Source organism: Aulostomus chinensis, chromosome 4, assembly GCF_037954235.1.
Source record: "Aulostomus chinensis isolate RoL2024-O1b breed Wild chromosome 4, RoL_Achi_v1.0, whole genome shotgun sequence".
NCBI classification, from domain to species: Eukaryota; Metazoa; Chordata; class Actinopteri; order Syngnathiformes; family Aulostomidae; genus Aulostomus; species Aulostomus chinensis.
Window position 1 is genome coordinate 29,102,113 of NC_141323.1, and position 129,451 is coordinate 29,231,563.

Consider the following 129,451-nt stretch of genomic DNA (forward strand, 5'->3'; position numbering starts at 1 on the left):
CTTGTTTCATGATATGAACTTCATCGTAAACAGCTCAGTGATGGCTTCATATTTAATAGAAGTAACCAATGTTTAATATCATTTATTGTGAAGCCATGAGTGAAAGTGGAGTGTTGAAATTGTCTGACAGGAATCTTTATGAGATCCTTGTTTCTGTGGGGAACATATAGTAGGAGGTATGTAAACAGTCTGCACTGTCTGTCAACTGTTGAGAAAGTAGTGCTTTATTACTCCTGGTGCTCTGCAACAAACCTCATCTGTCAGAGGTGAGACACCAGCACCCAATATTACACATTTCTTTGGGAAAGCACAAGATTGAACGTTCAATGCTTAAAATAGAACAATGTCTGAAACTGTCATTCACCTTAAATGTGGGCATCATTATAACCATATACAGGACACAGAGCATGGAAGAAAAGATGAGGACAAGTCTCTGCTACAGTCAGTGGGAATTCATCAGGAATAAATTTGTTTTCAGATAAAACAAGGACAACAGCTGTTATGATGATGGTCACATGATTTAAAAGATTAAAAACAACTCTCTGTATCAATGTGAGATAGAGTTACAGAAATGAATAGAACATTACTCACTGACTGAAAATTGAAAAAGCACCAGACTTTGGTCCAGAGCTTGGTTCTAACGTGACTTGACAGAACTTTTTTCTACTTTTTTTTCTTCTTGCAATCAACACTGCCCAGAGTTCATCTGCAAGAAATAACACTCACACATTTGATGAAGTTTGGTCAGACGGTGCAGACACACTTGACACCCAGAGAGGTGAGCAGGTTTTGGACCAAGTTGAAACTTGTAAAGTATTTGAGACAGAAAATGAAAGAAAGCTGTGGCTGTGTTCTGGTTCTGCGTGTGAACACTTCGGCCCCTAAAGGTAGCGTCTGCTCCTGCTGACTCAGGGCAACATTGAAGAATGTGGATGCCCCTGATAGAGGAGCAGGTCATGATGATGCCAGATGAACTTGCGGAGCAGAACAGTTGCCAGTCCCACTTGTCTGGCTTGTTGGCACTGGATTGGTGGAGAGAGCAGCCCTGGTTCTTCAATGAGCAACCATGACCTCATGCACACTGAGCTGATAAGCTGATGGTATCTGATGGTATCTGGTGGTATCTGATGGTATCTGGTGGTATCTGATGGTATCTGATGGTATCTGGTGGTATCTGATGGTATCTGGTGGTATCTGATGGTATCTGATGGTATCTGATGGTATCTGATGGTATCTGGTGGTATCTGATGCTGACTACTTCATTGACATGTGGTCAAAATGTCTTGTGTTTCCTGAAATTAACTGAGTGCTGCTCAGTAAAGTAGACATGACTTGAGATTCTATTCCTGCTTGGTCCATTTCAACATTCTTATCCTTCCTAGCATTGGAGATAAAGTATCAGTCAGGGCTGTACTTGATTAGTACTGCATATAGTACACATCAGTCACTGCCATTACACAGTGGAATGGAAGTTGAAATACTGTTTACCAGCAAGCTGAAAACTGTTGTGGTATTTGACAATTCTATTGTTTCTGAATGAAAATCACGTGAAGGAGAATCATTGAGACATCCTAAAAATGGCTGAGGTCTGCTGAGCTGCAGCAGGTCTGAGCTGCTTTTGATGCTCAATTAGGGGTTCAGTCTCTTACTCAAGGACACTTTGACATGGTCACCGGGGGAAATGAGGATCAAACCAGCCACCCTTTGGTTGCCAGACGGCCATGCTACTCCTGAGTCATGTGACCTGGATAAGATGGTGAACAACAGCTGATCGCCATGCTCGCAAACCCCCTTTTGTTTGGTTTGGTTGTTGTTTAGTGACTGTGGATGAACACACAGGAGAAGTTGTGCATAAATTTGTGTTCCCTGTTCACTTGAATATATGCAGGAGTATGAGGTGGAAATAATACTTGTGGGAGAATGAGAGTTAAGTCTCATCACTATGACCTGTGCTGACACTTCAACATGTCAGCCCACATAACAAAGATGGCAGTCATCTGGGAAAGCAAGTACACCACACATACACATGGTAAAGAGACGCCACACACAGGCAGCCAAGGTCCAAGATAAGTGTAATTGGGGAATGTCCCATTCCTTTCTGGTCCTTGAAGATAGTGTGAAGGCCATCACATCACACAAACACACACACACACACACACACACAGCCTGAATACAGTATAAAAAGGTATGTCATATTCTGTATCAGTGGGAGGACATCTTTAACTGCACTGCTCGGAGGGATCGTCGCTAAGAATAAAGAGATCCCCCATCTGGCACCTGAGACTCAGTCCTCTGATTCCTCTCATCCACCATTTTCCACCACGACATGCTGTTTATTTTTGTTATTTTTGCAGAACTGTTTCCACTCCCTTACAGGTAAAGAAAATGGATGGCTGGATGGAAGTCCCCCAACTGTGGCTGTTCTGAAACTCTTCTCCTTAATCACTCCTGAGTTGACACTCTGAGATGGGAAACTCTGAGTATCTGGTTCCAGAACAGCTGATCTGAGTTGCTTCAATCAACTGTGAGTACGTTCACCTTGAGTTGCACACGTGCACAACCACGACAAAACGCCATCATCAATGGAGCCCCGATACCACGAGTCACCATGACAACCACGAACAAAATAATAAGTTATTTCATGACAGTGGAGTTGGAGCACCACTGCAGCAGCGAAGGAGAGAGAATCGGCATGAGAGAAAGGAGCTACCTGAGTCAAGGCAGAAGTTTGAATGTACTTTTCCTTTGATTTAACATTTAGCTGTAAGAGGTTGTAGCTTACACTTGTAGATATTAATAGGAATAAAATCTGATTTTCATTCTGGTGCCATCCAACAGGGGAGGAGTGGACTGGGGAGAAGTTAAAATGAAACATAAAAACACCTTTCAAAAGGTAAGCTGTATTTTGCTGGGCAATGATTGTACCTCACTTTGATTTTATTTTTTTAAAGATACTTAAGCGATGAAGTAAATATTAATTCAGTGGCTACTTCAAGTACTGATTTAAACCCCTAAAAAATGTTGTTTTAACATCACTTGATACCCACTTAGTAGATTGTACATCATACAATGTTGACACATTTTTATTGACGTCATATAAAAAGTGACGATGTGTAAACGAAAAAAACAAAATCAACTAACATAACAAAAGATTAGCATTTGAGGCCTGTGTGAATGAGATTACACTGTAAAGCGCTTTGAGTGCAGATAAGGTCGAAAAATAAAATTGAGTCCATTTACCATGAAGTTGATCTGGTTGGGCACTGGTATTTTTTCTTACTGCAGCTCAGGAGTGATTCAGGAGAAGAGTTTCAGAACAGCCAAGGTTGGAGACTGGAATTTTAAAATTCACCTGGAACCAGACAACCTCGGGAGGTAAAACCTCAAATCATAGTCATAGACCTCTGGTTGGAGGCTGGACGATGATGTTTGGACTTGAAGGAAAACTCCTTGTCCAAATTCCATTGTGTTCAAAGTCAAAGTCCCACAATAAGAAGTAGCTGAATCTGACAGGTGAAGGTTTGGAACTCCAAGATGGTTGATGTTTTCTTGACTTGATGCTCTGACTGTCAGGGTAGATGACAGCTTCTTTCTGCTGCTGCATCTGAGTGGCTATGATTGGAGGTTTTACCTCCCAAGGTTGTCTGGTTCCAGGGGAAATTTAAAAATTCCAGTCCCCAACCTTGGCTGTTCTGAAACTCTTCTCCTGAATCACTCCTGAGTTTTTGTTAAGAGCTGAAAATGAGCTGCATCAAGAAAAAATACCTGTGGTTCTCCTCCAGGAGGGTCCAGGTTCTGCCATTGTGGCTCCTTGTGCCACTGCCAGAGAGCCTCAGCTGCACACTGCAACATTTCAACAGGAGATTTACATTCCTTCAAATGTCCTGACATCTTATTCCAATGGTTCTGTTCCATATTTATATTTTAAAATCAATCACACAATGAAAGCTGCCACAGCTGGTTTAAGTGAGAGAACACGCTAAGAGATTTGAAACCAGTAAAATATGCTTTTCTGTGTGCAAACTAGTGAGGGGCATGGAAGGATATTTTACCACCAATACAGAACCCAAACTTTAGTCATGTGATGAGATGGCGACTCTGATTATGAAGTTTATGGACAAAATGTGAATTAAAGAAAATACATTAAAAAAACAACAATTCTTCAGTAGACTTTGATCTAACATTTGAAGTTAGATTTTGGTGGCTGCTCTCACAGCAAATTTAGGATTCGGGAATAACCTCTCTGTGAGTTAAAATCAACTCAATCTGAGTGTACATGTGAGACCAGCGAATAAACTCTTGGGCTGTGTTAAAGTAACTCTTTTCTGAGAGTTGATCTTTTAACTCCTATCAGGAGTTAAAACTGAACATGTACAGGAGTTAAAAAATGACTCCCATTCAGAGTACAATTAACTCTTATATTTAGTTACATTTATGTTAACTCTTTTTTAGTGTTAACAGTCAACTATTAATATGTGTTGTATTTTACACTCATGGAGTTAATATTTCAAGACACTAAAATGTTTTTTTAAGGTAAAATAAATATGATATACACCAAATAAATTACTTTAATGCCTCTCTTTATTTAAAACATTGAGACATTAGGTCAGCAACACTTCGCTGCATGAATACATACTTGTGAACCAAGTTATATTTTGGTAAAATCATTTATCTAACAATGAGCTTTGTTCAACAACATCGTTCTTCAAGTAGAAAATAAGGTAAAACCTCAAATCAAAAGACACTTATAATGGCAGCTTAACAGTTACAAAACGGTGTTATAAAATGTAAGTCAAATAAAAAACAAAATGTTGTACAAAAACATATTTCAATTTTTCAACAAATAATCTCAACTAGATTTCTACAAATTCTTTGGAGAAAATCCATCCAGTGCAAACTTTGTCAAAAACCTTGACATATTGAACACATTTAACAAATGTGACTTCCTTGTAATGCAGGATTGCAGACATAATGTAAACAGTTCAACTCATCATTAAGCTCAACACGTGTACATACAAGTCAAGATCAATTCCACTCAGTTTCCTTTATCAAACATTTTGACACTTCAAATAATACAACTCTCTGACACAACATAAAAACATGAATCACACCCACAGGACATTTGGGCATCAAAAGCTTTGAAGTGTCTTCAGGCCCTTCTTTCCAGAACCAGAATCTTATTTGGGTTGATTTCATTTACTTGGAAAGCAAGAAAATGGTCATGGAAACAAGTTTCATGTTCCATCAGAACAAAAAACACTTCACCTTTATCCAAGATAATAGTGGTTATTTTGCTGAACAAAGGCGTGTTTTCATCAGTGCCTATGCAAACAAAAAGGCCAACATGATATTCAACTCCATCACACTTTACCCAGTTTGTCAGGTTGACAATGGACTGTGGGTCAGTGTGAAGGTATGCAGATACATCTTGATGTTTCAAGTAAACACATTTTGATTGGACCAGACTTGACTGCTTTTAAGGCCAAGCATTCCCAATGATAGGCTACAGCAAACTGATGTTTTCTTGCAAGGGAGACAGTCAAATTCTTGAAGTTCTTATCACAGTCCTTGAAAAATGTATGTTTAGCTTTGAATCTCATTGTCCAGATATGAGTAAGTGGTCCTATTTTTCGGAAGCACCGAGGATAGCGGACCATGAAGTGGTGTTTTGGGATCAAGGTTTTTGATGAGTAAAGTTCTTTGAAGAGTTGGTGATGTTCGATAATAAGATGCTTTAGATACACAGTCATCCCTTCAGTGATCGAGTATGAAAACACAACGTCAATAATGTTCAGCAACAAAAGCATCAAATGCCAGTGCAAATCATCTTCTGGTACCAGGTCACCAAATATTAAGGGTATGTTTGTGATCAAACAGAGTTTGGGATGTGTTTAACCCGAGTCCATGTCCCACACAGTCAAGCTTAACATTGGTTGGCTTGTTTTTCTTTTCCAAATAGCCATACTTGAAAGCATAGATCCTCTTCAACAGGCTTTCTTTAGTGATGAAATGTTTCATCAGGTATTCAAAAAGTAACCTGGCCTCATATTGACCAACCCCCTCCAAAATGTCATGCATGATGTCAACAGCATAATTTTCTGAAATACTGCAAAGTGTTCAGAATGCTGTTCCGCTTAATGCCAAATAAGGAGGTTATTGTTGGATCATTTTCCAAAGCAGTAAAATGTTGGTCATTCAAAACTGCAGATCTTAAAGTCAAACACGGGTCATCTTCTGAGAAAACTGACTTTTGACAAACCCACAGAAATGATTTGCACTAAATGACTCCATGAATCCAAGAATGCTGTGCATACCCACGTTATCACCAGTCATTTGTGCAAGAGTGCCACGAACACAGACTTCAGAAAATGGAACAGCAACTCCAGCTGTTTCTAATATTTTCAGGTCTCTTACTAAGGGTTTCAATATTTCATCAATACCATATTTCTTAGCATCTTGTGCATGGAACAATGATACCAGATGAATGTTCATCAAGGCTGAATTCACCCTGGGTGGAAGATTCCTTAAAATGAAGTAAAGACAGCCAACTTTATGGATACCTTTTTTTGAACCTGGCGGATTTGCGCACTCCAATTCATCAAAGTACAACTGGAGAGCAAACTTTTCACTTGAAAACAGGGGATGATTTGTGAAGTAGCTTCCATCACACAAGTCCTCATATTTGTCACAGCTAGTAGATTTTTGCATCAATTCACAAATACTTTCATTTGTGAAAATGAACTGCAGTGTTTTAACTATTGAATGCAGATCAATTTGTCAATGATTGGAACTTGCTCCTAGTTTCCAGTTTTGGTGTTTCGTCTGGTATCAAATCTTACACCTAGGCGCTTTTCAACTGCTTGCATGATATCCCATTTTTCTGTGAAATATTTTTCCAACTTGCTATTTGAATTTAAATGGCTGAAAGGATTGTCTGTGTGTTTAAACAACTCTTCAATGGCCGATCTGGCGGGATTGGTGGCTGGTATGAAGTTCAGCACTTGTTCCTGTATATTAGTTTGCAAGTCTCCAACAAGTCTCCAAGTTCTCAATGGTAGAAAGTACGACAGTATTTGGTACACCACTTCCTAAAAGTTCGGCAATAATTGATGCACACATGTCCTTGCTGCTTAGTGGCACTGAAGAGCCTTCTTCAATATTTTGGTGTTGTGATGAAGCAGAGGGGGTTTCATCATTGAAGCACTTCAAATTATCGTGCTCTTCAGTGTCATGGCTGACAGGGGTCTGACCTGTCAGACATGGACTGTCAAATGGTGCATGTATCTTAATGAGGTGCCTTCTAAATCCAGAATAACTTGAGAACTGCAAGCAGCATCCTATTTGACCACATTTTCATCTTAAATTTTTCCCTGGATACATTCCATGAATTAGTTTGAGGTGCCTGAGCAAGAGCAGAGCTGGACCAAAGGATGAGGCACAGAGGAAACATCTCAGCATTTTAGCGACTGCTTGTTCAAGAACTTTGCTCTTAACTCTTTGACTCTTAGAGTTTCTTCTGTTGTGTCAATGTCAATGTTGTACAGAGTAGTCTGCAAAAATGTGAACAGGCTGGAGAGAGCATCATCATATTTCAGACTGAAAACAAAATGAGACTTGAACGGCTCATCAAATGCACCCAAAGATGTACTTGACTGACATGGAAGAAGCTTTCCATCCAAGACTATGTAGAAGCTGAGAACCTGTGCTCGTGAGGTTCCTCTGGCCAAAAGATATGGCTGGGGGTTTCGCTCTGTGGTAAGGTGGCCCTCCAAGCTCTGGCACGCCTGAAACACAATGAGAAGCACTGTCACATAAGCAGTTAACTAGAAAAAAATGTTACAAAATACTGGAAAAGATCACGTGGCTTTTACAAACCTTCTGAAATAGAACTAAATGATCTGCAGCCTCTGCAACACTGATCTTTTTTGGCCGCTTACGTCCAGCTGGTTGAGGTGTAAGCAGATGCAGCAAGACAAGAAGGGAGGCCATGTCACTGTCCCACTCTGCAGACAAAAATCAACATATATTTTACCTAAGAATATCTTTCTCTACATTTTAAAAGAAAAACAGGCGGCAGTAATAATCAGATATACTCCCATTTGCTTAAAAATGTATGCTAACTTATGATATCGCAAACAAACCCTTAACAACATACGACCTGGCTCATCATCAGCAGTGTCAGACTCTTCATTTAGGGCAGAGTTGAGGTGTTTTTTCAGAAGAGGTGTCTGTCTCAGGCTCCTGGCCTCTCGGATGATCTTGTCTTTAAAGCAGGTGGTCCACTTTTCCAGGAACCTGGATGGAATCTCTCATCCAAACATCAGCAAGAAATCCTGCAAAATCTAATGTAAAGCGGAGGGAACTACCATTACAATCATATCAATTGAATAAAATTTATTTTAAGAAATATTATTCAAATCGTATTTGTTTCCTACCAGTCCTTTAGTGTCCAAGAAACGAGGGAACATTTGGAGAATGTCTGCTGACTGCTGTGGATCATGGATCATCTGTTGGCGATAGAGGAATGTTTCTCTCATCTTCTGGAAGACTAAGTCACAGTCAGTTGTGTGGTGAAGATGAGACATTGCTCCCGTGCAGCCATCTCCTGATTGCTGGTCATCAATGGGACCAACTGTCCTTGACGATGTGGGACCTCCTTTACGCATCACTTTGTTGTGGGAAGTTGATGCAGTTTTCGACTGACGTTGAACTGTCTTCACCCTCCACTCAAGAAAACCTGTGTTGCTCTGGATGTCATAGAAATGTTCCTGGAAATAATATCTGTGGTTAGAGTTCTGACATTTTAAAGTTTCAAAGGAAAGCAAATGGTAAAATTCTGAAAAAGATCAGGATTTCACACTGTATTTACAATGCAAACTCACATATCCCTTTTTTGAGTATGGATCCTTCAAAGATGGGAAGAGTGACACAATCCCAAGAGCATGAAACTCCTTGGTTGTTTTGGCTACTGCTCTCCTAAAATACATAAATATTGTTTGTGAAAAGATTCTTTCCTTCACTGAAAAAAAGAACATTTAGGTACCAGCATCAAGCTTCTTCCCCTTCCTTTTCACGCATGTGAGCCACAATGATGTTCACCATTAATGGGCGAGTTGAATCTTTCAAACTCCCCGTGTCTTCATACTCCTTAATCACGGTCATCCCTGCTGGCTTTGAGCTCGGAATCTGCTCCACCACCTAATTGGAATAGCTTTTTAAAAAGATCATAAGAATTAGTGACCAAAAGTACTGATCATTTCTTCAGGAAACATCAATCTGTCACAAAAAAATATCATTTAGGATGAGGCTTTCAAGATCTGTAGCCCCTGAGTTTAATCTGCATCCTAAGTTACGCTAACCAACTAGCAAACTGTCAAGTATGTAAATCACTACACTTACACTTCTTGCACGGGTGCTGTCCATATCAGGGTGAGCAATTTGATATCCAGCATCACTTGTGTCGCTTCTTGGGCTGCTTAAGCTTGTGATGGACAGTGTATCTGTTAGACTGGAGGAGGAGGATCCTTCACCTGGCTGCAGAAGTGCCAAATCTGAGGATAAAAACCCATCAGTGTATAAGGCATAAACCTGATCACAAAAATCAACATTACTACTTGCTATCAACAGAGAATAGTTACTTAGTATTTCATTCTGTACGTGATAACATTCCCTACCACATGGTTTGAGTGTTATATACTCGGCCAGGTCTGCACTGTCAGTGTTGTCCTTGAAAAGGTCTGGTGGTTGGAGGTCTGAAAAGCAGACATTTGGTTGTGCTTTTTTTAAATATCCAATTATTTTGATTAAAAAAATTAAACACTGACACATTTCTTTCAAAGGGAACATTTTTCTCAAGAATATCATCACTTCATAATGATAAAACAGAAACTGACACCACTTTACCATCATCAGTGCAGATGACGAAGCAGACATCTTTAACTGTCGCAAGCTCCAGAGAGACGTCCTCATCCACCTCTATTCCCTGGTCATCTGTGGTTTTCAGCATTGTCTCTTCTGGTATGAGAAATTTCTGATGAACTGAAGCATGACAAGCAACACTCCATTAACACATTGTCATTAAAGCCCCATGAATTACTCAATTCAAAATGAACCTAACTTACCCAAACTTTCATCAGTTTAACACATTTCCTTGTCCCTTTGTATTTCACCTTTATCAACATCTTGAGCACTTAAGGGAAAAAGGAGTTTTAATATAGACATTAATAGCAAAGAAAGGATTGTAACTGTAACAGTCTGTCTGTGTTGGGGCTGTTACGGTATATAATGCATTATTTTAATCATTTGCCATTTAAAAACATTTGCCAGTAGAAAAAAAGACACTGGCAGACTGAAGAACAGCAACATTTTGTGTAAAAAATCTGCTTTTGCTCAGCATAGCCAATTTCCAGAGCTAGTAATCCAATGTCTGCACACAACAGCACTCTAAACCATGAACTCTTATCACTGGTGTTCTCCATTAGCTTAGTCTGCATTTAATCACATTATTTAGCACGACTAGCCGACCGTGTTTTCACCATTTGATTCACAATTACAGTACGTCACGGTCGCGTTGCTTGTCAAAGCTTTTCGTGGTAAATGTGAAGCGTTAATGTTACCTGTCAGGTTCCTCTCGTGAAGGCCCCGGTGTCCTGTCACGCAGCCTTCGAGCCGCGGCGTGTCCAGTCCGATGTTGTGACAGAAGTTCGTCTAAAAACGACACGCGCAGGAAATAAAAAATAAACAACCGAACGTGAAGCTAGCAAAACTACTTTTTAACGACACCAGACGTAATGACAAGAGCCAGTGTTCATTTAATACGTGAAATATGAGCACGACTGGAAGAAGCTCGCTTACGCAGTTGCCTCACTGATGACGTTCTGCAAGAGTTGGAAAATTGAAGTTCTTCCTTCCAAGTCACTTAGTCCTGGCCAGTATTCAGTTTGATATTACATAAATCGAAACATATCAACATTAAGAACGGTTTAAGAGGTACAATTGCTCACGTACCTGTCTCTGTATAAGTAGCAGCGAGAGAAACGTTGAATGAACTCTGGGGTGGAGGTGATTCACTGCCCTGAACACCCAGTGAATGTACGACTTTTCCAACACTGCTTAAGAGTATCAGTTAACACGAGCTGGAGTCTCAATGTGGGAATAAACTCCAAAATTTTTACTCCTTCACTGCTTTGTGTCAAACTCCAGATTTTTTCACTCAGAAATTTGCTGTGCATGCAGCCCCCTTGAAACATTACTATTTATGTCTTTAATGCACCAAAACCTTTATTTTTCTGGGGTTTTGAGTGGTTCTGGGTCATGAATCAAAATTTAAATTGGACAAAAATGTCATGCAGGGTCACTGGGGCCACACGTTTCATGTTCTCAACAGATTAAAACTATAGAGTGTGTGACATGTGGTGTGTTTGTCAGGAGCTTTCAAGACCAAAGTTGTTGACACACAAAAGAAAGAAATATGTCAAAGTTTGTTCATTCTTATGAGATAAACTGAAAATTGGTTGCAGAGTGACGACAAAAATGGAGAAATCCTCCTCTTCATTACTCAGTCAAAACCACGGACACACACACACACACACACAAATAGTTTGTGTTTATGAGAAGATAAAAAAAATTGACTGTGCTTCAATGAAGATAAATTGTTGAATATCAATCCTCTACAAATGTGCATGGGAGTGTAGTTGTGGCCGAGTGGTTAAGGCGATGGACTAGAGATCCATTGGGGTCTCCCTGTGCAGGTTCGAGTCCTGCCAACAACGTAAACTGCTGTTCCAGAGGAGAAAACATCTGCTCCTACTTTAGGTCCATGTGTCAAAGGTTTTCTTTCAAGGGCTGTAGCAGCTGATGATGAGGGAGAGAGAGAGGATTGGTAGCATGTTGTCTTGTCTCAACCATTCTGGTGTTGACCAAAATCTTTGTTGATACTCCAGTGGTGGTGAAGGTGATGGAAATGTTCCTAGTGGGAAAGTTCCATGTTCAACCAGTTTCATCTGGAGCTGAGGTGGAGCTTAGGGTTAAGTAGGAATTGGTTTGGTTTAGTCCCTGGGAATGTCAGTTGGTGTGTGTGTGTGTGTGTGTGTGTGTGTGTGTGTGTGTGTGTGTGTGTGTGTGTGTGTGTGTGTTACATGCAGACTTTCCCTTGTGACAGCTGATTTGGTTTGGAATCCATCTTAGTCAGGACATTTTAAGAAATTCTATCATGTAGTTGGAGTTATTTTGATTTACAACACTGGGAAAAAAATCATCTCCCCTCCAAAAACCCTCCTCTTCAACTTTGTACCCAAGTTGTCTCCTCATCAGGCACCACAGGATCCAGTAGGTTCAGTTAAAACAAGTCATTAGAGATTTAAAAAACATTTTGTCCATTTGACATCAGGACTGCTCCCAGATCATCTCAATGACCTCATCCCTGCACCAGAGTACCGCCCAAATTCATCAAGGACAGCAAACATGAGCAGGTCTAGATTCACCTCCATCTTTGGAGGTTGTTGAATTTCCTCCTGAGGACCGTCAGGCTGTTTCCTTACTTTGCTGTGACAAAACAGCAGACAGCAACAAGGACTGCTGCAGTGCACTTGGTAAAATCACCATCTGTAGACTGGACCAATATGCTGATGTGATCCTTTGATTAGTTAGGATCAGTCAGAGATCAAAGACTGAAGCAGGAGATCAATGCACAGAATTCAGAGATCAAAGACAGCATTCAGAGATCAAAGACTCCTGGAGCGTTGCCTTCTCTTGTCTTTGGTCCTGGATGTTACTGAATGTTTTACACATTTCTTTTTAAGAAAAAACTTGCATTACATTTCAAGGAGTTTTTCCTGCCAATACAGGACAACACCCACTCACAAACCAGTGCTGGACAAGTTCCTTCAAAGCTGTAATGCCTTATTTCTTTTTTTTTTGTCTCTATTTTTTTTTTTACCTGTCCTGTTCAGTAGCTGAGGCAAGCAGCATCAGTGTTCCTGGTGCCTTGTTGTACTGAAGCAGTTTTATTCTGCATAGGAGGAATCTGATAAACTGCTCCTATTGCCATTTATGTTTAATTTTATTAGGAATGGTGTTGGTTCATTGATGAAGCTACCGGACTGAGGCTCAGGAGTGGACAGGAAGAGAGAACAGGGACAGGACAGTGAAGACAAGGGGGAGGGGGGAGACAAAAACAACAACAGCAATAGCAGAAAACAACAACAGAAACACAAAAAAACAAACAAAAACCAAATAAACAAAGAAAAAGTAACAACAACAAAAGAAAAAGAAAGAAAAAAAACAATGGTTGCAGAATTTCCGGTGCAGGCTTACCATCTGGTTTAATATAATTTTAAGATAGATGTCTGAGTGTGTGATTATGGGTCAGTTGTGCGCTCCATGCGTGTATGTGTGTATACGCGTGTGTACCTGTATGTGTGTGTGCTACGGTTTTTCTTGGATGCTGTGCGTAGCTGGCTGTAGCTGATGTGGGGGGCCAGGACATCGCACCCCCCCCCCCCCCCCCAGGAAACAACCACAGGCCCAACCCATGCCAGGATCCATAGGAAAGCATAGGAGCAGCAACCCCCACCCAGAAGCAACCCACAGAGAGACGGGGCAGAGATGACCCTAGTCCCGCCGGGCACCCCCCCCCCCCCAGCATGAGCAGAGCCCAGGGGCACAGGGCCCCTCCAGCCCGAGACCCGACCAGAGCCCCCCAAGGGGTCCGCCAGTGGCGAGGCCGACACCCACCCACACCCCACACCCAGGCGGGGCAGCCACAGCCCACCACAACGACCAGGCCCACCGCCCCCGACCAGAGCTATCCCCCCCAACCCTCGATCCCCATCCCCTCTACTCATCCCCTGTTCTCCCCCTCCCCCCAGAGCAGGAGGGCTTCAGGCTATAGGGCACCACCAGCCAGCCAGCCGGGACCCCCCACTCCCCGGAGAGGCCCAGCCCACCCGCCAGGGTGAGTCGAAGGCACGCACGCCCAGGACCGCCACCCCCGGAAAAAACAATCATACTCTCATCTTCTTCCATACAGGGGCTGAGTACTCCATAGATGCTGATATGGTCCAGGGCACCTCAGACTTAGTGAAACCGCCAGCGAGCGATCCACCGCACAACAGCAGGGCCTGTGACCGCCGGGAAGAGGACCACCCCCCCCCCCCCAAAGAGCCCCGGCCAGGCCCCCAGGCCTGCAATGGTGCAGTTAGCAAAGGAGGCAGCACTGGACCCACTCCCTGCCCCAGCTGCCCCCCCATCCCAACATGGTGCAGGGTGCGTGTTGTGCATGGGAATGTAGATGTGATGATGTGGATGACTAGAATGTAGTTAAAATTGGTGGAGGCACCCAGGGCATGGGGGCCCTGCCGGTTGCAGACGGCAGAGTTTCCCAGTACATCCTCATGCACTCCCCCAAGCCCTAAATGTCTACGATGTGATTAAAATTGGGGGGTCCAGCCCCTCAAGGCCTAGTGATACATAAGATGTGATGTGATGGGACAGAGAGGCAATGAGAGGGGCTGAGGAATGGGCCAGACCTGCAGGGGGCCAACTTCCAGACTGGCCCCGCTGACCAACCCGTCACCACTGCAACCAGCCGACAGGGAGTCTAGCCTCCCTGGTTCAAGGGTCAGATTGGAGCACCAAGGGGCACTGTCTGGAGATCCGGGCAGAAGGCCCACCACGGTGCAGTGCGAGGGCAGGGAGGGCCCAGGCCCCCAGTGCACAGCAGAACCCCCAGCCAGCAGCCCTTGGTCAGGGCCCCCAGTTCGATCAGCATCAAGGAGGTCAGCCCCCATCCCTCAGACGTCCCCCAGCATCCTCCCTTTGTCCGGAGTGGCGGCAGTCCAGGACACCGCGCCAGGGCCCAGCCCCCATGAGGATGGGCCGAGGTTAGCAAACCCCTCCCAAATGTGGGTGCGACCCCCCTGGGGGAGCGGCAGGGCCCCAGGCCAGCAAGTCCCAGGCGACAAGCAATCCACCTCTACCTCACTCTCCAGCGCCTTACCTTCCTCCCTCCCTCCCGACCCCCCTCCCCCTCCCCCCGACCCCCCTCCCTCTCCAACCCCACCTAACCTTCCTTCCCCACCCTCCTCCCATCGTCTGGAGGTAAATATGCCCCAGCCCCCACCGCAGGACCCCACCGGGGGACCGGCGTGAATTGTCGGCACCAGAGCCCAGGGCCCCCCCCCTGCAGGGTCCCAATGTCACTGGTGACAATTCTTTTACCAGCCATGACCTTGGACAAGAACTTCTCAGGAGGAAACTTATCATGGTGGCACAGTGAAGAAAACTAGACCTGAGCTGCCTGCTGAAATCTTAAGCGTGCCTTTAGGTGAAGGACAGAGCTCCACCTCTTTGACAGACACCACCACTGTTGGCTCATGTTGTCAAAAAATGAAGTGTGTCACACACATCTAAACACACACACATACACATGCATGTTCTTACACACAGAGACTTTTCCTCTTTTTTTGTTTTTTACTGGTTTTAGAACCAGTAGTTGGTTTCTGTTGGTTTGATTTGCTTGACTGGTTGTTGTTTGTTCGACCTTGCAAATCCATATTTTGGGTTCTGGCTTGTTCTGCTTTTCATTTTGTGTTTGTATTAAAGTTCTGTTGCTGAAAAAAAGACTTTTTTGCCTTTTTCTTGAAGTAAATATATGTGGGTCGAAATTGACCCATAACACCATGGATGTTACAATAGTTAATAATATTGAAATGAATAATAAATCAAACCAATCCATGTCAGAGATGTGTTCTAACACCCCTCAGTAATGGTCAGGAAACACAACAACATTTGTATATTTCTATTATTTTCTTGAGGTTCATTTGATCATTTTTTAACTGAAATCGAGGGTTTACTGACTAAAAAAAGGTCCAGAGGCCCACATCAAAATATTCCAATCAATATTTCCATGGATAAGGAAGCCTAACAAGGAAACCAAGAGATGGGAAACAACTTGGATGATAGAAAATTGTTTTTAATTTATTTGACAGCTGATTGAAGACGTGGGTCAAAACTGACCTGTTAACATCAGAGATGGAAACAGAAAGCGAACACAAGAGGAAGGTTCAAGCTATGAAAAAGGAGTTTGATAAAAATCTTGAACTGACAGTAGAAATATCCTTTTGTGTGTTTACCTTTGTTGACAGAAGTCACTTTAGCTTGGCAGTGAAAAGAATCTCTGCTAGCTTGACAAATAAGTGGCACAAACTGGGTTCAAGCTGGACTTTGGACACTGGCATCTGCAACAACTCCCATCAACTCCTAATCTAGCATCTCTGCTGTGGTCAAACTATTTTACAGAACATTTGACAGACCTGTGGAGCAGTGAGGACAGACATGAGTTGATCCACATGATCCACTGAAGCATCATTTTACCCTGCCACTGAGGTCACCAACATGAGCTGGAGTTGGGAATCTTGAACTGAACCTGGTATCACAGCGACACCTACTGTTGCAAAATGGAACAGCAACATTGAACCCAAGTACAGGATTAAAGGGAGACTGATGGTAGCTGTTTGGGTTTTTGAAAAACAAGGAGGGCGTTGGTTCAAGCTGGATTCTCAGAGACTATTTCCCCAACCTCTACATTGGCATCTACACTGTCATCCAGTCATGTGACTGAAGTCATCCAGTCATGTGACTGAAGTCATCCATTCATGTCAGTGATGTCACTTGGCAGGACTGTCATTGCCTTCACATTCTAGAAAAGAATCCAGACTCCACATTTACTCCTATCTATTATTGTGTACCACCCTCCTTTATATTGAGAAGTTGAAGTGAGCAACTTTGATAAAAGTAACTGAAATTCTCCAAGGTTTCCTCCTTGTCTGCTGTAAACATGAACACATGCATGGATCCTGCTACCTCTCACATGTTAAGCTGACACTTGACAGTGACAGCAGGAGAACAAAAAATCCCAGTGTGTCATCAACATTTCCTGGAAACTAAATGACAGAAGCTGTTGAATTTCTGTATCAGAAAAAGGAGAAAGGAGCCCCAATGAAAGAGTGATGATTCTTTATTTTGATTTTGTTCTTCACTCCTACACAAGAGAGTGAAAGTGTCGGCTGGCAGGGAGCAACTGCCTGCTTCAGAATGGGACGAGCCTCAGGACTTTCCAGTGAGAGCTGCAAAGCTTTCACTTTATCAATGGAATCACTGGGAAAAGAAACTCATCCTGTCAGATGAAGGCCAAATAGTTTTGCTTCACTGTGTTGAGGGAGGGTTTGTTCAGATGATTCCAGAAGAATAAATCAAAACATCATTTAACATGAAGAAGAAGTGAATGCAGAGTTTCATTGATGGTTTCAAGAAATCAGCCTCTGGGTTCATGGTGCTCCAATCTTCAGACAACTGAAAACCACCTGAGTTGAGTTGTATTCCATCATGGAAAATTAAAAGGAAAAAGGTAGTGTGGCCGAGCGGTCTAAGGCGCTGGATTAAGGCTCCAGTCTCTGAGGAGGCGTGGGTTCAAATCCCACCACTGCCATTATAGGGTCACTGAAGAGGTGTGGCAGGTCTCACATGGCCTCTCCTCTGTCTTCCACCGATGGCTTCAAACCCAGGACCAGAAGAAGAATTGTCTTCTGAGTCCACAGACCTGACCATTGCTGCTCTGACTACCATGTTACCTCCTGGTTATCAGTGTGAAGTCAATGGTGATGTAATCAGTTGTTCCTTGTGTTTTATTACAGAGGCTTCATTGTTGATTAAATAATTTTAATTCTTTTCTTGAAGATTCACGCTTTTTCGCTCAAAATGTATAAAACTTCTTGCATGTTGGTGCCCCATCACACACAACAGGTGCACTTGTACTCTTTTCACCTCTGACCCACAAACATTCATAATCTTCCAGTGAACGTCCAATTATCTTCTGAAATCAGTGATGAATCTTTACCTGCTGAGACTCATTATCTCTGACTGTGACTAGCATGTGCTAGCAGAATACAGCAGTCCTTCTTCATTATCTGTCTTTGTCTCTGACCAGCTCTCCTGCTCTCTTTCCTCCTACCAGTCAAAGCAGACATCTTCGCCTACTGATCTTGGATCTGCTGCCTGTTCCTGCCTGGTAATAGAAGGAACCAGCACCTGGTTCTACAGGCTGAATTAACTCCAGGACGTTGGCCAGCCATGTCAGTTGAAACCTTATTTTTCCAAATAGAGAAAAAATAAGTCTGATTGTTCATGAAAGATGTCATCATGGCTTTGAAACTGTGGTTGGGGACAAGCCAACAAGAGCACATTCATGGAAGAATAGCAATAAAAACAGGAAGTGTTAGTTAGCAAGTACTCACCAGTCTTTCACTATCATACTTGATTCTAGTGGAACAAAATGGCTGCTGCTGACTGTGGTGCCTGGTGGTGGATCACTCTTCACCATCCTCACAGGCCTTGATGGAACCAAAAAGGCGAGTTCCTGGAGAAGATCTTCCAGGGCGTCCAGGTTAAAGCGGTGCCCCAGCTGGCACCAGGTGCTGACCCAGGTCCTGCATGTGAGATACTGTCAGTTCTGTTCTGCCCTGCTCACAACCACAGGCTGGTGTTGAGGCCTGCAGCAACCAGGGCCCCAGTCACCAAGTGTATAAAGGCTGGTCATTGTGGCAGTGGGAGGAGTCAAAATGAAGACAGACCAATGTGAGCAGGACGTTACTGCAAAAGTAAGAAGAACTTGACCATGTTTCCTACAGTACCCAGGAGGCTTGGTAGTTGTTGAAGGAAGCTCCAAAAGCAAAGAGCAGACAGCAGGATATAAAAAGAAAAGATCCAGACACTAAAACTACAAGTAGAAACAAGATGAAATACTAAAAGCTTTGGAAAGATACTACAAGGTTGTATATACATTATTATATACACTACTATTCTCATTGACTCCTAAAGAGGGACAGGAAGAATTAGAATGTGGATCATGCAACCTAAACTAAAACTTCAGTCAGATCAAATTCAGGTTAAAGCAAGAGTCTCCAGATCAAAGTCAGAATTCCTGATGATGTCATCAGGGCTTTGACAGTACCTAGAATTCTGTCTTTGATCTCAGGAGGACATGAAAGAAACACAATTGAGGAAAGTAGAACAGAGCACATTCAGCTTCATTAGAAACACTTGAACTGTTGAACAGTAGAATTTGTTTGAAACAGTTTACAACACTTAGTGACAGGATTGAAGAGGGAAGACTTTTCTACTTTAAATTTAATTCTAACTTCCAAGTCAAGTCAAGTCAATTTTATTCATAAATGCCAAATCACAACAGAAGTTATCTCATGACACTTTGCAAGTTTATCTCATGAGATCGGTACCCTGGAAGGTATCACCTTGATGCTCGATGTTCCTGCCTGTTTAAAGGTTTTGTCACCACTGTTGCAGGATGTGCTTGCTGATGGAGAATTGTTGGGTGTAGATTCATTGAAGGAGTTTGGTACTGGACCTGCTCTACCTGTAAAGAGTCATGAGATAACTTTTGTTGTGATTTGGCGCAAAATAAATAAAATTAACTTGACCAGTGTTATTTGTGGTCCTTTGTTAATTGCATGCCACATGAAATTATTATTGGTCAGTTTTCTAGTGACAGTCTCACAGTGGCAAGACAAGAACACTTCTACAATTCTACAATTTCATTTAGCAGACGCTTTTGTCCAAAGCGACATACAACACAAGCAAGAATTTAGACTTAATTAAGGAAAAGTCCATAGGAAGCACAAAAGTGCTTCAGTTGTGATTTGGTCACAGGTACTGCCATCTAGTGGCAGAAGAAGTGTCGAAAAGTGTAGAAAATGGATTGATGGGTGGAGTTTGCTGTGCTGAGAGGGATTTTCCTGTTTCTCTTGAGCACTTCTTCAATCTGAAAATACTGTAACGACCCTGCGTTAGTGTTCATGTTGTAACTGTTGTAAAGTTCTATATTCTGTGTTAATCAATTGAGTTGGTAAGGGGCGGGGGGCGTAAGCGTGTGAGAGAGACGAGTGCGTGTGTGCTGCGTGTGCGCTTGGGTGGGAGAGCAGAGAGAGAGAGGAGAGAGCGCTTGCTGAAAGATCGTGAATTGACATTGTTTTTGTTCTTTTTGGCGTGGTTGCGGCCGACAGTAACCATTACTGTTACCAAAAATAAATGGTCAACTGGTGAAAGCCTCCTTCATCATTTCGACACGCCCTGACGGACGCTACAATACTTTCCAATTGAACAGTTAGAAAAATTTAACTTTTTGCAAAATGGGAGATGCTGGTTCTTCACATTTGACCTGCAGCGACAGCAGGGCCGGTTCTAGGAATGCACATAAGAGGGGGCAGTCAGAAATGTGAAGGGGGCATGTTCTTTTTTCTTTCTTTTTTTTTTACACATTTTTAACACTGTTAGTGTTTTCTTCACGGCAGTTGTTAGCTGTGTGTCCAGATCTCAACCTGGAGAAGTGGATTGCACTCTGTCAGGCCTCTACACTAAGACCTGTCCAGCTTGGGTGTCCCACCTGAAGACTAAAGCTTCTGCTGGTATAGCTCTTAGGGTCACTGAGGCACGCAAACCCCCTGACCACAATAAGGTGGCAATCCCTCAGGGGGGGAACTGAAAAATAAATGAAATAAATAAATGAAAAGTAAAATAAAATATCCTTCATCCAGATTTTAACAACCAAGCAACAACATAACATTAATCTTAACTGGATGGCCAAATTCTCAAATACATTTCAAGCTAAAGGAAAGACTTGTCACTATCATCAATATTTACAAAACTGAAAGGAAGTCTTATGAAAAAAAATCACCAAACATCAAGTTCTCAAACTAATTTTTTTTTTATTGGCAACTTAATAACTAAAATCTCCTCCTTTCTCACTATTTTTTCTCCCCACTCCACTCTACAACACCAGTCTCCTGTTTCCTTGTGCAAAAACTCTCACAAATTCATCCATATCCAAGTTACTGGTTATGGACTTCTCATGGGCTAAGATGACCAAATTTATCTTTCGCTTGTGTAACATGGTGCGACGATAAGGGGTTAGGACCCGTGACAATGTGGAGAAGGAATGCCCACACGATGCTGAAGACACACCAATTACCAGGGCTGTTACATACAATTTATGCAACTCAGGAAAAGCTTCCTTGTACTCCTGTAGGTGTTTACAGACAGTGGATAGGTCTGTTTCATTTGGACATTTCTTGAGCAACATCTGTTTTGCCACAAGAATTTCATTTTTTAGATTATCTGCCACAGTGCCAGCCAGCGCAGACAGAGGATGCAACACGGTTGAATCTAGAAATGTGCTGGATTTGGGTGCAAGACTAGATATGGCTCTCATCAGCTCAACGTTCTTCTGAGAAAATCTATTCTCCATTTCTGAAATGGCCCTGTCAAGGATGTTGAGCAGAGATCTTTTCAGAGACTGAGAGAGGGAAATGGTTGGATCGTCCGAGTCTGTATGGCCCACAGTTGAGAGCACAACACTTTGACCAAGACATTTGCTCATTGTCCTCCTTCTCTTTGGAGGCGGTGCATCATCCCCAGCAGCTGACTGAGATGACTCTCCCCAATCCTCATCTTCACGGAGGCTTTTTAAGGACTCCAGTGCTGCACCAACAACCTCAGAAGCACTGCACATATCCACAGACTGAGACTGTAGAATTGCATTTGCTCGTTTCAAGACACCAAGCACCCGCACTAGAAACTTTCCAGTCTCAAAGAAGTGATGCCTCTTAATTTGACACAGCAGGCCCGATGCCTCGGTCCACAGGTCAACAGCAGCACTATCATCCTCTGTCAACTCAGATAGGATACTGACAATATGGTCTTGATTGTCAACAATGCACCTTGTCACCTCATAGTGGCTTGTCCATCGGATTTCAAGCAGCCTTTTGCTGAAAAAACTTGTACAATGAACTAGAGAGGTCAAAAAATCTCTTTGCACATGGTTCACTCTGGATGGCATGCACAACCACTAAGTGCAGTTGATGGTTGTAGCAGTGGATGTCTGGGATATACCTAGCAAGCTTGTTTTGCAGCAGAGCTTGTACACCACCTCTTATCCCACTCATCACAGAAGCTCCATCATAACACTGGCTAAGTGTGTTGTCAGCACTGTAGCCAGCATCAGAAAGGTGTGTCAGTATTTCAGACGTGATGTACTCTGCATCAAGTTGATGCAAGTCAAGCAACCCAATAAGATGCTCCTCTGGCATGGAATTGCTGACAAATCTAATCATCACAGACAAATTTTCCACATTGCAAAGTTGCAATGTGCAACTGCATGCAATTGCAAAAATTTGAGGCAAAACCCTGCAGAATCAGCATTTTCATATTTTTTCCTGACCTCTGCAAGCACCATGTCTGCCAGTGTTTGGATCATTTCATTTTGGATATCCTTAGATGTGTATTTTGCATTCTTTGGGATACCCTTAGCAATGCTTGCTAGCTTCTCATCCTTCTCTCATGTATACTCCATGAGTTTCAGAAAAAGCCCTGAAGCAACATCATCACCACCTGCATCATGTCTCAAAGTTTCTGCAGTCCCACGGAGCCCCAACTCATTCACACAGAGAAACTTAATAGCACTGCCCACACTCTTGACATAATAATGATTTTTTTTCAAGTTGGGTTTTACCAACCAACAGAGAGTCAACAGTACCCCCTGTAGCCTCTCTGCTTTTGTGCTGAGTCCAGGTGGTGGAAGAGTGCACATGGTTGTGGCTGGACACATGCCTCTGTAGCCCCATGTCTCGTTCGAGTGCTGCTTTCCAATTGTTAAAACCAGTAAGGGTAAAAACAACATCCCTCTCATTAGCAGAGCTACCATATTTCCGACAGGGGAAACAGAAGCATGCGTCCCGCACAACAGAGTACTCCAGCCATGGTCGTGAGCGGTACCAGGCAGGATTGAATGACCTGAATGTCGCACCAAATGCACGCTTTGGGTAGCTACCCAGTATTGGCTGGGATGGTGCATTGACATTTAAGTCACTAGGTAGCTGAGCAAGGGGCTTTAAGGCAGCACATGTTGAGGGAGGAGGAACAGGAGAAGCAGTGCTTGCTGATGGTACAGGTGTATTTATGCTAGCTACTGCCTCTGATGCACTAGTACTAGCAGCAGCATCACTGCTACTGCTTTTAGTACATGCAAGAGGAGCAACACTTGTTTTAAATGCTCTGAAAAAAGGATGCATCTCGCAGCATTAACTCTCTCTTTGTGAGCAGCTGAAAGGTGGAGTGCAAAGTGAAGTTTTGAGAAAAACATCTTCTTTATTTATTTATTGAATTCTTTTTTTAAAATTATTTCCCTGAGCAGTTTGAAACAAAACTGTGCAGAGGGGCGGGGCTTCACGTAGGGGTCCGGCAGACACCGCTCATTTGTCCTCAGTCTGTTAGATGCAGTGTACAGATGTGCTTGTGACTTGAGAAATGCTCCCAGTGGGTAAAAAAACAGCAGACTATTCCCCATTTGACTGCACAAATGTATATATGAATGTTATATTAACTATTATTTGAGTTGTTGTCAATCATTAGTTATATCACGGGTCGCTACGACGAGTTTGGTGGAGTTTTTACTGCTTCTTCCAACTCCTACCCCGCTGACTTGACACTCTCTGGCTGCGTCTTGCCTCATTTGCATACTCACAGTGATTGGATGTTTACAGAGGGGCGCGGAGTCCTGACAGCAGGCTGTGTGAGGACACACACTGCACCGACATGAGAGAAGAGAGGGGGCTGATTGACGTGTGTTTCTATCAGCGGATTTTTCACTTCTAAAAGTTTGATTTGAGGGGGCAGGACATCTGTTTGAGGGGCGTTGCCCCCTCTTGCCCCTGCGTAGAGCCGGCCCCGAGCGAAAGTCTCACAATGGCAAGACAAGAACACTTCTACTTTTAATGTTGACAGTTTGTTCAACACTAAACTTCATCCAGTACCATGTTGTCAAACACTGGAACATCCACAGCACCTGAACAGGGACTTGAACCCTGGACCCTCAGATTAAAAGTCTGATGCTCTACCGTCTGAGCTACTCAGGTTCTTTCTACAGCATTTAGACAGGAAAAGAAACACCTGTGAAGGTCAAACTGATGCTTTCTTGACTTGTTAAATCCTCCATGTTTAAATCCACCATGCTTTTGATTGGCTCTGATTCTCTGTGGCAAAATCCAACAAGAGGCTCCAAAAATGTCTTGAATGTCATAAGAATGCACAGGACAAGATGGTAGTTTCCTTCATGTCTGCAGTTCCTCCACTGGAAAGTAAAGTCAATGCTGTTCCTCTGCTGAAACCTGGGATCGGACCAGGGACCTTCAGAGCTTCAGTCTAACGCTCTCCCAACTGAGCTGGACAATATAAATACTATTATTGCTGCTGTTGCTGTTGTTGGTTGTGTGTCTGTCTTCAATCCCCCTGTCCCTCTGTCTTTCTCTCTGCTTGTCTTTCACCCTCATCTTGTTCCCCATCTTTTTGTCATTCTCTCCCTCCTGCATTTGAAGCTGTCCTTTATTAGTCACAACTGTCTTGAGCTCAGGAGCCAAACTCACCAAAAACATATGCAAGTGGCTTTGGACAAAAGCGTCTGCTCAATGAAATTGTAGGATTGTAGAATTCTATAAATGTAGAATATAATTGTAGAAATGCTCTCTATCCATCCCCAACGTCTGTGCCAGGGTCTCTGGCCAGTGGTCAATGGCTCCTATCACCTGCCCAGGATGGATCAAGCTTGCTTGTCTTTGTAATTCTGCACTTATTAGAGACCTGGAAACAAAGGAATGCTGAAAAAGAGAAAATAGGACCTCACACAAATGGGCTTGTGACACAATTTTAAAGAATTGTGTAAATGTGAATCTTTTACAAATGTGTGTGTGAATGTGGTTGTTGTGGCCGAGTGGTGAAGGCGATGGACTAGAAATCCATTGGGGTCTCCCTGCTCAGGTTGGAGTCCTGCCAACAACGTTAAAGTGTTGATGTTCTGGAGGAGACAACATCTGATCTTTGTTAGATCCACGAGTCAAAGGTTTTCTTTAAAGTGCTGCAGCAGCTGAGGATGAGGGAGAGACAGAATTACAAACCATCTTAGTGAGGACATTTTGAAAAATGATGACATTTTGCCACAGTTATTATTGACTTGGAACACTGCAAAAATATCCCTTCTCCAAAAACCCTCCTCTTCTACTTTGTACCCAAGTTGTCTCCTCACCAGGCACCACAGTGTCCAGGATGTTCAGTCAAAAAGTCATTAGTGATTTTAAAAATGTCCATCAAACACAAAATAAGGCTTCAAATAGGTAAAATCACCATCTGTAGACTGGACCAATGTGCTGATGTGATCCTTTGATTAGTTTAGGATCAGTCAGAGATCAAAGACTGAAGCAGGAGATCAATGCTCAGAACCCAGAGATCAAAGACAGAATTCAGACATCAAACACATACCTGATGGAGGCTACACCCCCCCCCCCCAGACAGTTTCCATTTAAGTTGTAAGTTTTATTTTTAAAGTCTAGTTTTTAAAGTTGAGTTTTAAAATCTCATGACACTTCACAAGTAGAGCAGGTCCAGCGCCTCACTCCTTCAATCAGATTCTTCTCCGCTTCGAGGACCCTGACCCCCCCCCCCCCCCCCCCCCCAGCACCAGAGTCACACTACCACCTGACGACACGCCCCTCAGTGTGACCGCAGCAGACGTGAGGAAGACCTTTCAGGGAATCAACCCTCGCAAAGCTGCACGCCCAGACAACATCCCAGGGTGAGTACTGAAGGACTGTGCACAACAGCTGTCTGAGGTGCTGGCAGACATCTTCAACACCTCACTGGCGCTGTCACCTGTCCCCACCTGCCTAAAGACTGCCACTATTGTCCCTGTCCCCAAGTGCTCCACAGTGACAGGCCCAAATGACTACTGACCCATTGCACTCACCCCAGTAGTCATGAAGTATTTGAGAGGCTGGTCAAGGCCCACATAGACGCCTCCATCGACATCTCTGTGGACCCCCCACCAGTACGCCTACAGGCAAAACTGCTCCACTGATGACGTCATTTCATCAGTGGTCCACGCAGCCCTCATCCATCTGGAGAGCAGGAACTCCTATGTCCACCTTCTCTTCGTGGACTTCTCCTCTGCCTTCAGATTTCAGGTTCTACCTCTGTAAAATTGAAAGTAAAGTAAATGAAGCACCTGTGAAGGTAAAACTGATGATGTCATGACTTGTTCAGTCCTCCAACATTAAAGTCCAACAAGCTTTTGATTGGCTCTGATTCTCTGTGGCAAAATCCAACAAGAGGAAAAGAAAATCTTGAGGTTGTCTCACTTTTTTTTTGAAAAGAAACTCTGCATAGGACAGTGATAGGATGCTTGTTTCCTTGGATGAAAAAGTCTGGTACTCTCATCTTCTTAAACATTTACTTGTTCAATCAGGACAAGAGAATCTGAGCTTGGATGTCATTTTGTAGTAAAAGGTGAATTAAACTTGTAAACATCAGCTGGTGTTCACTCTGATGATGTATCGATGGTCTGTATTCTGCCTTCTGTAGCACGATGCTGCTGGGAAGAAGCCTGATTATGTCAGAGTTGTGTTCAGTGGCTCCTGCTGGGTCCATTTCTGACAAATAGGCTCTAAAGAGTTCAGCTGTTTAAAAAGTCAGGGTCACACTCAGCAGACGAGGTGGCCGAGTGGTTAAGGCGATGGACTGCTAATCCATTGTGCTCTGCACGCATGGGTTCGAATCCCATCCTCGTCGCAAGTGACTCTAGTTTCTACTCCTACATTATGGAATTACTGTGAGGCTTTTAACTGACACAGATACCAGTTGAGTCAACTTCCCTTTCACAACCTGACCAAAACAACTCTTACACCCAGAGCTCACATGTGTCAATCACCTCTGTAGAAGGTCCCGCCCCCACAGAGCCATAAATCCTCCCATCAGAGAAGAAAACTGAAGACACCTCTTGGATGTGAGCTGAAGCATCTTCAAGAAACCTGAAACAGTCCACTTGGTACGTCTACAATTTCTTTAAGCTTTTGTCCAAAGCCACGTGCATGTATCACATGTATATAATATATATGTGATACTCTTTCATCTACTCATGAACCAAAAATGCAGTCAAATACCAGTAAATTTGTGCAGAAAAAAATGTCATTTGTGCTCCTTCTTTTATTTATTTGTTTATTTAGTATTTTTTAATGTATTTTATTTCAATTCACATTTTGTCCATTAACTTCATAATCACTCTTCACAGTCCCCATCTCATCACATGACTAAAGTTTGGGTTCTGTATTGGTGGTAAAATATCCTTCCACGCCCCTCACTAGTTTGCACACAGAAAAGCATATTTTACTGGTTTCAAATCTCTTAGCGTGTTCTCTCTCTTAAACCAGCTGTGGCAGCTTTCATTGTGTGATTGATTTTAAAATATAAATATGGAACAGAACCATTGGAATAAGATGTCAGGACATTTGAAGGAATATAAATCTCCTGTTGAAATGTTGCAGTGTGCAGCTGAGGCTCTCTGGCAGTGGCACAAGGAGCCACAATGGCAGAACCTGGACCCTCCTGGAGGAGAACCACAGGTGAGGGCCTTCTTGGCTCCAGATTGATGGAAATCAAGTGTCTGAGGCTGTGAGCAGCCATGAAGTTGATCTGGTTGGGCACTGGTATTTTTTCTTTCTGCAGCTCAGGAGTGATTCAGGAGAAGAGTTTCAGAACAGCCAAGGTTGGGGACTGGAATTTTCAAATTTCCCCTGGAACCAGACAACCTTGGGAGGTAAAACCTCCAATCATAGCCACTCAGATGCAGCAGCAGAAAGAAGCTGTCATCTACCCTGACAGTCAGAGCATCAAGTCAAGAAAACATCAACCATCTTGTAGTTCCAAACCTTCACCTGTCAGATTCAGCTACTTCTTATTGTGGGACTTTCAAGGAGTTTTCCTTCAAGTCCAAACATCATCGTCCAGCCTCCAACCAGAGGTCCATCAGTTATCATGGGAGCAACATGTGGAGTCTGGATTCTTTTCTAGAAAGTGACGGCAATGACAGTCCTGCCAAGTGACATCACTGACATGAATGGATGACTTCAGTCACATGACTGGATGACTTCAGTCACATGACTGGATGACTTGAATATTTTGTTGTGGGCCTCTGGACCTTTTTTAAATCAGTAGTTGACCACAGGTAGCTAAGCTAACTGTTAACTAATTAACTTTTAGTCCAGACAAAGAATGTGGGTTGACAGTTATTCATACACAGTCTTTGGTTTCAGATGCAGCCTCAACTGAGACTCCTGGTTCAGAGGATGGGTTTGTTTGCTGTCAGGTTGCCACCTTTCAGAAATGAAAATCAGGGACGCCCACCACGGCTCCTGGGGGCCATGACCACCAGGGGCCTGACTCCCATGAGGTGGGTGCCCACAGCAGTGGTGTGTTTTATTTTGTAGGTGTTTTTAGTCAAGGGGTGATCAAGAAAGCAATTCCTCCTACTTAAAGCTTGAAATGCTTTATCACCAATAAACACATTCTTTATTGTTCAACACTGAACTGCACAATTAAGTTTTAAAATACAAACTCAATAAATGGAGAACTTTATGTGACTTAAGTTCATAACACATCAGCAGGTTTCCCTCCCTTCTTTTTCCAAGTCTCCTTCTTGTTCCTCCTTGCAGCTCTGGGGAACTCTTGGTCTCTCAAAGCCCTGTTGGAAAACTCTGAACAGGACTGCTCAAAGTTGAGAGTGATCACTCCTTTGAGCTCCATGGAGCTCCTGTTCCTGCAGTCACTCCATTTCTGCTTTTCATTTTGTGTTTGTATTAAAGTTCTATTGCTGAAAAAAGAGAACTTTTTGCCTTTTTGTTGAAGTAAATATATGAGGGTCGAAACTGACCCATAACACCATGGATGTTACAATAGTTAATAATATTAAAATGAAGAATAAATCAAACCAATCCATGTCAGAGATGTGTTCTAACACCCCTCAGTAATGGTCAGGAAACACAACAACCTTTTGTTTATTTCTATGATTTTCTTGAGGTTCATTTGATCATTTTTTAACTGAAATCGAGGGTTTACTGACTAAAAAAAGGTCCAGAGGCCTACAACAAAATATTCCCATCAATATTTCCATGGATAAGGAAGCCTAACAAGGTAACCAGGAGATGGGAAACAACTTGGATGATAGAAAATTGTTTTTAGTTTATTTTACAGCTGATTGAAGATGTGGGTCAAAACAGACCTGTTAACATCAGAGATGGGAACAGAAAGCTAACACAAGAGGAAGGTTCAAGCTATGAAAAAGGATTTTGATAAAAATCTTGAACTGACAGTAGAAATATCCTTTTGTATGTTTACCTTTGTTGACAGAAGTCACTTTAGCTTGGCAGTGAAAAGAATCTCTGCTAGCTTGACAAATAAGTGGCACAAACTAGGTTCAAGCTGGACTTTGGACACTGGTATCTGCAACAACTCCCATCAACTCCTAATCTAGCATCTCTGCTGTGGCTCAAACTATTTTACAGAACATTTGACAGACCTGTGGAGCAGTGAGGACAGACATGAGTTGATCCACATGATCCACTGAAGCATCATTTTCCCCTGCCACTGAGGTCACCAACATGAGCTGGAGTTGGGACTCTTGAACTGAACCTGGTATCACAGCGACACCTACTGCTGCAAAATGGAACAGCAACATTGAACCCAAGTACAGGATTGGAGGGAGACTGATGGTCGCTGTTTGGGTTTTTGAAGAACAAGGAGGGCGTTGGTTCAAGCTGGATTCTCAGAGACTATTTCCCCAACCTCTACATTGGAATCTACACTGTCATCCAGTCATGTGACTGAAGTCATCCAGTCATGTGACTGAAGTCATCCATTCATGTCAGTGATGTCACTTGGCAGGACTGTCATTGCCATCACATTCTAGAAAAGAATCCAGACTCCACATTTCCTCCTATCTATTATTGTGTCCCATCCTCCTGGTCCTTACTCTGAATTCTCAGAGTTTATATCCAGTTCAGTTCTCAAAACAGATTCAGTCATGAGTGTAGATTAATTTCTTTTTCTCCACTGATTATATGTCAAGGTTTGTGTGTGGGGGTGGAGCCTAGCCCAGCAGCCTTTGGACAAGAGGCGGGGTTCACCCTGGACGTGTCACCAATTCATCACAGGGCCAACACATAGAGACAGACAACCATTCACACTCACAGCCACACCTACAGTCAATTTAGAGTATCAATGAGCCTCGTCTCCTCTTGATGTCTTTGGACTGTGGGAGGAAGCTGGAGTACCAGAGAGAACCCACACAGACACAGGGAGAACATGCAGACTCACACAGCTGGGGCTCGAATCTGGAACCTTCTTGCTGTGAGGCCACAGTGCTGACCACTGCACCATTGTGTCCCCTGAAAATGCCACCAGATCGTTTGGATTTTCTATAAAATCAAGTACACATGAACATGAAGAGGTTTTCACAGGGCTGGTGGTGCAATGGATAGCATGACTGACTACTGTCAGAAGATTCTAGGTTCAACTCCTGGCTCGCTCACTTAAAATTTTATACTCAGAAGCTTTCACACCTGAAGTGTGAACCACTGCTAAAAGTCACTGAAATCCTCCAAGGTTTCCTCCTTGTCTGCTGTAAACATGAACACATGCATGGATCCTGCTACCTCTCACATGTTAAGCTGGCACTTGACAGTGACAGCAGGAGAACAAGAAATCCCAGTGTGTCATCAACATTTCCTGGAAACTAAATGACAGAAGCCAGTGGCGGCTGGTGAAAAAAATTCTTGGTGGGGCTGGTGTGCCAAAAACATTTCCGTGCCTCGTCTAGTATAATCATTCAAAAAGAGCAGCCGGACAATTATTAAATGTTTTAAAATAGTATTCACTTTCCTTCTTAAAATCGACAGTTTCAAAGACAAAAAAAACCCCAACAATTTACAACTACAGTAAATTTTATGCGATCAAATATTATACAATGATGTTAACTTTACAGAAGGTGATTTGAGCTTAATCTATACAATACAAATCAACAATGTGTGTGTGTCTCTCTCTCTGTCTCTCTCTTTGTTCATCTGTGTCTGTCTCTGTCTCCTTCTCTGTGTCTCCGTCTTTGTGTCCTTTTCTCTGTGTGTCTCTATCTCTGTTTGTTTGTCTCTTAGTGTGTGTGTCTCTCTCTGTCTCTCTCTCTTTGTGTCCGTCTCTCTTTCTCTCTTCGTCTACCTGTCTCTGTCCCTATGTCTCTCTGTCTATTTGTTTCAGTCTTTCTGGGTGTGTGTTTGAATTCAGCAGTTATTTGTACAGGAACTTTGCTCGTCTCTCTTTCTGGGAGGCAAATTTCTCAATGACCCTGGTGTTGAAACCAGGAATGTTTCGTGTCAGTTTTTTCTCAGTGGAGAGCATAGCCAGAGCGTTGAGCCGATCTTGTGCCATGGTATTTGTAAGAAAAGTTTTTATCCTCTTCAAAGTGGAGAAGCACCTCTCAGATTCTGACGTTGTCATTGGTGTGGTGATGAGGATGTTGAGCAGACTTACAGTTTCAGTGAACGTGTCTTGAAGGTTATTTTCCATCAAAACCTGATAGAGAGCCAGTGCACCACTGCAACTCTGAAACTCTTTGTTCCCGTAGATCAGAGACAGCTCTGTTTGAAGTCTGGCCTTGTCCAATGAGGGATAGGCTTCCACTGTGGTTTTCAGTGCTGAATCTGGGAACTTTCGGCTGTGCTGTGGGAACAGGTCTCCTTGCAGGAGTGTGGCGCTGACAAGATGCTTGGTGAAACTAAATCTCTCCTTGGCATGGCTCACAATGGTGTCACATACCTATGCAATGATATAATTATACAAAATAGGAATTATTGCATCTTCACTTGTCTTCATACATTGACCTGATGAGCTAGCCTATATTATGTAATAAACATACTGTAATGATTCATATCATCATAAAACAATATACATTTAAGTCTGGACCACTGTATCATATGGCCAACATCTTATTTTGATTTTATTTAATAATGTGATTCAAATCACACTAAGAAGCAAGTTCTTACCTCCAGTGCCAAATGGTGCAGTGTGTCTTCTCCCAAGGTTCTGCGTCTCTTTGCGGGTGGCTCCTGAGCAGGTCCCCTGAACTCCTCATCCTCAGCCAGAGTAGGCACATCCTCCCTGACCCAACACATAAGCTTCATGAGTAAGTTCTAAAAACTGGTTAGGGATACATTAACAAAACCAAAGGTGGATGTCATTACTGTCAGTTATATTATACAGATAAATCAATGCTTTAAATAAGATGATATATAAGCATTTAAGTCTACATATACAGAGAAATTTAGGTTAGACTACAAATTAATTAATTTAGCATACCTGATAGCCTGCATGTGGTCAATGAATGTCTGGGTGACTCCTGCCATGTAGACAGCATCAATGTTTCTCTTCTGCAGCTGGTTGTAAAGGATGTCCACATGTGGCATGATTTTGTGGAACAGGGCCAGTAAAAAACAAAAAGTTTCATCTTCCAGCATTCTCACATAGCCACCAGCTTCTCTCTTTGTCTGGCTATCAAACCCTTCACTGTTCCGGATAGCCTGAAAGCAATTCACCAGATCCTTCTTGTGCTCATAAACTGTGTTAACACGACTGTTGAAGTTCCAACGTGTTGATGATGCACTTGGAAGTCGGTGCGCAACCATCTCATCAAGCACTGCAGTTCTCTTGCTTGACTTAGAGAAAAGAGAAGCAAATCCCCCCATGTCAGAAAAAAAGTGACTGATCTGAGGGATGTGGGAGGTTGCTTGCTGCAGTATCAGGTTTAACTGATGGGCATAGCAGTGAACATAGTGAGCGTTTGGATAGATGTCTTGTACCTTTCGCTGCACTCCTCCTTTGGCACCCCTCATCACAGCTGCCCCATCACAGGCCTGGGCAATCAGCTTCTTTTCTTGTCCCTCAGAAAGGATGCTGTGCAGCCTCTCCAATAAGGCACTGGCTATTGCATCCGCACAGGTGTTGGGCAGTTTCAGAAATTCAAAGAACCGCTCTTGAATATTGTGGCGGTCGTCAATGTATCTCAGAACTAAGACTAACTGACACTGTGTTGAAACGTCAGTAGTTTCATCAGCCTGGATCGCTAAAAAGTCTGCCGATTTAACTTCATCCAGGATCTGTTCTCTCAAAACTGCCAGCATACAGTCCAGGAGCTTGTTCTGTACTGTCTTCGAGGTGCCTTTAAAAACGGTTGCATTTTCAAGGTGCTCCCTCAAGTCCCGATCAATGGATGCCATCAAGTCAACTGGACCTCTGAATATTCCAGCGTTGTCAGAGGTATCACTTTCGTCATGTCCCCGCAGAGCCAGTTCAAAAGCACCACAGAATTTAACAGTTAATTATCTTAGATAAGATGTTACGGTTCTTATCTACCTCATCATTGTGCTTCCTTACAGCGATGCGGTGACTGTCATCGAGCTGCGTTGCTATGCTAATCTTCCATAGAACCGCTAGCTTCACGCAGTTTTCCATGTGAATTTTCGCTCTTTCGTGTTTCTTAATCCGCTCGGAGAGGTGCTTTAGGTCAGTGATTCCTGTCTGTGTCCATGCTGAATCACACCGGTCACTCCTGAAAGGGATGCAGGGGAAGCAAAAAAGTGCGTTGGCTGCTCCACAACCCGTCAGCCACGGCTTGCGCTGAAACCAGCTCCGGCAAAAAGTCCTGTTGTAGGATTTAGCCTTTTCCTTGGACTGCAGCTGGATGTTGATTTCAGGCTTGTCCGGTCCCAGCTCCTTAACGCGGATTTTTTTCCGCCATGGTCCTCCTCGCAAAAGGGAAATTTAAAAGGGATCTCACCGAAATCGGTGGAAACTGCTGCTCTTGAACTTCGATCGTTGTTGTCACCATTTTCTCTCTCACTCACTTCTCGCGGTATTTTTTTTCGTAGGGCATCGGAAATCTGGGAATCTCACTACGCAAAAAGAATATCGCGGGCTCCTCAGCTAGCTTTAGCAATCCAAACCTTCACGCATTTTATGTTGGCGTAGGGGCGACTTTTCCAGCGCCCCTACGCCGTTAAATTTGGCGATGTTGATTGGCCAATTATTCATTATTTTTCCCTAGCAACCATACAGTCTATCAGAGTAAATTCACTATTAATTGAATGAGTCAGTTGGCGTAAATGTTGTTTAAATGACCCATATTGCATGTAGGCACACACAATTAAGTAAGGCTGACATTGACGCTAAAAATTGTAAACATATGCACATATATATGTATAAATACATGTAGAGATTTTCCTCTCCACATCTGGTGGGGCGGCGCCCCAGCGCCCCCTATGAGCCAGCCGCTACTGGTGGATAATAAAAAACTTTCTCATTCAAGTTGAAACCTGCAAGAGGCAGCAGACAAGGTCAAATTAATTTGACACATCAAACTAAACAACAATAGGGGGCATACTGCCCTCTACTGACTAAAGCTGATAATGCTACCATGAACTATCAGGAAAGAAAAGCACAAATTAAACAAAATAATACAGGACATTCACCCCCCCCCCCAAAAAGAAAAAATATATTAAAATAAATGTTCACAAATAGTGAAGTTTCATCAAACCTTGTGTCTGTATGTTGTGATAGTATTTTATACACAAAATGAGAGTAAACTCACCTCCATGTTTGATGCAGTACAGAAAAAGAACATAGTTCCCTTTATTCTCCTGCCATTAAAGTTCATAAACTAGCAAGAATGTCAGGTAGCATTAGCATTAACTTCAGCTAAAGTCTACCAGCTTCAGGTACCTTTAACAATCGCCTTACTCGCTACTTAAGGCTTTATCGTCCATGGTTGTCTTCCGCTTATTCCTTACTATTAAGGGTCGCGGGGGGGCTGGAGACTATCCCAGCATCAACGGGCGAGAGGCGGGGTTCACCCTGGACAGTTCGACAGTCCATCGCAGGGCCAACATACAGCAATTGCTTGCAGTGTACAAGTCCCAAGACTTTCATAAAATTCATCACTGGATTCAGGACGACCCCTGCTGCTCGGCCCCGGTGGGCGGGAGGAGGCTCAGGCCCAAACAACGCTGACTGCAGCTTTAATTTAATCCTAGGTTTATGTAATACTCTGATAAATCAGTGGTATTTATTTAATGATTTTCATAGGAATAAGTTAAGAACAAAATGCCAGTTCATGGTTAAGCTAAAATTTACATAAATTAGTATTTGTTATGAAGAAGATATTAAAATGTATAAAATTTGTTTAAAATTAGTAACTTAAAAAAAAAATCATTTCATGGGGTGTGAATGTCTTTCAGAAATGTTAAAGTAATTCTATTACGCTAGGTTACGTGCGTGAGTTCATGACCTTTAGTGTTTACACTTCCGGGAGAAACGCGCGCGAGGAAGGAGCATCGTGTGAATGGCGTAAGGTTATCGGAGTTTGGAGACTGTGTCGTCGGAGAGGAGTTTTTATTGGTAACGGACTGTGAACTGTAATTGACCGACGTGATCGGAGTGCGTGAGTCGGATTCTCCGCCACCGATTGTGTTTTGAGCACCAGGCAAGTCCAGTTACAGAAGCTAGCGGGAGCTAGGCTAACGCTGTCCACGCTGAAGGGAGACGCCGCTGCAAGGACGGGACAGGAGCTTCGGATAGTCGCCTCGGGAGAGAGTCGTTAACGGAGGACGCGTCACTGCTGCCGACGGAGTCGGAGGACGGGTCGTGGTTGCCGACGGAGCCGGAGGATGTGCCGCTGCTGCCGAGTCACGGAGGTCTGTTGCTGCGGGCTGCTGCGAGCGGGACGGTTGCTGCCACAACGAGCGAGGGATTCATCGGCTGCGGTCCGGTATTGTTGACTTCACCGACACACGGGGGGATCTGGTAAAGGTTTCCATCATGAGCTCCAACTAAAGCGGGCCAACGAAAGTAAACAAGAGTGCACTCGAAATAAAATTAGACAGTTGAAAGAGAGACAAACAATATACCCCGGGGTTCTTCTTTATTATTTTCTATAGTCTTGTTTATTCAAGGTTTGAATGTGTTTTTCTGCAAGCCTTTAATACATTTTCTAAACTGAAATCTTGTGTTGTTTCATTGAATTTGTGTGTTGTTACTGAAGCTTTACAGCAGAGTTTAAAGGTCAAGTGTTCTCCCCATAGCTTCCAGTTGAATATTTTAGAGTGAGAATCATACATTGCCTTAGATTGATATGAATTATTCCAGATGGGACTTTTACCATACAAGATATTTGAAATGAGTTAAAGTGTTCCCTGTAAGCCTAAGGTGGGTTTTAATATTGGAGCCGGTGGTAAAAGGGTTACATTTGGAAATCTAAACCCCTGCTACCATGAGCACACATGGAAATAAAGACTCAACTGACCGCTCGGTCTACTTCAGCTAGCACACTGAACAATACTGTTGTTTACTTGCTAGCTGATAAGTGAGAAGCTGATGTTTGCAATAACATTGAAATAAACTAAAAATAGAGTCAGTAGCTCAAATCCTATCACCACCAAAGGAGCCACGTCTTTAACACTTCAATCTCATAGCGACTCCTCAGGATTTCTTCTTCTCTCCATTGCATTTTGTAGGAGGCTCCTGCCGGTCCACACTGCCTTCCCCCTAACAGATTCAGCTACTGAGACTAAAGTTCGTTAGTGAGCTCAATGCATTAAAGTGACTTAATATTTGTTGAAAACTAAATAGGCATGAAGCTGTAACCTCACATGAACACTCGAAGTCTAGATTTCAGCTTCATGTGAAGAAATCAGCATAAAATCCTTGTGTTGGTGTTTAAACCTGGACTACCAGAACCAGGCTAAGAGGTTTTTGTCTGTTAGCTGTGAAGCAAACTGAAACATGAAGGCTTTGAGGGTTTGTTCTCAACACAAAGAAAGATTCAATGCTCAAACTGGCAACTCTGTAAAAAAAAAAAAATTTTTTTTTTACAAATTTCAGTTTATTTCTTCATGAAGATCTTAATGAGGCAATCAGCACCAGAGCACTAAAGTTAAAATTAGTAACACCGTCACTAACGATGGATTTATTTGACCCAATGTAGTTTTCCTGATCAAATATAGTTTTCATCAAAATATAGTATTTTTTTTATAATTAATTATTTCCCAATATGCAACGTCACATAAATGAAAAAATGGAGGACCCTATAAAATGACCTGACGTCAGTGTTCAAGGGTGAAGTCATTTTTGGAATGAAGAAGAGTTCATCCAGCTTTTTTTGCCTCGTGTCTCTGAACCAGCTCATTTGTTGTGTCCACGCAGAGAGAGAGAGAGGATAAATGTGATAGTGGAGAAGTCCTTTTGTTCTTCAACTTGTCCAACTTGATGGTGAGTCTCCTTTTATCAAGGATTACTGAATGCTTGTGTTATTTATGGCATTGTTAACACTTTATAAACCCTTCATTCAGAGCTGTAAAGAACCTTTAACCTCATATCCCAGACATCAAAGTGGGCCACTAACTGGTGAGATGAAGCTATGCTATGCTGCTACATTCTGAAGAGGTAAAGTAGCAGGTTCTGAGAGTGATGGCTAACCTGGATGTGTTCATCTCCTACTTTAATATCAGCGTCCCAACTTGGAGCTCTGACCACCTCCAGCTTTTTGTTCCTGTTTGTTTTGCTAAGCTATGTTTTGCTAAGCTATGCCCCTGACTCTGACACACATGGGCTCTATATCCATTTCACTCACTTTAAAACCTCAGAAAAAAAGTGATGTGCAAAAGCCTCACGGTCTTTTCACACGCCAAATAGCTGTCCAGTCAATACAAAGAAAAGAATGTTGATGTCATCTAGAGAAAAGTACTGCATCTGCCATCTGTCTACTTCAAATTACACACTGCATGACATTCCATTCCAAAGCTGCGGAGGGTGCTTCAAGAAAAGGTGTGTGAGGGAAGCTCGCTCATGCTGGTCCCCAAAGACTCAAAGCTGCCCTTTCCTCACAAAGAAACAAAAAAGCTTACAGCTACTGGTATTCCCAGGCAGTCTCCCATCCAAGTACTAACCAGGCCCGACCCTGCTTAGCTTCTGAGATCAGATGAGATCGGGCGTGTTCAGAGTGGTATGGCCGTAAGCCCTTGACTCTGACACACATGGGCTCTATATCCATTTCACTCACTTTACAACCTCAGAAAAAAAGTGATGCGGAACAGCCTCAGGGTCTTTTCAAGCACCAAATGGGTGTCCTGTCTATAAAAGAAAAGAATGTTGATGTCATCTAGAGAAAAGTACTGCATCTGCCATCTGTCTACTTCAAATTACACACTGCATGAAATTCCATTCCAAAGCTGCGGAGGGCGCTTCAAAAAAAGGTGTGTGAGGGAAGCTCGCTCATGCTGGTCCCCAAAGACTCAAAGCTGCCCTTTCCTCACAATGAAACAAAAAAGCTTACAGCACCTGGTATTCCCAAGCGGTCTCCCATCCAAGTACTAACCAGGCCCGACCCTGCTTAGCTTCCGAGATCAGACGAGATCGGGCGTGTGTTTTTTTTTTTTTGTCTTTTATTATCAAAAATACAGCATACATTTTTACCAACTGTACATTCTTATTTACATGACAAAATTTAACAATTATATAAAAAATAAATTCCTTCAGGAAAGAAATCTTACCAAAAAAAAACCCCACCCTTGATACACCTCGAACTTGATGAAAACACCATCAGAGGTTTTTTGTTTTTTTTTTTTAATTAAGTTAAATTTAGACAAATAAACCAACACTATGGGCCTACAGCCACTGGAGCAATGCAGGTCATTCCAAAAAAATAAATAAAAATTAAAGAGAGAAAAAAAACTCATGGGACTAAAAAGAACAAATTCCTGTCGTGAAGTGTCACACACACAAATTTTTTTTTTTTTTTTTATGAAATTTTATCAAAATGAAATGTTAAACACACCCAAACATAAACCACCCAATTTGCTCACCCCTTTATTAAATTTTAAAAATACTTTGCTTGATAAAAAAAGAGACTACTTAGCTGGGAATTTGAAGAGAAAACATACCATTGTCAATCTTGTTTATTTCAATTTTGCCATTTGCTATGTTGAAAAATGTGTTTTTCCTGCCGAAAGTGTTTTCAAAAATATCCTTGTCCATGTCATGTAAGATTTGTAGGTTCGTCAAGAGTGTTGTGTAAAAAAACCCAAATATGTTTATTTTCTTCTTTTCATAGAGAGCGTAGTTTCTAGTTGTCCATATTGCTTTTTTTGCAAAAGTGAGTATGGTATTTATGAGAGTCCTGTTCTGATCCTTTTGTTTCAGTGTTGTACCAAAGAGAAGAGTCCATGTCCATAGTGTTTCATCTGTCAAACTGAAATTGCAGTGCTCTTGCAGTAGCATCCTTATGAAATTCCTGAATTTATCCGATTCCTTGCAGTTGATGAATAGATGCTCCTGGTCTTCCGGTTCTTTATTGCAGATTTGGCATGTCCTACTGTAGTTTTCCTTATTAATCTGGTGTAATTTGATTCCTGTGAAAATTCTCCTGTGTCTGATATTGAATTCTAGCTTGAAAGTATTGCTGTCCATGTAAGGTATGTTAAGGTTTCGCCAGATTTTTCCTATCGGTATTCCCTTGAATAATTGTGCCCAGTGTTTTTCTGCTTTTGGAGTGCGTTTAATTGAGTTAATCCCTATGGTGTACCAGTCCTTTGTTTTCACCTGTGACAGCTCTTTCCCTGTGTACTGTGTGACAAGCTCAAGCGGTGGGAGTTCGGGGTCTGCTCTCGATTTGTCCGTGATGATTAAGTTTCTCCACAGTGAGGTTATGTTTCTGTTGATTTTGTTACCTAGTCCATTTAGGTAATCCTTTCTGCACGGTGTCCCTGTTTTTTTGAGTTGCGTTGTGACTTTCCTGAGACTGAACAGACCCCTTTCCCCCACCACTTGACCGACCCTTGTTATATTATGTTGCTGAAGTGCCCTGCATTTAAGTGTCCTACCATTGTGTGTGAAAAAGGTGCTTTCGAGAAAAGGTAACTGCAGCACATGACTTTTCTGACTGCACTTAGGCCTGAGGTGGGGCAGGAATTTGCCCCATGCCTCTAGCACCTCCTGGTAGAACATCGGTAGCGAGCCATGGCTTTTCCCAGGAAGGAGGTGATAAAGAGGGAGTTTCTCCCCCTCCCCGTACTCAGCCAGGTAGCCCGCCATTGTGTCCTCCCAGGGGTACTGCCTGTTCCAATCGAGAAAATTTCTAACTAATTTGGCCCTGAGTGCATCTTTTTTTGCACTGATGTCAATTAGTCCTAATCCCCCCTCCCTTTTATTAGCAATTATCACCCGATGAGCGATCGAATTTCCCTTTCCCCTCCAAAGGAAGGAGGAGATCGCTTCATTGAGCGAATTTAGTGCCCACTGCGGTAGCTCACAGGCCCCCAAAACATGATTAATTTTTGACAGTATTAAGGCATTGATGACAATTACCTTTCCTCTCAGGCTTAAACCCCTACTTCTCCATAAATTAAGTGTATTTTCTACCTTTTTTACAAGTTCTCTCCACCCTAAGTCCCTGGCTTCCCCTTCATTTTTACCAATGTATACACCCAGTATTTTCCTGTATTCTTTAGTGCTAAAACCCCAATTATTTTTTAAACTATTTTTACCGAATTCCATCATTTCTGACTTATTTCTGTTAACCTTAGCTCCTGATGCTTTTTCATATCTTTCTAGATGTTTTATAATATAATTTAAATTTTCTTCATTTTTAAACATTATATTGATATCATCCGCAAATTGTGCTATTTTAACGACTTTGTCTCTATATGTTTTTATACCTATAATATTCTTATCATTCATTATACTTAAAGCTAGTGGCTCAGCAACAATACTGTATAAAAGAGCTGAAAGCGGGCATCCTTGCCTTACCGATCTTTTTAATTTGATCTTTTCTGTTAGTTGTCCATTTATCTTTATTTGACTGTATGCGTTATCGTATAATAATTTAATCCATCTAATAAAGCCTTCACCGTATCCAAATCTTTTTAAAGTTTTATATAAGAAAAGATGTTCTACTCTGTCGAATGCTTTCTCCAAATCAATTCCGAGCAGATACCCCCCCTGTGCTGCCATTGTCCTGACGGTATCCTTTATTGTAAGGATCGTATCTATGATGTCTCTATCTGGTATGCCGTATGCCTGTGTATTACCAATAATGGTTCCTATTGTAAGTTTAAGCCTGTTTGCCAGTGTTTTGGTCAGTATCTTGTAATCTGTATTGAGTAAACTTATTGGTCTATAGTTTGTTATATCCTGTTTTGAACCTTTATTTTTGTAGATAAGTGAAATTATTCCTGCAGTGAATGTATTGGATGTTCTCTGTTCCCGTTCCATTGAGTGGTACAATGACAGCAACAGGGGAGCTATCTGCTCTTTGAAACAAATATAAAATTCTGCTGTTAAACCATCTACCCCTGGACTTTTGTTTTTATTTAAGCTATCTATTGCCGTCTTTATCTCATTAATAGTAATTTGTGCATCAGACCATTCCTTATCCTCCACTGAAATACTAGTTTGGATATTTGATAACAACTTGTCTACCTCTTCGCTATTGCTATATCCATTATCAAATAATTCTTTATAAAACTCTGTAGTTACTCTTAGTATATTTTCTTGATCGTCATATTCTTTTCCAGTTATATCGTTGATTTTTTCTATTATAGTTTTGTTTTGTTTTTGCTTTTCGAGCCCCAAAAAATATGCGGTGCATTTTTCTCCTTCTACTAAATTTTTAACTCTGCTTCTTATCATTGCACCTCTGCATTTTATTTTTTCTATGTTTCCTAGTTTTGCTTTATATAATTCATAGTTTTCTGTGTTTCTGTTAGGTTCTTTATCAAATAATGCTATTTCATGATTGATTAATTTTCTTAGTCGATTTTCTTCCAGCTCCTCTCTCCACTTTTTCTCTTTACTATAATTTATACTACTTCTTTTAATTCTTTGCTTTAGAATTTCCCACTTTTCTATAAAATTATTTTCTATTTTCATTTCAATTTTTGCATAATCAAGCAGTTTTGTGATTTTTTTAACGTAAGTTGAATCTGCCAGGAGGCTGGAGTTGAGGCACCAGGTACCTCCCCCCCTGAAACCTCCTGCAGCACCCAAGTAACACTCAATTGTTGCGTGATCACTCCATGCGTTATAATTATATTGTATTTTATTGATCTGTTTTGTTGCTTCAGGGGCCGCTAGACATAAATCTATTCTGGCTTGTTTCATTTTTCCCTGCACAACCTGTCTTCTGGAGTACTCTTTCTTGAATGGGTTGTGAATTCTCCATACATCTGTCAAATTGTGAATATTCATTAAATTATATAGCTCAGTTCTGCTTGTGTCATTCTTGTATACATTGTTAATTGATATAACATCCTTAGTTAATGCGATATTGAAATCTCCTATTATTATGGTTCTATGATCTATCCATCTGCTTATACTATTTAGAAACATTTTCCTTTCCTTTTCACAGTTACTGGCATATATGTTAACAATTCTGTATGTTCTATTGTTTATGCAAACATCTATAATAAGTATTCTACCTTTCTTGTCATGATATATTAACTTGCTATTGGTACTTATAGTCTTTTTTACTAAAATAGCTACGCCACAAGATTTACTTGTGCCGTTGCTAAAAAAGACATCTCCTTCCCACATTTTGCTTGCTGCCGCCACGCTATCCCCTTCCCACCTTGTCTCCTGTAAGCAGAGAATGTCACACTTGCTTTTAAGTAAAATGGCGGTCATCCTGCCATAAGTGCGGAGTCCATTGACATTAAGGGAGTGCAGCAGAAACATGGTCAGACCAAAAAAACCTTTAAACAGCCAATTTTCCCTCAAGATTTTTTACCTCTCCCTCCTTCTTTCTTCTGTTTTTTCTTCATCGCAGCATCTTTTATTGAGGTGTGCTTTTTCCGAATATTTTTGATTGTGGCAAAGTCCATTTCCGAGTCACTGTTTGATCTACTCTGAGGAGGGAAGGTGGAGGGCACATTTAAGGTAGGTACCCTGGTGGATGTGGCTGCCGCCGGCTGCAATTCTCTTGGGGTATCTCCCACCTCCATTGATTCCAGGAGTTGAGAAGGCTCCGGCTCCTTTTCGGACCCGTTTCCTCCTCCATCCTTTCCTCTCTGCTGTGGGCCTGAGTCAGTGCTCATGTCATTCAGACTTGAACCAAGCCTTGTGCCTGGGCTCTGCACCACTTTAGGAGGGCTCTGGGTTCTCTGAGGGGCGTAACCCTCACCAGCAGCCTGCTTGGCGGCGCCACTACCCACCTCGTCATCTTCCTCCTCATCCTCCGTTCCTCCCTCACTTAAACCTTCCATCTCACTGTACAGCTCCTCAGATCCAGATTCCACCACAATATCCTCATCACTATAATTACAATTACATTCATCAATTTTGTTCCAACACACCTCACATTTCTGTATCTTATTAGGTTTCCTGTTGCACTCCCTTGCATAATGCCCCTGGACACCACACTTATGGCAGGAGAACTCAGGACAGTCCCTTAGGATGTGCCCCGGCTGGAGGCACATCCTACACACCCTAGCCTGCCTATCATGTATGACCCTGAAATATTCCGGTCCCATTGCTGTGTCAAACCGTGCTGAATAAGGCAGAGATTGGACTTTATCTGTAAACTTTACTTTGAGAAACCGCGTCCCATCAGCAATTTGCGTACCCGGCCACATCCTCCTCCTTATAGTTGATGCAGCTGAGACTCCCCACCCTTCTAGCTTTTGTAAAATTTCCTCATCTCTGATGTAAGCTGGTAAGCTTAAAAAAGAAACCATGAGTTCATCATTACACAGATCTTTGACATGCACTGTGTTGTCCCCAATTTTGAAACCATCTAGGATTCTCTCTTTCCCTTTGATGTGTGACATGGTAATTTCATATTTCTGCGGCCCTGTCGCCCTACAGGCTATTAAACCTCCACACAGTGCTCTTATGCATCTCATTAATTCGAGAACTGGGACTTCATCCTGCCCAGTTACCTCGACACTGACCGTCAGTTCTCTGTCATACTTGTGGTCGCCACCCGCAGATTTCGCCGCTCCATGTCGCTGCTGCAGCTGCCTTTCCCCACCAGACGCCGCATCTCTTTCCGCCGCCAATTCTCTCTCACTCTCCGTCGCCTCTCCAGTAGCTTCTCGCTGCCCAGGTCTTCTCGGAACCACGTCTTCAGCTCTGTTCTTCAGGCCACCAGCTCTCGTTGCCTGTGGACCGGCTCCAGCGCTCATCTCCTCTGAATCAGCCGCTGCTCGCCGTCTTTCCCCCGCTGTCGCTGCGGAAGCCGCTCTCGCATTTCCCTCCGGCAGTTTTCCTTCCGACTTCTTCATGTTTCGTTTCTGATTGTTTCTTTTAACAAGCAACCATTTTTCATTTTCTTCACCTGTTTGTGCGTTTATGTCAAGTCCGTTTTCCATGCTCGTAATCTGAAATCCGTTTGAAGAGTTCAAATCCATTTCGTCCGTCCGAAAGTTTTCCATTAGGAAAAAAAAAAACTCAAATTGACCTCCCCCGATCAGTATAAAAACTGTCGGGGGGAAAAAATGTTCACTCTAAAAACGAACCAAAAATGCACGGAAAATAAGGAAGAACAATGAAAAAGGCTGAAAAAAACGAAAGAAATGGGAAAAGCGGAGTCCGCGACCTCCGTGTGTCGTGCTGTCAGCGTACCGTCTGATTGGCGCATGCGTGTTCAGAGTGGTATGGCCGTAAGCCCTTGACTCTGACACACATGGGCTCTATATCCATTTCACACAATTTACAACCTCAGAAAAAAAGTGAAGCGCAACAGCCTCAGGGTCTTTTCACACGCCAAATAGGTGTCCTGTCAATAAAAGAAAAGAATGTTGATGTCATCTAGAGAAAAGTACTGCATCTGCAATCTGTCTACTTCAAATTAACCACTGCATGACATTCCATTCCAAAGCTGTGGAGGGCGCTTCAAGAAAAGGTGTGTGAGGGAAGCTCGCTCATGCTGGTCCCCAAAGACTCAAAGCTGCCCTTTCCTCACAAAGAAATAAAAAAGCTTACAGCACCTGGTATTCCCAGGCGGTCTTCCATCCAAGTACTAACCAGGCCCGACCCTGCTTAGCTTCCGAGATCAGACGAGATCGGGCGTGTTCAGAGTGGTTAGGCGTAAGCTCTTGACACTCACACACATGGGCTCTATATCCATTTCACACACTTTACAACCTCAGAAAAAAAGTGATGCGCAACAGCCTCAGGGTCTTTTCACACGCCAAATCTGTGTCCTGTCAATAAAAGAAAAGAATGTTGATGTCATCTAGAGAAAAGTACTGCATCTGCCATCTGTCTACTTCAAATTAACCACTGCATGACATTCCATTCGAAAGCTGTGGAGGGCGCTTCAAGAAAAGGTGTGTGAGGGAAGCTCGCTCATGCTGGTCCCCAAACACTCAAAGCTGCCCTTTCCTCACAATGAAACAAAAAAGCTTACAACACCTGGTATTCCCAGGCGGTCTCCCATCCAAGTACTAACCAGGCCCAACCCTGCTTAGCTTCCGAGATCAGACGAGATCGGGCGTGTTCAGAGTGGTATGGCCGTAAGCTCTTGACTCTCACACACATGGGCTCTATATCCATTTCACACACTTTACAACCTCAGAAAAAAAGTGATGCGCAACAGCCTCAGGGTCTTTTCACACGCCAAATCGGTGTCCTGTCAATAAAACAAAAGAATGTTGATGTCATCGAGAGAAAAGTACTGCATCTGCAATCTGTCTACTTCAAATTACACACTGCATGACATTCCATTCGAAAGCTGTGGAGGGCACTTCAAGAAAAGGTGTGTGAGGGAAGCTCGCTCATGCTGGTCCCCAAACACTCAAAGCTGCCCTTTCCTCACAATGAAACAAAAAAGCTTACAACACCTGGTTTTCCCAGGCGGTCTCCCATCCAAGTACTAACCAGGCCCAACCCTGCTTAGCTTCCGAGATCAGACGAGATCGGGCGTGTTCAGAGTGGTATGGCCGTAAGCTCTTGACTCTCACACACATGGGCTCTATATCCATTTCACACACTTTACAACCTCAGAAAAAAAGTGATGCGCAACAGCCTCAGGGTCTTTTCACACGCCAAATCGGTGTCCTGTCAATAAAACAAAAGAATGTTGATGTCATCGAGAGAAAAGTACTGCATCTGCAATCTGTCTACTTCAAATTACACACTGCATGACATTCCATTCGAAAGCTGTGGAGGGCACTTCAAGAAAAGGTGTGTGAGGGAAGCTCGCTCATGCTGGTCCCCAAAGACTCAAAGCTGCCCTTTCCTCACAAAGAAATAAAAAAGCTTACAGCATCTGGTATTCCCAGGCGGTCTTCCATCCAAGTACTAACCAGGCCCGACCCTGCTTGGCTTCCGAGATCAGACGAGATCGGGCGTGTTCAGAGTGGTATGGCCATAAGCCTTTGACTCTGACACACATGGGCTCTATATCCATTTCACACACTTTACAACCTCAGAAAAAAAGTGATGCGCAACAGCCTCAGGGTCTTTTCACACGCCAAATCGGTGTCCTGTCAATAAAACAAAAGAATGTTGATGTCATCGAGAGAAAAGTACTGCATCTGCCATCTGTCTTCTTCAAATTAACCACTGCATGAAATTCCATTCCAAAGCTGCAGAGGGCCCTTCAAGAAAAGGTGTGTGAGGGAAGCTCGCTCATGCTGGTCCCCAAAGTCTCAAAGCGGCCCTTTCCTCACAATGAAACAAAAAAGCTTACAGCACCTGGTATTCCCAGGCGGTCTTCCATCCAAGTACTAACCAGGCCCGACCCTGCTAAGCTTCCGAGATCAGACGAGATCGGGCGTGTTCAGAGTGGTATGGCCGTAAGCCCTTGACTCTCACACACATGGGCTCTATATCCATTTCACACAATTTACAACCTCAGAAAAAAAGTGATGCGCAACAGCCTCACGGTCTTTTTACACACCAAATGGGTGTCCTGTCAATAAAAGAAAAGAATGTTGATGTCATCGAGAGAAAAGTACTGCATCTGCCATCTGTCTTCTTCAAATTAACCACTGCATGAAATTCCATTCCAAAGCTGCAGAGGGCGCTTCAAGAAAAGGTGTGTGAGGGAAGCTCGCTCATGCTGGTCCCCAAAGACTCAAAGCGGCCCTTTCCTCACAATGAAACAAAAAAGCTTACAGCACCTGGTATTCCCAGGCGGTCTTCCATCCAAGTACTAACCAGGCCCGACCCTGCTAAGCTTCCGAGATCAGACGAGATCGGGCGTGTTCAGAGTGGTATGGCCGTAAGCCCTTGACTCTCACACACATGGGCTCTATATCCATTTCACTCACTTTACAACCTCAAAAAAAATGTGATGTGCAACAGCCTCACGGTCTTTTTACACACCAAATAGTTGTCCTGTAAATACAAAGAAAAAAATGTTGATGTCATCTAGAGAAAAGTACTGCATCTGCAATCTGTCTACTTCAAATTACACACTGCATGACATTCCATTCGAAAGCTGTGGAGGGCACTTCAAGAAAAGGTGTGTGAGGGAAGCTCGCTCATGCTGGTCCCCAAAGACTCAAAGCTGCCCTTTCCTCACAAAGAAATAAAAAAGCTTACAGCACCTGGTATTCCCAGGCGGTCTTCCATCCAAGTACTAACCAGGCCCGACCCTGCTAAGCTTCCGAGATCAGACGAGATCGGGCGTGTTCAGAGTGGTATGGCCGTAAGCCCTTGACTCTCACACACATGGGCTCTATATCCATTTCACTCACTTTACAACCTCAAAAAAAATGTGATGTGCAACAGCCTCAGGGTCTTTTTACACACCAAATAGTTGTCCTGTCAATACAAAGAAAAGAATGTTGATGTCATCTAGAGAAAAGTACTGCATCTGCAATCTGTCTACTTCAAATTACACACTGCATGACATTCCATTCGAAAGCTGTGGAGGGCGCTTCAAGAAAAGGTGTGTGAGGGAAGCTCGCTCATGCTGGTCCCCAAACACTCAAAGCTGCCCTTTCCTCACAATGAAACAAAAAAGCTTACAACACCTGGTATTCCCAGGCGGTCTCCCATCCAAGTACTAACCAGGCCCAACCATGCTTAGCTTCCGAGATCAGACGTGTTCAGAGTGGTATGGCCGTAAGCTCTTGACTCTCACACACATGGGCTCTATATCCATTTCACACACTTTACAACCTCAGAAAAAAAGTGATGCGCAACAGCCTCAGGGTCTTTTCACATGCCAAATCGGTGTCCTGTCAATAAAACAAAAGAATGTTGATGTCATCGAGAGAAAAGTACTGCATCTGCCATCTGTCTTCTTCAAATTAACCACTGCATGAAATTCCATTCCAAAGCTGCAGAGGGCCCTTCAAGAAAAGGTGTGTGAGGGAAGCTCGCTCATGCTGGTCCCCAAAGTCTCAAAGCGGCCCTTTCCTCACAATGAAACAAAAAAGCTTACAGCACCTGGTATTCCCAAGCGGTCTTCCATCCAAGTACTAACCAGGCCCGACCCTGCTAAGCTTCCGAGATCAGACGAGATCAGGCGTGTTCAGAGTGGTATGGCCGTAAGCCCTTGACTCTCACACACATGGGCTCTATATCCATTTCACACAATTTACAACCTCAGAAAAAAAGTGATGCGCAACAGCCTCACGGTCTTTTTACACACCAAATCGGTGTCCTGTCAATAAAAGAAAAGAATGTTGATGTCATCGAGAGAAAAGTACTGCATCTGCCATCTGTCTTCTTCAAATTAACCACTGCATGAAATTCCATTCCAAAGCTGCAGAGGGCGCTTCAAGAAAAGGTGTGTGAGGGAAGCTCGCTCATGCTGGTCCCCAAAGACTCAAAGCGGCCCTTTCCTCACAATGAAACAAAAAAGCTTACAGCACCTGGTATTCCCAGGCGGTCTTCCATCCAAGTACTAACCAGGCCCGACCCTGCTAAGCTTCCGAGATCAGACGAGATCGGGCGTGTTCAGAGTGGTATGGCCGTAAGCCCTTGACTCTCACACACATGGGCTCTATATCCATTTCACTCACTTTACAACCTCAAAAAAAATGTGATGTGCAACAGCCTCACGGTCTTTTTACACACCAAATAGTTGTCCTGTCAATACAAAGAAAAAAATGTTGATGTCATCTAGAGAAAAGTACTGCATCTGCAATCTGTCTACTTCAAATTACACACTGCATGACATTCCATTCGAAAGCTGTGGAGGGCACTTCAAGAAAAGGTGTGTGAGGGAAGCTCGCTCATGCTGGTCCCCAAAGACTCAAAGCTGCCCTTTCCTCACAAAGAAATAAAAAAGCTTACAGCACCTGGTATTCCCAGGCGGTCTTCCATCCAAGTACTAACCAGGCCCGACCCTGCTAAGCTTCCGAGATCAGACGAGATCGGGCGTGTTCAGAGTGGTATGGCCGTAAGCCCTTGACTCTCACACACATGGGCTCTATATCCATTTCACTCACTTTACAACCTCAAAAAAAATGTGATGTGCAACAGCCTCAGGGTCTTTTTACACACCAAATAGTTGTCCTGTCAATACAAAGAAAAGAATGTTGATGTCATCTAGAGAAAAGTACTGCATCTGCAATCTGTCTACTTCAAATTACACACTGCATGACATTCCATTCGAAAGCTGTGGAGGGCGCTTCAAGAAAAGGTGTGTGAGGGAAGCTCGCTCATGCTGGTCCCCAAACACTCAAAGCTGCCCTTTCCTCACAATGAAACAAAAAAGCTTACAACACCTGGTATTCCCAGGCGGTCTCCCATCCAAGTACTAACCAGGCCCAACCCTGCTTAGCTTCCGAGATCAGACGAGATCGGGCGTGTTCAGAGTGGTATGGCCGTAAGCTCTTGACTCTCACACACATGGGCTCTATATCCATTTCACACACTTTACAACCTCAGAAAAAAAGTGATGCGCAACAGCCTCAGGGTCTTTTCACACGCCAAATCGGTGTCCTGTCAATAAAACAAAAGAATGTTGATGTCATCGAGAGAAAAGTACTGCATCTGCCATCTGTCTTCTTCAAATTAACCACTGCATGAAATTCCATTCCAAAGCTGCAGAGGGCGCTTCAAGAAAAGGTGTGTGAGGGAAGCTCGCTCATGCTGGTCCCCAAAGACTCAAAGCGGCCCTTTCCTCACAATGAAACAAAAAAGCTTACAGCACCTGGTATTCCCAGGCGGTCTTCCATCCAAGTACTAACCAGGCCCGACCCTGCTAAGCTTCCGAGATCAGACGAGATCGGGCGTGTTCAGAGTGGTATGGCCGTAAGCCCTTGACTCTCACACACATGGGCTCTATATCCATTTCACTCACTTTACAACCTCAAAAAAAATGTGATGTGCAACAGCCTCACGGTCTTTTTACACACCAAATAGTTGTCCTGTCAATACAAAGAAAAAAATGTTGATGTCATCTAGAGAAAAGTACTGCATCTGCAATCTGTCTACTTCAAATTACACACTGCATGACATTCCATTCGAAAGCTGTGGAGGGCACTTCAAGAAAAGGTGTGTGAGGGAAGCTCGCTCATGCTGGTCCCCAAAGACTCAAAGCTGCCCTTTCCTCACAAAGAAATAAAAAAGCTTACAGCACCTGGTATTCCCAGGCGGTCTTCCATCCAAGTACTAACCAGGCCCGACCCTGCTTAGCTTCCGAGATCAGACGGGATCGGGCGTGTTCAGAGTGGTATGGCCGTAAGCTCTTGACTCTCACACACATGGGCTCTATATCCATTTCACACACTTTACAACCTCAGAAAAAAAGTGATGCGCAACAGCCTCAGGGTCTTTTCACACGCCAAATCGGTGTCCTGTCAATAAAACAAAAGAATGTTGATGTCATCGAGAGAAAAGTACTGCATCTGCCATCTGTCTTCTTCAAATTAACCACTGCATGAAATTCCATTCCAAAGCTGCAGAGGGCCCTTCAAGAAAAGGTGTGTGAGGGAAGCTCGCTCATGCTGGTCCCCAAAGTCTCAAAGCGGCCCTTTCCTCACAATGAAACAAAAAAGCTTACAGCACTTGGTATTCCCAGGCGGTCTTCCATCCAAGTACTAACCAGGCCCGACCCTGCTAAGCTTCCGAGATCAGACGAGATCGGGCGTGTTCAGAGTGGTATGGCCGTAAGCCCTTGACTCTCACACACATGGGCTCTATATCCATTTCACTCACTTTACAACCTCAAAAAAAATGTGATGTGCAACAGCCTCACGGTCTTTTTACACACCAAATAGTTGTCCTGTCAATACAAAGAAAAAAATGTTGATGTCATCTAGAGAAAAGTACTGCATCTGCAATCTGTCTACTTTAAATTACACACTGCATGACATTCCATTCGAAAGCTGTGGAGGGCACTTCAATAAAAGGTGTGTGAGGGAAGCTCGCTCATGCTGGTCCCCAAAGACTCAAAGCTGCCCTTTCCTCACAAAGAAATAAAAAAGCTTACAGCACCTGGTATTCCCAGGCGGTCTTCCATCCAAGTACTAAACAGGCCCGACCCTGCTTAGCTTCCAAGATCAGACGAGATCGGGCGTGTTCAGAGTAGCATGGCCATAAGCCTTTGACGCTGACACACATGGGCTCTATATCCATTTCACACAATTTACAACCTCAGAAAAAAAGTGATGCGCAACAGCCTCAGGGTCTTTTCACACGCCAAATCGGTGTCCTGTCAATAAAAGAAAAGAATGTTGATGTCATCTAGAGAAAAGTACTGCATCTGCCATCTGTCTACTTCAAATTAACCACTGCATGACATTCCATTCCAAAGCTGTGGAGGGCGCTTCAAGAAACGGTGTGTGAGGGAAGCTCGCTCATGCTGGTCCCCAAACACTCAAAGCGGCCCTTTCCTCACAATGAAACAAAAAAGCTTACAGCACCTGGTATTCCCAGGCGGTCTTCCATCCAAGTACTAACCAGGCCCGACCCTGCTAAGCTTCCGAGATCAGACGAGATCGGGCGTGTTCAGAGTGGTATGGCCGTAAGCCCTTGACTCTCACACACATGGGCTCTATATCCATTTCGCTCACTTTACAACCTCAAAAAAAATGTGATGTGCAACAGCCTCACGGTCTTTTTACACACCAAATAGTTGTCCTGTCAATACAACGAAAAAAATGTTGATGTCATCTAGAGAAAAGTACTGCATCTGCAATCTGTCTACTTCAAATTACACACTGCATGACATTCCATTCGAAAGCTGTGGAGGGCACTTCAAGAAAAGGTGTGTGAGGGAAGCTCGCTCATGCTGGTCCCCAAACACTCAAAGCTGCACTTTCCTCACAATGAAACAAAAAAGCTTACAGCACCTGGTATTCCCAGGCGGTCTCCCATCCAAGTACTAACCAAGCCCAACCCTGCTTAGCTTCCGAGATCAGACGAGATCGGGCGTGTTCAGAGTGGTATGGCCGTAAGCTCTTAACTCTCACACACATGGGCTCTATATCCATTTCACACACTTTACAACCTCAGAAAAAAAGTGATGCGCAACAGCCTCAGGGTCTTTTCACACGCCAAATCGGTGTCCTGTCAATAAAACAAAAGAATGTTGATGTCATTGAGAGAAAAGTACTGCATCTGCCATCTGTCTTCTTCAAATTAACCACTGCATGAAATTCCATTCCAAAGCTGCAGAGGGCCCTTCAAGAAAAGGTGTGTGAGGGAAGCTCGCTCATGCTGGTCCCCAAAGTCTCAAAGCGGCCCTTTCCTCACAATCAAACAAAAAAGCTTACAGCACCTGGTATTCCCAGGCGGTCTTCCATCCAAGTACTAACCAGGCCCGACCCTGCAAAGCTTCCGAGATCAGACGAGATCGGGCGTGTTCAGAGTGGTATGGCCGTAAGCCCTTGACTCTCACACACATGGGCTCTATATCCATTTCACTCACTTTACAACCTCAAAAATTGTGATGTGCAACAGCCTCACAGTCTTTTTACACACCAAATAGTTGTCCTGTCAATACAAAGAAAAGAATGTTGATGTCATCTAGAGAAAAGTACTGCATCTGCAATCTGTCTACTTCAAATTACACACTGCATGAAATTCCATCCGAAAGCTGTGTAGGGCGCTTCAAGAAAAGGTGTGTGAGGGAAGCTCGCTCATGCTGGTCCCCAAACACTCAAAGCTGCCCTTTCCTCACAATGAAACAAAAACGCTTACAGCACCTGGTATTCCCAGGTAGTCTCCCATCCAAGTACTAACCAGGGCCGACCCTGCTTAGCTTCCGAGATCAGACGAGATCGGGCGTGTTCAGAGTGGTATGGCCGTAAGCCCTTGAATATTACACACATGGGCTCTATATCCATTTCACACAATTTACAACCTCAGAAAAAAAGTGAAGCGCAACAGCCTCAGGGTCTTTTCACACGCCAAATAGGTGTCCTGTCAATAAAAGAAAAGAATGTTGATGTCATCTAGAGAAAAGTACTGCATCTGCCATCTGTCTACTTCAAATTAACCACTGCATGACATTCCATTCCAAAGCTGTGGAGGGCGCTTCAAGAAAAGGTGTGTGAGGGAAGCTCGCTCATGCTGGTCCCCAAAGACTCAAAGCTGCCCTTTCCTCACAAAGAAATAAAAAAGCTTACAGCACCTGGTATTCCCAGGCAGTCTTCCATCCAAGTACTAACCAGGACGGACCCTGCTTAGCTTCCGAGATCAGACGAGATCGGGCGTGTTCAGAGTGGTATGGCCGTAAGCCCTTGACTCTGACACACATGGGCTCTATATCCATTTCACACAATTTACAACCTCAGAAAAAAAGTGATGCGAAACAGCCTCAGGGTCTTTTCACACACCAAATAGTTGTCCTGTCAATACAAAGAAAAAAATGTTGATGTCATCTAGAGAAAAGTACTGCATCTGCAATCTGTCTACTTCAAATTACACACTGCATGAAATTCCATTCCAAAGCTGCAGAGGGCGCTTCAAGAAAAGGTGTGTGAGGGAAGCTCGCTCATGCTGGTCCCCAAAGACTCAAAGCGGCCCTTTCCTCACAATGAAACAAAAAAGCTTACAGCACCTGGTATTCCCAGGCGGTCTTCCATCCAAGTACTAACCAGGCCCGACCCTGCTAAGCTTCCGAGATCAGACGAGATTGGGCGTGTTCAGAGTGGTATGGCCGTAAGCCCTTGACTCTCACACACATGGGCTCTATATCCATTTCACTCACTTTACAACCTCAAAAAAAATGTGATGTGCAACAGCCTCACGGTCTTTTTACACACCAAATAGGTGTCCTGTCAATACAAAGAAAAAAATGTTGATGTCATCTAGAGAAAAGTACTGCATCTGCAATCTGTCTACTTCAAATTACACACTGCATGACATTCCATTCGAAAGCTGTGGAGGGCACTTCAAGAAAAGGTGTGTGAGGGAAGCTCGCTCATGCTGGTCCCCAAAGACTCAAAGCTGCCCTTTCCTCACAAAGAAATAAAAAAGCTTACAGCACCTGGTACTCCCAGGCGGTCTCCCATCAAAGTACTAACCAGGCCCGACCCTGCTTAGCTTCCGAGATCAGACGAGATCGGGCGTGTTCAGAGTGGTATGGCCGTAAGCCCTTGACTCTTACACACATGGGCTCTATATCCATTTCACTCACTTTACAACCTCAGAAAAAAAGTGAAGCGCAACAGCCTCAGGGTCTTTTCACACGCCAAATAGGTGTCCTGTCAATAAAAGAAAAGAATGTTGATGTCATCTAGAGAAAAGTACTGCATCTGCCATCTTTCTACTTCAAATTAACCACTGCATGACATTCCATTCCAAAACTGTGGAGGGCGCTTCAAGAAAAGGTGTGTGAGGGAAGCTCGCTCATGCTGGTCCCCAAAGACTCAAAGCTGCCCTTTCCTCACAAAGAAATAAAAAAGCTTACAGCACCTGGTATTCCCAGGCGGTCTTCCATCCAAGTACTAACCAGGCCCGACCCTGCTTAGCTTCCGAGATCAGACGAGATCGGGCGTGTTCAGAGTGGTTTGGCCGTAAGCCCTTGACTCTGACACACATGGGCTCTATATCCATTTCACACAATTTACAACCTCAGAAAAAAAGTGATGCGCAACAGCCTCAGGGTCTTTTAACACGCCAAATACGTGTCCTGTCAATAAAACAAAAGAATGTTGATGTCATCGAGAGAAAAGTACTGCATCTGCCATCTGTCTACTTCAAATTAACCACTGCATGACATTCCATTCCAAAGCTGTGGAGGGCGCTTCAAGAAAAGGTGTGTGAGGGAAGCTCGCTCATGCTGGTCCCCAAACACTCAAAGCTGCCCTTTCCTCACAATCAAACAAAAAAGCTTACAGCACCTTGTACTCCCAGGCGGTCTCCCATCCAAGTACTAACCAGGCCCAACCCTGCTTAGCTTCCGAGATCAGACGAGATCGGGCGTGTTCAGAGTGGTATGGCCGTAAGCTCTTAACTCTCACACACATGGGCTCTATATCCATTTCACACACTTTACAACCTCAGAAAAAAAGTGATGCGCAACAGCCTCAGGGTCTTTTCACACGCCAAATAGGTGTCCTGTCAATAAAAGAAAAGAATGTTGATGTCATCTAGAGAAAAGTACTGCATCTGCCATCTTTCCACTTCAAATTAACCACTGCATGACATTCCATTCCAAAACTGTGGAGGGCGCTTCAAGAAAAGGTGTGTGAGGGAAGCTCGCTCATGCTGGTCCCCAAAGACTCAAAGCTGCCCTTTCCTCACAAAGAAATAAAAAAGCTTACAGCACCTGGTATTCCCAGGCGGTCTTCCATCCAAGTACTAACCAGGCCCGACCCTGCTTAGCTTCCGAGATCAGACGAGATCGGGCGTGTTCAGAGTGGTTTGGCCGTAAGCCCTTGACTCTGACACACATGGGCTCTATATCCATTTCACACAATTTACAACCTCAGAAAAAAAGTGATGCGCAACAGCCTCAGGGTCTTTTAACACGCCAAATACGTGTCCTGTCAATAAAACAAAAGAATGTTGATGTCATCGAGAGAAAAGTACTGCATCTGCCATCTGTCTACGTCAAATTAACCACTGCATGACATTCCATTCCAAAGCTGTGGAGGGCGCTTCAAGAAAAGGTGTGTGAGGGAAGCTCGCTCATGCTGGTCCCCAAACACTCAAAGCTGCCCTTTCCTCACAATGAAACAAAAAAGCTTACAGCACCTTGTACTCCCAGGCGGTCTCCCATCCAAGTACTAACCAGGCCCGACCCTGCTTAGCTTCCGAGATCAGACGAGATCGGGCGTGTTCAGAGTGGTATGGCCGTAAGCTCTTAACTCTCACACACATGGGCTCTATATCCATTTCACACACTTTACAACCTCAGAAAAAAAGTGATGCGCAACAGCCTCAGGGTCTTTTCACACGCCAAATCGGTGTCCTGTCAATAAAACAAAAGAATGTTGATGTCATCGAGAGAAAAGTACTGCATCTGCCATCTGTCTTCTTCAAATTAACCACTGCATGAAATTCCATTCCAAAGCTGCAGAGGGCGCTTCAAGAAAAGGTGTGTGAGGGAAGCTCGCTCATGCTGGTCCCCAAAGACTCAAAGCGGCCCTTTCCTCACAATGAAACAAAAAAGCTTACAACACCTGGTATTCCCAGGCGGTCTTCCATCCAAGTACTAACCAGGCCCGACCCTGCTAAGCTTCCGAGATCAGACGAGATCGGGCGTGTTCAGAGTGGTATGGCCGTAAGCCCTTGACTCTCACACACATGGGCTCTATATCCATTTCACTCACTTTACAACCTCAAAAAAAATGTGATGTGCAACAGCCTCACGGTCTTTTTACACACCAAATAGTTGTCCTGTCAATACAAAGAAAAAAATGTTGATGTCATCTAGAGAAAAGTACTGCATCTGCAATCTGTCTACTTCAAATTACACACTGCATGACATTCTATTCGAAAGCTGTGGAGGGCGCTTCAAGAAAATGTGTGTGAGGGAAGCTCGCTCATGCTGGTCCCCAAACACTCAAAGCTGCATTTTCCTCACAATGAAACAAAAAAGCTTACAGCACCTGGTATTCCCAGGCGGTCTCCCATCCAAGTACTAACCAGGCCCAACCCTGCTAAGCTTCCGAGATCAGACGAGATCGGGCGTGTTCAGAGTGGTATGGCCGTAAGCTCTTGACTCTCACACACATGGGCTCTATATCCATTTCACACACTTTACAACCTCAGAAAAAAAGTGATGCGCAACAGCCTCAGGGTCTTTTCACACGCCAAATCGGTGTCCTGTCAATAAAACAAAAGAATGTTGATGTCATTGAGAGAAAAGTACTGCATCTGCCATCTGTCTTCTTCAAATTAACCACTGCATGAAATTCCATTCCAAAGCTGCAGAGGGCCCTTCAAGAAAAGGTGTGTGAGGGAAGCTCGCTCATGCTGGTCCCCAAAGTCTCAAAGCGGCCCTTTCCTCACAATGAAACAAAAAAGCTTACAGCACCTGGTATTCCCAGGCGGTCTTCCATCCAAGTACTAACCAGGCCCGACCCTGCTAAGCTTCCGAGATCAGACGAGATCGGGCGTGTTCAGAGTGGTATGGCCGTAAGCCCTTGACTCTCACACACATGGGCTCTATATCCATTTCACTCACTTTACAACCTCAAAAAAAATGTGATGTGCAACAGCCTCACAGTCTTTTTACACACCAAATAGTTGTCCTGTCAATACAAAGAAAAGAATGTTGATGTCATCTAGAGAAAAGTACTGCATCTGCAATCTGTCTACTTCAAATTACACACTGCATGACATTCCATCCGAAAGCTGTGTAGGGCGCTTCAAGAAAAGGTGTGTGAGGGAAGCTCGCTCATGCTGGTCCCCAAACACTCAAAGCTGCCCTTTCCTCACAATGAAAAAAAAAAGCTTACAGCACCTGGTATTCCCAGGCGGTCTCCCATCCAAGTACTAACCAGGCCCAACCCTGCTAAGCTTCCGAGATCAGACGAGATCGGGCGTGTTCAGAGTGGTATGGCCGTAAGCTCTTGCCTCTCACACACATGGGCTCTATATCCATTTCACACACTTTACAACCTCAGAAAAAAAGTGATGCGCAACAGCCTCAGGGTCTTTTCACACGCCAAATCGGTGTCCTGTCAATAAAACAAAAGAATGTTGATGTCATTGAGAGAAAAGTACTGCATCTGCCATCTGTCTTCTTCAAATTAACCACTGCATGAAATTCCATTCCAAAGCTGCAGAGGGCCCTTCAAGAAAAGGTGTGTGAGGGAAGCTCGCTCATGCTGGTCCCCAAAGTCTCAAAGCGGCCCTTTCCTCACAATCAAACAAAAAAGCTTACAGCACCTGGTATTTCCAGGCGGTCTTCCATCCAAGTACTAACCAGGCCCGACCCTGCTAAGCTTCCGAGATCAGACGATATCGGGCGTGTTCAGAGTGGTATGGCCGTAAGCCCTTGACTCTCACACACTTGGGCTCTATATCCATTTCACTCACTTTACAACCTCAAAAAAAATGTGATGTGCAACAGCCTCACAGTCTTTTTACACACCAAATTGTTGTCCTGTCAATACAAAGAAAAGAATGTTGATGTCATCTAGAGAAAAGTACTGCATCTGCAATCTGTCTACTTCAAATTACACACTGCATGACATTCCATCCGAAAGCTGTGTAGGGCGCTTCAAGAAAAGGTGTGTGAGGGAAGCTCGCTCATGCTGGTCCCCAAAGACTCAAAGCTGCCCTTTCCTCACAAAGAAATAAAAAAGCTTACAGCACCTGGTACTCCCAGGCGGTCTCCCATCCAAGTACTAACCAGGCCCGACCCTGCTTAGCTTCCGAGATCAGACGAGATCGGGCGTGTTCAGAGTGGTATGGCCGTAAGCCCTTGCCTATTACACACATGGGCTCTATATCCATTTCACACAATTTACAACCTCAGAAAAAAAGTGAAGCGCAACAGCCTCAGGGTCTTTTCACACGCCAAATAGGTGTCCTGTCAATAAAAGAAAAGAATGTTGATGTCATCTAGAGAAAAGTACTGCATCTGCCATCTGTCTACTTCAAATTAACCACTGCATGACATTCCATTCCAAAGCTGTGGAGGGCGCTTCAAGAAAAGGTGTGTGAGGGAAGCTCGCTCATGCTGGTCCCCAAAGACTCAAAGCTGCCCTTTCCTCACAAAGAAATAAAAAAGCTTACAGCACCTGGTATTCCCAGGCGGTCTTCCATACAAGTACTAACCAGGCCCGACCCTGCTTAGCTTCCGAGATCAGACGAGATCGGGCGTGTTCAGAGTGGTATGGCTGTAAGCCCTTGACTCTGACACACATGGGCTCTATATCCATTTCACACAATTTACAACCTCAGAAAAAAAGTGATGCGCAACAGCCTCAGGGTCTTTTAACACGCCAAATACGTGTCCTGTCAATAAAACAAAAGAATGTTGATGTCATCGAGAGAAAAGTACTGCATCTGCCATCTGTCTACTTCAAATTAACCACTGCATGACATTCCATTCCAAAGCTGTGGAGGGCGCTTCAAGAAAAGGTGTGTGAGGGAAGCTCGCTCATGCTGGTCCCCAAACACTCAAAGCTGCCCTTTCCTCACAATCAAACAAAAAAGCTTACAGCACCTTGTACTCCCAGGCGGTCTCCCATCCAAGTACTAACCAGGCCCAACCCTGCTTAGCTTCCGAGATCAGACGAGATCGGGCGTGTTCAGAGTGGTATGGCCGTAAGCTCTTAACTCTCACACACATGGGCTCTATATCCATTTCACACACTTTACAACCTCAGAAAAAAAGTGATGCGCAACAGCCTCAGGGTCTTTTCACACGCCAAATAGGTGTCCTGTCAATAAAAGAAAAGAATGTTGATGTCATCTAGAGAAAAGTACTGCATCTGCCATCTTTCCACTTCAAATTAACCACTGCATGACATTCCATTCCAAAACTGTGGAGGGCGCTTCAAGAAAAGGTGTGTGAGGGAAGCTCGCTCATGCTGGTCCCCAAAGACTCAAAGCTGCCCTTTCCTCACAAAGAAATAAAAAAGCTTACAGCACCTGGTATTCCCAGGCGGTCTTCCATCCAAGTACTAACCAGGCCCGACCCTGCTTAGCTTCCGAGATCAGACGAGATCGGGCGTGTTCAGAGTGGTTTGGCCGTAAGCCCTTGACTCTGACACACATGGGCTCTATATCCATTTCACACAATTTACAACCTCAGAAAAAAAGTGATGCGCAACAGCCTCAGGGTCTTTTAACACGCCAAATACGTGTCCTGTCAATAAAACAAAAGAATGTTGATGTCATCGAGAGAAAAGTACTGTATCTGCCATCTGTCTACGTCAAATTAACCACTGCATGACATTCCATTCCAAAGCTGTGGAGGGCGCTTCAAGAAAAGGTGTGTGAGGGAAGCTCGCTCATGCTGGTCCCCAAACACTCAAAGCTGCCCTTTCCTCACAATGAAACAAAAAAGCTTACAGCACCTTGTACTCCCAGGCGGTCTCCCATCCAAGTACTAACCAGGCCCGACCCTGCTTAGCTTCCGAGATCAGACGAGATCGGGCGTGTTCAGAGTGGTATGGCCGTAAGCTCTTAACTCTCACACACATGGGCTCTATATCCATTTCACACACTTTACAACCTCAGAAAAAAAGTGATGCGCAACAGCCTCAGGGTCTTTTCACACGCCAAATCGGTGTCCTGTCAATAAAACAAAAGAATGTTGATGTCATCGAGAGAAAAGTACTGCATCTGCCATCTGTCTTCTTCAAATTAACCACTGCATGAAATTCCATTCCAAAGCTGCAGAGGGCGCTTCAAGAAAAGGTGTGTGAGGGAAGCTCGCTCATGCTGGTCCCCAAAGACTCAAAGCGGCCCTTTCCTCACAATGAAACAAAAAAGCTTACAACACCTGGTATTCCCAGGCGGTCTTCCATCCAAGTACTAACCAGGCCCGACCCTGCTAAGCTTCCGAGATCAGACGAGATCGGGCGTGTTCAGAGTGGTATGGCCGTAAGCCCTTGACTCTCACACACATGGGCTCTATATCCATTTCACTCACTTTACAACCTCAAAAAAAATGTGATGTGCAACAGCCTCACGGTCTTTTTACACACCAAATAGTTGTCCTGTCAATACAAAGAAAAAAATGTTGATGTCATCTAGAGAAAAGTACTGCATCTGCAATCTGTCTACTTCAAATTACACACTGCATGACATTCTATTCGAAAGCTGTGGAGGGCGCTTCAAGAAAATGTGTGTGAGGGAAGCTCGCTCATGCTGGTCCCCAAACACTCAAAGCTGCATTTTCCTCACAATGAAACAAAAAAGCTTACAGCACCTGGTATTCCCAGGCGGTCTCCCATCCAAGTACTAACCAGGCCCAACCCTGCTAAGCTTCCGAGATCAGACGAGATCGGGCGTGTTCAGAGTGGTATGGCCGTAAGCTCTTGACTCTCACACACATGGGCTCTATATCCATTTCACACACTTTACAACCTCAGAAAAAAAGTGATGCGCAACAGCCTCAGGGTCTTTTCACACGCCAAATCGGTGTCCTGTCAATACAAAGAAAAGAATGTTGATGTCATCTAGAGAAAAGTACTGCATCTGCCATCTGTCTACTTCAAATTAACCACTGCATGACATTCCATTCCAAAGCTGTGGAGGGCGCTTCAAGAAAAGGTGTGTGAGGGAAGCTCGCTCATGCTGGTCCCCAAAGACTCAAAGCTGCCCTTTCCTCACAAAGAAATAAAAAAGCTTACAGCACCTGGTATTCCCAGGCGGTCTTCCATACAAGTACTAACCAGGCCCGACCCTGCTTAGCTTCCGAGATCAGACGAGATCGGGCGTGTTCAGAGTGGTATGGCTGTAAGCCCTTGACGCTGACACACATGGGCTCTATATCCATTTCACACAATTTACAACCTCAGAAAAAAAGTGATGCGCAACAGCCTCAGGGTCTTTTCACACGCCAAATACGTGTCCTGTCAATAAAAGAAAAGAATGTTGATGTCATCGAGAGAAAAGTACTGCATCTGCCATCTGTCTTCTTCAAATTAACCACTGCATGAAATTCCATTCCAAAGCTGCAGAGGGCGCTTCAAGAAAAGGTGTGTGAGGGAAGCTCGCTCATGCTGGTCCCCAAAGACTCAAAGCGGCCCTTTCCTCACAATGAAACAAAAAAGCTTACAGCACCTGGTATTCCCAGGCGGTCTCCCATCCAACTACTAACCAGGTCCAACCCTGCTTAGCTTCCGAGATCAGACGAGATCGGGCGTGTTCAGAGTGGTACGGCCGTAAGCTCTTGCCTCTCACACACATGGGCTCTATATCCATTTCACACACTTTACAACCTCAGAAAAAAAGTGATGCGCAACAGCCTCAGGGTCTTTTCACACGCCAAATCGGTGTCCTGTCAATAAAACAAAAGAATGTTGATGTCATCGAGAGAAAAGTACTGCATCTGCCATCTGTCTTCTTCAAATTAACCATTGCAAGAAATTCCATTCCAAAGCTGCAGAGGGCCCTTCAAGAAAAGGTGTGTGAGGGAAGCTCGCTCATTCTGGTCCCCAAAGTCTCAAAGCGGCCCTTTCCTCACAATGAAACAAAAAAGCTTACAGCACCTGGTATTCCCAGGCGGTCTTCCATCCAAGTACTAACCAGGCCCGACACTGCTTAGCTTCCGAGATCAGACGAGATCGGGTGTGTTCGGAGTGGTATGGCCGTAAGCCCTTGACTCTCACACACATGGGCTCTATATCCATTTCACTCACTTTACAACCTCAAAAAAAAAGTGATGTGCAACAGCCTCACGGCCTTTTTACACACCAAATAGTTGTCCTGTCAATACAAAGAAAAGAATGTTGATGTCATCTAGAGAAAAGTACTGCATCTGCAATCTGTCTACTTCAAATTACACACTGCATGACATTCCATTCGAAAGCTGTGGAGGGCGCTTCAAGAAAAGGTGTGTGAGGGAAGTTCGCTCATGCTGGTCCCCAAACACTCAAAGCTGCCCTTTCCTCACAATGAAACAAAAAAGCTTACAGCACCTGGTATTCCCAGGCGGTCTCCCATCCAAGTACTAACCAGGCCCGACCCTGCTTAGCTTCCGAGATCAGACGAGATCGGGCGTGTTCAGAGTGGTATGGCCGTAAGCCCTTGACTCTCACACACATGGGCTCTATATCCATTTCACTCACTTTACAACCTCAAAAAAAATGTGATGTGCAACAGCCTCAGGGTCTTTTCACACGCCAAATAGGTGTCCTGTCAATAAAAGAAAAGAATGTTGATGTCATCGAGAGAAAAGTACTGCATCTGCCATCTGTCTACTTCAAATTAACCACTGCATGACATTCTATTCGAAAGCTGTGGAGGGCGCTTCAAGAAAATGTGTGTGAGGGAAGCTCGCTCATGCTGGTCCCCAAAGACTCAAAGCTGCCCTTTCCTCACAAAGAAATAAAAAAGCTTAAAGCACCTGGTATTCCCAGTCGGTCTTCCATCCAAGTACTAACCAGGCCCAACCCTGCTTAGCTTCCGAGATCAGACGAGATCGGGCGTGTTCAGAGTGGTATGGCCGTAAGCTCTTCACTCTCACACACATGGGCTCTATATCCATTTCACACACTTTACAACCTCAGAAAAAAAGTGATGCGCAACAGCCTCAGGGTCTTTTTACACACCAAATAGTTTTCCTGTCAATACAAAGAAAAGAATGTTGATGTCATCTAGAGAAAAGTACTGCATCTGCCATCTGTCTTCTTCAAATTAACCACTGCATGAAATTCCATTCCAAAGCTGCAGAGGGCCCTTCAAGAAAAGGTGTGTGAGGGAAGCTCGCTCATGCTGGTCCCCAAAGTCTCAAAGCGGCCCTTTCCTCACAATGAAACAAAAAAGCTTACAGCACCTGGTATTCCCAGGCGGTCTTCCATCCAAGTACTAACCAGGCCCGACCCTGCTAAGCTTCCGAGATCAGACGAGATCGGGCGTGTTCAGAGTGGTATGGCCGTAAGCCCTTGACTCTCACACACATGGGCTCTATATCCATTTCACTCACTTTACAACCTCAAAAAAAATGTGATGTGCAACAGCCTCACAGTCTTTTTACACACCAAATAGTTGTCCTGTCAATACAAAGAAAAGAATGTTGATGTCATCTAGAGAAAAGTACTGCATCTGCAATCTGTCTACTTCAAATTACACACTGCATGACATTCCATTCGAAAGCTGTGGAGGGCGCTTCAAGAAAAGGTGTGTGAGGGAAGCTCGCTCATGCTGGTCCCCAAACACTCAAAGCTGCCCTTTCCTCACAATGAAACAAAAAAGCTTACAGCACCTTGTACTCCCAGGCGGTCTCCCATCCAAGTACTAACCAGGCCCGACCCTGCTTAGCTTCCGAGATCAGACGAGATCGGGCGTGTTCAGAGTGGTATGGCCGTAAGCTCTTAACTCTCACACACATGGGCTCTATATCCATTTCACACACTTTACAACCTCAGAAAAAAAGTGATGCGCAACAGCCTCAGGGTCTTTTCACACGCCAAATCGGTGTCCTGTCAATAAAACAAAAGAATGTTGATGTCATCGAGAGAAAAGTACTGCATCTGCCATCTGTCTTCTTCAAATTAACCACTGCATGAAATTCCATTCCAAAGCTGCAGAGGGCGCTTCAAGAAAAGGTGTGTGAGGGAAGCTCGCTCATGCTGGTCCCCAAAGACTCAAAGCGGCCCTTTCCTCACAATGAAACAAAAAAGCTTACAACACCTGGTATTCCCAGGCGGTCTTCCATCCAAGTACTAACCAGGCCCGACCCTGCTAAGCTTCCGAGATCAGACGAGATCGGGCGTGTTCAGAGTGGTATGGCCGTAAGCCCTTGACTCTCACACACATGGGCTCTATATCCATTTCACTCACTTTACAACCTCAAAAAAAATGTGATGTGCAACAGCCTCACGGTCTTTTTACACACCAAATAGTTGTCCTGTCAATACAAAGAAAAAAATGTTGATGTCATCTAGAGAAAAGTACTGCATCTGCAATCTGTCTACTTCAAATTACACACTGCATGACATTCTATTCGAAAGCTGTGGAGGGCGCTTCAAGAAAATGTGTGTGAGGGAAGCTCGCTCATGCTGGTCCCCAAACACTCAAAGCTGCATTTTCCTCACAATGAAATAAAAAAGCTTACAGCACCTGGTATTCCCAGGCGGTCTCCCATCCAAGTACTAACCAGGCCCAACCCTGCTAAGCTTCCGAGATCAGACGAGATCGGGCGTGTTCAGAGTGGTATGGCCGTAAGCTCTTGACTCTCACACACATGGGCTCTATATCCATTTCACACACTTTACAACCTCAGAAAAAAAGTGATGCGCAACAGCCTCAGGGTCTTTTCACACGCCAAATCGGTGTCCTGTCAATACAAAGAAAAGAATGTTGATGTCATCTAGAGAAAAGTACTGCATCTGCCATCTGTCTACTTCAAATTAACCACTGCATGACATTCCATTCCAAAGCTGTGGAGGGCGCTTCAAGAAAAGGTGTGTGAGGGAAGCTCGCTCATGCTGGTCCCCAAAGACTCAAAGCTGCCCTTTCCTCACAAAGAAATAAAAAAGCTTACAGCACCTGGTATTCCCAGGCGGTCTTCCATACAAGTACTAACCAGGCCCGACCCTGCTTAGCTTCCGAGATCAGACGAGATCGGGCGTGTTCAGAGTGGTATGGCTGTAAGCCCTTGACGCTGACACACATGGGCTCTATATCCATTTCACACAATTTACAACCTCAGAAAAAAAGTGATGCGCAACAGCCTCAGGGTCTTTTCACACGCCAAATACGTGTCCTGTCAATAAAAGAAAAGAATGTTGATGTCATCGAGAGAAAAGTACTGCATCTGCCATCTGTCTTCTTCAAATTAACCACTGCATGAAATTCCATTCCAAAGCTGCAGAGGGCGCTTCAAGAAAAGGTGTGTGAGGGAAGCTCGCTCATGCTGGTCCCCAAAGACTCAAAGCGGCCCTTTCCTCACAATGAAACAAAAAAGCTTACAGCACCTGGTATTCCCAGGCGGTCTCCCATCCAACTACTAACCAGGTCCAACCCTGCTTAGCTTCCGAGATCAGACGAGATCGGGCGTGTTCAGAGTGGTACGGCCGTAAGCTCTTGCCTCTCACACACATGGGCTCTATATCCATTTCACACACTTTACAACCTCAGAAAAAAAGTGATGCGCAACAGCCTCAGGGTCTTTTCACACGCCAAATCGGTGTCCTGTCAATAAAACAAAAGAATGTTGATGTCATCGAGAGAAAAGTACTGCATCTGCCATCTGTCTTCTTCAAATTAACCATTGCAAGAAATTCCATTCCAAAGCTGCAGAGGGCCCTTCAAGAAAAGGTGTGTGAGGGAAGCTCGCTCATGCTGGTCCCCAAAGTCTCAAAGCGGCCCTTTCCTCACAATGAAACAAAAAAGCTTACAGCACCTGGTATTCCCAGGCGGTCTTCCATCCAAGTACTAACCAGGCCCGACACTGCTTAGCTTCCGAGATCAGACGAGATCGGGTGTGTTCGGAGTGGTATGGCCGTAAGCCCTTGACTCTCACACACATGGGCTCTATATCCATTTCACTCACTTTACAACCTCAAAAAAAAAGTGATGTGCAACAGCCTCACGGCCTTTTTACACACCAAATAGTTGTCCTGTCAATACAAAGAAAAGAATGTTGATGTCATCTAGAGAAAAGTACTGCATCTGCAATCTGTCTACTTCAAATTACACACTGCATGACATTCCATTCGAAAGCTGTGGAGGGCGCTTCAAGAAAAGGTGTGTGAGGGAAGTTCGCTCATGCTGGTCCCCAAACACTCAAAGCTGCCCTTTCCTCACAATGAAACAAAAAAGCTTACAGCACCTGGTATTCCCAGGCGGTCTCCCACCCAAGTACTAACCAGGCCCGACCCTGCTTAGCTTCCGAGATCAGACGAGATCGGGCGTGTTCAGAGTGGTATGGCCGTAAGCCCTTGACTCTCACACACATGGGCTCTATATCCATTTCACTCACTTTACAACCTCAAAAAAAATGTGATGTGCAACAGCCTCAGGGTCTTTTCACACGCCAAATAGGTGTCCTGTCAATAAAAGAAAAGAATGTTGATGTCATCGAGAGAAAAGTACTGCATCTGCCATCTGTCTACTTCAAATTAACCACTGCATGACATTCTATTCGAAAGCTGTGGAGGGCGCTTCAAGAAAATGTGTGTGAGGGAAGCTCGCTCATGCTGGTCCCCAAAGACTCAAAGCTGCCCTTTCCTCACAAAGAAATAAAAAAGCTTAAAGCACCTGGTATTCCCAGGCGGTCTTCCATCCAAGTACTAACCAGGCCCAACCCTGCTTAGCTTCCGAGATCAGACGAGATCGGGCGTGTTCAGAGTGGTATGGCCGTAAGCTCTTCACTCTCACACACATGGGCTCTATATCCATTTCACACACTTTACAACCTCAGAAAAAAAGTGATGCGCAACAGCCTCAGGGTCTTTTTACACACCAAATAGTTTTCCTGTCAATACAAAGAAAAGAATGTTGATGTCATCTAGAGAAAAGTACTGCATCTGCCATCTGTCTTCTTCAAATTAACCACTGCATGAAATTCCATTCCAAAGCTGCAGAGGGCCCTTCAAGAAAAGGTGTGTGAGGGAAGCTCGCTCATGCTGGTCCCCAAAGTCTCAAAGCGGCCCTTTCCTCACAATGAAACAAAAAAGCTTACAGCACCTGGTATTCCCAGGCGGTCTTCCATCCAAGTACTAACCAGGCCCGACCCTGCTAAGCTTCCGAGATCAGACGAGATCGGGCGTGTTCAGAGTGGTATGGCCGTAAGCCCTTGACTCTCACACACATGGGCTCTATATCCATTTCACTCACTTTACAACCTCAAAAAAAATGTGATGTGCAACAGCCTCACAGTCTTTTTACACACCAAATAGTTGTCCTGTCAATACAAAGAAAAGAATGTTGATGTCATCTAGAGAAAAGTACTGCATCTGCAATCTGTCTACTTCAAATTACACACTGCATGACATTCCATTCGAAAGCTGTGGAGGGCGCTTCAAGAAAAGGTGTGTGAGGGAAGCTCGCTCATGCTGGTCCCCAAACACTCAAAGCTGCCCTTTCCTCACAATGAAACAAAAAAGCTTACAGCACCTGGTACTCCCAGGCGGTCTCCCATCCAAGTACTAACCAGGCCCGACCCTGCTTAGCTTCCGAGATCAGACGAGATCGGGCGTGTTCAGAGTGGTATGGCCGTAAGCTCTTGACTCTCACACACATGGGCTCTATATCCATTTCACACACTTTACAACCTCAGAAAAAAAGTGATGCGCAACAGCCTCAGGGTCTTTTCACACGCCAAATCGGTGTCCTGTCAATAAAACAAAAGAATGTTGATGTCATCGAGAGAAAAGTACTGCATCTGCCATCTGTCTTCTTCAAATTAACCACTGCATGAAATTCCATTCCAAAGCTGCAGAGGGCGCTTCAAGAAAAGGTGTGTGAGGGAAGCTCGCTCATGCTGGTCCCCAAAGACTCAAAGCGGCCCTTTCCTCACAATGAAACAAAAAAGCTTACAACACCTGGTATTCCCAGGCGGTCTTCCATCCAAGTACTAACCAGGCCCGACCCTGCTAAGCTTCCGAGATCAGACGAGATCAGGCGTGTTCAGAGTGGTATGGCCGTAAGCCCTTGACTCTCACACACATGGGCTCTATATCCATTTCACTCACTTTACAACCTCAAAAAAAATGTGATGTGCAACAGCCTCACGGTCTTTTTACACACCAAATAGTTGTCCTGTCAATACAAAGAAAAAAATGTTGATGTCATCTAGAGAAAAGTACTGCATCTGCAATCTGTCTACTTCAAATTACACACTGCATGACATTCTATTCGAAAGCTGTGGAGGGCGCTTCAAGAAAATGTGTGTGAGGGAAGCTCGCTCATGCTGGTCCCCAAACACTCAAAGCTGCACTTTCCTCACAATGAAACAAAAAAGCTTACAGCACCTGGTATTCCCAGGCGGTCTCCCATCCAAGTACTAACCAGGCCCAACCCTGCTAAGCTTCCGAGATCAGACGAGATCGGGCGTGTTCAGAGTGGTATGGCCGTAAGCTCTTGACTCTCACACACATGGGCTCTATATCCATTTCACACACTTTACAACCTCAGAAAAAAAGTGATGCGCAACAGCCTCAGGGTCTTTTCACACGCCAAATCGGTGTCCTGTCAATAAAACAAAAGAATGTTGATGTCATTGAGAGAAAAGTACTGCATCTGCCATCTGTCTTCTTCAAATTAACCACTGCATGAAATTCCATTCCAAAGCTGCAGAGGGCCCTTCAAGAAAAGGTGTGTGAGGGAAGCTCGCTCATGCTGGTCCCCAAAGTCTCAAAGCGGCCCTTTCCTCACAATCAAACAAAAAAGCTTACAGCACCTGGTATTTCCAGGCGGTCTTCCATCCAAGTACTAACCAGGCCCGACCCTGCTAAGCTTCCGAGATCAGACGAGTTCGGGCGTGTTCAGAGTGGTATGGCCGTAAGCCCTTGACTCTCACACACTTGGGCTCTATATCCATTTCACTCACTTTACAACCTCAAAAAAAATGTGATGTGCAACAGCCTCACAGTCTTTTTACACACCAAATTGTTGTCCTGTCAATACAAAGAAAAGAATGTTGATGTCATCTAGAGAAAAGTACTGCATCTGCAATCTGTCTACTTCAAATTACACACTGCATGACATTCCATCCGAAAGCTGTGTAGGGCGCTTCAAGAAAAGGTGTGTGAGGGAAGCTCGCTCATGCTGGTCCCCAAACACTCAAAGCTGCCCTTTCCTCACAAAGAAATAAAAAAGCTTACAGCACCTGGTACTCCCAGGCGGTCTCCCATCCAAGTACTAACCAGGCCCGACCCTGCTTTGCTTCCGAGATCAGACGAGATCGGGCGTGTTCAGAGTGGTATGGCCGTAAGCCCTTGACTCTTACACAAATGGGCTCTATATCCATTTCACTCACTTTACAACCTCAGAAAAAAAGTGAAGCGCAACAGCCTCAGGGTCTTTTCACACGCCAAATAGGTGTCCTGTCAATAAAAGAAAAGAATGTTGATGTCATCTAGAGAAAAGTACTGCATCTGCCATCTTTCTACTTCAAATTAACCACTGCATGACATTCCATTCCAAAACTGTGGAGGGCGCTTCAAGAAAAGGTGTGTGAGGGAAGCTCGCTCATGCTGGTCCCCAAAGACTCAAAGCTGCCCTTTCCTCACAAAGAAATAAAAAAGCTTACAGCACCTGGTATTCCCAGGCGGTCTTCCATCCAAGTACTAACCAGGCCCGACCCTGCTTAGCTTCCGAGATCAGACGAGATCGGGCGTGTTCAGAGTGGTTTGGCCGTAAGCCCTTGACTCTGACACACATGGGCTCTATATCCATTTCACACAATTTACAACCTCAGAAAAAAAGTGATGCGCAACAGCCTCAGGGTCTTTTCACACGCCAAATCGGTGTCCTGTCAATAAAACAAAAGAATGTTGATGTCATTGAGAGAAAAGTACTGCATCTGCCATCTGTCTTCTTCAAATTAACCACTGCATGAAATTCCATTCCAAAGCTGCAGAGGGCCCTTCAAGAAAAGGTGTGTGAGGGAAGCTCGCTCATGCTGGTCCCCAAAGTCTCAAAGCGGCCCTTTCCTCACAATGAAACAAAAAAGCTTACAGCACCTGGTATTCCCAGGCGGTCTTCCATCCAAGTACTAACCAGGCCCGACCCTGCTAAGCTTCCGAGATCAGACGAGATCAGGCGTGTTCAGAGTGGTATGGCCGTAAGCCCTTGACTCTCACACACATGGGCTCTATATCCATTTCACTCACTTTACAACCTCAAAAAAAATGTGATGTGCAACAGCCTCACAGTCTTTTTACACACCAAATAGTTGTCCTGTCAATACAAAGAAAAGAATGTTGATGTCATCTAGAGAAAAGTACTGCATCTGCAATCTGTCTACTTCAAATTACACACTGCATGACATTCCATCCGAAAGCTGTGTAGGGCGCTTCAAGAAAAGGTGTGTGAGGGAAGCTCGCTCATGCTGGTCCCCAAACACTCAAAGCTGCCCTTTCCTCACAATGAAAAAAAAAAGCTTACAGCACCTGGTATTCCCAGGCGGTCTCCCATTCAAGTACTAACCAGGCCCGACCCTGCTTAGCTTCCGAGATCAGACGAGATCGGGCGTGTTCAGAGTGGTATGGCCGTAAGAGCTTGACTCTGACACACATGGGCTCTATATCCATTTCACACAATTTACAACCTCAGAAAAAAAGTGAAGCGCAACAGCCTCAGGGTCTTTTCACACGCCAAATAGGTGTCCTGTCAATAAAAGAAAAGAATGTTGATGTCATCTAGAGAAAAGTACTGCATCTGCCATCTGTCTTCTTCAAATTAACCACTGCATGAAATTCCATTCCAAAGCTGCAGAGGGCGCTTCAAGAAAAGGTGTGTGAGGGAAGCTCGCTCATGCTGGTCCCCAAAGACTCAAAGCGGCCCTTTCCTCACAATGAAAAAAAAAAGCTTACAGCACCTGGTATTCCCAGGCGGTCTTCCATCCAAGTACTAACCAGGCCCGACCCTGCTAAGCTTCCGAGATCAGACGAGATCGGGCGTGTTCAGAGTGGTATGGCCGTAAGCCCTTGACTCTCACACACATGGGCTCTATATCCATTTCACTCACTTTACAACCTCAAAAAAAATGTGATGTGCAACAGCCTCACGGTCTTTTTACACACCAAATAGGTGTCCTGTCAATACAAAGAAAAAAATGTTGATGTCATCTAGAGAAAAGTACTGCATCTGCAATCTGTCTTCTTCAAATTAACCACTGCATGAAATTCCATTCCAAAGCTGCAGAGGGCGCTTCAAGAAAAGGTGTGTGAGGGAAGCTCGCTCATGCTGGTCCCCAAAGACTCAAAGCGGCCCTTTCCTCACAATGAAACAAAAAAGCTTACAGCACCTGGTATTCCCAGGCGGTCTTCCATCCAAGTACTAACCAGGCCCGACCCTGCTAAGCTTCCGAGATCAGACGAGATCGGGCGTGTTCAGAGTGGTATGGCCGTAAGCCCTTGACTCTCACACACATGGGCTCTATATCCATTTCACTCACTTTACAACCTCAAAAAAAATGTGATGTGCAACAGCCTCACGGTCTTTTTACACACCAAATAGTTTTCCTGTCAATACAAAGAAAAAAATGTTGATGTCATCTAGAGAAAAGTACTGCATCTGCAATCTGTCTACTTCAAATTACACACTGAATGACATTCCATTCGAAAGCTGTGGAGGGCACTTCAAGAAAAGGTGTGTGAGGGAAGCTCGCTCATGCTGGTCCCCAAAGACTCAAAGCTGCCCTTTCCTCACAAAGAAATAAAAAAGCTTACAGCACCTGGTATTCCCAGGCGGTCTTCCATCCAAGTACTAACCAGGCCCGACCCTGCTTGGCTTCCGAGATCAGACGAGATCGGGCGTGTTCAGAGTAGTATGGCCATAAGCCTTTGACTCTGACACACATGGGCTCTATATCCATTTCACACAATTTACAACCTCAGAAAAAAAGTGATGCGCAACAGCCTCAGGGTCTTTTCACACGCCAAATCGGTGTCCTGTCAATAAAAGAAAAGAATGTTGATGTCATCGAGAGAAAAGTACTGCATCTGCCATCTGTCTTCTTCAAATTAACCACTGCATGAAATTCCATTCCAAAGCTGCAGAGGGCGCTTCAAGAAAAGGTGTGTGAGGGAAGCTCGCTCATGCTGGTCCCCAAAGACTCAAAGCGGCCCTTTCCTCACAATGAAACAAAAAAGCTTACAACACCTGGTATTCCCAGGCGGTCTTCCATCCAAGTACCAACCAGGCCCGACCCTGCTAAGCTTCCGAGATCAGACGAGATCGGGCGTGTTCAGAGTGGTATGGCCGTAAGCCCTTGACTCTCACACACATGGGCTCTATATCCATTTCACTCACTTTACAACCTCAAAAAAAATGTGATGTGCAACAGCCTCACAGTCTTTTTACACACCAAATAGTTGTCCTGTCAATACAAAGAAAAGAATGTTGATGTCATCTAGAGAAAAGTACTGCATCTGCAATCTGTCTACTTCAAATTACACACTGCATGACATTCCATCCGAAAGCTGTGTAGGGCGCTTCAAGAAAAGGTGTGTGAGGGAAGCTCGCTCATGCTGGTCCCCAAACACTCAAAGCTGCCCTTTCCTCACAATGAAACAAAAAAGCTTACAGCACCTGGTATTCCCAGGCGGTCTCCCATCCAAGTACTAACCAGGCCCGACCCTGCTTAGCTTCCGAGATCAGAAGAGATCGGGCGTGTTCAGAGTGGTATGGCCGTAAGCCCTTGACTCTGAAACACATGGGCTCTATATCCATTTCACACAATTTACAACCTCAGAAAAAAAGTGAAGCGCAACAGCCTCAGGGTCTTTTCACACGCCAAATAGGTGTCCTGTCAATAAAAGAAAAGAATGTTGATGTCATCTAGAGAAAAGTACTGCATCTGCCATCTGTCTACTTCAAATTAACCACTGCATGACATTCCATTCCAAAGCTGTGGAGGGCGCTTCAAGAAAAGGTGTGTGAGGGAAGCTCGCTCATGCTGGTCCCCAAACACTCAAAGCTGCCCTTTCCTCACAAAGAAATAAAAAAGCTTACAGCACCTGGTATTCCCAGGCAGTCTTCCATCCAAGTACTAACCAGGCCCAACCCTGCTTAGCTTCCGAGATCAGACGAGATCGGGCGTGTTCAGAGTGGTATGGCCGTAAGCTCTTGACTCTCACACACATGGGCTCTATATCCATTTCACACACTTTACAACCTCAGAAAAAAAGTGATGCGCAACAGCCTCAGGGTCTTTTCACACGCCAAATCGGTGTCCTGTCAATAAAACAAAAGAATGTTGATGTCATTGAGAGAAAAGTACTGCATCTGCCATCTGTCTTCTTCAAATTAACCACTGCATGAAATTCCATTCCAAAGCTGCAGAGGGCCCTTCAAGAAAAGGTGTGTGAGGGAAGCTCGCTCATGCTGGTCCCCAAAGTCTCAAAGCGGCCCTTTCCTCACAATGAAACAAAAAAGCTTACAGCACCTGGTATTCCCAGGCGGTCTTCCATCCAAGTACTAACCAGGCCCGACCCTGCTAAGCTTCCGAGATCAGACGAGATCGGGCGTGTTCAGAGTGGTATGGCCGTAAGCCCTTGACTCTCACACACATGGGCTCTATATCCATTTCACTCACTTTACAACCTCAAAAAAAATGTGATGTGCAACAGCCTCACAGTCTTTTTACACACCAAATAGTTGTCCTGTCAATACAAAGAAAAGAATGTTGATGTCATCTAGAGAAAAGTACTGCATCTGCAATCTGTCTACTTCAAATTACACACTGCATGACATTCCATCCGAAAGCTGTGTAGGGCGCTTCAAGAAAAGGTGTATGAGGGAAGCTCGCTCATGCTGGTCCCCAAACACTCAAAGCTGCCCTTTCCTCACAATGAAACAAAAAAGCTTACAGCACCTGGTATTCCCAGGCGGTCTCCCATCCAAGTACTAACCAGGCCCGACCCTGCTTAGCTTCCGAGATCAGACGAGATCGGGCGTGTTCAGAGTGGTATGGCCGTAAGCCCTTGACTCTGAAACACATGGGCTCTATATCCATTTCACACAATTTACAACCTCAGAAAAAAAGTGAAGCGCAACAGCCGCAGGGTCTTTTCACACGCCAAATAGGTGTCCTGTCAATAAAAGAAAAGAATGTTGATGTCATCTAGAGAAAAGTACTGCATCTGCCATCTGTCTACTTCAAATTAACCACTGCATGACATTCCATTCCAAAGCTGTGGAGGGCGCTTCAAGAAAAGGTGTGTGAGGGAAGCTCGCTCATGCTGGTCCCCAAACACTCAAAGCTGCCCTTTCCTCACAAAGAAATAAAAAAGCTTGCAGCACCTGGTATTCCCAGGCGGTCTTCCATCCAAGTACTAACCAGGCCCAACCCTGCTTAGCTTCCGAGATCAGACGAGATCGGGCATGTTCAGAGTGGTATGGCCGTAAGCCCTTGACTCTCACACACATGGGCTCTATATCCATTTCACACAATTTACAACCTCAGAAAAAAAGTGAAGCGCAACAGCCTCAGGGTCTTTTCACACGCCAAATAGGTGTCCTGTCAAAAAAAGAAAAGAATGTTGATGTCATCTAGAGAAAAGTACTGCATCTGCCATCTGTCTACTTCAAATTAACCACTGCATGACATTCCATTCCAAAGCTGTGGAGGGCGCTTCAAGAAAAGGTGTGTGAGGGAAGCTCGCTCATGCTGGTCCCCAAACACTCAAAGCTGCCCTTTCCTCACAAAGAAATAAAAAAGCTTAAAGCACCTGGTATTCCCAGGCGGTCTTCCATCCAAGTACTAACCAGGCCCGACCCTGCTTAGCTTCCGAGATCGGGCGTGTTCAGAGTGGTATGGCCGTAAGCCCTTGACTCTTACACACATGGGCTCTATATCCATTTCACTCACTTTACAACCTCAGAAAAAAAGTGAAGCGCAAAAGCCTCAGGGTCTTTTCACACGCCAAATAGGTGTCCTGTCAATAAAAGAAAAGAATGTTGATGTCATCTTGAGAAAAGTACTGCATCTGCCATCTGTCTACTTCAAATTAACCACTGCATGACATTCCATTCCAAAGCTGTGGAGGGCGCTTCAAGAAAAGGTGTGTGAGGGAAGCTCGCTCATGCTGGTCCCCAAAGACTCAAAGCTGCCCTTTCCTCACAAAGAAATAAAAAAGCTTACAGCACCTGGTATTCCCAGGCGGTCTTCCATCCAAGTACTAACCAGGACGGACCCTGCTTAGCTTCCGAGATCAGACGAGATCGGGCGTGTTCAGAGTGGTATGGCCGTAAGCCCTTGACTCTGACACACATGGGCTCTATATCCATTTCACACAATTTACAACCTCAGAAAAAAAGTGATGCGAAACAGCCTCAGGGTCTTTTCACACGCCAAATACGTGTCCTGTCAATAAAAGAAAAGAATGTTGATGTCATCTAGAGAAAAGTACTGCATCTGCCATCTGTCTTCTTCAAATTAACCACTGCATGAAATTCCATTCCAAAGCTGCAGAGGGCGCTTCAAGAAAAGGTGTGTGAGGGAAGCTCGCTCATGCTGGTCCCCAAAGACTCAAAGCGGCCCTTTCCTCACAATGAAACAAAAAAGCTTACAGCACCTGGTATTCCCAGGCGGTCTTCCATCCAAGTACTAACCAGGCCCGACCCTGCTAAGCTTCCGAGATCAGACGAGATCGGGCGTGTTCAGAGTGGTATGGCCGTAAGCCCTTGACTCTCACACACATGGGCTCTATATCCATTTCACTCACTTTACAACCTCAAAAAAAATGTGATGTGCAACAGCCTCACGGTCTTTTTACACACCAAATAGGTGTCCTGTCAATACAAAGAAAAAAATGTTGATGTCATCTAGAGAAAAGTACTGCATCTGCAATCTGTCTACTTCAAATTACACACTGCATGACATTCCATTTGAAAGCTGTGGAGGGCACTTCAAGAAAAGGTGTGTGAGGGAAGCTCGCTCATGCTGGTCCCCAAACACTCAAAGCTGCCCTTTCCTCACAATGAAACAAAAAAGCTTACAGCACATGGTATTCCAAGGCGGTCTCCCATCCAAGTACTAACCAGGCCCGACCCTGCTTAGCTTCCGAGATCAGACGAGATCGGGCGTGTTCAGAGTGGTATGGCCGTAAGCCGTTGACTCTGACACACATGGGCTCTATATCCATTTCACACAATATACAACCTCAGAAAAAAAGTGAAGAGCAACAGCCTCAGGGTCTTTTCACACGCCAAATAGGTGTCCTGTCAATAAAAGAAAAGAATGTTGATGTCATCTAGAGAAAAGTACTGCATCTGCCATCTGTCTACTTCAAATTAACCACTGCATGACATTCCATTCCAAAGCTGTGGAGGGCGCTTCAAGAAAAGGTGTGTGAGGGAAGCTCGCTCATGCTGGTCCCCAAAGACTCAAAGCGGCCCTTTCCTCACAATGAAACAAAAAAGCTTACAGCACCTGGTATTCCCAGGCGGTCTTCCATCCAAGTACTAACCAGGCCCGACCCTGCTAAGCTTCCGAGATCAGACGAGATCGGGCGTGTTCAGAGTGGTATGGCCGTAAGCCCTTGACTCTCACACACATGGGCTCTATATCCATTTCACTCACTTTACAACCTCAAAAAAAATGTGATGTGCAACAGCCTCACGGTCTTTTTACACACCAAAAAGGTGTCCTGTCAATACAAAGAAAAAAATGTTGATGTCATCTAGAGAAAAGTACTGCATCTGCAATCTGTCTACTTCAAATTACACACTGCATGACATTCCATTTGAAAGCTGTGGAGGGCACTTCAAGAAAAGGTGTGTGAGGGAAGCTCGCTCATGCTGGTCCCCAAACACTCAAAGCTGCCCTTTCCTCACAATGAAACAAAAAAGCTTACAGCACCTGGTATTCCAAGGCGGTCTCCCATCCAAGTACTAACCAGGCCCGACCCTGCTTAGCTTCCGAGATCAGACGAGATCGGGCGTGTTCAGAGTGGTATGGCCGTAAGCCGTTGACTCTGACACACATGGGCTCTATATCCATTTCACACAATATACAACCTCAGAAAAAAAGTGAAGAGCAACAGCCTCAGGGTCTTTTCACACGCCAAAAAGGTGTCCTGTCAATAAAAGAAAAGAATGTTGATGTCATCTAGAGAAAAGTACTGCATCTGCCATCTGTCTACTTCAAATTAACCACTGCATGACATTCCATTCCAAAGCTGTGGAGGGCGCTTCAAGAAAAGGTGTGTGAGGGAAGCTCGCTCATGCTGGTCCCCAAACACTCAAAGCTGCCCTTTCCTCACAAAGAAATAAAAAAGCTTACATCACCTGGTATTCCCAGGCGGTCTTCCATCCAAGTACTAACCAGGCCCGACCCTGCTTAGCTTCCGAGATCAGACGAGATCGGGCGTGTTCAGAGTGGTATGGCCGTAAGCCCTTGACTCTCACACACATGGGCTCTATATCCATTTCACTCACTTTACAACCTCAAAAAAAATGTGATGTGCAACAGCCTCACGGTCTTTTTACACACCAAATAATTGTCCTGTCAATACAAAGAAAAAAATGTTGATGTCATCTCGAGAAAAGTACTGCATCTGCAATCTGTCTACTTCAAATTACACACTGCATGACATTCCATTCGAAAGCTGTGGAGGGCACTTCAAGAAAAGGTGTGTGAGGGAAGCTCGCTCATGCTGGTCCCCAAAGACTCAAAGCTGCCCTTTCCTCACAAAGAAATAAAAAAGCTTACAGCACCTGGTATTCCCAGGCGGTCTTCCATCCAAGTACTAACCAGGCCCGACCCTGCTTAGCTTCCGAGATCAGACGAGATCGGGCGTGTTCAGAGTAGTATGGCCATAAGCCTTTGACTCTGACACACATGGGCTCTATATCCATTTCACACAATTTACAACCTCAGAAAAAAAGTGATGTGCAACAGCCTCACGGTCTTTTTACACACCAAATAGTTGTCCTGTCAATACAAAGAAAAAAATGTTGATGTCATCTAGAGAAAAGTACTGCATCTGCAATCTGTCTACTTCAAATTACACACTGCATGACATTCCATTCGAAAGCTGTGGAGGGCACTTCAAGAAAAGGTGTGTGAGGGAAGCTCGCTCATGCTGGTCCCCAAACACTCAGAGCTGCACTTTCCTCACAATGAAAAAAAAAGCTTACAGCACCTGGTATTCCCAGGCGGTCTCCCATCCAAGTACTAACCAGGCCCAACCCTGCTTAGCTTCCGAGATCAGACGAGATCGGGCGTGTTCAGAGTGGTATGGCCGTAAGCTCTTGACTCTCACACACATGGGCTCTATATCCATTTCACACACTTTACAACCTCAGAAAAAAAGTGATGCGCAACAGCCTCAGGGTCTTTTCACACGCCTAATCGGTGTCCTGTCAATAAAACAAAAGAATGTTGATGTCATTGAGAGAAAAGTACTGCATCTGCCATCTGTCTTCTTCAAATTAACCACTGCATGAAATTCCATTCCAAAGCTGCAGAGGGCCCTTCAAGAAAAGGTGTGTGAGGGAAGCTCGCTCATGCTGGTCCCCAAAGTCTCAAAGCGGCCCTTTCCTCACAATCAAACAAAAAAGCTTACAGCACCTGGTATTCCCAGGCGGTCTTCCATCCCAGTACTAACCAGGCCCGACCCTGCTAAGCTTCCGAGATCAGACGAGATCGGGCGTGTTCAGAGTGGTATGGCCGTAAGCCCTTGACTCTCACACACATGGGCTCTATATCCATTTCACTCACTTTACAACCTCAAAAAAAATGTGATGTGCAACAGCCTCACAGTCTTTTTACACACCAAATAGTTGTCCTGTCAATACAAAGAAAAGAATGTTGATGTCATCTAGAGAAAAATACTGCATCTGCAATCTGTCTACTTCAAATTACACACTGCATGACATTCCATCCGAAAGCTGTGTAGGGCGCTTCAAGAAAAGGTGTGTGAGGGAAGCTCGCTCATGCTGGTCCCCAAACACTCAAAGCTGCCCTTTCCTCACAATGAAACAAAAAAGCTTACAGCACCTGGTATTCCCAGGCGGTCTCCCATCCAAGTACTAACCAGGCCCGTCCCTGCTTAGCTTCCGAGATCAGACGAGATCGGGCGTGTTCAGAGTGGTATGGCCGTAAGCCGTTGACTCTGACACACATGGGCTCTATATCCATTTCACACAATTTACAACCTCAGAAAAAAAGTGAAGCGCAACAGCCTCAGGGTCTTTTCACACGCCAAATCGGTGTCCTGTCAATAAAAGAAAAGAATGTTGATGTCATCTAGAGAAAAGTACTGCATCTGCCATCTGTCTACTTCAAATTAACCACTGCATGACATTCCATTCCAAAGCTGTGGAGGGCGCTTCAAGAAAAGGTGTGTGAGGGAAGCTCGCTCATGCTGGTCCCCAAAGACTCAAAGCTGCCCTTTCCTCACAAAGAAATAAAAAAGCTTACAGCACCTGGTATTCCCAGGCGGTCTTCCATCCAAGTACTAACCAGGCCCGACCCTGCTTAGCTTCCGAGATCAGACGAGATCGGGCGTGTTCAGAGTGGTATGGCTGTAAGCCCTTGACTCTTACACACATGGGCTCTATATCCATTTCACACAATTTACAACCTCAGAAAAAAAGTGATGCGCAACAGCCTCAGGGTCTTTTCACACGCCAAATCGGTGTCCTGTCAATAAAAGAAAAGAATGTTGATGTCATCTAGAGAAAAGTACTGCATCTGCCATCTGTCTACTTCAAATTAACCACTGCATGACATTCCATCCGAAAGCTGTGAAGGGCGCTTCAAGAAAAGGTGTGTGAGGGAAGCTCGCTCATGCTGGTCCCCAAACACTCAAAGCTGCCCTTTCCTCACAATGAAAAAAAAAAGCTTACAGCACCTGGTATTCCCAGGCGGTCTCCCATCCAAGTACTAACCAGGCCCGACACCGCTTAGCTTCCGAGATCAGACGAGATCGGGCGTGTTCAGAGCGGGATGGCCGTAAGCCCTTGACTCTTACACACATGGGCTCTATATCCATTTCACTCACTTTACAACCTCAGAAAAAAAGTGAAGCGCAACAGCCTCAGGGTCTTTTCACACGCCAAATAGGTGTCCTGTCAATAAAAGAAAAGAATGTTGATGTCATCTAGAGAAAAGTACTGCATCTGCCATCTGTCTACTTCAAATTAACCACTGCATGACATTCCATTCCAAAGCTGTGGAGGGCGCTTCAAGAAAAGGTGTGTGAGGGAAGCTCGCTCATGCTGGTCCCCAAACACTCAAAGCTGCCCTTTCCTCACAATGAAACAAAAAAGCTTACAGCAACTGGTATTTCCAGGCGGTCTCCCATCCAAGTACTAACCAAGCCCAACCCTGCTTAGTTTCCGCGATCAGACAAGTTCAGAAAGGTATGGCCGTAAGCCCCTGACTCTGACACACATGGGCTCTATATCCATTTCACTCACTTTACAACCTCAGAAAAAAAGTGATGCGCAACAGCCTCAGGGTCTTTTCACACGTCAAATAGGTGTCCTGTCAATACAAAGAAAAGAATGTTGATGTCATCGAGAGAAAAGTACTGCATCTGCCATCTGTCTTCTTCAAATTAACCACTGCATGAAATTCCATTCCAAAGCTGCAGAGGGCGCTTCAAGAAAAGGTGTGTGAGGGAAGCTCGCTCATACTGGTCCCCAAAGACTCAAAGCGGCCCTTTCCTCACAATGAAACAAAAAAGCTTACAGCACCTGGTATTCCCAGGCGGTCTTCCATCCAAGTACTAACCAGGCCCGACCCTGCTAAGCTTCCGAGATCAGACGAGATCGGGCGTGTTCAGAGTGGTATGGCCGTAAGCCCTTGACTCTCAGACACATGGGCTCCATATCCATTTCACTCACTTTACAACCTCAAAAAAAATGTGATGTGCAACAGCCTCACGGTCTTTTTACACACCAAATAGTTGTCCTGTCAATACAAAGAAAAGAATGTTGATGTCATCTAGAAAAAAGTACTGCATCTGCAATCTGTCTACTTCAAATTACACACTGCATGACATTCCATTCGAAAGCTGTGGAGGGCGCTTCAAGAAAAGTTGTGTGAGGGAAGCTCGCTCATGCTGGTCCCCAAACACTCAAAGCTGCCCTTTCCTCACAATGAAACAAAAAAGCTTACAGCACCTGGTATTCCCAGGCCATCTCCCATCCAAGTACTAACCAGGCCCGACCCTGCTCAGCTTCCGAGATCAGACGAGATCGGGCGTGTTCAGAGTGGTATGGCCGTAAGCTCTTGACTCTCACACACATGGGCTCTATATCCATTTCACACACTTTACAACCTCAGAAAAAAGTGATGCGCAACAGCCTCAGGGTCTTTTCACACGCCTAATCGGTGTCCTGTCAATAAAACAAAAGAATGTTGATGTCATTGAGAGAAAAGTACTGCATCTGCCATCTGTCTTCTTCAAATTAACCACTGCATGAAATTCCATTCCAAAGCTGCAGAGGGCCCTTCAAGAAAAGGTGTGTGAGGGAAGCTCGCTCATGCTGGTCCCCAAAGTCTCAAAGCGGCCCTTTCCTCACAATCAAACAAAAAAGCTTACAGCACCTGGTATTCCCAGGCGGTCTTCCATCCAAGTACTAACCAGGCCCGACCCTGCTAAGCTTCCGAGATCAGACGAGATCGGGCGTGTTCAGAGTGGTATGGCCGTAAGCCCTTGACTCTCACACACATGGGCTCTATATCCATTTCACTCACTTTACAACCTCAAAAAAAATGTGATGTGCAACAGCCTCACAGTCTTTTTACACACCAAATAGTTGTCCTGTCAATACAAAGAAAAGAATGTTGATGTCATCTAGAGAAAAGTACTGCATCTGCAATCTGTCTACTTCAAATTACACACTGCATGACATTCCATCCGAAAGCTGTGTAGGGCGCTTCAAGAAAAGGTGTGTGAGGGAAGCTCGCTCATGCTGGTCCCCAAACACTCAAAGCTGCCCTTTCCTCACAATGAAACAAAAAAGCTTACAGCACCTGGTATTCCCAGGCGGTCTCCCATCCAAGTACTAACCAGGCCCGACCCTGCTTAGCTTCCGAGATCAGACGAGATCGGGCGTGTTCAGAGTGGTATGGCCGTAAGCCCTTGACTCTGAAAAACATGGGCTCTATATCCATTTCACACAATTTACAACCTCAGAAAAAAAGTGAAGCGCAACAGCCGCAGGGTCTTTTCACACGCCAAATAGGTGTCCTGTCAATAAAAGAAAAGAATGTTGATGTCATCTAGAGAAAAGTACTGCATCTGCCATCTGTCTACTTCAAATTAACCACTGCATGACATTCCATTCCAAAGCTGTGGAGGGCGCTTCAAGAAAAGGTGTGTGAGGGAAGCTCGCTCATGCTGGTCCCCAAACACTCAAAGCTGCCCTTTCCTCACAAAGAAATAAAAAAGCTTGCAGCACCTGGTATTCCCAGGCGGTCTTCCATCCAAGTACTAACCAGGCCCAACCCTGCTTAGCTTCCGAGATCAGACGAGATCGGGCATGTTCAGAGTGGTATGGCCGTAAGCCCTTGACTCTCACACACATGGGCTCTATATCCATTTCACACAATTTACAACCTCAGAAAAAAAGTGAAGCGCAACAGCCTCAGGGTCTTTTCACACGCCAAATAGGTGTCCTGTCAAAAAAAGAAAAGAATGTTGATGTCATCTAGAGAAAAGTACTGCATCTGCCATCTGTCTACTTCAAATTAACCACTGCATGACATTCCATTCGAAAGCTGTGGAGGGCGCTTCAAGAAAAGGTGTGTGAGGGAAGCTCGCTCATGCTGGTCCCCAAAGACTCAAAGCTGCCCTTTCCTCACAAAGAAATAAAAAAGCTTACAGCACCTGGTATTCCCAGGCGGTCTTCCATCGAAGTACTAACCAGGCCCGACCCTGCTTAGCTTCCGAGATCAGACGAGATCGGGCGTGTTCAGAGTGGTTTGGCCGTAAGCCCTTGACTCTGACACACATGGGCTCTATATCCATTTCACACAATTTACAACCTCAGAAAAAAAGTGATGCGCAACAGCCTCAGGGTCTTTTAACACACCAAATACGTGTCCTGTCAATAAAAGAAAAGAATGTTGATGTCATCGAGAGAAAAGTACTGCATCTGCCATCTGTCTTCTTCAAATTAACCACTGCATGAAATTCCATTCCAAAGCTGCAGAGGGCGCTTCAAGAAAAGGTGTGTGAGGGAAGCTCGCTCATGCTGGTCCCCAAAGACTCAAAGCGGCCCTTTCCTCACAATGAAAAAAAAAAGCTTACAGCACCTGGTATTCCCAGGCGGTCTTCCATCCAAGTACTAACCAGGCCCGACCCTGCTAAGCTTCCGAGATCAGACGAGATCGGGCGTGTTCAGAGTGGTATGGCCGTAAGCCCTTGACTCTCACACACATGGGCTCTATATCCATTTCACTCACTTTACAACCTCAAAAAAAATGTGATGTGCAACAGCCTCACGGTCTTTTTACACACCAAATAGTTGTCCTGTCAATACAAAGAAAAAAATGTTGATGTCATCTAGAGAAAAGTACTGCATCTGCAATCTGTCTACTTCAAATTACACACTGAATGACATTCCATTCGAAAGCTGTGGAGGGCACTTCAAGAAAAGGTGTGTGAGGGAAGCTCGCTCATGCTGGTCCCCAAAGACTCAAAGCTGCCCTTTCCTCACAAAGAAATAAAAAAGCTTACAGCACCTGGTATTCCCAGGCGGTCTTCCATCCAAGTACTAACCAGGCCCGACCCTGCTTGGCTTCCGAGATCAGACGAGATCGGGCGTGTTCAGAGTAGTATGGCCATAAGCCTTTGACTCTGACACACATGGGCTCTATATCCATTTCACACAATTTACAACCTCAGAAAAAAAGTGATGCGCAACAGCCTCAGGGTCTTTTCACACGCCAAATCGGTGTCCTGTCAATAAAAGAAAAGAATGTTGATGTCATCGAGAGAAAAGTACTGCATCTGCCATCTGTCTTCTTCAAATTAACCACTGCATGAAATTCCATTCCAAAGCTGCAGAGGGCGCTTCAAGAAAAGGTGTGTGAGGGAAGCTCGCTCATGCTGGTCCCCAAAGACTCAAAGCGGCCCTTTCCTCACAATGAAACAAAAAAGCTTACAACACCTGGTATTCCCAGGCGGTCTTCCATCCAAGTACTAACCAGGCCCGACCCTGCTAAGCTTCCGAGATCAGACGAGATCGGGCGTGTTCAGAGTGGTATGGCCGTAAGCCCTTGACTCTCACACACATGGGCTCTATATCCATTTCACTCACTTTACAACCTCAAAAAAAATGTGATGTGCAACAGCCTCACAGTCTTTTTACACACCAAATAGTTGTCCTGTCAATACAAAGAAAAGAATGTTGATGTCATCTAGAGAAAAGTACTGCATCTGCAATCTGTCTACTTCAAATTACACACTGCATGACATTCCATCCGAAAGCTGTGTAGGGCGCTTCAAGAAAAGGTGTGTGAGGGAAGCTCGCTCATGCTGGTCCCCAAACACTCAAAGCTGCCCTTTCCTCACAATGAAACAAAAAAGCTTACAGCACCTGGTATTCCCAGGCGGTCTCCCATCCAAGTACTAACCAGGCCCGACCCTGCTTAGCTTCCGAGATCAGAAGAGATCGGGCGTGTTCAGAGTGGTATGGCCGTAAGCCCTTGACTCTGAAACACATGGGCTCTATATCCATTTCACACAATTTACAACCTCAGAAAAAAAGTGAAGCGCAACAGCCTCAGGGTCTTTTCACACGCCAAATAGGTGTCCTGTCAATAAAAGAAAAGAATGTTGATGTCATCTAGAGAAAAGTACTGCATCTGCCATCTGTCTACTTCAAATTAACCACTGCATGACATTCCATTCCAAAGCTGTGGAGGGCGCTTCAAGAAAAGGTGTGTGAGGGAAGCTCGCTCATGCTGGTCCCCAAACACTCAAAGCTGCCCTTTCCTCACAAAGAAATAAAAAAGCTTACAGCACCTGGTATTCCCAGGCGGTCTTCCATCCAAGTACTAACCAGGCCCAACCCTGCTTAGCTTCCGAGATCAGACGAGATCGGGCGTGTTCAGAGTGGTATGGCCGTAAGCTCTTGACTCTCACACACATGGGCTCTATATCCATTTCACACACTTTACAACCTCAGAAAAAAGTGATGCGCAACAGCCTCAGGGTCTTTTCACACGCCTAATCGGTGTCCTGTCAATAAAACAAAAGAATGTTGATGTCATTGAGAGAAAAGTACTGCATCTGCCATCTGTCTTCTTCAAATTAACCACTGCATGAAATTCCATTCCAAAGCTGCAGAGGGCCCTTCAAGAAAAGGTGTGTGAGGGAAGCTCGCTCATGCTGGTCCCCAAACACTCAAAGCTGCACTTTCCTCACAATGAAACAAAAAAGCTTACAGCACCTGGTATTCCCAGGCGGTCTCCCATCCAAGTACTAACCAGGCCCAACCCTGCTTAGCTTCCGAGATCAGACGAGATCGGGCGTGTTCAGAGTGGTATGGCCGTAAGCTCTTGACTCTCACACACATGGGCTCTATATCCATTTCACACACTTTACAACCTCAGAAAAAAAGTGATGCGCAACAGCCTCAGGGTCTTTTCACACGCCTAATCGGTGTCCTGTCAATAAAACAAAAGAATGTTGATGTCATTGAGAGAAAAGTACTGCATCTGCCATCTGTCTTCTTCAAATTAACCACTGCATGAAATTCCATTCCAAAGCTGCAGAGGGCCCTTCAAGAAAAGGTGTGTGAGGGAAGCTCGCTCATGCTGGTCCCCAAAGTCTCAAAGCGGCCCTTTCCTCACAATCAAACAAAAAAGCTTACAGCACCTGGTATTCCCAGGCGGTCTTCCATCCAAGTACTAACCAGGCCCGACCCTGCTAAGCTTCCGAGATCAGACGAGATCGGGCGTGTTCAGAGTGGTATGGCCGTAAGCCCTTGACTCTCACACACATGGGCTCTATATCCATTTCACTCACTTTACAACCTCAAAAAAAATGTGATGTGCAACAGCCTCACAGTCTTTTTACACACCAAATAGTTGTCCTGTCAATACAAAGAAAAGAATGTTGATGTCATCTAGAGAAAAGTACTGCATCTGCAATCTGTCTACTTCAAATTACACACTGCATGACATTCCATCCGAAAGCTGTGTAGGGCGCTTCAAGAAAAGGTGTGTGAGGGAAGCTCGCTCATGCTGGTCCCCAAACACTCAAAGCTGCCCTTTCCTCACAATGAAACAAAAAAGCTTACAGCACCTGGTATTCCCAGGCGGTCTCCCATCCAAGTACTAACCAGGCCCGTCCCTGCTTAGCTTCCGAGATCAGACGAGATCGGGCGTGTTCAGAGTGGTATGGCCGTAAGCCGTTGACTCTGACACACATGGGCTCTATATCCATTTCACACAATTTACAACCTCAGAAAAAAAGTGAAGCGCAACAGCCTCAGGGTCTTTTCACACGCCAAATCGGTGTCCTGTCAATAAAAGAAAAGAATGTTGATGTCATCTAGAGAAAAGTACTGCATCTGCCATCTGTCTACTTCAAATTAACCACTGCATGACATTCCATTCCAAAGCTGTGGAGGGCGCTTCAAGAAAAGGTGTGTGAGGGAAGCTCGCTCATGCTGGTCCCCAAAGACTCAAAGCTGCCCTTTCCTCACAAAGAAATAAAAAAGCTTACAGCACCTGGTATTCCCAGGCGGTCTTCCATCCAAGTACTAACCAGGCCCGACCCTGCTTAGCTTCCGAGATCAGACGAGATCGGGCGTGTTCAGAGTGGTATGGCCGTAAGCCCTTGACTCTGACACACATGGGCTCTATATCCATTTCACACAATTTACAACCTCATAAAAAAAGTGATGCGCAACAGCCTCAGGGTCTTTTAACACGCCAAATACGTGTCCTGTCAATAAAAGAAAAGAATGTTGATGTCATCGAGAGAAAAGTACTGCATCTGCCATCTGTCTTCTTCAAATTAACCACTGCATGAAATTCCATTCCAAAGCTGCAGAGGGCGCTTCAAGAAAAGGTGTGTGAGGGAAGCTCGCTCATGCTGGTCCCCAAAGACTCAAAGCGGCCCTTTCCTCACAATGAAACAAAAAAGCTTACAGCACCTGGTATTCCCAGGCGGTCTTCCATCCAAGTACTAACCAGGCCCGACCCTGCTAAGCTTCCGAGATCAGACGAGATCGGGCGTGTTCAGAGTGGTATGGCCGTAAGCCCTTGACTCTCACACACATGGGCTCTATATCCATTTCACTCACTTTACAACCTCAAAAAAAATGTGATGTGCAACAGCCTCACGGTCTTTTTACACACCAAATAGGTGTCCTGTCAATACAAAGAAAAAAATGTTGATGTCATCTAGAGAAAAGTACTGCATCTGCAATCTGTCTACTTCAAATTACACACTGCATGACATTCCATTCGAAAGCTGTGGAGGGCACTTCAAGAAAAGGTGTGTGAGGGAAGCTCGCTCATGCTGGTCCCCAAAGACTCAAAGCTGCCCTTTCCTCACAAAGAAATAAAAAAGCTTACAGCACCTGGTATTCCCAGGCGGTCTTCCATACAAGTACTAACCAGGCCCAACCCTGCTTAGCTTCCGAGATCAGACGAGATCGGGCGTGTTCAGAGTGGTATGGCCATAAGCCTTTGACTCTGACACACATGGGCTCTATATCCATTTCACACAATTTACAACCTCAGAAAAAAAGTGATGCGCAACAGCCTCAGGGTCTTTTCACACGCCAAATCGGTGTCCTGTCAATAAAAGAAAAGAATGTTGATGTCATCGAGAGAAAAGTACTGCATCTGTATCTGTCTTCTTCAAATTAACCACTGCATGAAATTCCATTCCAAAGCTGCAGAGGGCGCTTCAAGAAAAGGTGTGTGAGGGAAGCTCGCTCATGCTGGTCCCCAAAGACTCAAAGCGGCCCTTTCCTCACAATGAAACAAAAAAGCTTACAGCACCTGGTATTCCCAGGCGGTCTTCCATCCAAGTACTAACCAGGCCCGACCCTGCTAAGCTTCCGAGATCAGACGAGATCGGGCGTGTTCAGAGTGGTATGGCCGTAAGCCCTTGACTCTCACACACATGGGCTCTATATCCATTTCACTCACTTTACAACCTAAAAAAAAATGTGATGTGCAACAGCCTCAGGGTCTTTTCACACGCCAAATCGGTGTCCTGTCAATAAAAGAAAAGAATGTTGATGTCATCGAGAGAAAAGTACTGCATCTGCCATCTGTCTTCTTCAAATTAACCACTGCATGAAATTCCATTCCAAAGCTGCAGAGGGCGCTTCAAGAAAAGGTGTGTGAGGGAAGCTCGCTCATGCTGGTCCCCAAAGACTCAAAGCGGCCCTTTCCTCACAATGAAACAAAAAAGCTTACAGCACCTGGTATTCCCAGGCGGTCTTCCATCCAAGTACTAACCAGGCCCGACCCTGCTAAGCTTCCGAGATCAGACGAGATCGGGCGTGTTCAGAGTGGTATGGCCGTAAGCCCTTGACTCTCACACACATGGGCTCTATATCCATTTCACTCACTTTACAACCTCAAAAAAAATGTGATGTGCAACAGCCTCACGGTCTTTTTACACACCAAATAGTTGTCCTGTCAATACAAAGAAAAAAATGTTGATGTCATCTAGAGAAAAGTACTGCATCTGCAATCTGTCTACTTCAAATTACACACTGCATGACATTCCATTCGAAAGCTGTGGAGGGCACTTCAAGAAAAGGTGTGTGAGGGAAGCTCGCTCATGCTGGTCCCCAAACACTCAAAGCTGCCCTTTCCTCACAAAGAAATAAAAAAGCTTACAGCACCTGGTATTCCCAGGCGGTCTTCCATCCAAGTACTAACCAGGCCCGACCCTGCTTAGCTTCCGAGATCAGACGAGATCGGGCGTGTTCAGAGTGGTATGGCCATAAGCCTTTGACTCTGACACACATGGGCTCTATATCCATTTCACACAATTTACAACCTCAGAAAAAAAGTGATGCGCAACAGCCTCAGGGTCTTTTAACACGCCAAATACGTGTCCTGTCAATAAAAGAAAAGAATGTTGATGTCATCGAGAGAAAAGTACTGCATCTGCCATCTGTCTTCTTCAAATTAACCACTGCATGAAATTCCATTCCAAAGCTGCAGAGGGCGCTTCAAGAAAAGGTGTGTGAGGGAAGCTCGCTCATACTGGTCCCCAAAGACTCAAAGCGGCCCTTTCCTCACAATGAAACAAAAAAGCTTACAGCACCTGGTATTCCCAGGCGGTCTTCCATCCAAGTACTAACCAGGCCCGACCCTGCTAAGCTTCCGAGATCAGACGAGATCGGGCGTGTTCAGAGTGGTATGGCCGTAAGCCCTTGACTCTCACACACATGGGCTCTATATCCATTTCACTCACTTTACAACCTCAAAAAAAATGTGATGTGCAACAGCCTCACGGTCTTTTTACACACCAAATAGTTGTCCTGTCAATACAAAGAAAAAAATGTTGATGTCATCTAGAGAAAAGTACTGCATCTGCAATCTGTCTACTTCAAATTACACACTGCATGACATTCCATTCGAAAGCTGTGGAGGGCACTTCAAGAAAAGGTGTGTGAGGGAAGCTCGCTCATGCTGGTCCCCAAAGACTCAAAGCTGCCCTTTCCTCACAAAGGAATAAAAAAGCTTACAGCACCTGGTATTCCCAGGCGGTCTTCCATCCAAGTACTAACCAGGCCCGACCCTGCTTAGCTTCCGAGATCAGAAGGGATCGGGCGTGTTCAGAGTAGTATGGCCATAAGCCTTTGACTCTGACACACATGGGCTCTATATCCATTTCACACAATTTACAACCTCAGAAAAAAAGTGATGCGCAACAGCCTCAGGGTCTTTTCACACGCCAAATCGGTGTCCTGTCAATAAAAGAAAAGAATGTTGATGTCATCGAGAGAAAAGTACTGCATCTTCCTTCTGTCTACTTCAAATTAACCACTGCATGACATTCCATTCCAAAGCTGTGGAGGGCGCTTCAAGAAAAGGTGTGTGAGGGAAGCTCGCTCATGCTGGTCCCCAAACACTCAAAGCGGCCCTTTCCTCACAATGAAACAAAAAAGCTTACAGCACCTGGTATTCCCAGGCGGTCTCCCATCCAAGTACTAACCAGGCCCAACCCTGCTTAGCTTCCGAGATCAGACGAGATCGGGCGTGTTCAGAGTGGTATGGCCGTAAGCTCTTGACTCTCACACACATGGGCTCTATATCCATTTCACACACTTTACAACCTCAGAAAAAAAGTGATGCGCAACAGCCTCAGGGTCTTTTCACACGCCAAATCGGTGTCCTGTCAATAAAACAAAAGAATGTTGATGTCATCGAGAGAAAAGTACTGCATCTGCCATCTGTCTTCTTCAAATTAACCACTGCATGAAATTCCATTCCAAAGCTGCAGAGGGCCCTTCAAGAAAAGGTGTGTGAGGGAAGCTCGCTCATGCTGGTCCCCAAAGTCTCAAAGCGGCCCTTTCCTCACAATGAAACAAAAAAGCTTACAGCACCTGGTATTCCCAGGCGGTCTTCCATCCAAGTACTAACCAGGCCCGACCCTGCTAAGCTTCCGAGATCAGACGAGATCGGGCGTGTTTTTTTTTTTTTTGTCTTTTATTATCAAAAATACATCATACATTTTTACCAACTGTACATTCTTATTTACATGACAAAATTTAACAATTATATAAAAAATAAATTCCTTCAGGAAAGAAATCGTACCAAAAAAAACCCCCCACCCTTGATACACCTCGAACTTGATGAAAACACCATCAGAGTTTTTTTTTTTTTTTTTTTTTTTTTTTTTTTTTAATTAAGTTAAATTTAGACAAATAAACCAACACTATGTGCCTACAGCCACTGGAGCAATGCAGGTCATTCCAAAAAAATAAATAAATAAAAATTAAAGAGAGACAAAAAAAACTCATGGGACTAAAAAGAACAAATTCCTGTCGTGAAGTGTCACACACACAAATTTTTTTTTTTTTTTTTAAATGAAATTTTATCAAAATGAAATGTTAAACACACCAAAAACATAAACCACCCAATTTGCTCACCCCTTTATTAAATTTGAAAAATACTTTGCTTTATAAAAAAAAGAGACTACTTAGCTGGGAATTTGAAGAGAAAACATACCATTGTCAATCTTGTTTATTTCAATTTTGCCATTTGCTATGTTGAAAAATGTGTTTTTCCTGCAGAAAGTGTTTTCAAAAATATCCTTGTCCATGTCATGTAAGATTTGTAGGTGCGTCAAGAGTGTTGTGTAAAAAACCCCAAATATGTTTATTTTCTTCTTTTCATAGAGAACGTAGTTTCTAGTTGTCCATATGGATTTTTTTGCAAAAGTGAGTATGGTATTTATGAGAGTCCTGTTCTGATCCTTTTGTTTCAGTGTTGTACCAAAGAGAAAAGTCCATGTCCATAGTGTTTCATCTGTCAAACTGAAATTGCAGTGCTCTTGCAGTAGCATCCTTATGAAATTCCTGAATTTATCCGATTCCTTGCAGTTGATGAATAGATGCTCCTGGTCTTCCGGTTCTTTATTGCAGATTTGGCATGTCCTACTGTAGTTTTCCTTATTAATCTGGTGTAATTTGATTCCTGTGAAAATTCTCCTGTGTCTGATATTGAATTCTAGCTTGAAAGTATTGCTGTCCATGTAAGGTATGTTAAGGTTTTGCCAGATTTTTCCTATCGGTATTCCCTTGAATAATTGTGCCCAGTGTTTTTCTGCTTTTGGAGTGCGTTTAATTGAGTTAATCCCTATGGTGTACCAGTCCTTTGTTTTCACCTGTGACAGCTCTTTCCCTGTGTACTGTGTGACAAGCTCAAGCGGTGGGAGTTCGGGGTCTGCTCTCGATTTGTCCGTGATGATTAAGTTTCTCCACAGTGAGGTTATGTTTCTGTTGATTTTGTTACCTAGTCCATTTAGGTAATCCTTTCTGCACGGTGTCCCTGTTTTTTTGAGTTGCGTTGTGACTTTCCTGAGACTGAACAGACCCCTTTCCCCCACCACTTGACCGACCCTTGTTATATTATGTTGCTGAAGTGCCCTGCATTTAAGTGTCCTACCATTGTGTGTGAAAAAGGTGCTTTCGAGAAAAGGTAACTGCAGCACATGACTTTTCTGACTGCACTTAGGCCTGAGGTGGGGCAGGAATTTGCCCCATGCCTCTAGCACCTCCTGGTAGAACATCGGTAGCGAGCCATGGCTTTTCCCAGGAAGGAGGTGATAAAGAGGGAGTTTCTCCCCCTCCCCGTACTCAGCCAGGTAGCCCGCCATTGTGTCCTCCCAGGGGTACTGCCTGTTCCAATCGAGAAAATTTCTAACTAATTTGGCCCTGAGTGCATCTTTTTTTGCACTGATGTCAATTAGTCCTAATCCCCCCTCCCTTTTATTAGCAATTATCACCCGATGAGCGATCGAATTTCCCTTTCCCCTCCAAAGGAAGGAGGAGATCGCTTCATTGAGCGAATTTAGTGCCCACTGCGGTAGCTCACAGGCCCCCAAAACATGATTAATTTTTGACAGTATTAAGGCATTGATGACAATTACCTTTCCTCTCAGGCTTAAACCCCTACTTCTCCATAAATTAAGTGTATTTTCTACCTTTTTTACAAGTTCTCTCCACCCTAAGTCCCTGGCTTCCCCTTCATTTTTACCAATGTATACACCCAGTATTTTCCTGTATTCTTTAGTGCTAAAACCCCAATTATTTTTTAAACTATTTTTGCCGAATTCCATCATTTCTGACTTATTTCTGTTAACCTTAGCTCCTGATGCTTTTTCATATCTTTCTAGATGTTTTATAATATAATTTAAATTTTCTTCATTTTTAAACATTATATTGATATCATCCGCAAATTGTGCTATTTTAACGACTTTGTCTCTATATGTTTTTATACCTATAATATTTGTATCATTCATTATACTTAAAGCTAGTGGCTCAGCAACAATACTGTATAAAAGAGCTGAAAGCGGGCATCCTTGCCTTACCGATCTTTTTAATTTGATCTTTTCTGTTAGTTGTCCATTTATCTTTATTTGACTGTATGCGTTATCGTATAATAATTTAATCCATCTAATAAAGCCTTCACCGTATCCAAATCTTTTTAAAGTTTTATATAAGAAAAGATGTTCTACTCTGTCGAATGCTTTCTCCAAATCAATTCCGAGCAGATACCCCCCCTGTGCTGCCATTGTCCTGACGGTATCCTTTATTGTAAGGATCGTATCTATGATGTCTCTATCTGGTATGCCGTATGCCTGTGTATTACCAATAATGGTTCCTATTGTAAGTTTAAGCCTGTTTGCCAGTGTTTTGGTCAGTATCTTGTAATCTGTATTGAGTAAACTTATTGGTCTATAGTTTGTTATATCCTGTTTTGAACCTTTATTTTTGTAGATAAGTGAAATTATTCCTGCAGTGAATGTATTGGATGTTCTCTGTTCCCGTTCCATTGAGTGGTACAATGACAGCAACAGGGGAGCTATCTGCTCTTTGAAACAAATATAAAATTCTGCTGTTAAACCATCTACCCCTGGACTTTTGTTTTTATTTAAGCTATCTATTGCCGTCTTTATCTCATTAATAGTAATTTGTGCATCAGACCATTCCTTATCCTCCACTGAAATACTAGTTTGGATATTTGATAACAACTTGTCTACCTCTTCGCTATTGCTATATCCATTATCAAATAATTCTTTATAAAACTCTGTAGTTACTCTTAGTATATTTTCTTGATCGTCATATTCTTTTCCAGTTATATCGTTGATTTTTTCTATTATAGTTTTGTTTTGTTTTTGCTTTTCGAGCCCCAAAAAATATGCGGTGCATTTTTCTCCTTCTACTAAATTTTTAACTCTGCTTCTTATCATTGCACCTCTGCATTTTATTTTTTCTATGTTTCCTAGTTTTGCTTTATATAATTCATAGTTTTCTGTGTTTCTGTTAGGTTCTTTATCAAATAATGCTATTTCATGATTGATTAATTTTCTTAGTCGATTTTCTTCCAGCTCCTCTCTCCACTTTTTCTCTTTACTATAATTTATACTACTTCTTTTAATTCTTTGCTTTAGAATTTCCCACTTTTCTATAAAATTATTTTCTATTTTCATTTCTATTTTTGCATAATCAAGCAGTTTTGTGATTTTTTTAACGTAAGTTGAATCTGCCAGGAGGCTGGAGTTGAGGCACCAGGTACCTCCCCCCCTGAAACCTCCTGCAGCACCCAAGTAACACTCAATTGTTGCGTGATCACTCCATGCGTTATAATTATATTGTATTTTATTGATCTGTTTTGTTGCTTCAGGGGCCGCTATACATAAATCTATTCTGGCTTGTTTCATTTTTCCCTGCACAACCTGTCTTCTGGAGTACTCTTTCTTGAATGGGTTGTGAATTCTCCATACATCTGTCAAATTGTGAATATTCATTAAATTATATAGCTCAGTTCTGCTTGTGTCATTCTTGTATACATTGTTAATTGATATATCATCCTTAGTTAATGCGATATTGAAATCGCCTATTATTATGGTTCTATGATCTATCCATCTGCTTATACTATTTAGAAACATTTTCCTTTCCTTTTCACAGTTACTGGCATATATGTTAACAATTCTGTATGTTCTATTGTTTATGCAAACATCTATAATAAGTATTCTACCTTTCTTGTCATGATATATTAACTTGCTATTGGTACTTATAGTCTTTTTTACTAAAATAGCTACGCCACAAGATTTACTTGTGCCGTTGCTAAAAAAGACATCTCCTTCCCACATTTTGCTTGCTGCCGCCACGCTATCCCCTTCCCACCTTGTCTCCTGTAAGCAGAGAATGTCACACTTGCTTTTAAGTAAAATGGCGGTCATCCTGCCATAAGTGAGGAGTCCATTGACATTAAGGGAGTGCAGCAGAAACATGGTCAGACCAAAAAAACCTTTAAACAGCCAATTTTCCCTCAAGATTTTTTACCTCTCCCTCCTTCTTTCTTCTGTTTTTTCTTCATCGCAGCATCTTTTATTGAGGTGTGCTTTTTCCGAATATTTTTTATTGTGGCAAAGTCCATTTCCGAGTCACTGTTTGATCTACTCTGAGGAGGGAAGGTGGAGGGCACATTTGAGGTAGGTACCCTGGTGGATGTGGCTGCCGCCGGCTGCAATTCTCTTGGGGTATCCCCCACCTCCATTGATTCCAGGAGTTGAGAAGGCTCCGGCTCCTTTTCGGACCCGTTTCCTCCTCCATCCTTTCCTCTCTGCTGTGGGCCTGAGTCAGTGCTCATGTCATTCAGACTTGAACCAAGCCTTGTGCCTGGGCTCTGCACCACTTTAGGAGGGCTCTGGGTTCTCTGAGGGGCGTAACCCTCACCAGCAGCCTGCTTGGCGGCGCCACTACCCACCTCGTCATCTTCCTCCTCATCCTCCGTTCCTCCCTCACTTAAACCTTCCATCTCACTGTACAGCTCCTCAGATCCAGATTCCACCACAATATCCTCATCACTATAATTACAATTACATTCATCAATTTTGTTCCAACACACCTCACATTTCTGTATCTTATTAGGTTTCCTGTTGCACTCCCTTGCATAATGCCCCTGGACACCACACTTATGGCAGGAGAACTCAGGACAGTCCCTTAGGATGTGCCCCGGCTGGAGGCACATCCTACACACCCTAGCCTGCCTATCATGTATGACCCTGAAATATTCCGGTCCCATTGCTGTGTCAAACCGTGCTGAATAAGGCAGAGATTGGACTTTATCTGTAAACTTTACTTTGAGAAACCGCGTCCCATCAGCAATTTGCGTACCCGGCCACATCCTCCTCCTTATAGTTGATGCAGCTGAGACTCCCCACCCTTCTAGCTTTTGTAAAATTTCCTCATCTCTGATGTAAGCTGGTAAGCTTAAAAAAGAAACCATGAGTTCATCATTACACAGATCTTTGACATGCACTGTGTTGTCCCCAATTTTGAAACCATCTAGGATTCTCTTTCCCTTTGATGTGTGACATGGTAATTTCATATTTCTGCGGCCCTGTCGCCCTACAGGCTATTAAACCTCCACACAGTGCTCTTATGCATCTCATTAATTCGAGAACTGGGACTTCATCCTGCCCAGTTACCTCGACACTGACCGTCAGTTCTCTGTCATACTTGTGGTCGCCACCCGCAGATTTCGCCGCTCCATGTCGCTGCTGCAGCTGCCTTTCCCCACCAGACGCCGCATCTCTTTCCGCCGCCAATTCTCTCTCACTCTCCGTCGCCTCTCCAGTAGCTTCTCGCTGCCCAGGTCTTCTCGGAACCACGTCTTCAGCTCTGTTCTTCAGGCCACCAGCTCTCGTTGCCTGTGGACCGGCTCCAGCGCTCATCTCCTCTGAATCAGCCGCTGCTCGCCGTCTTTCCCCCGCTGTCGCTGCGGAAGCCGCTCTCGCATTTCCCTCCGGCAGTTTTCCTTCCGACTTCTTCATGTTTCGTTTCTGATTGTTTCTTTTAACAAGCAACCATTTTTCATTTTCTTCACCTGTTTGTGCGTTTATGTCAAGTCCGTTTTCCATGCTCGTAATCTGAAATCCGTTTGAAGAGTTCAAATCCATTTCGTCCGTCCGAAAGTTTTCCATTAGGAAAAAAAAAAACTCAAATTGACCTCCCCCGATCAGTATAAAAACTGTCGGGGGGAAAAAATGTTCACTCTAAAAACGAACCAAAAATGCACGGAAAATAAGGAAGAACAATGAAAAAGGCTGAAAAAAACGAAAGAAATGGGAAAAGCGGAGTCCGCGACCTCCGTGTGTCGTGCTGTCAGCGTACCGTCTGATTGGCGCATGCGTGTTCAGAGTGGTATGGCCGTAAGCCCTTGACTCTGACACACATGGGCTCTATATCCATTTCACACAATTTACAACCTCAGAAAAAAAGTGAAGCGCAACAGCCTCAGGGTCTTTTCACACGCCAAATAGGTGTCCTGTCAATAAAAGAAAATAATGTTGATGTCATCTAGAGAAAAGTACTGCATCTGCCATCTGTCTTCTTCAAATTAACCACTGCATGAAATTCCATTCCAAAGCTGCAGAGGGCACTTCAAGAAAAGGTGTGTGAGGGAAGCTCGCTCATGCTGGTCCCCAAAGTCTCAAAGCGGCCCTTTCCTCACAATGAAACAAAAAAGCTTACAGCACCTGGTATTCCCAGGCGGTCTTCCATCCAAGTACTAACCAGGCCCGACCCTGCTAAGCTTCCGAGATCAGACGAGATCGGGCGTGTTCAGAGTGATATGGCCGTAAGCCCTTGACTCTCACACACATGGGCTCTATATCCATTTCACACAATTTACAACCTCAGAAAAAAAGTGATGCGCAACAGCCTCACGGTCTTTTTACACACCAAATCGGTGTCCTGTCAATAAAAGAAAAGAATGTTGATGTAATCGAGAGAAAAGTACTGCATCTGCCATCTGTCTTCTTCAAATTAACCACTGCATGAAATTCCATTCCAAAGCTGCAGAGGGCGCTTCAAGAAAAGGTGTGTGAGGGAAGCTCGCTCATGCTGGTCCCCAAAGACTCAAAGCGGCCCTTTCCTCACAATGAAAAAAAAAAGCTTACAGCACCTGGTATTCCCAGGCGGTCTTCCATCCAAGTACTAACCAGGCCCGACCCTGCTAAGCTTCCGAGATCAGAAGAGATCGGGCGTGTTCAGAGTGGTATGGCCGTGAGCCCTTGACTCTGACACACATGGGCTCTATATCCATTTCACACACTTTACAACCTCAGAAAAAAAGTGATGCGCAACAGCCTCAGGGTCTTTTCACACGCCAAATACGTGTCCTGTCAATAAAAGAAAAGAATGTTGATGTCATCGAGAGAAAAGTACTGCATCTGCCATCTGTCTTCTTCAAATTAACCACTGCATGACATTCCATTCCAAAGCTGCGGAGGGCGCTTCAAGAAAAGGTGTGTGAGGGAAGCTCGCTCATGCTGGTCCCCAAAGACTCAAAGCTGCCCTTTCCTCACAAAGAAATAAAAAAGCTTACAGCACCTGGTATTCCCAGGCGGTCTTACATCCAAGTACTAACCAGGCCCGACCCTGCTTAGCTTCCGAGATCAGACGAGATCGGGCATGTTCAGAGTGGTATGGCCGTAAACCCTTGACTCTGACACACATGGGCTCTATATCCATTTCACACAATTTACAACCTCAGAAAAAAAGTGATGCGCAACAGCCTCAGGGTCTTTTCACACGCCAAATCGGTGTCCTGTCAATAAAAGAAAAGAATGTTGATGTCATCGAGACAAAAGTACTGCATCTGCCATCTGTCTACTTCAAATTAACCACTGCATGACATTCCATTCCAAAGCTGTGGAGGGCGCTTCAAGAAAAGGTGTGTGAGGGAAGCTCGCTCATGCTGGTCCCCAAACACTCAAAGCGGCCCTTTCCTCACAATGAAACCAAAAAGCTTACAGCAACTGGTATTTCCAGGCGGTCTCCCATCCAAGTACTATCCAGGACCGAACCTGCTTAGTTTCCGCGATCAGACGAGTTCAGAATGGTATGGCCGTAAGCCCCTGACTCTGACACACATGGGCTCTATATCCATTTCACACACTTTACAACCTCAGAAAAAAAGTGATGCGCAACAGCCTCACGGTCTTTTCACACGCCAAATACGTGTCCTGTCAATAAAAGAAAAGAATGTTGATGTCATCGAGAGAAAAGTACTGCATCTGCCATCTGTCTACTTCAAATTAACCACTGCATGACATTCCATTCCAAAGCTGCAGAGGGCGCTTCAAGAAAAGGTGTGTGAGGGAAGCTCGCTCATGCTGGTCCCCAAAGACTCAAAGCGGCCCTTTCCTCACAAAGAAATAAAAAAGCTTACAGCACCTGGTATTCCCAGGCGGTCTTCCATCCAAGTACTAACCAGTCCCGACCCTGCTTAGCTTCCGAGATCCGGCGTGTTCAGAGTGGTATGGCCGTAAGCCCTTGACTCTCACACACATGGGCTCTATATCCATTTCACTCACTTTACAACCTCAAAAAAAATGTGATGTGCAACAGCCTCACGGTCTTTTTACACACCAAATAGGTGTCCTGTCAATACAAAGAAAAAAATGTTGATGTCATCTAGAGAAAAGTACTGCATCTGCAATCTGTCTACTTCAAATTACACACTGCATGACATTCCATTCGAAAGCTGTGGAGGGCACTTCAAGAAAAGGTGTGTGAGGGAAGCTCGCTCATGCTGGTCCCCAAAGACTCAAAGCTGCCCTTTCCTCACAAAGAAATAAAAAAGCTTACAGCACCTGGTATTCCCAGGCGGTCTTCCATCCAAGTACTAAACAGGCCCGACCCTGCTTAGCTTCCGAGATCAGACGAGATCGGGCGTGTTCAGAGTGGTATGGCCAAAAGCCTTTGACTCTGACACACATGGGCTCTATATCCATTTCACACAATTTACAACCTCAGAAAAAAAGTGATGCGCAACAGCCTCACAGTCTTTTTACACACCAAATAGTTGTCCTGTCAATACAAAGAAAAGAATGTTGATGTCATCTAGAGAAAAGTACTGCATCTGCAATCTGTCTACTTCAAATTACACACTGCATGACATTCCATCCGAAAGCTGTGTAGGGCGCTTCAAGAAAAGGTGTGTGAGGGAAGCTCGCTCATGCTGGTCCCCAAACACTCAAAGCTGCCCTTTCCTCACAAAGAAATAAAAAAGCTTACAGCACCTGGTATTCCCAGGCGGTCTTCCATCCAAGTACTAACCAGGCCCGACCCTGCTTGGCTTCCGAGATCAGACGAGATCGGGCGTGTTCAGAGTAGTATGGCCATAAGCCTTTGACTCTGACACACATGGGCTCTATATCCATTTCACACAATTTACAACCTCAGAAAAAAAGTGATGCGCAACAGCCTCAGGGTCTTTTCACACGCCAAATCGGTGTCCTGTCAATAAAAGAAAAGAATGTTGATGTCATCTAGAGAAAAGTACTGCATCTGCCATCTGTCTACTTCAAATTAACCACTGCATGACATTCCATTCCAAAGCTGCAGAGGGCGCTTCAAGAAAAGGTGTGTGAGGGAAGCTCGCTCATGCTGGTCCCCAAACACTCAAAGCTGCCCTTTCCTTACAATGAAACAAAAAAGCTTACAGCACCTGGTATTCCCAGGCGGTCTCCCATCCAAGTACTAACCAGGCCCGACACTGCTTAGCTTCCGAGATCAGACGAGATCGGGCGTGTTCAGAGTGGTATGGCCGTAAGCCCTTGACTCTTACACACATGGGCTCTATATCCATTTCACTCACTTTACAACCTCAGAAAAAAAGTGAAGCGCAACAGCCTCAGGGTCTTTTCACACGCCAAATAGGTGTACTGTCAATAAAAGAAAAGAATGTTGATGTCATCTAGAGAAAAGTACTGCATCTGCCATCTGTCTACTTCAAATTAACCACTGCATGACATTCCATTCCAAAGCTGTGGAGGGCGCTTCAAGAAAAGGTGTGTGAGGGAAGCTCGCTCATGCTGGTCCCCAAACACTCAAAGCTGCCCTTTCCTCACAATGAAACCAAAAAGCTTACAGCAACTGGTATTTCCAGGCGGTCTCCCATCCAAGTACTAACCAAGCCCAACCCTGCTTAGTTTCCGCGATCAGACAAGTTCAGAATGGTATGGCCGTAAGCCCCTGACTCTGACACACATGGGCTCTATATCCATTTCACTCACTTTACAACCTCAGAAAAAAAGTGATGCGCAACAGCCTCAGGGTCTTTTCACACGTCAAATAGGTGTCCTGTCAATACAAAGAAAAGAATGTTGATGTCATCGAGAGAAAAGTACTGCATCTGCCATCTGTCTTCTTCAAATTAACCACTCCATGAAATTCCATTCCAAAGCTGCAGAGGGCGCTTCAAGAAAAGGTGTGTGAGGGAAGCTCGCTCATACTGGTCCCCAAAGACTCAAAGCGGCCCTTTCCTCACAATGAAACAAAAAAGCTTACAGCACCTGGTATTCCCAGGCGGTCTTCCATCCAAGTACTAACCAGGCCCGACCCTGCTAAGCTTCCGAGATCAGACGAGATCGGGCGTGTTCAGAGTGGTATGGCCGTAAGCCCTTGACTCTCAGACACATGGGCTCCATATCCATTTCACTCACTTTACAACCTCAAAAAAAATGTGATGTGCAACAGCCTCACGGTCTTTTTACACACCAAATAGTTGTCCTGTCAATACAAAGAAAAGAATGTTGATGTCATCTAGAGAAAAGTACTGCATCTGCCATCTGTCTACTTCAAATTAACCACTGCATGACATTCCATTCCAAAGCTGCAGAGGGCGCTTCAAGAAAAGTTGTGTGAGGGAAGCTCGCTCATGCTGGTCCCCAAACACTCAAAGCTGCCCTTTCCTCACAATGAAACAAAAAAGCTTACAGCACCTGGTATTCCCAGGCCGTCTCCCATCCAAGTACTAACCAGGCCCGACCCTGCTTAGCTTCCGAGATCAGAAGAGATCGGGCGTGTTCAGAGTGGTATGGCCGTAAGCCCTTGACTCTGACACACATGGGCTCTATATCCATTTCACACACTTTACAACCTCAGAAAAAAAGTGATGCGCAACAGCCTCAGGGTCTTTTCACACGCCAAATACGTGTCCTGTCAATAAAAGAAAAGAATGTTGATGTCATCGAGAGAAAAGTACTGCATCTGCCATCTGTCTTCTTCAAATTAACCACTGCATGACATTCCATTCCAAAGCTGCGGAGGGCGCTTCAAGAAAAGGTGTGTGAGGGAAGCTCGCTCATGCTGGTCCCCAAAGACTCAAAGCTGCCCTTTCCTCACAAAGAAATAAAAAAGCTTACAGCACCTGGTATTCCGAGGCGGTCTTACATCCAAGTACTAACCAGGCCCGACCCTGCTTAGCTTCCGAGATCAGACGAGATCGGGCGTGTTCAGAGTGGTATGGCCGTAAGCCCTTGACTCTGACACACATGGGCTCTATATCCATTTCACACAATTTACAACCTCAGAAAAAAAGTGATGCGCAACAGCCTCAGGGTCTTTTCACACGCCAAATCGGTGTCCTGTCAATAAAAGAAAAGAATGTTGATGTCATCGAGACAAAAGTACTGCATCTGCCATCTGTCTACTTCAAATTAACCACTGCATGACATTCCATTCCAAAGCTGTGGAGGGCGCTTCAAGAAAAGGTGTGTGAGGGAAGCTCGCTCATGCTGGTCCCCAAACACTCAAAGCGGCCCTTTCCTCACAATGAAACCAAAAAGCTTACAGCAACTGGTATTTCCAGGCGGTCTCCCATCCAAGTACTATCCAGGCCCGAACCTGCTTAGTTTCCGCGATCAGACGAGTTCAGAATGGTATGGCCGTAAGCCCCTGACTCTGACACACATGGGCTCTATATCCATTTCACACACTTTACAACCTCAGAAAAAAAGTGATGCGCAACAGCCTCACGGTCTTTTCACACGCCAAATACGTGTCCTGTCAATAAAAGAAAAGAATGTTGATGTCATCGAGAGAAAAGTACTGCATCTGCCATCTGTCTTATTCAAATTAACCACTGCATGACATTCCATTCCAAAGCTGCGGAGGGCGCTTCAAGAAAAGGTGTGTGAGGGAAGCTCGCTCATGCTGGTCCCCAAAGACTCAAAGCGGCCCTTTCCTCACAAAGAAACAAAAAAGCTTACAGCATCTGGTATTCCCAGGCGGTCTTCCATCCAAGTACTAACCAGTCCCGACCCTGCTTAGCTTCCGAGATCCGGCGTGTTCAGAGTGGTAAGGCCGTAAGCCCTTGACTCTGACATACATGGGCTCTATATCCATTTCACTCACTTTACAACCTCAGAAAAAACGTGATGCGCAACAGCCTCAAGGACTTTTCACACGCCAAATAGGTGTCCTGTCAATATAAAGAAAAGAATGTTGATGTCATCTAGAGAAAAGTACTGCATCTGCCATCTGTCTTCTTCAAATTACACGCTGCATGACATTCAATTTCAAAGCTGCGGAAAGGCGCTTCAAGAAGAAGTGCGTGAGGGAAGCTCGCTCATGCTGGTCCCCAAAGACTCAAAGCTGCCCTTTCCTCAAGCTGAAGTTGAAAGAATTGCAAATTAATCCTTCACAGGTACTTGTTCACAGAGATGGATGAAATAAAAATTGAATATATTCTAGTATTATAAAAATACAATGAACTAAATTATTAACAATGAGTAAGAGGATTTTCAAAACAAAACAAACAGTGTCTTTCTTGGTTCTGAACTTTTGTTTCACTGAAAATAAAAATCTTTTTTAGTTAGATAGTTTCACATAAAATACCCTCAAGTCATCCTTTACACCTCAATTGTAAGGAAAAAAAGTTTCCTCTACAAAAGATAACCCTTTTGTTTTTTTTAAATATACATCATATTTAATCCCTTTCAGAATCCTTAAGTTACCTTCTAAAACGGTATTCTTTAATTTACAACAACTAAAACTCAATATTTTACCTGTGGGCACACACACATTCATATGAAACACCTTAAATTAAATTTTTACCTGTTTCAGGCCTGTTTATTGAAGCTCGTGTGCGGTCGGGGCTTCACAACTGTAATGGCCGCTTCACTCGCAGCTGAGCACACAATAAAAGCAAGTGCATGTGTATGTTAGTCCTCAAAAATCCAGGGTTTTATTAGAAGGGGGAGAACGGGAATGGAGGATGAGAGTCTGAATGGTAATGGCAATGGCGGTGGAAGTCACAATCCAAACACTCACACGCAATGGCGGGACAGCGAAAGTCACGAAGAAGAAAACACAGCAGGACAGGGCACAGCAGAACAGCAGAGCCATCGGATGGAAACCCGTCTCTCTCGCTCCAATGTCCGTCTCCTTCAAGCATATTATCTTAATTTAGCCACAATTATCAAACATTATCTCGTGTCGAATTCGCATTACCTTTACTTTCGCTCCAAAAATATTACAACGCTAAAGCTACGATCTGCTGGCACATTAGCACGGAATGCTATCCCTAGCTAGCACGTCGCTAACCATGTACACATCCAGTCTCTTTTCACAGGCATAAATATTCACCTCTCGAAGGTCACACAGAAGTTTACATCAGGACCACCAGTCGTCGACCTCCAAAATAAACTTAAATGCTCTCCACACAAACGATGCCTCCCCTCTTAACTCTCTGATCATTGCCTCTGTTTCTCTCCCCATGCGCGCTAACTACTCACCTCACAAACCTGCGCCACTAGTCCCACCCCTTACACAGTAACTTTCCTCTCATTGGCTTTTGCGGTCTTAATACACCCAAAGATAAGACAGGAATGAAATGATTGACAGGTAACAATTGAGGTTACATATAAACACGGCTTCTTCCCCTCTCCTTATTCTCAGATCACTGATCTTTTACAGACTCAGAGAACTTAAAGACCTTCATATGAATTTATTTTTTAACTGTAAATAGTTTTACTTTTTAAATGTTACATATTATATTTATGCTTTTAACCTGCTCACATTATAACCAATTTTAAAGATCATGAACTCTATTTATTTTTGAACTTTTTAACACATCTTTTTATGCTTTTTATGCGATGTAATTTATTTGATTTTTGTACAGGGCTACGTGTTGTATGATAACAAGAGTGTATATTGTTTACAATGTGTTACAGTCAATGGGTGGCACGGTGGTACCGTGGTTAACAGTGTCGCCTCAAAGCAAGTTCAAGTCCTGGCTCGAGCACAGGTTCTTTCTGTGTGGTGTGTGCATTTTCTCTCCGTGCCTGCGTGGGTATTCTGTCTGCAATGGACTGGCTACCTGTCCAGGGTGAAACCTGCCTCTCACCTGAAAGCCACTGGGAAAGGCTCCAGCCTCCCCCTGCAACCCTTAACAGAAATAAGCTGGGATGCATGGAAGTATAGAAAGCGGATACAATGAAGCGCATACAAATTTTTCGAATGCATGAAAAAGTCTCACCTTTTGTTTTTTTCATATTGGTTAGTTTGGAAGCATGGAATTTCTGACAAAGCCTAAGTTTGTATTGTTTATTCACTGATTTTTCTGACAATTTACAAACAAAGCTTTCAAAACTGAGAGGACAAGCAGTGGTGTTTAAGATCAACACCCAACATGGGGCTTGAACCAACAACCCTGAGACTAAGAGTCTCATGCTCGACTGACTGAGCTAATCAGGTTACGTCAGTGTAAGTCCCATAGCATGAAGCGGTCAGAGTGAGAGACTCACAGTCCTGTGAGTGATCACCCACCCATCTATCCATCCATCCATCCATCCATCCATCCGTCCATCCATCCATCCATTTTTCCGCTTATCCTGTTAAGGGTCACAGGGTGGGGCTGGAGCCTATCCCAGAGGGGACATTACCTTGGACAGGTCAGTGGTCCATCGCAGTCCACCGCAGCCAACAAATATTGACAGACAACCATTCACACTCACAGCCATACCTACGGTCAATTTAGAGTTGCATTTCCATTTGCATGTCTTTGGACTGTGGAAGGAAGCTGGAGTACCTGGAGAGAACCAGCACAGGGAAAACATGCAGACACTCTCAGGATTTATTCCAATGAAGTGCCTAAAAAAGGAGTGTTGGAACTCACTCAGATGAATGAGACATTATAAGCCATCAAATATATACATGTAGATATAGTGTTGGAGATCCAAGAAAACAGGGAGAAAAGAGAAGAGAAGAAGAAGAAGAAAAAAACAGCTTCTTTGACCAGATAACATAGTTGTCTATTTCAATGTTTGAGGTCTGAAAAAATAACTGATTAACTGTGAAATGTGATGGACAGGCAAGTACTTACTAGGATCAGGGCAGCTGGAAAATAGGCTCCTGCATCTGTAGGCAATATCAGAGACAAAGAAAAATCAACACAAATGAGCAGTCACTTGAACGATGCTAAAACCACTCTTTTTTAAACAAATACAACCACAGCTTCTGATCTATGGCCTTAAGTACACTGTAATCATGCCATCAGACAGACTCATGCCAGAGCAGTAGCCTAGCACAAGATGGAGGAACGTAATTGCATGTAAACACAGTCAGTGTGCACTCATCTTAATATGAACCGACTTAACTGTTGTGTGACACGTATATTGTGTGTACTGTAAAATGGTTCAGACTATCAGAAAGCTTCATGAATTCACAGGCAAAATACAGATGTCGCACACATTAATTTGTGGAGGCTCGAGATGTAAAAAGTAAAGTCAACTCTCTGTGTTTTTTGGATTAATTTGCAAGCATTTTCAACATTTTGGCAAGCTGCTAAATCTGGCTAGCATGATGTGCACCGAGTGTAATTATCAATGCAAATGTGGCAGGATGAGAGGTCCCATCCTAGCAGTGAGACTGGTTGGTGATGCCTGACTTGGCTTGTCCCATCATTAGCCAACCAGTGTGTGGCGCTGCTCTATAAATAGGGGCAGCATCTACCTGGTCAATCTCTTGCTCTTGGGGTCCGGGGTCCTCCCACTTCCTGGTCACCTCGCTTCCGCCTCTGATCGCCTCACGTCTGCCTTCTCGCCAACGTCTGTGTTGGTATGTAGCAGTAGCTCCCTGTAGCTCGTGTTGCATGCTGATCATGCACGTTTTTCATATTCACGTGTTTAATTGTAGGCGTCCGGCTTTTGGGACACGGGCCCTTAATCGCCGCGAGTGGGGAAACACCCCCCCCCCCGATCTGACGTGCAGAGGCTGTTTGCCACAGCATACTAGCTGTGAAACCCTTTGCTCTGCATGCGTGCGATCTACACCTGATTGGCACAGCTGGTGAGCCGTGACACTGAGGAAGAACTAGCTGCTGCTTTGCTACCGGGCGCTGTCTTGCCGGACTATCCTGCTTTGCTAGATGCTCCTGCTTTGCTCTGGCTGCTGTTTTGCTACAGACTACCCTGCTTTGCTCTGGCTACTGTTTGGCTACAGACTACCCTGCTTTGCTGTGGCTGCTGTTTTGCTACAGACTACCCTGCTTTGCTCTGGCTGCTGTTTGCTACAGACTACCCTGCTTTGCTCTGGCTACTGTTTGGCTACAGACTACCCTGCTTTGCTCTGGCTGCTGTTTGCTACAGACTACCCTGCTTTGCTCTGGCTACTGTTTGGCTACAGACTACCCTGCTTTGCTCTGGCTACTGTTTGGCTACAGACTACCCTGCTTTGCTGTGGCTGCTGTTTTGCTACAGACTACCCTGCTTTGCTGTGGCTGCTGTTTGCTACAGACTACCCTGCTTTGCTCTGGCTACTGTTTGGCTACAGACTACCCTGCTTTGCTCTGGCTGTTTTGCTACAGACTACCCTGCTTTGCTCTGGCTGTTTTGTTACAGACTACCCTGCTTTGCTCTGGCTGTTTTGCTACAGACTACCCTGCTTTGCTCTGGCTGTTTTGCTGCAGACTATCCTACTTTGCTTCTGGCTGTTTTGCTGCAGACTATCCTGCTTTGCTTCTGGCTGTTTTGCTGCAGATTTTCCTGCTTTGCTCTGGCTGTTTTGTTACAGACTACCCTGCTTTGCTCTGGCTGTTTTGCTGCAGACTATCCTGCTTTGCTCTGGCTGTTTTGCTACAGACTACCCTGCTTTGCTCTGGCTGTTTTGCTACAGACTACCCTGCTTTTCTCAGGCTGTTTTGCTACAGACTACCCTGCTTTGCTCTGGCTGTTTTGCTGCAGACTATCCTGCTTTGCTCTGGCTGTTTTGTTAAAGACTACCCTGCTTTGCTCTGGCTGTTTTGTTAAAGACTACCCTGCTTTGCTCTGGCTGCTGTTTTGCTACAGACTACCCTGCTTTGCTCTGGCTGCTGTTTTGCTACAGACTACCCTGCTTTGCTCTGGCTACTGTCTTGCTACAGACTACCCTGCTTTGTTACAGGCTCCTGCTCTATTAGCCTGCTCTGCTCCTAGCCTGTTCTGCGACCTACTGGCCATCTACACATGTTTTGCTTGTTTGTTTGTTAACTGTTTACTGTGTTCACTGGAGTGCTCTACTTCTGTGTTAACGAAGTGGAATCCGCTGTGTGTTGAACTGGAGGATGTTTCAGTAATTCACCTTGTTTAACCAGAGTCTGCCAGATCCTGATGTCCACCGTGTGGCGCCACTAAACTGTACTTCATGGTGCTCTGAAGGCTTGGATCTGCATTGTTTCCCATTCCTCCGCTTGGGCTTCAGGGTGCAGCAAGCTGCTGGACGGCTATCTGTTAGCTCCCTGGTCTAGCAATGGAGAAATGAACTCATTTCTGGTTATTTTGGATTGTATTATTTTTCCTTGCTAATTTGTGTTTAATAATTAAATCTTGTTTCTCAAATTAATTTGTAAATTGTGGTTTGAGTTTGTTTTTTTTTTTAGTTTTGGAGTTAAATTATAATTCTTGTCAGTTCGTTTCAGGTACTGGAAGCTCACGGTCCTGGCGGCGCTTTGCCTCTTGTGTGCTGTGCACCCCTGTTTTGCTTTAATCATGTGTTTTTTAAATGTGATGTCCCAATTGATCAGGGTGTCTTCTGCCTTGGGATCCCTCACCCCCACTGGTAAGCTCCAGACTTGTTTAGATTTATTCTTGTTTTCTTTTTAATCTGCTGGCCTGTTTACAATAAAATATTTTTGTCATGGAACCACGTCTCCTGCCAATTAGTAAATGAACCTGTGAGTGCCTTTTGGTCGGTACGTTAACTATTTCCTTGGGCAAAATTCCCAAGGTGCCGTTGTCCGGCTTTGGTCACTATTATATTTTAATAAGTGCTCCCCCCACTCGTGTGTGTCGCCACACAAACTGGAAACTTCACTTAGCCTCCACTGGCCTACAGACTTTGCGCCAGTGTCTACAATAAATGCAATCGCTACTCACAAATGACTGTGATTGAGATGGATGACGAAAACCAAGGCTCTGGCCTCACATGTACAGCTCAGGAGATTCTCCTTCCGTCCATAAGGCAAAGATACTGCATGATACTGTTGATTTATTTACAGTGAAGTACTGTATTTTAGCATTACAGCATAGTTCTGTTAAACAGTCATGGGGTGTAATTTAACAGATTCCTATTAGAATTAACGGCAAAGTACTTTATTTTTATAAACAGGGTGATACTGTTGAAATCTTGTAGTACACTGCAAGCAATTGCTGTAAATGTACAAGTCCCACAACTTTCATAAAATTCATCACTGGATTCAGGACGACCCCTGCTACTCTGCCCCGGTGGGCGGGAGGAGGCTCAGGCCCAAACAACGCTGACTGCAGCTTTAATTTAATCCTAGGTTTATGTAATACTCTGATAAATCAGTGGTATTTATTTCATGATTTTCATACGAATAAGTTAAGAACAAAATGCCAGTTCATGGTTAAGCTAAAATTTACATAAGTAAGTATTTGTTATGAAGATATTAAAATGTATAAAATTTGTGTTTGAAATTAGTAACTTTCAAAAAAAACATCATTTCATGGGGTGTGAATGTCTTTAAAAAATGTTAAATTAATTCTATTAAGTTAGGTTATGTGCGTGAGTTCATGACCTTTAGTGTTTACACTTCCGGGAGAAACGCGCGCGAGGAATCGTGTGAATTGCGTAACGTTATCGGAGTTTGGAGACTGTGTGTCGTCGGAGAGGAGTTTTTATCGGTAACGGACTGTGAACTGTAATTGACCGACGTGATCGGAGTGCGTGAGTCGGATTCTCCGCCACCGATTGTGTTTTGAGCACCAGGCAAGTCCAGTTACAGAAGCTAGCGGGAGCTAGGCTAACGCTGTCCACGCTGAAGGGAGACGCCGCTGCAAGGACGGGACAGGAGCTTCGGATAGTCGCCTCGGGAGAGAGTCGTTAACGGAGGACGCGTCACTGCTGCCGATGGAGTCGGAGGACGGGTCGTGGTTGCCGACGGAGCCGGAGGATGTGCCGCTGCTGCCGAGTCACGGAGGTCTGTTGCTGCGGGCTGCTGCGAGCGGGACGGTTGCTGCCACAACGAGCGAGGGATTCATCGGCTGCGGTCCGGTATTGTTGACGTCACCGACACACGGGGGGATCTGGTAAAGGTTTCCATCATGAGCTCCAACTAAAGCGGGCCAACGAAAGTAAACAGACTGCACTCGAAATAAAATTAGACAGTTGAAAGAGAGACAAACAATATACCCTGGGGTTCTTTTTATTTTCTGTAGTCTTGTTTATTCAAGGTTTGAATGTGTTTTTCTGCAAGCCTTTAATACATTTTCTAAACTGAAATCTTGTGTTGTTTCATTGAATTTGTGTGTTGTTACTGAAGCTTTACAGCAGAGTTTAAAGGTCAAGTGTACTCCCCATAGCCTGCATTTGAATATTTAAGAGTGAGAATCATACATTGCCCTAGATTGATATTAATTATTAGAGATGTGACTTTTACCATACAAGATATCTGAAATGAGTTAAAGTGTTCCCTGTAAGCCTAAGGTGGGTTTTAATATTGGAGCCGGTGGTAAAAGGGTTACATTTAGAAATCTAAACCCCTGCTACCATGAGCACACATGGAAATAAAGACTCAACGGACCGCTCGGTCTACTTCAGCTAGCACACTGAACAATACTGTTGTTTACTTGCTAGCTGATAAGTGAGCAGCTGATGTTTGCAATAACATTGAAATAAACTAAAAATAGAGTCAATAGCTCAAATCCTATCACCACCAAAGGAGCCACGTCTTTAACACTTCAATCTCATAGCGACTCCTCAGGATTTCTTCTTCTCTCCATTGCATTTTGTAGGAGGCTCCTGCCGGTCCACACTGCCTTCCCCCTAACAGATTCAGCTACTGAGACTAAAGTTCGTCAGTGAGCTCAATGCATTAAAATGACTTAATATTTGTTGAAAACTAAATAGGCGTGAAGCTGTAACCTCACATGAACACTTGAAGTCTAGATTTCAGCTGCATGTGAAGAAATCAGCATAAAATCCTTGTGTTGGTGTTTAAACCTGGACTACCAGAACCAGGCTAAGAGGTGTTTGTCTGTTAGCTGTGAAGCAAACTGAAACATGAAGGCTTTGAGGGTTTGTTCTCAACACAAAGAAAGATTCAATGCTCAAACTGCCAACTCTGTAAAAAAAAATTTTTTTTTTACAAATCTCAGTTTATTTCTTCATGAAGATCTTAATGAGGCAATCAGCACCAGAGCACTAAAGTTAAAATTAGTAACACCGTCACTAACGATGGATATATTTGACCCAATGTAGTTTTCCTGATCAAATATAGTTTTCATCAAAATATTATTTTTTTATCATTAATTATTTCCCAATGTGCAACGTCACATGAATGAAAAAATGGAGGACCCTATAAAATGACCTGACGTCAGTGTTCAAGGGTGAAGTCATTTTTGGAATGAAGAAGAGTTCATCCAGCTTTTTTTGCCTCGTGTCTCTGAACCAGCTCATTTGTTGTGTCCACGCAGAGAGAGAGAGAGGATAAATGTGATCGTGGAGAAGTCCTTTTGTTCTTCAACTTGTCCAACTTGATGGTGAGTCTCCTTTTATCAAGGATTACTGAATGCTTGTGTTATTCATGGCATTGTAAACACTTTATAAACCCTTCATTCAGAGCTGTAAAGAACCTTTAACCTCATATCCCAGACATCAAAGTGGGCCACTAACTGGTGAGAGGAAGCTATGCTATGCTGCTACATTCTGAAGAGGTAAAGTAGCAGGTTCTGAGAGTGATGGCTAACCTGGATGTGTTCATCTCCTACTTTAATATCAGCGTCCCAACTTGGAGCTCTGACCACCTCCAGCTTTTTGTTCCTGTTTCTGCTTCAGTCAACAGGGAACTCAAACCTGCAATAGAATCATCAACAACAATGGAATAGAAAACAGAGGAAGACAAAATATCATAAACTTACAAAGCTGAGAAATGTTCATGAAGAATAAATGCACACATTATGATTGAGGCCAGAAACTAAAACTCCACACCAAATGTATTTTGACATGTAGGGATAATGAACTTGAATGTGTTGAAATAGCAGATAAATGAATCCACTATCACACAACAAGATGATGACCCACTATCACAAGATGGCGTCACAGATCCTGATGCTCTGAGCAGGAAACACCAAGCAAAACATGACTAAAAAGCTCCTGTTGTTCCCTCCATGAAAAACTGTGGCACTGATGAGAAGAAGGATCCCAGCGTCCTCTGAGGATCCATCGCCGCACCATTCGGTAGAAGGATGATCGGGTCGGCACCAGGAGAAACCCTTGTGTCTCCGATGCAGGGAAGATGGAGCACTGAAGAGGACACATTGTGGCGTCCTGAAGAGGACATTTGGTGGAGCCTGAGACAGCAAACATCATGCCGCCCTTCATCAGAAGAACCACAGCACCAGAAGAAAGAATCCTGGCAGTGACGACAGGGAGGATCAGGGTGTCCTCCTCACCACCACCTTTAAACCTTCAAATGAACTTTCAAAAGCTTCAGAGTGGTGAATGATTTTTTTCAACCTTTTTTTTTTGTTTTTCCTTTAATTCTCATTTGTGCGATTGTCTGATTCATTAGAAATAAACACTGTCTGCTGGGTTTAAGTTGACTGTGATTGTCTATTTGCATGCAAGTTGAAAGTTATGCCAATAAAAACCACAAGTATTTGAAGACCAAAGGAAGAACCCCCAAAGTCAGGACCCTGAGATCAAAGTGAGCGCTCTGATCTCAGAGGTTTGGGATATTTCACATCCCATGTTCCTTCAAATAAGAGCCCTGTGTCACTGTCTACAAGTTTTAAACCGTATTTGTTTGTGAAAATTAAAACCAGACGTCCACTGTGGTCCTTTTTACACGGTAAGTAAAGCCCAGATGCCATGGTGGACCTGTTAGCACCCTGGACTTTGAATCCAGTGACCTGAGTCCAAGTCTCAGTTCCAGCAGGTTTCCTGCAGCCTTCAGAAGAGCTGCTATGTTTCTCTGTAGATAACTAAGTGATGCTCTCAGCAGGTTGAGGGCACCACCAACAAGTGAGGTTATGAACCTCTGACTTGTAGGAAGAAGGTAGGAGATCTCCAACAGGATCCTTCTTTCCTCTGTCCTCCTTGGATCTCATGGATCATCACAGTCAAGTGGAGACCCAAGCTCCTGGATGGATGTGGCACTCAGGAATTGCTGAGTTTTCCAGTGGATTTTGTTCCACCCATGGTTCAGGAGCAGGATTCCTCCTGGTGAACCTTGTATCTGTGGACCCCAACTGTGTGGTTTTGGAGAATTTTTCATGTCATGTCAAGAAATCAGGCTGGTGGGTTTTTCAATGAGAGAAATTCTGGTAACTTAATTATGTGGCATGTTTGTTGAAGCAGTAATTAACTGATAAATTAAGGAAGGCCTGGCCAGTCTTTGCTCACAGGTCATACGATGTCGTTAGAAGGTCCTGAATTAATCTGGAGTTCCATGATTTCCTTGTGGTTCATGTTCCTTTTGGCAATGTAGTCTGAAACAAGAGCAAGATGAACCTCCAAATAGCAACAGTTTGGATTGCAGGTGATGTCAAGTTGTATTTTGAGGAAACTCCTCCTTGTGTTTGGTTCCATGGTGTAATGGTGAGCACTCTGGACTCTGAATAAGTGGTCAGAGTTCAAGTCTCAGGGGGACCTTCCTGTCTGGAATGTGTCCCATGGAACAAACTGATAAAGAGATATTATGTGGTTCTAATGTTCTGGTTCATTTCTTGTCCTTTAGAAAAATGAAATTCATTTCTTACTGCCATGAACACAGACTGTGTGTTTAATGTTAACAATAAATGCAACAACTCAGGAGCCAGTAGCTCCTGTGGAAAAAATTCTACTTTGTCAATGAATTAATTCATTTCATATTGCAGTCTGCAACTTTAAGTTTCTGTCAGAATGGCCGAGCGGTCTAAGGCGCTGCGTTCAGGTCGCAGTCTCTCCTGGAGGCGTGGGTTCAAATCCCACTTTTAACAAAGGATGTTTTCTCCACATTCCTATGCATCCACAATGGAAACTTCCAAACCAAGTTGAAGCTGCTCTCTACTGATGGGAGTGAGTGGTCGTCTGCCAAAGTGGGTTGAACTGGCAGCAGAGGAGGCAAACGAGTTTCCCTGTGACGTTCCAACATTGGCCTGGTTTCCTCCAACATGGAGCAGCCACCAAAATCTAACTACAAATGTTGGATCAAAGTCTACTGAAGAAATGCATTTTCTTTGACTTCACATTTTGTCCATTAATTTCATAATCAGAGTCACCATCTCATCACATGACAAAAGTTTGGGTTCTGTATTGGTGGTAAAATATCCTTCCATGCCCCTCACTAGTTTGCACACAGAAAAGCATATTTTACTGGTTTCAAATCTCTTAGTGTGTTCTCTCTCTTAAACCAGCTGTGGCAGCTTTCATTGTGTGATTGATTTTAAAATATAAAGATGGAACAGAACCATTGGAATAAGATGTCAGGACATTTGAAGGAATGTAAATCTCCTGTTGAAATGTTGCAGTGTGCAGCTGAGGCTCTCTGGCAGTGGCACAAGGAGCCACAATGGCAGAACCTGGACCCTCCTGGAGGAGAACCACAGGTGAGGGCCTTCTTGGCTCCAGATTGATGGAAATCAAGTGTCTGAGGCTGTTAGCAGCCATTAAGTTGATCTGGTTGGGCACTGGTATTTTTTCTTGCTGCAGCTCAGGAGTGATTCAGGAGAAGAGTTTCAGAACAGCCAAGATTGGGGACTGAAATTTTCAAATTTCCCCTGGAACCAGACAACCTTGGGAGGTAAAACCTCCAATCATAGCCACTCAGATGCAGCAGCAGAAAGAAGCTGTCATCTACCCTGACAGTCAGAGCATCAAGTCAAGAAAACATCAACCATCTTGGAGTTCCAAACCTTCACCTGTCAGATTCAGCTACTTCTTATTGTGGGACTTTAAATTTGAACACAATGGAATTTGGACAAGGAGTTTTCCTTCAAGTCCAAACATCATCGTCCAGCCTCCAACCAGAGGTCCATCAGTTATCATGGGAGCCACATGTGGAGTCTGGATTCTTTTCTAGAATGTGACAGCAATGACAGTCCTGCCAAGTGACATCACTGACATGAATGGATGACTTCAGTCACATGACTGGATGACTTCAGTCACATGACTGGATGACTTCAGTCACATGACTGGATGACTTCAGTCACATGACTGGATGATAATGTAGATGCCAATGTAGAGGTTGGGGAAATAGTCTCTGAGAATCCAGCTTGAACCAACGCCCTCCTTGTTTTTCAAAAACCCAAACAGCGACCATCAGTCTCCCTCCAATCCTGTACTTGGGTTCAATGTTGCTGTTCCATTTTGCAGCAGTAGGTGTCGCTGTGATACCAGGTTCAGTTCAAGAGTCCCAACTCCAGCTCATGTTGGTGACCTCAGTGGCAGGGTAAAATGGCACTTCAGTGGATCATGTGGATCAACTCATGTCTGTCCTCACTGCTCCACAGGTCTGTCAAATGTTCTGTAAAATAGTTTGACCCAGCAGAGATGCTAGATTAGGAGTTGATGGGAGTTGTTGCAGATACCAGTGTCCAAAGTCCAGCTTGAACCCAGTTTGTGCACTTATTTGTCAAGCTAGCAGAGATTCTTTTTGACAAGAATTTTTCCTTTCGTTTTAGTTATCGTCAGTCATCGAAGACTGGATTCAGTTAAATTCCCATCTTAGCCTTTTAGTTTAGAACAGTTTTAGTTTAAATTTAGTCTTTTGTCTTAAGTTTTAGTCTCATTTTAGTCTGAAGCAATGTTTTATTTTCCTGAGATGTTGCAAAGGGATATGTGATGTTCTATAAAACTCCATACAAAGCAAACATGAAACTGTCATTTAAACTGAGATTGAAGCACATTGCTCTTGTCAATAAGGATCATGATCATAATAATGAAACGTCAGAAGCCTGTTAGAAAAAGTGCAAATTCTTGTTTATTTTCTGTATTTGACTGACAAGCCACAAGAGTAACGCTCCAGCTGCGGGATGGCGGGCCTTCAGGTGTCTTTTCAAACTGGTCGTGTTTTTTCCACTAATCTAAGATCCACAACGCTCCCCATCCTTGTCAGGAACAACACACTCCGTCTTCTGTTCAGCAGGATGATAACAGAAATGCGTCCATAAATCCGCTCGTCTTTTTCTTCCAACTTTCCACGCTGCCGCCACAGGTGAAGATCTGCTGCTCGTCTACACAGCGTCTCTGCAACGTGCACTGAAACACCGCGGAGGGCGGGGCGGGTGTGGGGTCGGGGCTGCCAATCAAAAAGTCGGACTGAGAGGTCAAATTTGTTTTGAGATGATTTATTGGTTCAAAAGAAAAGAAATCAAGGCATTAAGGATGGTTGTAACCCTGAGAGTCCGACCGGCCGCCGTCATCCTTTTCATCACGTTTTTACTCGTCAGCTCACAGTGAACAGCGATTTTGTTTTAATGTTCGTTGTCAGTACTATTAGTATAGTATAGTCCATCCACTGTCATCTTCCACTTATTCCTACACATTAAGGGTAGCGGGGGGGCTGGAGCCTATCCCAGCGTCAACGGGCGAGAGGCGGGGTTCACCCTGGACAGGTCGCCAGTCCATCGCAGGGCCAACATAGAGAGACCTTTTTTTAGTCAGTAAACCCTCGATTTCAGTTAAAAAATGATAAAATGAACCTCAAGAAAATCATAGAAATAAACAAAAGGTTGTTGTGTTTCCTGACCATTACTGAGGGATGTTAGAACACATCTCTGACATGGATTGGTTTTATTTATTATTCATTTTAATATGATTAACTATTGTAACATCCATGGTGTTATGGGTCAGTTTAGACCCTCATATATTTACCTCAAGAAAAAGGAAAAAAGTCTCTTTTTCAGCAAATGAACTTTAATACAAACACAAAATGAAAAGCAGAACAAGCCAGAACCCAAAATATGGATTTGCAAGGTCAAACAAACAACAACCAGTCAAGCAAACCAAACCAACAGAAACCAACTACTGGTTCAAAACCAGTAAAAAACAAAAACAGAGGAAAAGTCTCTGTGTGTAAGAACATGCATGTGGATGTGTGTGTGTTTAGATGTGTGTGTGTCAAAAACTGACACACTTCATTTTTTGACAACATGAGCCAACAGTGGTGGTGTCTGTCAAAGAGGTGGAGCTCTGTCCTTCACCTGCAAGATTTCAGCAGGCAGCTCAGGTCCAGTTTTCTTCACTGTGCCACCATGATAAGTTTCCTCCTGAGAAGTTCTTGTCCAAGGTCATAGCTGGTAAAAGAATTGTCACAGTGATACTGGGACCCTGCAGTCCAGTCGTCATATCCAGGACCACACTGGACATGGCCGTCTTTGTTTGTTTTGTTGTTGTGCAGGTCGATGGGAAAACGAGGCCAAATGAGGATCCCCTGAAGCTCCCATGACTGGGAGAGGAGCTGCTGTCAGTGGGTTGCTGACAGTGCACTTCTGACTTCAGGTTTGGCTCTAATTGTTGCTTTGTGGTCTTATTTTGATCACTGGGTCAAAACCGATACTTACTCTTTTATAATTTAGTGACAAAAATGTTTTTGCTTTATTTTGTTGAACTGGAGGTCCCTGACAAAGTCAAAAAGCAATAAACAAATTGATGTGCTTCTTTGATGCATTTAAAACCTCCAAACAGGTCACACAGGAGGAAGGTTAAATCATGTGACCATCATTATAACAGCTGTTGACCTTGTTTGAACTATTTGATGGTGCTAAATATTGCCAGCTTGCTAACATTAACTAGCTAACGTTAGCTAGCTAGCTAATATTATTTTCTAACTTCAGGCCTAAATTTGGGATTGATTGTGAAAATTGTTCACCTCACCTTTGTCAGCACCAGGTTTTTTCTTGATGATGTCATTGTAACTGCCTTTCTGATTCTAAAATATAATGCATCCAAGAATAAAAATGTAAAACTGCCCCTCCATGGAAATATCATATTTAATATATTGCAATATTCTTTTCCAGTATACTACACTATATTTTTGTTTTATCAGAGAGACTTTAATGTCTGTCTTTGGTTTCTAAACTCTGACTCTCCTGTTATTGGTGCTGACTGAATTCTACCACCTGACAGACTGGGAAGGCTCATATTTGTGATGGATCCATAAATACATGAAGGTCTTGTTTCAATGAATTGGCGTGAAATAACTTGTTATTTTGTTCGTGGTTGTCATGGTGACTCGTGGTGTCGGGGCTCCATTGATGATGGCATTTTGTCGTGGTTGTGCACGTGTGCAACTCAAGGTGAACGTACTCACAGTTGATGGAAGCAACTCAGATCAGCTGTTCTGGAACCAGATACTCAGAGTTTCCCATCTCAGAGTGTCAACTCAGGAGTGATTGAGGAGAAGAGTTTCAGAACAGCCACAGTTGGGGGACTTCCATCCAGCCATCCATTTTCTTTACCTGTAAGGGAGTTCAGGAATCTGGAGCTGCTTCGTTCAGGTGGATCCAGAACACAAGATGGGTGTCAGTCAGGACACCAGAAGGAGACCAGCATCTGGAAGGTGAAGATGCTTTAATCTGACACTGTTGTGTCAACAGTTCTGAAATAAGAACAAAAATAAACAGTATTATTTCCACCTCATACTCCTGCATATATTCAAGTGAACAGGGAACACCAATTCATGCACAACTTCTCCTGTGTGTTCATCCACAGTCACTAAACAACAACCAAACCAAACAAAAGGGGGTTTGCTAGCGTGGCCTGCTGAGGTAGAAAGGAGCTGTACAAATTGAGTCCTTTTACCATTTCTTTCCTGGCTGCTTCTGGCGGCGCTGTCGTCACTTCCTGTGACAGTGGTAGGGAAAGGGGTCCCCCTTCAGAATAAGTTTTATATCATTATGTTACTGCCTCTTCAAGATGCCTTCAACAGACCAACTCCCTGAATAGCACAGTGAGGTGGTGTGGCCGAGCGGTTTAAGGTGCTGGATTAAGACTCCAGTCTCTGAGGAGACACAACTTCTTGCATGTTGGTGCCCCATCACACACAACAGGTGCACTTGTACTCTTTTCACCTCTGACCCACAAACATTCCACCAGTGAACGTCCAGAAATTGAAGCATAAACAGTTCAGCAACAATGAATTCTTCAAATCCTCCTCTGAAATAAGAGATGAATCTTTACCTGCTGAGGCCTGCTTCAGAGAAAATTGTGAAACCTTCAACACTCACATTCCTGTTCTTGTCACAATCCTGCTCTCCTCAATCAAGGCCTGTTCAATGAATGGTAGAGCAGAGTGGAGCAGAGGAAGCGTGCTGGGCGCAGAACCCAGAGGTTGATGGAACAAAACCATTCTCTGCTGAAAGAAAGGAGCAAAATAAACCTGATTGTTTTGAAATGTGAGTCTGTTAAAAAGAGGTAGAAATGGTGATGTAGTCAGTTGTCCCTTTTGTTTTATTACAGAGACCTCATTGTTAATGAAATAATTTTAATTCTTTACTTGAAGTTTCATGCTGTTTCGACTGAAAAAGGCGAGTTCCTGGAGAAGATCTTCCAGGGCGTCCAGGTTAAAGCGGTGCCCCAGCTGGCACCAGGATCTGACCCAGGTCCTGCATGTGAGATACTGTCAGTTCTGTTCTGCCCTGCTCACAACCACAGGCTGGTGTTGAGGCCTGCAGCAACCAGGGCCCCAGTCACCAAGTGTATAAAGGCTGGTCATTGTGGCAGTGGGAGGAGTCAAAATGAAGACAGACCAATGTGAGCAGGACGTGACTGCAAAAGTAAGAAGAACTTGACCATGTTTCCTACAGTACCCAGGAGGCTTGGTAGTTGTTGAAGGAAGCTCCAAAAGCAAAGAGCAGACAGCAGGATATAAAAAGAAAAGATCCAGACACTAAAACTACAAGTAGAAACAAGATTAAATACTAAAAGCTTTGGAAAGATACTCCAAGGTTGTATACACATTATTATATACACTACTATTCTCCATGACTCCTAAAGAGGGACAGGAAGAATTAGAATGTGGATCAGATCAGCTGATTTTAATGTTAAGTCCATCCCTCCATCCACTTTCTATTCTTATCCTTTAAGGGTCACGAGGGGGGGGGGGGTCCCAGGTGACATTGGGCAAGAGGCAGGGTTCACCCTGGACAGGTCACCAGTCCATCAGGAGAAATGAGGTGGTCAGTATCATGCAACCTAAACTAAAACATTAGTCAGATCAAATTCAGGTTAAAGCAAGAGTCTCCAGATCAAAGTCAGAATTCCTGATGATGTCATCAGGGCTTTGACAGTACCTAGAATTCTGTCTTTGATCTCAGGTGGACATGAAAGAAACACAATTGAGGAAAGTATAAGAGAGCACATTCAGCTTCATTAGAAACACTTGAACTGTTGAACAGTAGAATTTGTTTGAAACAGTTTACAACACTGAGTGACAGGATTGAAGAGGGAAGATTTTTCTACTTTAAATTTAATTCTAACTTCAAAGTCAAGTCAAGTCAATTTTATTTATAAATGCCAAATCACAACAGAAGTTATCTCATGACACTTTACAAGTTTATCTCATGAGATCGGTCCCCTGGAAGGTATCACCTTGATGCTTGATGTTCCTGCCTGTTTAAAGGGTTTGTCACCACTGTTGCAGGATGTGCTTGCTGATGGAGAATTGTTGGGTGTAGATTCATTGAAGGAGTTTGGTACTGGACGTGCTCTACCTGTAAAGTGTCATGAGATAACTTTTGTTGTGATTTGGTGCAATGTAAATAAAATTAACTTGACCAGTGTTATTTGTGGTCTTTTGTTAATTTCATGCCACATGAAATTCTTATTGGTCACTTTTCTTGCGACAGTCTCACAGTGGCAAGACAAGAACACTTCTACTTTTAATGATGACAGTTCGTTCAACACTGAACTTCATCCAGTACCATGTTGTCAAACACTGGAACATCCACAGCACCTGAATTGCCACCTCAATTAATTTTCTACATCCCAGTTTTGATTGATTCTTCTCAGCCTCATGAAGGAGCATCTGATCAGGTGTTTGACTACTTGTTAGTTGTAATTCCATAGATTTTAATCTCAGGTTTTATAGAATTAATAAGAACATCTTAAAGACCTTTGTCCAACACTTGAAACTCACCTGTCTGTCGAGGCCCAACTGGCCTTTGGTAGTGAGGTGGTGGATGCATGTGAATGAAATGAGGCTCGTGTTGCTGTGAGGAGCCACTAGAGGGAGACACCTGTCGTTCCTCCCAGCTGACAATGAGGCTTCACAGCTGCATTTGAAGCTGTCCTTTATGAGTCACAACTGTCTTGAGCTCAGGAGCCAAACTCACCAAAAACACTTCATCTTGGTCATGTGGTCTGTTTGTCAGGAGATTCCAAATCAAAAATTGTTGACACACAAGAGAAGAAAACACGTCAAAGTTTGTTCATTTTTATGAATCAAACTGAAAATGAACAGAAGAGTGACAATGAAAATGGATTCAAAAATAATAAATAACAATAAATAATGAATAAATACTCAGAATTTACTGGCATTTGACTGCATTTTGTGGTTAATACGTAGATAAAAGAGTAACATATATATTCTATACATGTGAGAAACGTACATGGCTTTGGACAAAAGCATTTGCTCAATGAAATTGTAGGATTATAGAATTCTATAAATGTATAATATAATTGTAGAAATGCTCTCTATCACCACCCCAATGTCTGTGCCAGGGTCTCTGGCCAGTTGTCAATGGCTCCTATCACCTGCCCAGGATGGATCAAGCTTGCTTGTCTTTGTAATTCTGCACTTATTAGAGACCTGGAAACAAAGGAATGCTGAAAAAGAGAAAATAGGACCTCACGCAAATGGGCTTGTGACACAATTTTAAAGAATTGTGTAAATGTGAATCTTTTACAAATGTGTGTGTGAATGTGGTTGTTGTGGCCGAGTGGTGAAGGCGATGGACTAGAAATCCATTGGGGTCTCCCTGCTCAGGTTGGAGTCCTGCCAACAACGTTAAAGTGTTGATGTTCTGGAGGAGACAACATCTGATCTTTGTTAGATCCACGAGTCAAAGGTTTTCTTTAAAGTGCTGCAGCAGCTGAGGATGAGGGAGAGACAGAATTACAAACCATCTTCCTGAGGACATTTTGAAAAATGATTCCAAATCCGAAGTTGTTGATACACAAGAGAAGAAAACACGTCAAAGTTTGTTCATTTTTATGAGTCACACTGAAAATGAACAGAAGAGTGACAGTGAAAATGGATTCAAAAATAATAAATTATCATAAATAATGAATAAATACTCAGAATTTACTGGCATTTGACTGAATTTTGTGGTTAATCAGTAGATAAAAGAGTAACATATATATTCTATACATGTGATATACGTACATGGCTTTGGACAAAAGCATCTGCTCAATGAAATTGTAGGATTGTAGAATTTTATAAATGTAGAATATAATTGTATAAATGCTCTCTATCACCACCCCAACGTCTGTGCCAGGGTCTCTGGCCAGTGGTCAATGGGCTCCTATCACCTGCCCAGGATGGATCAAGCTTGCTTGTCTTTGTAATTCTGCACTTATTAGAGACCTGGAAACAAAGGAATGCTGAAAAAGAGAAAATAGGACCTCACACAAATGGGCTTGTGACAGAAACTAAGATAATTTTGTGAATATCCATCCTCTACAAATGTGTGTCAATGTGGTTGTTGTGGCTGAGTGGTGAAGGCGATGGACTAGAAATCCATTGGGGTTTCCCTGCTCAGGTTGGAGTCCTGCCAACAATGTTAAGCTGTTGATGTTCTATGTCAGGGTGAACGTCATACCTGTGCCTGATTCAGTGTGGTGGCTCATACCTGAATTTATCCAAACCAGCTAACTTCTTAACGCCAATCTACACAGTTTCAATCATACAAACCTCAAACTGCAGTAAGAAATTTTCAATTCTCTCATCCACCAACAATCCTCATCTATAAAATCTGGAAGATGGAACCGCAGAAAGTCTGCGGGAGAACGTAGACGAGTGCTGCCACCGACCCATCATGGGGAAGACCGGTAACGTGGCTAAACATCAGGAGTCATGAGTTTGCTCAAAAATAATGACTTGGAGTGAGTTCAATGAGTTCATAGCCAACAATTCTCCATCAGCAAGCACATCCTGCAAAAGCAATGATGACAATTTTCCTTTTAAAAAGCAGGAACGTTGCGCAGATCCAGGATCAGTGGGAACGGCTGTTTGCTTTAAACGGTTGGGGGGGAAGAGTCGATTTATTGTCGAGTCAATGTTATTTATATTGTGCCAAATCACAAAAAAAGTTATCTCAAGACACTTGACAGGTAAAGCAGGTCTAGAACCACACTCCTTCAATGAATTCACGTATGTGAAGATGTTCAACTTATGTGACAAATTCTCATGACAATGAGTCCAGAGAGCCTGTCAGCGTTGACATTCCCCTGGTGTCAGTGAAGTCATGTCAACGAACCTGGGGCCTGTAGTTGGTGTCCATCCTTGATATCCTCCAAACAGGTCATCAAACTTGGCCCTCGTCAGCTTGAAGGACAGCTGGAAACGGCCTTCGTCCAGGCACAGTTTTTGGAGAAAGCGAGTTAAGAAGTTTAGAGTTCCAAGAAGCTTCTTCAGTTCGTTCAGTTTGGTCCTGTAGAACTGTTCAATGTGTCATGACTTCAGAAGCTCAAATCCTCTCTAAGTTCTAGTGAGAGTGGAAGAGATTATAAAATGAGAGAAGCAGGGCCCTCACTCAGAGCTGAAACAGCTCAGTTGGGAGAGCGTTAGACTGAAGATCTAAAGGTCCCTGGTCCGATCCCAGGTTTCAGCAGAGGAACAGCATTGACTTTACTTTCCAGTGGAGGAACTGCAGACATGAAGGAAACTAACATCTTGTCCTGTGTATTCTTATGACATTCAAGACATTTTTGGAGCCTCTTGTTGGATTTTGCCACAGAGAATCAGAGCCAATCAAAAGCATGGTGGACTTTAACATGGAGGATTGAACAAGTCAAGAAAGCAGCAGTTTGACCTTCACAGGTGTTTCTTTTCCTGTCTAAATACTGTAGAAAGAGCCTGAGTAGCTCAGACGGTAGAGCATCAGACTTTTTTTCTGAGGGTCCAGGGTTCAAGTCCCTGTTCAGGTGCTGTGGATGTTCCACTTCAGAATTCAGAATAAGGACCAGGAGGGTGGGACACAATAATAGATAGGAGTAAATGTGGAGTCTGCCTTCTTTTCTAGAATGTGTGGCCAAGTGACATCACTGACATGAATGGATGACTTCAGTCACATGACTGGATGACAGTGTAGATTCCAATGTAGAGGTTGGGGAAATAGTCTCTGAGAATCCAGCTTGAACCAACGCCCTCCTTGTTTTTCAAAAACCCAAACAGCGACCATCAGTCTCCCTCCAATCCTGTACTTGGGTTCAATGTTGCTTTTCCATTTTGCAGCAGTAGGTGTCGCTGTGATACCAGGTTCAGTTCAAGAGTCCCAACTCCAGCTCATGTTGGTGACCTCAGTGGCAGGGGAAAATGGCGCTTCAGTGGATCATGTGGATCAACTCATGTCTGTCCTCACTGCTCCACAGGTCTGTCAAATGTTCTGTAAAATAGTTTGAGCCACAGCAGAGATGCTAGATTAGGAGTTGATGGGAGTTGTTGCAGATACCAGTGTCCAAAGTCCAGCTTGAACCCAGTTTGTGCCACTTATTTGTCAAGCTAGCAGAGATTCTTTTCACTGCCAAGCTAAAGTGACTTCTGTCAACAAAGGTAAACATACAAAAGGATATTTCTACTGTCAGTTCAAGATTTTTATCAAACTCCTTTTTCACAGCTTGAACCTTCCTCTTGTGTTAGCTTTCTGTTCCCATCTCTGATGTTAACAGGTCTGTTTTGACCCACGTCTTCAATCGGCTGTAAAATAAACTAAAAACAATTTTCTATCATCCAAGTTGTTTCCCATCTCTTGGTTACCTTGTTAGGCTTCCTTATCCATGGAAATATTGATTGGAATATTTTGATGTGGGCCTCTAGACAAACAAACAACAACCAGTCAAGAAAGTCAAACCAACAGAAACCAACTACTGGTTCAAAACCAGTAAAAAACAAAAACAGAGGAAAAGTCTCTGTGTGTAAGAACATGCATGTGTATGTGTGTGTGTTTAGATGCGTGTGTGTCAAAAACTGACAACATGAGCCAACAGTGGTGGTGTCTGTCAAAGAGGTGGAGCTCTGTCCTTCACCTGCAAGATTTCAGCAGGCAGCTCAGGTCTAGTTTTCTTCACTGTGCCACCATGATAAGTTTCCTCCTGAGAAGTTCTTGTCCAAGGTCATAGCTGGTAAAAGAATTGTCACAGTGATACTGGGACCCTGCAGTCCAGTCGTCATATCCAGGACCACACTGGACATGGCCGTCTTTGTTTGTTTTGTTGTTGTGCAATGTGAGAGAACATGACAGACCATTTTATACCAAAGACAGGCTGTGTGTGTGTCTGTGTGTGTGTGTGTGTGTGTGTGTGTGTGTGTAACCATGTTAAATTCTTTTAAATAAATGTGTTTCAACCTGCTATTATTTGTATGCTGTATGATTTATGAAACCCAAGACTAACTAAGGTGTACATACTGCAACCTAAAGTATGGTAATGAGGAGAATGATGAAAAATCCACAAGGTGATCAGAAAATAATAAATGTATTCAGGAAAACAAAATCATCTCTGAACATGTGTGATTGAAATATGTCAGTGGGACTGGCAGAATCTGGCTTTACCACAAAGTGTCTCATTAAGAGATCTCTCACATGCATCTGCTGGGGAGGGTCAATCTGTCCGTCCACATTCAGATCATTGATGCAACAACTCTGTTCTGATCAAACTACTCAGGATGAAACAGACCAATGTTGACATCAAGTAGCAACTCAGCAGCTGATCAACAGAGTCCTAAGCACCAGTAGAGCCTGTCCATCGTCCCTGGGTGGGCTCGAATCACCAGCCTCTCGGTTAACAGCCGACCGATTGAGCCATAGAGACTCTGAGTCTCCTGCTTTTCATGAAGAGTTTTCAGGCTAAATTTCAGAGTGTGAGGTCCACACTGCACATTTGAGGGAACATGAAGGACAGATGAGAGTCTGACTGTCATGGTGAAAGCCGTACTCTGGTGCTGGGATGAGGTCATTGAGATGATCTGGGAGCAGTCCTCATGTCAAATGGACAAAATGTGTCAACATGAAATGTAATTGGAAACCTATTTGAAGCCTTATTTTGTGTTTGATGGACATTTTTTAAATCTCTAATGACTTGTTTTAACTAAACCTACTGGATCCTGTGGTGCCTGATGAGGAGACAACTTGGGTACAAAGTTGAAGAGGAGGGTTTTTGGAGGGGAGGTGATTTTTTTTCCAGTGTTGTAAATCAAAATAACTACAACGACATGATAGAATTTTCTCAAAATGTCATGACTAAGATGGATTCCAAACCAAATCAGCTGTCACAAGGGAAAGTCTGCATGTAAACACACACACACACACACACACACACACACACACACACACACACACACACACACACACCAACTGACATTCCCAGGGACTAAACCAAACCAATTCCTACTTAACCCTAAGCTCCACCTCAGTTCCAGATGAAACTGGTTGAACATGGAACCTTCCCACTTGGAAAATTTCCATCACCTTCACCACCACTGGAGTATCAACAAAGATTTTGGTCAACACCAGAATGGTTGAGACAAGACAACATGCTACCAATCCTCTCTCTCTCCCTCATCATCAGCTGCTACAGCCCTTGAAAGAAAACCTTTGACACATGGACCTAAAGTCAGAGCAGATGTTGTCTCCTCTGGAACAGCAGTTTAACGTTTTTCGCAGGACTCGAACCTGCGCGGGGAGACCCCAAAGGATTTCTAGTCCGCCACCTTAACCACTCGGCCACAACAACTACACTCCCATGAACATGAGTAGAGGATTGATATTCAACAATTTATCTTCATTGAAGCACAGTAGATTTTTTTAATCTTCTCATAAACACAAACTATTTGTGTGTGTGTGTGTGTGTGTGTGTGTGTGTGTGTGTGTGTGTGTGTGTGTGTGTGTGTTGTTTACCAGCAAGCTGAAAACTGTTGTGGTATTTGACAATTCTATTGTTTCTGAATGAAAATCATGTGAAGGAGAATCATTGAGACATCCTAAAAATGGCTGAGGTCTGCTGAGCTGCAACAGGTCTGAGCTGCTTTTGATGCCCAGATGATGAGGAGGCAGTGAATGTTGGGTTTGGTGGAGCTGAAAAAATGCTGCAGGTGTTGAGAGGTCTGCTGGAGTCCAGGACTTCCTCTCCAGGTCTCAGCTTCTCCCTGCAGTTCACACAAACACCACAACAGTCCTGGAACCCCTGCAGATGGTGGAGGACCATGATGACCCCGATGCACCATCAGGGCATCAAAAACCAGTCATGATGATCAAAAAGGTCCCTCCACTCATCCAGGGTCAACTCTAGAAGAAGCTTCTGGAACAGATGAGCAAACACTCTCAACTAGAAATCATGATTAAAACGCAATTTTGATTTTTACAATTTCCTTCAATGTTTTAAAAACCATCAAAGTGGACAGAAGCCCAGATGGTCCAAACCTGTTTCCTGTCTCCTGCCATTGTGGAGAGCCTCTGTTCTGTCCTGCTGCTGTCCAGTTGTCTCTACTGAGCTCCTCTGCTGGTTCCACCTTGAAGAGTGTCTGAGCTAAAATTGAACCTTGAGGAACTTCAACCTTTGATCTCAGAGTTTTGTGTTTGATCTTAGAAATCTGTCTTTGATCTCACCTGAGACAAAGACACGGAAGCTCAAACTGCTGTTGAGGAGGCCGTGATTGTATAGTGGTTAGTACTCTGTGTTGTGGCCTCAGCAACCCTGGTTCAAATCCAGGTCACGGCAGCATGAGACAAATTTCTTGTGTGTACCGATGGACACAAACCAAGCTGAAATTTCCCACAATGCAATAGGGTGGTGTTTGGTCAGTTTCTTCTCAATGCTAATGTCTGCTAGCTTAGTCTGCTAGCTTAGTCTGCTACTTTGATGGCTCTGACTACAAAAAGGTCCAGACCCCTGGATATGGTGGTTCCTCCCTAAACGTAGATTCTGTCAGCTCATGTTTTGAAATCAACTCACCATGAACACAAGTAGATTTCAATGGACTGCAAATGTGTCTCATTTAATGGAAAACATGTCAAATATAAATTCCATCACCTGAGGAGGTCTGCTGCTGGAATTAAGCTCCAGATATTCACAAGATATTCTAGAGCTTTAAAATAACCCTTATCCCAGTGGCTTTCACGTGTGAGACAGAAGAACATGGATGGATGGAAATATAATATTTAATATATTGCAGGATATTTTCCAATATATTCCACTATATTTACTATATTTTCGGTCTTGTTTCAATGTTATAACATTAAGCTCATCTTAGTAAAACAATGAAGTTACCTGAACTAAATTCTTGAAAAAAAAAACTGTCACTGACTGAAATAAATCTAATCTACTTCAAAGTTCCTTCTGTTGTCATAAGTCAGCCATTTTAAGTGTACTTGTAGTTCCAGAGCATTCCAAGTGGAGATGATATGAATCATTTTGTTCGATGAACTCAGTTCCTCTGCTTTGATGTTGGTGGACTGAGTGGAGTTTGCCTGAACCTGCTTGAACCTGTTTGCTCCTGCTCAGTCCCTCACTCAAGCCTCACTCAGCCTCAGCAACACCGCTCCACTGAGGACTGATTCAGGTTCCTAGCAACCAAATACAGAGGAGAGCCCAGCCTCACGGCAGGTCTTTGCAGAATCAATTTTCACAATCAAAGCTCCCA

At 44.0% G+C, this 129,451-nt stretch overlaps 111 non-coding genes and 11 pseudogenes across 111 annotated transcripts; 2 read left to right on the top strand and 120 right to left on the bottom strand.

The window, feature by feature from the left end:
• The first annotated feature begins 17,406 nt into the window (after window positions 1-17,406).
• trnal-aag (transfer RNA leucine (anticodon AAG)) lies at window positions 17,407-17,488 on the top strand. Its single transcript has one exon. It is a non-coding gene; the product is annotated as a tRNA-Leu (tRNA).
• A 6,420-nt stretch (window positions 17,489-23,908) lies between these two features.
• On the bottom strand, window positions 23,909-23,981 carry trnak-uuu (transfer RNA lysine (anticodon UUU)). The gene has a single exon. It is a non-coding gene; the product is annotated as a tRNA-Lys (tRNA).
• Window positions 23,982-26,600: 2,619 nt separating this feature from the next.
• Window positions 26,601-26,682, top strand: trnas-gcu (transfer RNA serine (anticodon GCU)). Its single transcript has one exon. It is a non-coding gene; the product is annotated as a tRNA-Ser (tRNA).
• Window positions 26,683-37,882: 11,200 nt separating this feature from the next.
• LOC147265749 (5S ribosomal RNA) lies at window positions 37,883-38,001 on the bottom strand (annotated as a pseudogene).
• Window positions 38,002-44,954: 6,953 nt separating this feature from the next.
• Window positions 44,955-45,072, bottom strand: LOC147265750 (5S ribosomal RNA; annotated as a pseudogene).
• Window positions 45,073-45,381: 309 nt separating this feature from the next.
• Window positions 45,382-45,500, bottom strand: LOC147265751 (5S ribosomal RNA). Its single transcript, XR_015115505.1, has one exon. It is a non-coding gene; the product is annotated as a 5S ribosomal RNA (ribosomal RNA).
• Window positions 45,501-45,809: 309 nt separating this feature from the next.
• Window positions 45,810-45,928, bottom strand: LOC147265752 (5S ribosomal RNA). Its single transcript, XR_015115501.1, has one exon. It is a non-coding gene; the product is annotated as a 5S ribosomal RNA (ribosomal RNA).
• A 309-nt stretch (window positions 45,929-46,237) lies between these two features.
• On the bottom strand, window positions 46,238-46,356 carry LOC147265753 (5S ribosomal RNA). The gene has a single exon (XR_015114878.1). It is a non-coding gene; the product is annotated as a 5S ribosomal RNA (ribosomal RNA).
• Window positions 46,357-46,665: 309 nt separating this feature from the next.
• On the bottom strand, window positions 46,666-46,784 carry LOC147265754 (5S ribosomal RNA). The gene has a single exon (XR_015113959.1). It is a non-coding gene; the product is annotated as a 5S ribosomal RNA (ribosomal RNA).
• A 309-nt stretch (window positions 46,785-47,093) lies between these two features.
• On the bottom strand, window positions 47,094-47,212 carry LOC147265755 (5S ribosomal RNA). The gene has a single exon (XR_015113960.1). It is a non-coding gene; the product is annotated as a 5S ribosomal RNA (ribosomal RNA).
• A 310-nt stretch (window positions 47,213-47,522) lies between these two features.
• Window positions 47,523-47,641, bottom strand: LOC147265756 (5S ribosomal RNA). Its single transcript, XR_015113961.1, has one exon. It is a non-coding gene; the product is annotated as a 5S ribosomal RNA (ribosomal RNA).
• Window positions 47,642-47,951: 310 nt separating this feature from the next.
• LOC147265757 (5S ribosomal RNA) lies at window positions 47,952-48,060 on the bottom strand (annotated as a pseudogene).
• A 309-nt stretch (window positions 48,061-48,369) lies between these two features.
• LOC147265758 (5S ribosomal RNA) lies at window positions 48,370-48,488 on the bottom strand. Its single transcript, XR_015114817.1, has one exon. It is a non-coding gene; the product is annotated as a 5S ribosomal RNA (ribosomal RNA).
• Window positions 48,489-48,797: 309 nt separating this feature from the next.
• LOC147265759 (5S ribosomal RNA) lies at window positions 48,798-48,916 on the bottom strand. Its single transcript, XR_015113962.1, has one exon. It is a non-coding gene; the product is annotated as a 5S ribosomal RNA (ribosomal RNA).
• Window positions 48,917-49,226: 310 nt separating this feature from the next.
• LOC147265760 (5S ribosomal RNA) lies at window positions 49,227-49,345 on the bottom strand. Its single transcript, XR_015113963.1, has one exon. It is a non-coding gene; the product is annotated as a 5S ribosomal RNA (ribosomal RNA).
• Window positions 49,346-49,655: 310 nt separating this feature from the next.
• LOC147265761 (5S ribosomal RNA) lies at window positions 49,656-49,774 on the bottom strand. The gene has a single exon (XR_015115506.1). It is a non-coding gene; the product is annotated as a 5S ribosomal RNA (ribosomal RNA).
• Window positions 49,775-50,083: 309 nt separating this feature from the next.
• Window positions 50,084-50,202, bottom strand: LOC147265762 (5S ribosomal RNA). The gene has a single exon (XR_015113965.1). It is a non-coding gene; the product is annotated as a 5S ribosomal RNA (ribosomal RNA).
• Window positions 50,203-50,512: 310 nt separating this feature from the next.
• Window positions 50,513-50,631, bottom strand: LOC147265763 (5S ribosomal RNA). Its single transcript, XR_015115376.1, has one exon. It is a non-coding gene; the product is annotated as a 5S ribosomal RNA (ribosomal RNA).
• A 309-nt stretch (window positions 50,632-50,940) lies between these two features.
• Window positions 50,941-51,059, bottom strand: LOC147265764 (5S ribosomal RNA). Its single transcript, XR_015115225.1, has one exon. It is a non-coding gene; the product is annotated as a 5S ribosomal RNA (ribosomal RNA).
• A 310-nt stretch (window positions 51,060-51,369) lies between these two features.
• LOC147265765 (5S ribosomal RNA) lies at window positions 51,370-51,488 on the bottom strand (annotated as a pseudogene).
• A 309-nt stretch (window positions 51,489-51,797) lies between these two features.
• LOC147265766 (5S ribosomal RNA) lies at window positions 51,798-51,916 on the bottom strand. Its single transcript, XR_015113966.1, has one exon. It is a non-coding gene; the product is annotated as a 5S ribosomal RNA (ribosomal RNA).
• A 310-nt stretch (window positions 51,917-52,226) lies between these two features.
• LOC147265767 (5S ribosomal RNA) lies at window positions 52,227-52,345 on the bottom strand. Its single transcript, XR_015115508.1, has one exon. It is a non-coding gene; the product is annotated as a 5S ribosomal RNA (ribosomal RNA).
• A 309-nt stretch (window positions 52,346-52,654) lies between these two features.
• On the bottom strand, window positions 52,655-52,773 carry LOC147265768 (5S ribosomal RNA). The gene has a single exon (XR_015115248.1). It is a non-coding gene; the product is annotated as a 5S ribosomal RNA (ribosomal RNA).
• A 308-nt stretch (window positions 52,774-53,081) lies between these two features.
• On the bottom strand, window positions 53,082-53,200 carry LOC147265769 (5S ribosomal RNA). The gene has a single exon (XR_015114410.1). It is a non-coding gene; the product is annotated as a 5S ribosomal RNA (ribosomal RNA).
• A 309-nt stretch (window positions 53,201-53,509) lies between these two features.
• Window positions 53,510-53,628, bottom strand: LOC147265770 (5S ribosomal RNA; annotated as a pseudogene).
• Window positions 53,629-53,938: 310 nt separating this feature from the next.
• Window positions 53,939-54,057, bottom strand: LOC147265771 (5S ribosomal RNA). Its single transcript, XR_015115352.1, has one exon. It is a non-coding gene; the product is annotated as a 5S ribosomal RNA (ribosomal RNA).
• Window positions 54,058-54,367: 310 nt separating this feature from the next.
• On the bottom strand, window positions 54,368-54,486 carry LOC147265772 (5S ribosomal RNA). The gene has a single exon (XR_015115479.1). It is a non-coding gene; the product is annotated as a 5S ribosomal RNA (ribosomal RNA).
• A 309-nt stretch (window positions 54,487-54,795) lies between these two features.
• LOC147265773 (5S ribosomal RNA) lies at window positions 54,796-54,914 on the bottom strand. The gene has a single exon (XR_015113286.1). It is a non-coding gene; the product is annotated as a 5S ribosomal RNA (ribosomal RNA).
• A 309-nt stretch (window positions 54,915-55,223) lies between these two features.
• Window positions 55,224-55,342, bottom strand: LOC147265774 (5S ribosomal RNA). The gene has a single exon (XR_015113264.1). It is a non-coding gene; the product is annotated as a 5S ribosomal RNA (ribosomal RNA).
• A 309-nt stretch (window positions 55,343-55,651) lies between these two features.
• LOC147265775 (5S ribosomal RNA) lies at window positions 55,652-55,770 on the bottom strand. The gene has a single exon (XR_015113287.1). It is a non-coding gene; the product is annotated as a 5S ribosomal RNA (ribosomal RNA).
• Window positions 55,771-56,079: 309 nt separating this feature from the next.
• On the bottom strand, window positions 56,080-56,198 carry LOC147265776 (5S ribosomal RNA). Its single transcript, XR_015113403.1, has one exon. It is a non-coding gene; the product is annotated as a 5S ribosomal RNA (ribosomal RNA).
• A 309-nt stretch (window positions 56,199-56,507) lies between these two features.
• On the bottom strand, window positions 56,508-56,626 carry LOC147265777 (5S ribosomal RNA). The gene has a single exon (XR_015114656.1). It is a non-coding gene; the product is annotated as a 5S ribosomal RNA (ribosomal RNA).
• Window positions 56,627-56,936: 310 nt separating this feature from the next.
• LOC147265778 (5S ribosomal RNA) lies at window positions 56,937-57,055 on the bottom strand. Its single transcript, XR_015113000.1, has one exon. It is a non-coding gene; the product is annotated as a 5S ribosomal RNA (ribosomal RNA).
• A 309-nt stretch (window positions 57,056-57,364) lies between these two features.
• Window positions 57,365-57,483, bottom strand: LOC147265779 (5S ribosomal RNA). Its single transcript, XR_015113967.1, has one exon. It is a non-coding gene; the product is annotated as a 5S ribosomal RNA (ribosomal RNA).
• Window positions 57,484-57,793: 310 nt separating this feature from the next.
• On the bottom strand, window positions 57,794-57,912 carry LOC147265780 (5S ribosomal RNA). The gene has a single exon (XR_015113001.1). It is a non-coding gene; the product is annotated as a 5S ribosomal RNA (ribosomal RNA).
• Window positions 57,913-58,221: 309 nt separating this feature from the next.
• On the bottom strand, window positions 58,222-58,340 carry LOC147265781 (5S ribosomal RNA; annotated as a pseudogene).
• A 310-nt stretch (window positions 58,341-58,650) lies between these two features.
• Window positions 58,651-58,769, bottom strand: LOC147265782 (5S ribosomal RNA). The gene has a single exon (XR_015115448.1). It is a non-coding gene; the product is annotated as a 5S ribosomal RNA (ribosomal RNA).
• A 309-nt stretch (window positions 58,770-59,078) lies between these two features.
• LOC147265783 (5S ribosomal RNA) lies at window positions 59,079-59,197 on the bottom strand. Its single transcript, XR_015113292.1, has one exon. It is a non-coding gene; the product is annotated as a 5S ribosomal RNA (ribosomal RNA).
• Window positions 59,198-59,506: 309 nt separating this feature from the next.
• LOC147265784 (5S ribosomal RNA) lies at window positions 59,507-59,625 on the bottom strand. The gene has a single exon (XR_015113265.1). It is a non-coding gene; the product is annotated as a 5S ribosomal RNA (ribosomal RNA).
• A 309-nt stretch (window positions 59,626-59,934) lies between these two features.
• Window positions 59,935-60,053, bottom strand: LOC147265785 (5S ribosomal RNA). The gene has a single exon (XR_015113288.1). It is a non-coding gene; the product is annotated as a 5S ribosomal RNA (ribosomal RNA).
• Window positions 60,054-60,362: 309 nt separating this feature from the next.
• On the bottom strand, window positions 60,363-60,481 carry LOC147265786 (5S ribosomal RNA). The gene has a single exon (XR_015113404.1). It is a non-coding gene; the product is annotated as a 5S ribosomal RNA (ribosomal RNA).
• A 309-nt stretch (window positions 60,482-60,790) lies between these two features.
• LOC147265787 (5S ribosomal RNA) lies at window positions 60,791-60,909 on the bottom strand. The gene has a single exon (XR_015114657.1). It is a non-coding gene; the product is annotated as a 5S ribosomal RNA (ribosomal RNA).
• A 310-nt stretch (window positions 60,910-61,219) lies between these two features.
• On the bottom strand, window positions 61,220-61,338 carry LOC147265788 (5S ribosomal RNA). Its single transcript, XR_015113002.1, has one exon. It is a non-coding gene; the product is annotated as a 5S ribosomal RNA (ribosomal RNA).
• Window positions 61,339-61,648: 310 nt separating this feature from the next.
• Window positions 61,649-61,767, bottom strand: LOC147265789 (5S ribosomal RNA). Its single transcript, XR_015113293.1, has one exon. It is a non-coding gene; the product is annotated as a 5S ribosomal RNA (ribosomal RNA).
• Window positions 61,768-62,076: 309 nt separating this feature from the next.
• LOC147265790 (5S ribosomal RNA) lies at window positions 62,077-62,195 on the bottom strand. Its single transcript, XR_015113617.1, has one exon. It is a non-coding gene; the product is annotated as a 5S ribosomal RNA (ribosomal RNA).
• Window positions 62,196-62,504: 309 nt separating this feature from the next.
• Window positions 62,505-62,623, bottom strand: LOC147265791 (5S ribosomal RNA). The gene has a single exon (XR_015113140.1). It is a non-coding gene; the product is annotated as a 5S ribosomal RNA (ribosomal RNA).
• Window positions 62,624-62,933: 310 nt separating this feature from the next.
• LOC147265792 (5S ribosomal RNA) lies at window positions 62,934-63,052 on the bottom strand. The gene has a single exon (XR_015114081.1). It is a non-coding gene; the product is annotated as a 5S ribosomal RNA (ribosomal RNA).
• A 309-nt stretch (window positions 63,053-63,361) lies between these two features.
• Window positions 63,362-63,480, bottom strand: LOC147265793 (5S ribosomal RNA). Its single transcript, XR_015114615.1, has one exon. It is a non-coding gene; the product is annotated as a 5S ribosomal RNA (ribosomal RNA).
• A 310-nt stretch (window positions 63,481-63,790) lies between these two features.
• On the bottom strand, window positions 63,791-63,909 carry LOC147265794 (5S ribosomal RNA). Its single transcript, XR_015113968.1, has one exon. It is a non-coding gene; the product is annotated as a 5S ribosomal RNA (ribosomal RNA).
• Window positions 63,910-64,219: 310 nt separating this feature from the next.
• On the bottom strand, window positions 64,220-64,338 carry LOC147265795 (5S ribosomal RNA). Its single transcript, XR_015113405.1, has one exon. It is a non-coding gene; the product is annotated as a 5S ribosomal RNA (ribosomal RNA).
• A 309-nt stretch (window positions 64,339-64,647) lies between these two features.
• LOC147265796 (5S ribosomal RNA) lies at window positions 64,648-64,766 on the bottom strand. Its single transcript, XR_015114658.1, has one exon. It is a non-coding gene; the product is annotated as a 5S ribosomal RNA (ribosomal RNA).
• A 310-nt stretch (window positions 64,767-65,076) lies between these two features.
• LOC147265797 (5S ribosomal RNA) lies at window positions 65,077-65,195 on the bottom strand. The gene has a single exon (XR_015113004.1). It is a non-coding gene; the product is annotated as a 5S ribosomal RNA (ribosomal RNA).
• A 310-nt stretch (window positions 65,196-65,505) lies between these two features.
• On the bottom strand, window positions 65,506-65,624 carry LOC147265798 (5S ribosomal RNA). Its single transcript, XR_015113294.1, has one exon. It is a non-coding gene; the product is annotated as a 5S ribosomal RNA (ribosomal RNA).
• A 309-nt stretch (window positions 65,625-65,933) lies between these two features.
• Window positions 65,934-66,052, bottom strand: LOC147265799 (5S ribosomal RNA). The gene has a single exon (XR_015113618.1). It is a non-coding gene; the product is annotated as a 5S ribosomal RNA (ribosomal RNA).
• A 309-nt stretch (window positions 66,053-66,361) lies between these two features.
• Window positions 66,362-66,480, bottom strand: LOC147265800 (5S ribosomal RNA). The gene has a single exon (XR_015113141.1). It is a non-coding gene; the product is annotated as a 5S ribosomal RNA (ribosomal RNA).
• Window positions 66,481-66,790: 310 nt separating this feature from the next.
• Window positions 66,791-66,909, bottom strand: LOC147265801 (5S ribosomal RNA). The gene has a single exon (XR_015113195.1). It is a non-coding gene; the product is annotated as a 5S ribosomal RNA (ribosomal RNA).
• A 309-nt stretch (window positions 66,910-67,218) lies between these two features.
• On the bottom strand, window positions 67,219-67,337 carry LOC147265802 (5S ribosomal RNA). The gene has a single exon (XR_015114213.1). It is a non-coding gene; the product is annotated as a 5S ribosomal RNA (ribosomal RNA).
• A 310-nt stretch (window positions 67,338-67,647) lies between these two features.
• Window positions 67,648-67,766, bottom strand: LOC147265803 (5S ribosomal RNA). Its single transcript, XR_015113969.1, has one exon. It is a non-coding gene; the product is annotated as a 5S ribosomal RNA (ribosomal RNA).
• Window positions 67,767-68,076: 310 nt separating this feature from the next.
• LOC147265804 (5S ribosomal RNA) lies at window positions 68,077-68,195 on the bottom strand. The gene has a single exon (XR_015115449.1). It is a non-coding gene; the product is annotated as a 5S ribosomal RNA (ribosomal RNA).
• A 309-nt stretch (window positions 68,196-68,504) lies between these two features.
• Window positions 68,505-68,623, bottom strand: LOC147265805 (5S ribosomal RNA). Its single transcript, XR_015115236.1, has one exon. It is a non-coding gene; the product is annotated as a 5S ribosomal RNA (ribosomal RNA).
• A 310-nt stretch (window positions 68,624-68,933) lies between these two features.
• LOC147265806 (5S ribosomal RNA) lies at window positions 68,934-69,052 on the bottom strand. The gene has a single exon (XR_015113005.1). It is a non-coding gene; the product is annotated as a 5S ribosomal RNA (ribosomal RNA).
• Window positions 69,053-69,361: 309 nt separating this feature from the next.
• LOC147265807 (5S ribosomal RNA) lies at window positions 69,362-69,480 on the bottom strand (annotated as a pseudogene).
• A 310-nt stretch (window positions 69,481-69,790) lies between these two features.
• LOC147265808 (5S ribosomal RNA) lies at window positions 69,791-69,909 on the bottom strand. The gene has a single exon (XR_015112850.1). It is a non-coding gene; the product is annotated as a 5S ribosomal RNA (ribosomal RNA).
• A 309-nt stretch (window positions 69,910-70,218) lies between these two features.
• Window positions 70,219-70,337, bottom strand: LOC147265809 (5S ribosomal RNA). Its single transcript, XR_015113290.1, has one exon. It is a non-coding gene; the product is annotated as a 5S ribosomal RNA (ribosomal RNA).
• A 309-nt stretch (window positions 70,338-70,646) lies between these two features.
• On the bottom strand, window positions 70,647-70,765 carry LOC147265810 (5S ribosomal RNA). The gene has a single exon (XR_015114722.1). It is a non-coding gene; the product is annotated as a 5S ribosomal RNA (ribosomal RNA).
• Window positions 70,766-71,075: 310 nt separating this feature from the next.
• On the bottom strand, window positions 71,076-71,194 carry LOC147265811 (5S ribosomal RNA). The gene has a single exon (XR_015112987.1). It is a non-coding gene; the product is annotated as a 5S ribosomal RNA (ribosomal RNA).
• Window positions 71,195-71,503: 309 nt separating this feature from the next.
• LOC147265812 (5S ribosomal RNA) lies at window positions 71,504-71,622 on the bottom strand. Its single transcript, XR_015113971.1, has one exon. It is a non-coding gene; the product is annotated as a 5S ribosomal RNA (ribosomal RNA).
• Window positions 71,623-71,932: 310 nt separating this feature from the next.
• On the bottom strand, window positions 71,933-72,051 carry LOC147265813 (5S ribosomal RNA). Its single transcript, XR_015113972.1, has one exon. It is a non-coding gene; the product is annotated as a 5S ribosomal RNA (ribosomal RNA).
• Window positions 72,052-72,361: 310 nt separating this feature from the next.
• LOC147265814 (5S ribosomal RNA) lies at window positions 72,362-72,480 on the bottom strand. Its single transcript, XR_015114361.1, has one exon. It is a non-coding gene; the product is annotated as a 5S ribosomal RNA (ribosomal RNA).
• Window positions 72,481-72,789: 309 nt separating this feature from the next.
• LOC147265815 (5S ribosomal RNA) lies at window positions 72,790-72,908 on the bottom strand. The gene has a single exon (XR_015115286.1). It is a non-coding gene; the product is annotated as a 5S ribosomal RNA (ribosomal RNA).
• A 310-nt stretch (window positions 72,909-73,218) lies between these two features.
• Window positions 73,219-73,337, bottom strand: LOC147265816 (5S ribosomal RNA). Its single transcript, XR_015115498.1, has one exon. It is a non-coding gene; the product is annotated as a 5S ribosomal RNA (ribosomal RNA).
• Window positions 73,338-73,646: 309 nt separating this feature from the next.
• LOC147265817 (5S ribosomal RNA) lies at window positions 73,647-73,765 on the bottom strand. The gene has a single exon (XR_015113076.1). It is a non-coding gene; the product is annotated as a 5S ribosomal RNA (ribosomal RNA).
• A 309-nt stretch (window positions 73,766-74,074) lies between these two features.
• Window positions 74,075-74,193, bottom strand: LOC147265818 (5S ribosomal RNA). Its single transcript, XR_015113973.1, has one exon. It is a non-coding gene; the product is annotated as a 5S ribosomal RNA (ribosomal RNA).
• A 310-nt stretch (window positions 74,194-74,503) lies between these two features.
• LOC147265819 (5S ribosomal RNA) lies at window positions 74,504-74,622 on the bottom strand. The gene has a single exon (XR_015114092.1). It is a non-coding gene; the product is annotated as a 5S ribosomal RNA (ribosomal RNA).
• Window positions 74,623-74,931: 309 nt separating this feature from the next.
• Window positions 74,932-75,050, bottom strand: LOC147265820 (5S ribosomal RNA). Its single transcript, XR_015114298.1, has one exon. It is a non-coding gene; the product is annotated as a 5S ribosomal RNA (ribosomal RNA).
• Window positions 75,051-75,359: 309 nt separating this feature from the next.
• On the bottom strand, window positions 75,360-75,468 carry LOC147265821 (5S ribosomal RNA; annotated as a pseudogene).
• Window positions 75,469-75,777: 309 nt separating this feature from the next.
• Window positions 75,778-75,896, bottom strand: LOC147265822 (5S ribosomal RNA). Its single transcript, XR_015115271.1, has one exon. It is a non-coding gene; the product is annotated as a 5S ribosomal RNA (ribosomal RNA).
• A 309-nt stretch (window positions 75,897-76,205) lies between these two features.
• On the bottom strand, window positions 76,206-76,324 carry LOC147265823 (5S ribosomal RNA). Its single transcript, XR_015113974.1, has one exon. It is a non-coding gene; the product is annotated as a 5S ribosomal RNA (ribosomal RNA).
• A 310-nt stretch (window positions 76,325-76,634) lies between these two features.
• LOC147265824 (5S ribosomal RNA) lies at window positions 76,635-76,753 on the bottom strand. Its single transcript, XR_015114455.1, has one exon. It is a non-coding gene; the product is annotated as a 5S ribosomal RNA (ribosomal RNA).
• A 309-nt stretch (window positions 76,754-77,062) lies between these two features.
• Window positions 77,063-77,181, bottom strand: LOC147265825 (5S ribosomal RNA). Its single transcript, XR_015113975.1, has one exon. It is a non-coding gene; the product is annotated as a 5S ribosomal RNA (ribosomal RNA).
• Window positions 77,182-77,491: 310 nt separating this feature from the next.
• LOC147265826 (5S ribosomal RNA) lies at window positions 77,492-77,610 on the bottom strand. Its single transcript, XR_015112892.1, has one exon. It is a non-coding gene; the product is annotated as a 5S ribosomal RNA (ribosomal RNA).
• A 309-nt stretch (window positions 77,611-77,919) lies between these two features.
• Window positions 77,920-78,038, bottom strand: LOC147265827 (5S ribosomal RNA). Its single transcript, XR_015114319.1, has one exon. It is a non-coding gene; the product is annotated as a 5S ribosomal RNA (ribosomal RNA).
• Window positions 78,039-78,348: 310 nt separating this feature from the next.
• LOC147265828 (5S ribosomal RNA) lies at window positions 78,349-78,467 on the bottom strand. The gene has a single exon (XR_015113431.1). It is a non-coding gene; the product is annotated as a 5S ribosomal RNA (ribosomal RNA).
• A 309-nt stretch (window positions 78,468-78,776) lies between these two features.
• Window positions 78,777-78,895, bottom strand: LOC147265829 (5S ribosomal RNA). Its single transcript, XR_015115646.1, has one exon. It is a non-coding gene; the product is annotated as a 5S ribosomal RNA (ribosomal RNA).
• A 309-nt stretch (window positions 78,896-79,204) lies between these two features.
• Window positions 79,205-79,323, bottom strand: LOC147265830 (5S ribosomal RNA). Its single transcript, XR_015113579.1, has one exon. It is a non-coding gene; the product is annotated as a 5S ribosomal RNA (ribosomal RNA).
• Window positions 79,324-79,633: 310 nt separating this feature from the next.
• On the bottom strand, window positions 79,634-79,752 carry LOC147265831 (5S ribosomal RNA). Its single transcript, XR_015115481.1, has one exon. It is a non-coding gene; the product is annotated as a 5S ribosomal RNA (ribosomal RNA).
• Window positions 79,753-80,061: 309 nt separating this feature from the next.
• LOC147265832 (5S ribosomal RNA) lies at window positions 80,062-80,180 on the bottom strand. The gene has a single exon (XR_015112859.1). It is a non-coding gene; the product is annotated as a 5S ribosomal RNA (ribosomal RNA).
• A 309-nt stretch (window positions 80,181-80,489) lies between these two features.
• Window positions 80,490-80,608, bottom strand: LOC147265833 (5S ribosomal RNA). The gene has a single exon (XR_015113218.1). It is a non-coding gene; the product is annotated as a 5S ribosomal RNA (ribosomal RNA).
• A 728-nt stretch (window positions 80,609-81,336) lies between these two features.
• On the bottom strand, window positions 81,337-81,455 carry LOC147265834 (5S ribosomal RNA). Its single transcript, XR_015113976.1, has one exon. It is a non-coding gene; the product is annotated as a 5S ribosomal RNA (ribosomal RNA).
• Window positions 81,456-81,765: 310 nt separating this feature from the next.
• On the bottom strand, window positions 81,766-81,884 carry LOC147265835 (5S ribosomal RNA; annotated as a pseudogene).
• A 308-nt stretch (window positions 81,885-82,192) lies between these two features.
• LOC147265836 (5S ribosomal RNA) lies at window positions 82,193-82,311 on the bottom strand. The gene has a single exon (XR_015113977.1). It is a non-coding gene; the product is annotated as a 5S ribosomal RNA (ribosomal RNA).
• A 310-nt stretch (window positions 82,312-82,621) lies between these two features.
• LOC147265837 (5S ribosomal RNA) lies at window positions 82,622-82,740 on the bottom strand. Its single transcript, XR_015114103.1, has one exon. It is a non-coding gene; the product is annotated as a 5S ribosomal RNA (ribosomal RNA).
• A 309-nt stretch (window positions 82,741-83,049) lies between these two features.
• LOC147265838 (5S ribosomal RNA) lies at window positions 83,050-83,168 on the bottom strand. The gene has a single exon (XR_015114299.1). It is a non-coding gene; the product is annotated as a 5S ribosomal RNA (ribosomal RNA).
• A 309-nt stretch (window positions 83,169-83,477) lies between these two features.
• LOC147265839 (5S ribosomal RNA) lies at window positions 83,478-83,596 on the bottom strand. Its single transcript, XR_015113387.1, has one exon. It is a non-coding gene; the product is annotated as a 5S ribosomal RNA (ribosomal RNA).
• Window positions 83,597-83,905: 309 nt separating this feature from the next.
• LOC147265840 (5S ribosomal RNA) lies at window positions 83,906-84,024 on the bottom strand. Its single transcript, XR_015113978.1, has one exon. It is a non-coding gene; the product is annotated as a 5S ribosomal RNA (ribosomal RNA).
• Window positions 84,025-84,334: 310 nt separating this feature from the next.
• LOC147265841 (5S ribosomal RNA) lies at window positions 84,335-84,453 on the bottom strand. Its single transcript, XR_015114362.1, has one exon. It is a non-coding gene; the product is annotated as a 5S ribosomal RNA (ribosomal RNA).
• Window positions 84,454-84,762: 309 nt separating this feature from the next.
• LOC147265842 (5S ribosomal RNA) lies at window positions 84,763-84,881 on the bottom strand. The gene has a single exon (XR_015114660.1). It is a non-coding gene; the product is annotated as a 5S ribosomal RNA (ribosomal RNA).
• Window positions 84,882-85,191: 310 nt separating this feature from the next.
• On the bottom strand, window positions 85,192-85,310 carry LOC147265843 (5S ribosomal RNA). The gene has a single exon (XR_015115500.1). It is a non-coding gene; the product is annotated as a 5S ribosomal RNA (ribosomal RNA).
• Window positions 85,311-85,619: 309 nt separating this feature from the next.
• LOC147265844 (5S ribosomal RNA) lies at window positions 85,620-85,738 on the bottom strand. Its single transcript, XR_015115524.1, has one exon. It is a non-coding gene; the product is annotated as a 5S ribosomal RNA (ribosomal RNA).
• A 308-nt stretch (window positions 85,739-86,046) lies between these two features.
• On the bottom strand, window positions 86,047-86,165 carry LOC147265845 (5S ribosomal RNA). The gene has a single exon (XR_015112676.1). It is a non-coding gene; the product is annotated as a 5S ribosomal RNA (ribosomal RNA).
• A 309-nt stretch (window positions 86,166-86,474) lies between these two features.
• LOC147265846 (5S ribosomal RNA) lies at window positions 86,475-86,593 on the bottom strand. The gene has a single exon (XR_015113979.1). It is a non-coding gene; the product is annotated as a 5S ribosomal RNA (ribosomal RNA).
• Window positions 86,594-86,903: 310 nt separating this feature from the next.
• On the bottom strand, window positions 86,904-87,022 carry LOC147265847 (5S ribosomal RNA). The gene has a single exon (XR_015115483.1). It is a non-coding gene; the product is annotated as a 5S ribosomal RNA (ribosomal RNA).
• A 309-nt stretch (window positions 87,023-87,331) lies between these two features.
• LOC147265848 (5S ribosomal RNA) lies at window positions 87,332-87,450 on the bottom strand. The gene has a single exon (XR_015112693.1). It is a non-coding gene; the product is annotated as a 5S ribosomal RNA (ribosomal RNA).
• A 309-nt stretch (window positions 87,451-87,759) lies between these two features.
• LOC147265849 (5S ribosomal RNA) lies at window positions 87,760-87,878 on the bottom strand. Its single transcript, XR_015113980.1, has one exon. It is a non-coding gene; the product is annotated as a 5S ribosomal RNA (ribosomal RNA).
• A 310-nt stretch (window positions 87,879-88,188) lies between these two features.
• On the bottom strand, window positions 88,189-88,307 carry LOC147265850 (5S ribosomal RNA). The gene has a single exon (XR_015113247.1). It is a non-coding gene; the product is annotated as a 5S ribosomal RNA (ribosomal RNA).
• A 308-nt stretch (window positions 88,308-88,615) lies between these two features.
• On the bottom strand, window positions 88,616-88,734 carry LOC147265851 (5S ribosomal RNA). The gene has a single exon (XR_015113982.1). It is a non-coding gene; the product is annotated as a 5S ribosomal RNA (ribosomal RNA).
• A 309-nt stretch (window positions 88,735-89,043) lies between these two features.
• Window positions 89,044-89,162, bottom strand: LOC147265852 (5S ribosomal RNA). The gene has a single exon (XR_015113983.1). It is a non-coding gene; the product is annotated as a 5S ribosomal RNA (ribosomal RNA).
• A 310-nt stretch (window positions 89,163-89,472) lies between these two features.
• Window positions 89,473-89,591, bottom strand: LOC147265853 (5S ribosomal RNA). The gene has a single exon (XR_015112938.1). It is a non-coding gene; the product is annotated as a 5S ribosomal RNA (ribosomal RNA).
• Window positions 89,592-89,900: 309 nt separating this feature from the next.
• Window positions 89,901-90,019, bottom strand: LOC147265854 (5S ribosomal RNA). The gene has a single exon (XR_015113984.1). It is a non-coding gene; the product is annotated as a 5S ribosomal RNA (ribosomal RNA).
• A 310-nt stretch (window positions 90,020-90,329) lies between these two features.
• LOC147265855 (5S ribosomal RNA) lies at window positions 90,330-90,448 on the bottom strand. The gene has a single exon (XR_015113400.1). It is a non-coding gene; the product is annotated as a 5S ribosomal RNA (ribosomal RNA).
• A 309-nt stretch (window positions 90,449-90,757) lies between these two features.
• LOC147265856 (5S ribosomal RNA) lies at window positions 90,758-90,876 on the bottom strand. The gene has a single exon (XR_015112688.1). It is a non-coding gene; the product is annotated as a 5S ribosomal RNA (ribosomal RNA).
• A 6,974-nt stretch (window positions 90,877-97,850) lies between these two features.
• LOC147265857 (5S ribosomal RNA) lies at window positions 97,851-97,969 on the bottom strand. Its single transcript, XR_015114713.1, has one exon. It is a non-coding gene; the product is annotated as a 5S ribosomal RNA (ribosomal RNA).
• Window positions 97,970-98,278: 309 nt separating this feature from the next.
• On the bottom strand, window positions 98,279-98,397 carry LOC147265858 (5S ribosomal RNA). The gene has a single exon (XR_015115336.1). It is a non-coding gene; the product is annotated as a 5S ribosomal RNA (ribosomal RNA).
• A 309-nt stretch (window positions 98,398-98,706) lies between these two features.
• Window positions 98,707-98,825, bottom strand: LOC147265859 (5S ribosomal RNA). The gene has a single exon (XR_015115215.1). It is a non-coding gene; the product is annotated as a 5S ribosomal RNA (ribosomal RNA).
• A 727-nt stretch (window positions 98,826-99,552) lies between these two features.
• Window positions 99,553-99,661, bottom strand: LOC147265860 (5S ribosomal RNA; annotated as a pseudogene).
• Window positions 99,662-99,971: 310 nt separating this feature from the next.
• LOC147265861 (5S ribosomal RNA) lies at window positions 99,972-100,090 on the bottom strand. Its single transcript, XR_015114908.1, has one exon. It is a non-coding gene; the product is annotated as a 5S ribosomal RNA (ribosomal RNA).
• A 310-nt stretch (window positions 100,091-100,400) lies between these two features.
• On the bottom strand, window positions 100,401-100,519 carry LOC147265862 (5S ribosomal RNA). Its single transcript, XR_015114363.1, has one exon. It is a non-coding gene; the product is annotated as a 5S ribosomal RNA (ribosomal RNA).
• A 309-nt stretch (window positions 100,520-100,828) lies between these two features.
• Window positions 100,829-100,947, bottom strand: LOC147265863 (5S ribosomal RNA). The gene has a single exon (XR_015115418.1). It is a non-coding gene; the product is annotated as a 5S ribosomal RNA (ribosomal RNA).
• Window positions 100,948-101,675: 728 nt separating this feature from the next.
• On the bottom strand, window positions 101,676-101,794 carry LOC147265864 (5S ribosomal RNA). The gene has a single exon (XR_015113985.1). It is a non-coding gene; the product is annotated as a 5S ribosomal RNA (ribosomal RNA).
• A 310-nt stretch (window positions 101,795-102,104) lies between these two features.
• Window positions 102,105-102,223, bottom strand: LOC147265865 (5S ribosomal RNA). The gene has a single exon (XR_015114190.1). It is a non-coding gene; the product is annotated as a 5S ribosomal RNA (ribosomal RNA).
• A 309-nt stretch (window positions 102,224-102,532) lies between these two features.
• Window positions 102,533-102,651, bottom strand: LOC147265866 (5S ribosomal RNA). The gene has a single exon (XR_015115226.1). It is a non-coding gene; the product is annotated as a 5S ribosomal RNA (ribosomal RNA).
• Window positions 102,652-103,378: 727 nt separating this feature from the next.
• On the bottom strand, window positions 103,379-103,487 carry LOC147265867 (5S ribosomal RNA; annotated as a pseudogene).
• Between the last annotated feature and the right edge of the window lie 25,964 nt (window positions 103,488-129,451).